At 40.7% G+C, this 133,789-nt stretch overlaps 5 protein-coding genes across 8 annotated transcripts in view; 4 read left to right on the top strand and 1 right to left on the bottom strand.

Moving 5' to 3' along the window:
• Positions 1 to 14,998: 14,998 nt before the first annotated feature.
• LOC129765410 (uncharacterized) lies at positions 14,999 to 16,822 on the top strand. The gene is made up of 3 exons (XM_055765718.1): positions 14,999 to 15,369; positions 16,045 to 16,226; positions 16,287 to 16,822. Exons 1-3 carry the CDS (start codon positions 15,075 to 15,077, stop codon positions 16,476 to 16,478), a joined length of 669 nt encoding a protein of 222 aa, XP_055621693.1. The 5' UTR covers positions 14,999 to 15,074; the 3' UTR covers positions 16,479 to 16,822.
• A 9,487-nt stretch (positions 16,823 to 26,309) lies between these two features.
• LOC129765402 (WW domain-containing adapter protein with coiled-coil homolog) lies at positions 26,310 to 58,809 on the top strand. The gene is made up of 11 exons (XM_055765702.1): positions 26,310 to 26,907; positions 27,152 to 27,176; positions 47,420 to 47,528; positions 47,599 to 47,778; positions 47,844 to 48,273; positions 48,335 to 48,546; positions 48,604 to 49,270; positions 49,354 to 49,592; positions 49,649 to 49,824; positions 49,889 to 50,016; positions 57,530 to 58,809. The coding sequence occupies exons 1-11, from the start codon at positions 26,864 to 26,866 to the stop codon at positions 57,609 to 57,611; spliced, it is 2,292 nt and encodes a 763-aa protein (XP_055621677.1). The 5' UTR covers positions 26,310 to 26,863; the 3' UTR covers positions 57,612 to 58,809.
• Positions 58,810 to 74,796: 15,987 nt separating this feature from the next.
• LOC129765413 (putative ATP synthase subunit f, mitochondrial) lies at positions 74,797 to 75,388 on the bottom strand. The gene has a single exon (XM_055765723.1). The coding sequence runs from the start codon at positions 75,316 to 75,318 to the stop codon at positions 74,995 to 74,997; it is 324 nt and encodes a 107-aa protein (XP_055621698.1). The 5' UTR covers positions 75,319 to 75,388; the 3' UTR covers positions 74,797 to 74,994.
• Positions 75,389 to 86,181: 10,793 nt separating this feature from the next.
• LOC129765399 (uncharacterized) lies at positions 86,182 to 115,946 on the top strand. Of its 4 annotated transcripts, none has more exons than XM_055765685.1 (4): positions 86,182 to 86,291; positions 87,521 to 87,700; positions 87,786 to 90,774; positions 99,878 to 115,946. In XM_055765685.1, the coding sequence occupies exons 2-4, from the start codon at positions 87,698 to 87,700 to the stop codon at positions 108,733 to 108,735; spliced, it is 11,850 nt and encodes a 3,949-aa protein (XP_055621660.1). In that variant the 5' UTR covers positions 86,182 to 86,291; positions 87,521 to 87,697; the 3' UTR covers positions 108,736 to 115,946. The 4 variants fall into 4 exon arrangements, with proteins under 4 accessions (XP_055621660.1, XP_055621659.1, XP_055621658.1 ...); XM_055765684.1 differs by having other exon boundaries at positions 86,271 to 86,291; positions 87,311 to 87,700; XM_055765683.1 differs by lacking the exon at positions 86,182 to 86,291 and adding an exon at positions 86,343 to 86,363 and having other exon boundaries at positions 87,311 to 87,700.
• Positions 115,947 to 131,788: 15,842 nt separating this feature from the next.
• Positions 131,789 to 133,789, top strand: part of LOC129765404 (actin-related protein 8) — an 8,804-nt gene continuing 6,803 nt past the window's right edge. Inside the window, exons 1-4 of the mRNA XM_055765708.1 lie at positions 131,789 to 131,879; positions 131,994 to 132,058; positions 132,119 to 132,328; positions 132,385 to 133,537. Of these exons, the coding sequence (XP_055621683.1) occupies positions 131,801 to 131,879; positions 131,994 to 132,058; positions 132,119 to 132,328; positions 132,385 to 133,537 (1,507 nt within the window). The 5' untranslated portion in view covers positions 131,789 to 131,800. The remainder of the gene's footprint in view (positions 131,880 to 131,993; positions 132,059 to 132,118; positions 132,329 to 132,384; positions 133,538 to 133,789) is intronic.

Here is a 133,789-nt window from a genome sequence, read left to right as displayed (position 1 = left end):
TTTCAGGAAATCAGCAATCACGGCACGAATGAATGACCGCACTTATCAATTCCGTTAAACTTTCAACCTATTTTCCAAAAATAGAAAGATTTGAGCTCAGGATCTATCCGGTTTTTTAGTCAATACGGCAATGTCACAATGTGTTACGTTCTGGAAGAAAACAATCAACTTGCAATTCATGGATTATATGGCAACAAATGGTTTTCACTGAACATTCGTTGTGAAAGTGACATTAGTAGAACATTTTCTTCTATGTACCTCATTTTAGACAATTGATTTTTTTTTTCTATTCGCCCCTCTTTGCCGAATAAACCGAATAAAAATTATCCGCACGGAACGCCACTTTGCATTTTGCTTTCCGATCGAGTCGATTTGCACCAGATTCGATTGGGAATTAATTCCGCCATTTGCGTTAACGGCATTGAGCCTCGTGTTCCGTTTATGTGAATCGAAAATGGTAATGGGTGCTCGGATGGAATAAACACTTTTAAAATAAAAATAATGAATTAAAATCAACTTTTCTGTATTAAATATGTATTCTATTGGATAGAAAAACACATTTTCTTCAACATGTGAAAAAACTGAAACTGAAATTTCTGTCTGATAATAGTTTAGTAGTATAATGAAAAAGTTCTAGCAAAAATACAAGAAAACTCATAGAAAATATTTGCGTAAGGGCCAAGACTATGTATTAAATTTTAAAATAACATCAAGTGATAATTTTTATTCAAATTCAAAAAAAATCGTTTGGACTAGAGAGAAAATTGCTTTGCAAATACGGTTGAATTAATTTGGCGATTGTTTTGCAAGTCAAGGCAAGATTGCCACATTTCCACTTCGATTAATGTAAACACATTAATCATTTAAGCAACTTTGTATACTTGAACTCTCAAAAAATAGATTACTTCTTGAAAAGAGCCGAATTGTTTTTCAAAAACTCAAAAATCAAAATTTTGGTCAAAAACAGGAAGTGGGTTATATCTATGGTATAAACGCAAGGGTGACGTAGGACTATCGTTGATTTAGAGATCATTTGTTTGAAGTTGAATCTAAATCCATCCTGAATGAATGAATAAATAAATATTTGGGTGACTTCAAAAACGAGAGTGTTACTTTGAAGACTCAAGGTTTTATGCATCCAATATTGGATACAAAAAACCTTGTTCTGAAGAATAATCTTCAGAAGCTTTCCTGTTAACTGCACTTGATTGACAAATCACAAAACCAAATGTATGTGGTCGCAGTATTATATGGATAGAAAACATTAAAATAAACTCGCTTGAATGTAATTTTCAATTCCAAGGGGAACTGGCAGATTATTTTTCAGCAACGATCATTTCTTACCAGGTTTCCTCTCTATAACCAGCAAACGAAAAGAGTTGCGCGCGTGTATGTGTGTGTGTGGCGGCTGCTTCTATGTCTTCCCGAGGAACCGTATTTCGATGCTGATACTCTCTTGGTCACCTTCTCTTCTCCTTCTGATCGATCGGCTTTTCTGCGCTCCCTCACAGTTAAAACAAACTGATTGCATTTCAGGTCAGGTCAAGCCAGGTAATGAATACCTCGATCCCTCGCCGTTCAGCTCGTTCAGTAACGATGTTGTCTTGTCGATGTCCTAAGGCGTCGTGCACAAATTACGTAACGCAAAAATCCGGATTTTGAACCTCCCCCCCCTTTCGTAACGCAATTTCCTATCTCTAATAAACAGAAAGTAACGCAACATCTAACCCCTCCCCCCTTATCGCGTTACGTAATTTGTGCACGACGCCTCACGAAAAATTTCACCACCAGAATATCATTTCAGTATGCTTTTCGTGCGTGATTGAATCGCGAGAAGGTGTGGTTTACGATGGCAATTTGGAAGGCAAACTAGAGGAGAATGAACTCTCTGAGTATGAAAATTTCGGCGACTGAGCAATAATCGATTGAAAATTATATAATTTTGGCGATACGAAACATTTTCCGTTTTTCATGTTATGCATCCATTATTGGATACGAAAATATCCTACTGATGGGAAAGAATAATCTTCAGAAGCTTTCCAGCTAATTACACTTGATTGAAAAATTACGAAATCAAATGTATTTGGTCGCTGTGTTCGCCATATAATTAGAAAACATTAAAATAAACTCTTTCGCATGGATGTATTCTTCAATTCCCAGGGAACTGGCAGATTATTTTTCAGCAACGATTAGATCTTTCCGGAATTTTCTCGATTCTGTATGGCATCCAAACGAAAATTCTCATTTCAGTTTGGCCTGCAAAAAACTTTTCTGAACTCTAATCCATCAAATTTGGAGCCCTGAAAAGGGCCGTTGATTATATGCTAAGCTAATATAGCACCCTCTCCTTGGATTCGACGGGCCAGCTGAATGTCCTTGGGCATGATGTGACGCGTTTTACGTGGATAGCACACAAATTTGTATCTTCGAATAAGCCTCCTGCAGCGTCATAACCGCGGAACTTTGGAAGCGCAAGTCGGTTTTGAAGTCCTGAGCAATTCCACGAACCAAAAGCTGCAAAGGTAGCTTGCGGATCAGCAATTCGGCCAACTTCCGATAGCGATGAATTTCACGCAAAGTTCCCGGTCGATAGCGATGTGGCTTCTTCACCTATCCTGCGGCTGGTACGCTTATCCGAGCTGCTTTCGTGTGCCTTACCACCGAATGATTAACGAGCTGTCTGCGAAAGACTAACGAGCTCGAGTTCTCACGGTGCGAGAGTAGAGTAAGCTCCCGTGGCCGAGTGGTTAGCGTCATAACTAACATGCCGGGTGTTCGGGTTCGATTCCCGTTCTGGTCGGGGGAATTTTTCGTCAAAGAAATTTCCTCCGACTTGCACTGTAATCACGCGTATTCTAGAGCTTGCCACTCAGAATGCATTCAAGGCGTGTTATTTGGCATAGAAATCTCAACTAAGTACTATTAAAAATGACGCAAGTAATACTACGTTGAGACGGCGAAGTTCCTCTAGGAACGTTAGTGCCATTGAAGAAGAAGAAGAAGAAGGTGCCATGGATATGGATTTCTTAATGAAGAATATGAAATACATGACATGATGTAGTGAATATATCCGAAGAAATCACTTTGGTGAAACTGCATTATAAAATTATTTGTGTACGAATGCCGCAATCGATAGTCGACTCTAATTTGCGCTGGGTAATTTCCTCGGAGGACTCGATTCCTCCTTTGAACATTAATAATCTCTTTCTGGCAAAACGATGTGGTATGAATCACATTGTTTGAATGATATAATGAAGAAGTTTTCTGCCAATTTCCTTCAACCTCCAAACGTATCTTTCTCCCGTTTGTCGTTTTCGCGTTCGCTAATCCTTTCTCACAACACCCATTTCTAGTTTGAGAAATTGTTGAGTAAACATTGTTTGCCAGTGCGCGTAGAGCGGGAATTCCTAAAGATTCATTGCACCTCTAATAAATTGCCGAAAGACATGGTCTTACGTTGATCGCACTTGATTGAAAAAATCCAAAACGAAATGTATTTGGTCGCAGCATTATATGAGTAGAAAGCAAATAATCGCTCGAAAATGACTTGATTTTCGCGATGTGAAACATTTTCCGTTTTTCATGTTATGCATCCAATATTGGATACGAAAATTTCCACTGATGGGGAAAAAAATATTCAGAAGCTTTCCTGTTAATTGCGATTGATTGAAAAATAACAAAACCAAATGTATTTGGTTGCAGTGTTATATGGATAGAAAACATTAAAATAAACTCTTTCGCATGAATGTATTTTTCAATTCCCAGGGGAACTGGTAGATTATTTTTCAGCAACGATGATAGCAACGAGAATTCCGCGCGTGTATGTGTGTGTGTGTGTGTGTGGCGGCTGCTCCGATATTTCAAGCGGAACCGTGGCATCACTCTCCTCCTGATGGATTCCCTTTTGGCCTTAGGTGCACAAACAGGCTCTTGGTGACACCGTTCATCAGCGTTTTCATGATAAACGAAATTAGCTTCACAACAACAGCGACAACATGCTCCAATCGCTGTTCAATCATAACTGAGTGGGTTTACGAGCGGCGCTCGCTTATATACCGATTGGTGATTTTAATAGCCTGTTTTGAAAGCAATTTTAAGACTATTGAAACAAGTTTTTGGATCAAAAAGTAACAAGTATATGACGCGTAGACATTTTATCTTTCAAATGAAGTGTTTATCATACCATTTCGTTCAGTTGTTTAAGAGCTATTAACGCTCAAAATCTCGGTCTCAAGCGTAACGCTTTCGTTCTCGAAACTTTGGTTTTACACCCCGGTATAGAAATGAAAGACGTAGTCCTACGTCAAAAACCAAAATGTTTAAATGTTCGTTAAAAATATGAAAAAAAAATATACTGAATTTTTTTTTTCTTGAATTACTTGAATTTCTTGAGTACTTTTACAGATAAAAAGTTTTTCTAACAGCTTTTCTTTGAAAAAAATACAGCTTACCTAATTTTTAATTACCTGATGTCAGACAACATCATCGAAACAGCTATAAAAAACACTTAATAAAATGTTATTCATGAGTCATAGCGTTTCATGTAATGAAAATCAATAGAATAAAATTGTGTTGATATCAATACAATTATTATTGTTACGTTTAATGGTTCTATAATGTAAGTTTTGGCAACTTCAACATTGGTAAAGCAAATTTTATTGCAAAGCTCGCAACACTGCCACGGCTGCCTATGCTTTCAAAAAGAGTAAACGAAAAAGTATTACATTCAATCAAAGTGCCTCGGCCAACGAAGAGAAGGGTTAAGGCTCTCCAACCTGAATGTGTGTAAGCAATACGATCAACTTAGGAAAATATTATGGAGTAATCAACATCGAGTTACTATGCGGAAGAACTTGTTAATACCAAAAGAGCCCCAATTCGCATGTGTTATAAATTTGCTCATGTTACGCTCGCGTATAATCAGAGTTTCACTTAATATGCAAATGCACCTTCTATATATATTTATATTTGCAATTGTTCATCGGAACATATCATTCATACATTTTACTTTAGTATTGAATTGTTTTTTTTTTCAAATGTACTCAAAGACTCGTGTCAATAAAGCGCCACACAGTTTGATAAGTGAATTGATTTATTTGTTCTCTCACAAAACTATTACCCCATTTTTACACATTAACACATTAGCAAACATTAAATCGCATAACAAGCGTATATATAACATCATATGCCCTAAAATTTGGTTGGCATATAATGCGGCATATACATGCAAAAGTGGAGGCCATATACATACATGGCAAATGCTTACCGAATTTGTTTGGATGAATATGCAACTTTGACCGGCTATAATAGCGATTATGTTGAAATTGAATTGCGATCTAATATGAATATATTCATGAATTATCAAAGCACCAAATACGACTTTTGTCATACTCATACACGATTTATTACAGACATAGAAAAAAAAACAAATGGCGCAAAATATTTTCGTGAAATGTTTATTATAGCCTCACGAATCGCCATTTTTATATATGAGTATTTATGTTAGTAGAAATAATAATTGTTGAATTGACTTGTGTTGGGAGTGCAATATGAATGTTCAAAATGGCACAGATTGATGTTTGGTGAAAACTGCTCCGATGTGGGTTCGAACTCCGGTCGTCTGGATTATCATTCACCACCAATCTTGTAACTGATTGTTTTTTAACAGATGATAATTGTATTGTGACTTACTTCCATCATTTAAGGAGCAAAAACGTCCAGAGAACAGTCGTATTCTTGTCCTCGGAAATAGCAGAATTTTCAATAAAAATGCTTAATTGTTAACTATTTTTCTCAAATCACATACACCGGTACTGGAGCCTTCAAAATATCTCCATATCATAACGAAAATAACAAACATTTGTTTGTTCCTATAGAGGTGAGAGAGTGAAAATGACACACAAAAATATCACTTCAATTCATCTTTTTCGACATCATTTCACAAATATCCAATATCCAGTAGCTATGGTGACGCTTGCTATCACGCACACTATGTTCGTAAATTCTCCTATCTGCTCCACCCAATAATCCTGCTCATGGCGTATATCCTGTCTATCGCTTCTTCGGCTCATCTACGTTTCTTCAAATCGAAAAACAAAATTGTAACCCTGATGGTTTACGTAAATGGATTCGTAAATGCAGTTGATATGTTATGTGAATGCTGAGCAAACGATTGTTTCTTCGGCTGATTTTCAATCAATGACTCTTTCATCATGCCTTCATCGTTTACGAAGTAGACGAATTGAAACGTCAGCTCGCCATATTTTTTGCTGAGCTCATCTTTCTTTGATTTGGAGATAACTTAAATTAATTCGCCTCTAGCCTTGAAAAAGTTTGATTGAAGAATTCGCGTTGACGGCGGAATGGTGTCGACATCTAGATACGACATTAGTTTGTAAGAGGCCAACTATTTTCTATCAGATTAGTCAGTTGTTCTGACCTTAATTTAAAATATTTTCTATGAATTTTAAGATATTCTCACCAACACTTACCATTATAATATAAAATTATCTTTAGACACAATTTTTGTATGATATTTTTTCATTACTTGCAAGCAAAAATGATTTTCATTTACATAGAGTACTAATTTGATTTGGGAAAAATTAATTTTCAATCATAATTTTTATTTTAAAAGTGTGTTCAATACCATATTGTCATTTATTATTTTTAATTGCTGTGCAACGTAAGAACTTCACGACACTTATAAGACGCGACGCGAGACAAGACATAACACTTATTGTTCTTACTTAATTAAACGAATTAAAATTTACCTTATGTCGACCGGTTTCGGGCATTGTTCCGCAGATGAGCAGCTTCGCGCCCGAAATCGGTCGACATAAAGTAAATTTGAATTATTTTAATTACCCAGCAAACATTAAATCGTATAATTTTGCACGTGCCAAGTCTTACAAGAAATCCGAATAAATCATAATCGTATATAATATCAAACAAAGTATGTGTCGTGTATATTTGAAATCGAATAAAATATAAAAAACTCGATTTTATATACCATTATCAAATTAAGTCGCAATTCGGTATAATAAACATCAATTTTATGATGTACATTGTCGTGAATTATATTTAATCCGCATCATATGCGTATATTACGCTGATGCAGTTTGTGTGTCGTATTAGCGTATAATTTGAATCGATTCAATACTATAGTAAATCGTGTTGCATGCTGAAGAAAATCATGAAACAGTAAATCATATTAGATCCTAATAAAGAAAATATTACATCATATTGAAATGTCAATGAAATGCTGATGCACTCGAAAGTTTTAACCGCTGTTGAATTAAATTTCAGATAGCCGCGAGATAGCTGGTGGATGATAATCCAGACGACCGAAGTTCGAACCCCCATCGAAGCAGTTTTCACCAAACATCAATCTGTGCCATTTCAAACATTCATATTCCACTCCCAACACATGTCAATCAAACAATTATTATTTCTACAAACATAAATACTCATATATAAAAATGGCGATTCGTGAGGCTATAATAAACATTTCACGAAAATATTTTGTGCCATTTGTTTTTTTTTCCATGTCTGTAATAAATCGTATATGAGTATGGCAAAAGGCATATGATGTTATATATATATATGCTCGTTATGCGATTTAATGTTTTTGCTGGGTAAGTAAGAACAATAAGGCTATGCTCTCATTGCAGCGGGGCGTCAACGTGGCGTGAGCGGGGCGTGTTCACTTCTCGCCACGATATTTTAATTCACTCACATTGCACCGTGCCAGCGGCGTGTCTTCGGCGTGTTTCATACAAATTGTCAATGTGTGTTTTTGAATGAAAGAATGAAAATTGGTTTATTTTTAAATACTTACATATTTACATTTACAAAACATATTTACATCGTTGGACGTATCCGGGACAAAAATCGGACGGTAAAAAACGTAAAAATAAAAAAAAAATGCAAAAAAAATTAATTATGTCACTACTACAAACAAACATATGCAAGAGAGAAACGGAGAAATACAAATATGGCCGGCGTGAAGTGTTTTCGTTTGCACGCCAGCCACACGCCAAAACCCCGCTCACGACACTTCACCTTCTTATTCTTCTTTTTTTTTTCTTTTTTTTATCCAAAATATATATTTTTATTAAGGCTCATATGGCGTCAACCTGACGGGGCCGGGAGTTCAATATTTCGACAATGTTTGCCTTATAACTATGTTAGTAATATGTAACCGATTACTCGCGGTTGGCTCGAGGTTAGTATTACAAGTGTTTTCGTAATTGTGATGTTGCTGTCTCCAATGCTCTGTACCTGTGCCCGACACGGGATACTTCCTTTTGGGATGCAGCTGACCATTAATCAGCAACGTCCCCTAGTCTGTACCCCATATCTAGCGTGGTACGTCTTCTCGACTCGAGGAATCCAGGATAGAATGGTCACTAGCCGGCGCAAACATCAGCTCGTGTAGAGTTGTCATGAGCGGTACAAGCTTTGGCTCTTGTTGAATGATCAGTGGACTGCACAACCTTTGGCCCGTGTATCTGTAAAGAGTTTGTGTATGTATTGCCGCGACTAAGTAAAATTTTATAGATCGGATAAGAGGGATATGAAACAGGAACACAACGAAGGAAACATCATTAAACGTTGACATCGGCGTTTCTGAGGAACAGGTATAGATGAAGCAGAAGATCAGGATCCCGGCTACCTAAGATATCCCGGACGGGGATATCTGATTGTCTGCCTTTTGCTCTCAGTGCTCTAGAGAGCTGAGAGCGAGCAGCATGGAACCGGATACACGACCAGACAATATGCTCGATGTCGTGGTAGCCATCGCCACAATCACAAAGATTGTTTGCTGCGAGCCCAATGCGATAGAGATGCGCGTTTAGGTTGTAGTGATTGGACATAAGCCGAGATATCACGCGAATGAAATCACGACCTACATTCAATCCCTTAAACCAAGCTTTCGTCGAAACCTTAGGGATAATCGTGTGTAACCAGCGACCGAACTCATCTTCACTCCACATGCGCTGCCAACTAACGAGTGTGTCCTGACGAGGAATGTGAAAATATTCGTTATAAGCAATTTGCCTTTCAATAAGTTTGCCTTCTTAAGCGCCCACCTTAGCTAGCGAGTCCGCTTTCTCATTCCCCGGAATCGAGCAATGAGAGGGAACTCATGCTAAGGTAATCTTGAATAATTTTTCGACCAAAACACTCAATAGATGTCTTATTCTTGTTAGGAAATAAGATGAGCGTTTATCAACTTTCATTGAACGGATTGCCTCTATTGAGCTGAGACCAGTGCTTGGAAATATCTGTATCACATCAATCTTTTCAGCTGAATTTCCGGCCACATTCGATCATTATACCATTACATTCGGGATACCGAAAATGAACCAACACCAAACCTCACAATCACAGCCAGCCACTCGCAGTTGATTCATCCAGTTTTTTTCATTCTGTTTTTCGTTCTGTTCTGCGTTCACGGAATGTGAGCAAAAGAAAATATCCCTAGTTTTATCATTCATTGACATTAACATACCAGTTCATTCACTATCAGCATCGTTCTCCGACACTGACGAAACGGAGAAATTCGTTGAGGAAGATAAGAAAGTACAGAATGCTCATAATAGTGACAAGAAATTAAATTGTTCAAGCATGCAAGGTTTCCGTCTCAGTTAAATTACTTTCATTTTACATAGTGAATATGCAGTTCCAAATCCACTTGTCAGAAATGCTTCAAAAGAAGAATTCCGGTGTAAAAATACCGTCTTGACTCAAATTTCAAACATTTTTTTTTTAATTCTGAACACATGAACATGAAATGGTGGTGTCACGACCGCAATGGGAATATTTCGAGCTTCCTTTTGCAAACGGATCAAACTATGCTATAGGATTAGCGGATGAAATTGCCAACATCCAGCTTTGGCTGACAAAGTTTGCATTCGCTGCTTGGGTCGATTCTGCAAAATGCCCCCTCGCCGTCCAAGCCTAAGCAATCCTTAGCTGTGAGTGTGCATGCAGATCTTGCTCTTTTGTTGGCATTTCCGCTTGCGCCACCGTTTGCGTTGCCCTTTCGGAGTAACTTCAAAAACAACTGAATAAGCAAGGCACTGACTGAATGAGAAAATCACACACATATCGGGATATTGAAAATGAAAAGTCACAACATTCCTGACAATTCAATGGCAATGAATAAATGTGAATGAATTCTCATGACTCGAGCTTTAAGGAAAGCTCAGGGAGCACAGAATGAATATGAATGAACACAGTTGTAAATTTGTTTGCCGTCGATTAAATGACAGCAGCATCGACAAGCAAAATAAACGCGTGACACTGATAAAATATATTTTCAATGTTGCTTAACAAGCTCAATATTTCCAAGCCCTGGCTGAGACTGTCTGAAAAAATAAAATAATGGTCGATGGGCAATGTTTCAATGATCCCTAATGCGTAGTATATCGCACCCAGTTCAGCGATATACACGGAACAAGGATCTTTGAGTTTGAAAGAGGCACTGAAATTTTCATTGAAGATGCCGAAGCCAGTGGACCCGTTTATGAATGAACCGTCAGTAAAGAACATTTTATCAGATCTAACTTTCCCATATTCTGCCGAAAATATCGGCGGAATAGAATCGGAGCGTAGATGATCTGGGATTCCATGGATTTTTTGTCGCATGGACAGATCAAAATTGACAGAGGAATTGAAAAAGTATGGGAAGCAAACTTGGTTGGAGATGCCCGGTGAAGGGTGCACTTCATGGGTAAGAAAATCATGGTACAAAGACATAAAACTTGACTGAGGAGTCAGTTGGAGTAGATTTTCGAAGTTATCAATCACCAATGGATTCATGATCTTGCAACGGATGAGAAATCTGTAGGATAATTCTGTGAACCGAAGAGTAAGCGGGTGTACTCCTGCCAAGACACCCCATGGCTATACGCAAGCAACGATATTGTATTCTCTCCAGCTTGAGAATATGAATCCTGGCAGCTGATCGGAAGCAAAAACTGCCATATTCTAACACTGATAATATCGTTGTTTTGTACAACTGAATGAGGTCTCCTGGATGGGCGCCCCACCATGTTCCGGTTATTGTTTGGAGAAAATTGATTCTTTGCTGGCATTTCTGTTTCAAATACGCAATGTGTATTCCCCAGGTACATTTAGAGTCAAAATATACTCCAAGGTATTTGAAAAACATCGAGTGCCTGATCGCTTTGCCGGATAGGTGAAGCTGGAATTGGGCGGGTTCGTGCTTCCTAGAAAAACCGACCATTTCGGTTTTCTCCGTAGAGAATTCGATACCCAGCTTGAGAGCCCACGTGAACAGGTTGTTCAGGGTATCTTGCAAGGAGTTTTGCAGAATGGCGGGATTAGTACCCGTGATGGAAATAACTCCATCGTCTGCAAGTTGTCTCAGCGTGCAGTTTCTAGTTAGACAATCATCCATATCATTGACGTAAAAACTATACAAGAGGGGGCTTAGGCAGGAGCCTTGTGGTAGGCCCATATTGAAAAACATGTGCTTTTCTGAGAGTAAATTGTACAGGAAATTATTCAGAATTGGCGAAAGTCCACGATTATGAAGTTTCTCTGAGAGAATTTCCATGGAAACTGAATCAAATGCCCCTTTGATATCGAGAAAAACGGAAGCCATTTGTTCTTTACGAGCAAATGCGATTTGGATTTCAGAAGATAGCAGCGCGAGACAATCATTCGTCCCTTTACCCCGGCGGAAGCCAAACTGCGTATTTGACAGGAAATTGTTCGTTTCGACCCACTTGTCCAAACGAAGTAGAATCATTTTCTCTAAAAATTTACGAATACAGGATAACATTGCAATCGGCCTATACGAGTTGTGATCGCAAGCCGGCTTGTTGGGTTTTCGTATGGCTATCACTCTCACTTGTCTCCAGTCATGCGGGACAATATTCAGCTCCAGAAAATTGTTTAACAAGTTCAGCAAACGCTGTTTCGCCAAGTCGGGAAGATTCTTCAACAAGTTGAATTGATTCTTGTCCGACCCCGGAGCTGAATTGTTACATGAGAGGAGGGCAATTGAGAATTCTACCATCGAAAAATTCTCATAATCGCATTGGACCGGAATGTCGCGTACGACGTTTTGTGCAGGAACGGAATCGGGACAAACCTTTCTTGCAAATTTGAAAATCCAACGGTCAGAGTATTCTTCACTTTCATTTGTATGGTTCCAGCCACGCATTCTCCTAGCCGTATTCCAAAGAGTGCTCATAGCTGTCTCCCTTGACAAACCATTGACGAACTTCCGTCAATATCCACGCTTTTTTGCATTAATCAGACCTTTTAGTTTGGCTTCTAGAGCTTGGTACTATCGAAACCATTCCACTAATCCAGTTTTCCTGAATTTTTTGAAGGCGGATGATTTTTCAAGGTAGACCTTTCAGCACTCCTTGTCCCACCAAAGTGATGGAGGACGACGTCGGAAAGTGGTAGCAGGAACACGTTTTTTTTGAGCTTGAAGTGCGCTTTCGTAAATCAAACTCGATATAAAGTTATACTCTTCGAGTGGAGGAAGTTCATGCATTGAAACAAGTGCTTCAGATATTATTTCTGCAAATTTTCTCCAGTCAATATTTTTCGTGAGGTCATATTTTTGTTTCTTAATATTATGGAAATTTTCATTTTATTGAAAATCCATTTGGAAAAGGACATTTTAAATATGAAACAAATTGCTTGCTAGCTGAACGAGAAAGAATAGAAATTGTCTCCTTCTCATCTATAATGGGTTGCACAGAAATGACATCTCGCCACTGATGAACACCGAATTGATCAAGAACAATTTATGGTGCACGACACATGAACATTAGCATCTCGTGAAACTTGATCACGTAAATCGCTAAGATGAGTGAAAAAATATGATAAGTCGCATCCCCATCTACGCTTTGTAAACAAAACGAAAACACAGTTTTCAATGTTACGGGTAATGAAAAAAGGAAGATTTAAAACAATGTTGAAAGAATTTTTTAGGGAGGGATGTGCTGTCCCACCCGATGCACTAACCAGATATTGCACCTACAGATTATCATTTGTTCAGGTTCCGAAAAAAATATCCTAAGTGCAGGAATTTTTGAATAGCAATAAAACACTTGTCTAGCTTTTCGACGAGAACTAGACGAGAATGTTCAATTTCCTGTTAAATGTTGTCTTAAGTGCTAAGTAAAGTCACAGCACCCAGTAGTTATATGGATTTAAGCAAATAAAAGAAAATTACTTGCACTACCAGTGAGTTTATTATTTCGGATACACAATATCCACACAAGTTGTTTCTTTAGATCGAAGTTGTAATTTTTATCTATCGAAAAGTTTAGTGTATTTGCATATAAGTTTTGATGAATTTCAGATACATGCTTCAAGATTTTTATCATTGAGCTGCCTATGTTTTCTACGTAGTTTCCCCCCGTCATGATTCACATCCTCAATCCTCAATAATCATAGATTTCAGTCTGCTTAGTAAGGTGATTTTTAAAAATTACTGGGATTAGGCTATCACTTTGGAGTTACAAGTACAAACTTAGCTAAAGTGTTCAACATTCAGCCACCCACCAAAGGCCATACACTGGAATCACTTTTGATGTGAAGAACATCCACACATTGCAAAATGGAATGGAATCTTACTATAATTAGCATTATTTTACAAATCATGTACAATATTCATACAAGTTTGAGTGGAAAAAGCGGAAATTTTTATGTATGTCTATAGAAGCGGATGACATATCGCTGTTTCTAAGTTGTTGTTTTCCCGATCTTGTTTTTTTTCAAAATTTAATGAAATTTTTGTATAGCCCAACAATTATCATCAACCTTTGGTCTTGGTCACATTATAATGGAATTTTAAGATATTTGGCATAAAAAAAAACCCAAAACCATACACCCAAAACCAAAACCATCGTCTCGTATTCCGGAAAAAAACTAAGTCCCATAGTGTCGATTTTTGACCAAAAAAAATCGAGATGACAGTAGATCTCGACGTTTAATGCAGTTTGAAGACATTTGGCATCAAAAAAAATTATTGAAGACTCCGTTTTCCTCTACTCCCCCTTTGGGTGATTTTTCGATTTTCAAAAACTCAAACTTTGACCGCTTTGCGCCGATTGAGCTGAAATTTTGCATAGGGTGTTTTTTCGAGGTGGTGAACATTTTGTATAGGGCAACTTTTTGAAATTTTAAGGTCGATTTTTTTCCAAACATTCATTGGCACTCTAGTATGTATACATGCTAGTTTGAGTTTTCATTTAGAAAATTTAGCGGATACAATGAATGGTTTCTCTGTGTATTATTAAATGTTGTTAAATGTAACATATTAACAACTCTGGGATTTGAATTTACACATAGCTCTGATATCCTAGTAATTTCCATGCACAACGTGAATATGTTAAGTTTTCTGTGATTTTCATTACTCCTTTTGATGGCCAAAAAGCGCTACATAAAAAAGTTTGTTCTCCTACCACACTGTAGAGAATGAATAAACGTTTAAGTGGAAACAGTCAATTATGTACCATCTCTTGCAAATCGCCCCTTTCACACTTCGATGGTTTTAAATAATGCTCAGATGTCTCTATGCCCTAAAATGCTATGGTATGCTTCTGTCGCTACATGTTCTGCTAATTAAGTATGATTATTTTGCACATATGAGTGCGATCGTTGACTCACCATACTTTTCAGACATCAAAACATATTCATATGCTGCTGATTGCTGCAAAAGTTCCTAGTCCACTGCAATGTTTCTAGCCAAGAATGGTTAGCTACTCGCCTTGGGTCGATCCCTACAGACAGTTGCGATGATCACCTACCACCACTTATTAAAGGTAGAATTGTTTCCGAGTCTAATTTTCCACTTCGTGCGGAAGGTTGTAGTAAATGTGTGTGGTAAAATTGTCACCGTTGAGAATTTTTTTCTTTCAAGTGAATGATTTCTTATACCAGGTATAAATAAGTGAAGTTATCTCTAACCGTACCCAGTTTACGGTCGCAGGTCTGTCCGAAGCGAGGTCCATTATTACAATTTGGGCCATGTTAAATAAATTATAACTAGGTTCTAGTGAAAGAGTGTCTTAACAATGAAACTATATAACAATCCGATAGCTCTTACGGTACTATGGATTTTCGTTTATGGTAACGATGTGAAGTGTATTACGAATAGTAAATCTGCCAGTTTGTCTAACAAAGATGATCAGAAGTTGAAGGATCTGAATACAGACGAAACGAGTTTCTGGAATCCCCAGCCGGAATATTATCATGATCGTTATAAACACCCGGATCGGACCGATTTCGTCACATCATTAGGGAGTTCGGAGAATAAACATAGTGGCAATCCGGCATCTTCGTACAGTTACCACGAGCGAGAAAAAATCAGTAAGGAATTAACAAGTGTAGCCGATCAAATTATATGTGTACGAAAAAGTGTGAATAGAAACTGTTGACAAGGCAAACAGTGCTTATTATCAGAAGTATTATGATGCAATTCGAAGAGAAAATTCATAAGCCCATGTGAACGATATTTTTAACAAAAAAAACTCTAATTCAAACGAATAAGTATAAGGTTTATTTTTCAAAACAAAATATTTCAGACTGATTCCGAATTCCACTTCTTGAATGAATGGATTTCGTGATAATCTTAGTTTAATAATCAAAAAGGACTTCAACTTTTGCGCTCTTTGATCCTTTTAATCACGATAGTGCTTTTCAAGACTGTTAAATTCATCGCCGTTGTATAAACTTTTCAAAATACAGATTTTCTAATCGTATTGAAAATTTTAAATTGGGACTATCTATGTTCCAGCCCGGAAACATATTAAGTGATGCTTTAGACACACATTCACTCAAATCAGCATCCATTATTCAAGGCATAGGCTTTCATTTGCATTCCAAATTAAACTTCCGCATTATGGCTTAATTGTTAATTGAATTCGGCATGCGCAAAACGCCAATCGATAATCCAATAGCTAGTAAATTTAATTAAACATACCATTCATACCATAATGTGCAACATGGTTCGAATACATATAACAGTACGTATATATTTTTAAGGTCCATTCAGTTCTGGGGGTGGCAGTGCATACTATACTTCTGGAGGTATTTTCGACCGGAAACAAGTTTACGGATCACCCCAACCCGTTGATCATACCACGTACATTCAAGAGTATGACAACCACTATGAACACTATCCACATGATCATGGGTACAGCTTAGGGCATTCTTACGGTGGAAAGGTAGATGGAATGTCTTCTATTCGAAATAATCATATACGTTAAATTTGTTTTTTTTTACAGAGCTATGGGAATTCAGTTCTCTTTCCGCTGGCAGGAGCAGCCCTCCTTGGAATTGCAGCAGTACTCGTAGCTAATCCTGTACTCCTGCACCTGGGAGCAGTTGCAGGTAAACGAAAGCGACGCGATATACCATCCAGTGCACATAACCTAGCATATATAGCACATTTTAAAAAATCGTTAGCTTCGAAATGAGTTATAAGAAGTGCAAAATAATTGAAGTGAAGACATACACTCGACAAAAAAAATAGGAACAGAATGCGAAGTCGTAAATTTTAAGTGATTTTTGACATGCTGTAATTTCGTGAAAAATTAACGCATATAGAATAGAATATTAGAATATTTTACGTAAATATTTTTATCATGGGGTGTGTAGGTGTAGTGGGCAACAATATCGGAAAGAAATAAAAAATCGATTTTTCTTTTTTTTTCAAGAAATTTACGACTTCGCATTCTGTTCCTTTTTTTTTTGTCGAGTGAGTATCGGAACATGGCTACCTCTCTGTAAAAAAAGACAAATCACATTTGATTTGTTATATCAAATTTGTACAGTACACCTTCAAATAATACTTAGTTGAAAACTAAATTGAAATAAACTAAAGATGAGAAATAAACAGAGTTTTTTTCAACTGAAATAACTGTGTCATAGTGCTATTATCAACTGCAACAATCCATTCATCCGAATATACGACGCCTCTAGCGTTTGCGTTACCTAGTTGAACTACCCCGATCATTAGCTACCATTCCTTCTCGATCTCATCGTATTCGAAACGAAAACGATGTATGTAGGACTCGATATGTTAACTTATCGCTTTCGTCCAGCCTTGTCGACAATCCGAATCATTATTTCATCATACACCCAACGTTAATTTTTAGCACATGTTCTGGCATCCCGATTTATTACATTAAATGAGCTGAAAGATAACATAAAATGTTCTACTCCCCAATACATGTATATCATTTGTATAATATATATGCTAGAGCCAATATGAGCGAGCGAAACAGGAGACACATTTAAATGAAAGCATATGAAAGCTTTTCGTATAGTTTGCCAAATACACGGCCCAGACAGAGAAAGATATATTCTCGTTCATGTTCTTCTTTATCGTCTTAGCAAACACCTTCCAACTTCATTTTATAATGAGGTGTAAAATTATCACGCTCCTTTATAATAGCGCTGGCGTGGTCGTGTAAAGTAACTTTGCATTCCAGCCGGCCTTGGTTCGATCCCCATTGACGTCGTATGGATTTTTTTTTTGCACAATCCCAAATGAAAAGAGAAAAGAAAACAGAAAGAGATGTCTGCTCGCATATATACAAACCATTTTCAAGCTTTTAAAACAGCTCATTATTTGCGCATTTGACTCTCATGCACAGGAAATGGCATCTTTTCTGCCAAAAATGAAATATTTTCTGCCAACGCTAGTTTGGGTGAAGAGTTGCGTTTCTTCATGGTTTAATCTCATTTCCTTACTCTGTCGCGTATCATTCACTCGCTGTTCGAGAAAGTCAAATTCTTCTCGAACTAAGTCTTGCTTTCTATCTGCAATTATATGTTTTTTTGTTATAAAAATGTTAGTTTTATTAGCAACTACGAAATTGACAGTCTACCCACGCTCAAGGTCAAGCTCAAAAATGTTAGTTTCATTAATAGTTCTTCGTTCAAATTTATCGAAGAAAATCAAATGATAGTGGTATAACTAAAAAAGTCACAGGAGGGTTGTGTCCGAGACACGACCGCATAGTTGACGTAGGATTCCGTTAGGCTATCTGTTGATTTTGGATATGTTTGAAGAATTACATCGTTAAAATCTCCTGGTGGCCCTGAAAAGGGCAATTTCGTTTGGTTGTTGGGTATTGTTTGTTCACTCCACCAGTGTTTACCGAGTGGTGATGACAGAAGTATGGTAGACAGTCGTTGGGTGGTGCGTGTCAGATAGAAGCAGCCGAATGAGATATGATGAAAACCGCCCTCTGTATAGATGAAATAAAGAATAAAAAACTCACCAATGTAATATAAGAAAATTACCAATACCGAACACAATTATCAATTTTTCCCATCAGTAAAAACATGTTACTTTAATATAGAGAAAACATATTTAAAATGGAAAAGCTAGTTTTGTTTTATAATTTTTACTTTCTGAGTGTTTATTCAGCCCAATGCGAATTTTAATTGGACTAAAAATACCTAATACTATATGTAGAACATATGGGAAATCACTTTTTCGAATATTTCTTCACTTTTCCAATTTTTTCTCGCCGCTTGAACTTTCCTTAGGTAAAAATGAACACAACAAAACAGACAGCTTCAATCGAACGACCCGTTCTCGAGCGGGAACACACCTTGGTTTTCATTTATGAAAATTGAAATAAATCGTTTCATATATCAAGTCATTTTTAACACAACTGCTATCATATACAATTTTACAATTACACTTGTGCTAAATTTTTCACAATACACGATCGGTCATAGATATGAAATTTCACGAAGCAACCAACATTAAAGTTTCAAATTTAAATTTTATTTGCTAGAATTAATCGTATCATTCAGGGGAATTTTTATATAGAGAGTAAGGTGCAATATAAAAATGCCCCCGACTTGCATATATTGCAATGCTGATTTCCCTCGGACACCTTGGTTTTGATGTCTCTGTTAGGGAACCACCGCATGTGTCGTCAATTTCGACCAATTAGAAGTGGATATTTCCGTTAGGATAGGGTGTGAGATTTTTCAGTTGTTCGATAGTTAGTTTCATGACATATATTATTTTATTCAATATAAAAAATGTTATGGAGTGCCGAAATCGATTGACGCAAAAACATCATCAATCCATCATGAAATGACTGAGCAATAAGCGTTTGAAATTGGACAATTTTCACGATGTGCTCGATTTTCGATTTACAATTTGTACCACAATGTGTTCCCGAAAGACGTAATCCTACGTCAAAATCGATATTGATATTACCACACTGTTCAAATTAATAGGAGTACCGGTAGGTTTCTTCGTTTTTTATTCAAAAATTAATGCATTATTCTGCAAAAATGGTTACAAATTTAATATTCAAAGTATTTCCCATCACTAGTCACTACTTTTTCCCATCTTTCTGGCAATTCACGGATCCCTTTGCAGAAATAATCGGGGACGGAGCAATGTCTTGAGAATACGGCGGGTGGGACAGGACCTCCCATTTCAGCGTTTCCAAGTATATTTTGACCGGTTTCGCGACATGCGGCCGAGCATTGTCGTGCTGCAAAATAATCGTATCTTTGCTCGTATTTCCTTCATCAATTATCGTCGGTAGAGGTCCCCCGTAATGGTTTCATTCGGTTTTAGCAGCTCATAGTACACCAAACCCAGCTGGTTCCACCAAACAGACAGCATAACCTTCTGGCCGTGAATATTACGCGCGGCCGTCGATATTGATACATGGCCAAGGTATCCATACGCTGCCCGACGATTAGGATTGTCGTAATGGGCCCACTTTTCATCGCCAGTAACGATTTGATGCAAAAAAAAACCGCTTTATTTGATGCCATTGACGCAGTTTTTCGCACGTGAGAAAACGGCATCTTCTGGCTTCAATTCATACGGCACCCTATGTCCTATCCTTCGGATCATTCCCATTGCTTTTAAACGATCTGCAAGTTCTTGTTGCGTTTGTGACAGATCTTGATCGAGTAAAGCCCCAAATTCTTCAACTTCAAACTTTATTGGCAGTCCGGAACGTTCTTCGTCTTCTAAGTCAAAATTACCGCTTTTAAACCGTGTAAACCACGTCTGACACGTTCGCTTAGCTGGAGCATGGTCACCATAAACTTCCACCAAAATGCGATGACTTTCCGCAGCTTTTTTCTTCATATTGAAGTAATGAAGATTCGAAATTCGACATATTCGAAGTGGCAAAAAACAATGTTTTTTACGCTTCAACTTTTCGACAGATACTGAAAAAGACGTGCAATAACAGTAGCTTTCCAACGAATGTCTGGAAATTTGATTCACTGGAAAAATAATCAAGTTACGCCATCTGTTGTAAAACCGAAGAAACTTACCGGTACACCTAATATAAAAGTATTATCTTGTATTTTATAGTTTTGGCTCGTTCAACATTCGAATTTCCACTCAAACTCATAGACCACAATTAGTGCTGATGCTGTTTACTGATCTTTAGTTCCTATTTCCCACATCCCATTGGTGTTCATAAATCTTGGGAGATGTTGAGTTGTCCGAAAAATTCGTGCTGTGTTATGGAAAAAACCAAAAAGCATCCTTTATATAGACATGCCTGTATTCGATTATACCTAGTATACCCGTGTTAATGTATAACTCGAGAACAAAATGAGACAAAAAAGTAACTTAAATTAACATTTTTAGCGAAATTTTTCGATATGGTTCCCCCTTTTCTTCACGCAGAGCCGCCAATGCTTGAGCCAATCGGTAATCACTGCACGGATTGTTGTGAATTTCGATTTGATCCAAAAGTCTACTTAGTCCAAAGTGAGCGATTCAGTGGATTGACATCTGGGCTACCGGATAGCCTTCCAGCAAACAATCATTCGTTGATATTCTCAGCCGAATAATTTTCGACTAATAACATTGAGTGTTTAATGGAACGATATGCTGAACTATTAGTTGTGTATAAGATCATTCAGGCCAAAGTAAAGCTTTTGTTCAACCATTGATATTTACAAGACCTACAAAATTTTGGCCATAGAATGAAAAGTCGGAAACAGTTTAGGTTTCCATTAACCTTTTCACTGCGGCACGGTCTCGGAGAAATCCATCAGCAGGCACGGCGCGTTATGCGCATGTCAGTCGTTGTGTTGCGCCAGACGCAGAAGTGAAAGACTTTCGTATGTATTGAAAGACTGGCCAGAGCGTACATGTACGCCTCTCATAGTGAGAAGGTTAAAACATATCAAACAATTTGAAATAAAAAAAATATTTTCAAATAAAAATTATTTTTTTCCAAAAGATTTTTTTTTCAAATTTACAAACAATATATATGAATAGCCCATACAATTACCAACAAGTCATTCATACATCGGAAGTAGGGCATTGCCACAGGAAAAGAGACATTTGGCTATAGCGGTTGCGAAGGTTGCCAAGAAGATTACGCCGAACGCGTTCACGAACGACTTGAATGAGATTGTACAGTCGTACCGACCTCGAACGCGTTTATATTCCACATCAGCTTTTTTTGTATCGTTGTAGTATACGAAATCATTCATTGATTAAAAGCTATTTGAGCGGCTCTTAGATATGTTTCGCCGTCTTCCTGCACGCGACAATTTCCACACGCTTCTCGTACAGACCGAGCTCCATCGTTCCTAAGAAAAGGAGCAAGTATTTTTGGGACCGCCCAACTTCGTGAGCTGGTAAACGATTTCAATAGATTATGCCTCAGGAGAACAGCGACTGATTATAATAGTGCGATGAATGAAATGGTATTAAAAAGTGATTTACTCGTGTATTACGGAATGGAATTAACTTATGTAATAGAAAATATGTAATTTGACACAGAAAACATTGTTGGGTTCCTCTTCGAAAATTTGGGCAAGGTGCTTCTTCATGCTATACAGAAAGTCGAAATTTTTACGAGAACCTGAAGAAAAAATAATCTGAAGGTGCAACATTTGGTGAGTACGGTGGATGGAGTAACATATCCCAACAACCCAACAAACATTAAATCGCCATGTGTATCCGAAATCGTATAGAATGCATAAACACGATTTTTTCGATCATTGATGGATTAAGTCCTATATCGGTATAACGACCAACCTAGTATATGCAGTATTATATACACACATTCTATTCATTTTATATCTTATATAATTTTATATTTTATATTTTTTGTTTATAACAAACAATTTATATGCGTATAAAATATGGCATATACGTATATCGCCTCTACTTTGCGTGTATATGCCAGTTATATGCATCATATATCATCCAAATGTGTCTTGGATGTATGTATATCGCCTCCAATTATGGCTATTCATAAGATTTAATATTTTCTGGGTGTACAGTCAGTACAGTCAGTCACTTAAAGCTAAGACCTTCCAAGAAACCAGGCATGAAGAAGTAACACATTAAGAAAGTAACGCGAACAAAAGACAGGCAAACACTGACAAAAGAACTTTCGCAACGACGGCCGATCAACAACAGGCACAGCACGTCCAGCAACAGAAACATTGAGGCAGTAATGTTACAACGAAGAAGAAAAGATTTGTTCTTTATTAAACGTGAAGAAAACTCTGAAATATATGCAGTCAGTTGCGATTTGAAATGCAGCTGGCTCATTATTGAGTGCCGATGTTTCAATGAATGTGAAATTGTAGAACTCTAATGTACACGTAACGTACACGTCGATCTCTTTTATACCACTAGAATCACTTTCTATCAAAAACTGTCACAACAATTCGGATGTTGTAGCATAGATAAAGGGATTGGATACTGAATTCTGGCAGGGTATAGTGGCCCATACACGCTGAATATTATTGCGCTATATATGATCTTGCGCAATAAAATTGAACGTTCAATTCTGATATTGAAAGTTGTACAATTTGTACGAAACTGAAAATGATATTTATTGTGCAATATTCAAAATATTGCATAATTTATAGACGACCTTCAATATCACATTCAGTCGATACGATTTGCGATGACAGTGGTACACTGTAGATGTCTGGTGGTGAATTTCAATTAGGGGCCAAAATTTGGGTCCCAAACTCGTTAGTGTAATATCTATCCGATTAGATGACACTAAGCCAGTTTTCGAATGTTAAAATTTGAATGAAAATTTTCACATCATGTTATTCAATTACTTGAAATACATATTTCTGACTTTTATTTAACCATTTGTCTATATATTTCCAACATTGTTACTGAATATTTTCATTGTAATATACGTTTGTCTCCAAAAACAATTTTCGTATGAGACTTTTTCAACATCTACAAAAAAATGTTTTTCGTTTAAATAGAATACTAATTTGATATGGAGAAGTAAATTTTCATTCATAATTTTAATTTTAAAACCTTGTTCATTCCGTCTGAAAATCAATAAAAAAAAATGTTACGCTCCCTAAACTAGTAAACGAAGCTCAATGCCGTCAACACGAATTCCATTGCACAAATCCGACTGTTACGCAATAATAGTGTACGTTTGTGGGTAACCTTCAATCGTATTTTGCATACTTTGACACATTAAAATTAGACATGTGTGGGCGCGTATTGCAAATCAAATTGTTTTTACCATTTTGTTTTTTTCAAATTTGTATCACTGTTCCAGAATTGCAAAAGTCTTCTAACGCAGGGATGCCAGGTGTTTTTGTTGGAATAATAACGCAACAACAGGACACACAGTGGACAGCCCAATCAGCGAAACAACGAGAACGAATCGAATCACCTTGGGACTCGCGCGGAGTAAAAGAAAAAGACTAATTTTCGGAACGTACAAAAGGTTAACTATATTTCGCGACGGTATACAATGAAATGAAAGGAAACGTATCACTCTTTTTATTTTTCTCCTAACAGTGGCAGCGTACATAAAATGTCACCCTTTTTTTACACTGCCAACAGTTTTTTTCAAATGTCTTCACAAGGTACAAACAAATGTCTTCAAATGTCTTCACAATCATCTCGGAGGAAACTAAAAATGCATAATTTACTTTTGAACAAAGTTTAATAGCTTATTCAATGTTTATCCTAATTGGTATTGTTATATAGCGCCATTCATTAAATTTGCCTTGAGGATTTGATGTTTGTTTCAAGAAATATGAACAAAGAATATATTGCGCAATTGCAAACTACATTTTATGAGTATAGAAATGATAATTGACTTGATAAATAATTGATTGGGTGAATAGAACCCCAGATCTTCCACAAAAACGGAATAACCCCACAAAACCGTTATAACCCAACTTTTTTATTTCAGCTTTGAAGTTTTGGTTGTAACTCAAACCATATCCAAAAAAATATATTGAAACGGTATGTAACCAAAAAAACCTCTATTTGTGAAGTTTGAAGGATTTGGGTTAATCCATTTCATAGTATAGGCACAAAATAATAAAAATACAATGTCACAATCATTCGAATTCTCGAGCGCAAATGAAATAATGCCTTCTAGAGACAATATGTATTCAGACCGCTTGAAGTTCTCCAGAATTTGAAGTAAAAGTCGCTTTGTTGTTAAATTTATTCTATATGCTTGTGGATTTTCTGTTCGGAAAAGTTTGAAAAAAGCAAGTGAATGACCTCGAAACTAAAGTCCCCGTTGATTACTAAGAACAAAAGTAAATTAGTGACACTGATAAAAAACGAATGAATGACAACGAGACAAAAGCCCTACTTATTTTGACGATATTTTCGGCCAATAGTTCAATTTCAAACAATACCATTAAAATGGTGAACAACTGTCAAATTAAAAATAAGGAACTTTTGCTCAACAGTATGATTTTAAATCCAAAAGCTGAACCAAAGATGTAAAGCACAGACTGTGTCACTTGAACTGTAAAATATGTATTCAAATAGCAAAACATCTGAATAAAAATGCATTTAATAGCGAATTCGTTTTTAAAACTGAGTCAGTGCCAAACTGATTCTGTAATAAAAAAACGTTTTCAGTTTCACGAATGAGGTGGTTTGTTGGTGTGCGTTATATAGTCTGATTTGTTTATATTTACGACGGCAAATGTACAGTGTCGACGTTTGGTGGTGATATTAGTGCTTGGGAGGTAAATTGTTCTCCATCAGATCAGAAGAGCCAAGTGCAGCGTAAAAATATAAAAGTTTGAATGACATTTTTTACTTAATATTGTTTGATTACCTAACACATGTAGTTCTGACACTCACTGAACCATTTGTCGATGCATTTCCTGTTTGTTCCACAAATAATTACTATTATAATATAAAACCATCATTAGACACAGTTTTCGTTCAATATTCTGCGATATCGGAAAAAAACTTTTATTTAATCACATAAAATAAATATTCGATACGTTAAAGTAAATTTTCATTCATAATTTTGATTTTGAAATTTATTCCACCTGAATATCCATCATTATTTTCACCTCCCAATGAAAGCACACGTAGCTTAATGCCGTCTACTCTACTCTTCAAAATCAGAATCCGAATTGGATTACGATTCCAATAATACAAAAGCAACAGCAGCAGGTTTTCCATTTTCATAGTCTTTATTTTTAGATTTTCCAAAACAATATTCGGAACTTGACAGTTCAGTATAGTTGTATTGGTGAACCCGTGAAACATCTCAGTGCGAAACTAACACCTTTCGGGGCGAACTAGTGCGACACTGAGTGCGAAACTGAGTTAATAAAAAAACGTTTTGACAGCAGTTAGTGCGGCACTGGGGTTGAAACTGAACAAAAACGAATTCGCTATAAGTTGTAAAAAAAAACGGCCAATAGTTAGAATTTCATGGAAATAATATCTCTCAAAAATCCACGTTCGCTATCATACAGAAATGTCTTCACATATTGCATAATGTCTTCAAAATGTCTGCACAAAATCGAATGTCTTCACAGTAACTCAAATGTCTTCAAAATTAAGCATGTCTTCAAACCTGGCATCCCTGTTCTAACGTCTTATTCAAGGCGTCTAGAAGTATATCCAAAGGTGAGGACGTTTCGTCACTAAGTTGGTTAGGGGAGCGGTATATGAAAACAGTACGGAAGAAAGCAGAAGGGGAAGTATTTGCATGAAGCGTGAAAGAGACAGACTGATCACGAGCGAGCTTGGGCAGAAGCGTATTGTGTTTTGTTCACAAACAGAACACAGTAGACTTCCAAGGTGACTGAAGAGTGGTTTTAGCATTTTGGCCCACCTTACGATATATTTCTAGGCGCCTTGGTCTTATTCAGACGCCTACACGCTGTCACTTTGGACAGCGCTGTCAAATGTAAACACACAATTTTCGCTCCGTTACCAAATAACAAGAGCGAAAAACTTCTCTTTTACTCATATATGTGTAGTCCCGAATGAACGAGATAGTAGAGTCATAACGAGCGATTTTGTTCATTCGCGTATTCACATATCGCAGTGATGGCGGCGTAGCAATACGAAGATAGTGTATTAAACTGAGAGATTCCGAGGCTTTACTGCGCGAAAAATCTAATAGTTAAGGGAAGCTCGGAGGGTCGGAGTTTTACGCTAGATATAAGTTTTTAACTTCTGTTGAATTGTTTAGTACCGTTGTACTGAAAGTGGCGCTGGTCAAAGCATTATCGGGTTGAAAAAAAACCTAAAAGAATTTTTTTCTGGGCAGTCTCCTCGCTCCACCACGCACTCACACATTGGTGAAAAGAAGACGACGACGACGACGAAAGGGAACTGCTGCAATTTTTGTTGTACCAATTTTTCTTTTCGTTTCCTCATTTGAACTCTCATTTTGATAAGAAGTCAAAAAGTATTGTGTGGAGCATTAGCTTTCCAGTCACAGAAAAATCGTTTTTCAACAATTAGGAGGAAAATTTCTCCCTCAAGGGGCCCTTTCAAAGGGCCATACGAAGAAGAACAATTTGGAGGCGACAAGAAAGAAAACGGAACACAGGTTTGCATTAAATGGTAATGCATGCCAGGAAACCGCAGCGTTTATTGAATGATGGGTAAAATAAAGTTTTCATCTAAATAATTCCTCTTTGAAAAAAAGATAAACTCTGAAAATGATTGGCTAAATGCAATAATTTTCTTCCAACTAGTCAACATGAAAACGAAACATTTGACATACATCGATGAGAGAAACGGGGCGAAACCGTAATTCCCTTCATTTTTATGTCAGTGAAATTTGTTTTCATCGATTCTGGCTTATTTAGAAAACTAATTGTTTCCATTTCTGGTCTTTCATTTCAGGTATCATCAATCCCATCAATATCAGGTAATTGCAACATGAACATTTTATTTTCACGAGAACCCGAGGTCATATCAATCGATTTTTCTGCAATTGTTTTTTTCTTTACTCAAAAGAAAACAAACTAATAACTAAACCTTGTTTCTATCGTATTTCAGTCCCCTGAGATAGAAAATACCAAACTAAAATTAGTGTTTTGAACTATTTGCAAGTTTTTCGCCGACATTTTCCTCCGCACATCGTCGCGAATCCAGTCTTGCTGTAATTGAACCCTTCCTTGTCTTCCCACAATCTAGCTTTCTAAACAGTCTGCCTATGGAATTGAATCGCTCTCGTCGCTTTACATGAATATCATCACAACGACTGTGTTTCTCTTTTTTTCGTTTTTTGTGCGTCGTCTTACCCAACTAGGAGTAGCAGTTTTCGATGAGTGTAAATAAACTAAGAAAGTAGCAGCAAAAATCTATATGGTGAAATTTAAAGTAAAATTTATTGGTTGCAAGTGTTACTTCGTACGCACTTTTGTGCTATCGATTCGGTTCAAATCGGAGTTAAAAAGTAGTGCCTAAAGTTTAAATGCTCTTGTGTAGCATTGCTGAATATGATCAATTGAGATCGAGTGCATATTATCTACAAATTATTCTAGATCTCGAATTGTTTCGGAAAAAAGGAGTTTCTACAGGGAAAAAGGAGGTTTCAAAGTTAATTCGTACATCTTCGTAGTTTGTGAAATAAATTCAAAGATAACATCATTCGCGTGTAGATATCAAGACCTTTTGAATGTCTGCTATCTGTTTTTGTTCAAGGTATGAATGCATTAAATTTTACCACTCGTTATATCTGTTCAGGAAATAATACGGAAAAAGGCCGATTATAAAGAAACTGAGATATTTTCAAGAAATGGACATAGAAATCGTTGAAAATTACAATTTTGTTATCTTGATGACTGGCAACAGGGAGAATACAACCATACGGAACATGATCATTTGATCAAGTTATCGAAGCTACACGGAACTCGCGAGTTCTCCTGAGGGAGTTTACGTTTTTCTATTGCGTAAAGCCCGGTATGGTATCACTACCGTGGGTTATCGACCATCGTCCGGTGCTTTCATCAGAAAGCCGCTCGTACAAAAGAAAAAATGATCGTGTATACTATACGGAAAATAGCATGTACTTCGTGCAGAAATGATACCGAGAAGATACAGTGAATCTAGACATATTATAATGTAAGCCAGTGAAACATCATTCAGCGCATAGTACGGTCATTAAAGTCTTCAATTATATCAATCGCCATGTCATGAATCGATAAAAAGAAACATAAAACTGCGAAAGTGTTGTAGAATACGGTGTCCAGATCTTGGTTTAGTGTCAGATTACTAGAAGTTACGAGAGCAGCACCGAGAGGACTGCCACTTCAGTGCATTATCAAGCATAACATTAGAACCAGGCGTGAACGGGAGTTACGAAATATCATATTCGTCATCGTTACGACACATGTACTGATCTGAATGATGGCTTCTATTACAAGACTGAACATCGAATGTGCACAGAGAATATCTACAATTTCAAGAGACCAATCAACGGTGAACAGTAATCTACAAAACGGTGACAACGTTAGCCTCCCCAGAGTACCAAAAGTATTATTTTCAACACATCGCAAAACATTTCAGTCTTGAATGACGTTCTCACTTGCCGATAAATGTGAGAAGTCATGATACTATAAAAACTAGACTAGATATCCGATGTACAGAGAGTGTTGTACATATAATTTATAAACCCCTTAGCCTACGATATTTAAAAGAGCGGATCAAACGCGAACACTTTGATGGGTCACAGATCGAGGATATCACTACTCTGCTAAGCGTCCTAGCGCCCTATGATATGCAAGTGTACCACGGGTGAGACTCGAAATTGTAGGTGATGGCACAACGGTTCCATTCAACCTGACTTCACTACTACTCCACCCCAACATGTATCTCGTTGCCCGCGTACGCAATCTTATTTTAATCTCCATATTAGAGATGAATGAACCGAAAAGTTTAAAACCTTTTCAAAACAAAACAGAACAGAACCTCCATATAATGTGAAACGGAAACTTGAATCCTAATGCAGAAAAGTAGTTACACCATTGGATGGCTCCATTTTTTTACCCACCCTGAACTCAGGCCAATTTTCGAATGCGAAAGAGAATCGAATTCAGTCTGAGAGAGGGGTCATTTCAATATGTCGTGAAATTCATTTGTCGGTGAAACATGAAGTAAACACGGACCATCGTAGAGCAGATAGCAACGAAAGCGCCCGAATGATTTTTAATTTATGTTGACAGAGAAACTGTTGGCACAATCAGTCCACAACGAGTAAGACTTTTACGCGAAAGGATTGACGGACCGATCTACAGTGAACAGTAATCGACAAAAGGATGATAATGTAGACCTTTACAGAGTGTTCTAAAGGTATTGCACTCTTTTGACGCATAGTATAGACATTGTAGATTTAAATACTACGGCAAAAAGGAAACACAATTTTGCGGATGTCAAATCCAAGTCCTAAGTTACCGTCAGATTTTTTGTGTGTCACAGAAGCTGTACATGATCCATCTTAACATTAAACCTCAGTAAAGCGAAAGCATGTTTATATTTTATTCATCCATCTTCGACTATGGCTTACAGACTGTTTTCTTACAAACCAAAATAGTCTAAACTCCAAATTCTAACACTAAACACGTTTTTGGAAAAAGTAAAAACAAACTCCTCACAAACGTAAACGATTGCAAACATAAATTAAAACAGTTGTTAAAGCCATAGATCGTTCAATGGAAAGGAATTAGGCATAATGGAGAATTCCGGAAACGACTAGGAAGAATATTCCACGTTGTCAATTATAAAGTCAAAGATGAATAGTCGCTGTTGTTTTTTTACGCCTGGCAGAGACGGTTTCCAAATCGGTCAACATGCAGTGATCAGGATAGCTGGGAAAAGCAGCGATCAGGATAGGAGTGAATATTGACGCATGAAACTTCTCTGGATTCGTTCGATCGCAAGGATTTGCTTAACTTGGAACGGAGACCAAACCGAAGAAGCCTATTCTAAAATACTGCGAGCCAGCGAGCAGTACAGCGTCTTGAGTTGAGACAATACACATAGGTGAAACCAAAGGCACGACGACGAATAAAACCTAGTACAGTGTATGCTTTGACGGTTATGATACTTATAAACACTTCCTTGAGGCACATCAAATAGAATGTTAACAGTCCTGAAACACACAAAATTCATCACTGCAAAGGCCTCGTGATCGAATAAGTACGAGTACAGCCATACTGTGAACCCTATGTGATTCAGTTTGTCAATGATGAGATTGTGCGGTACTGTATCAAAAGCTTTGGGAAAATTTACATAAACCGAGTCCACTTGCCGCTTCGATTCCAACACCCGTGATATTTCCGATACATAACACATAAGGTTCGAGGTTGTGGAACGACGTTTTATAAAACCATGTTGGCTGTTTGAGATCATCGGTGCAGCAGATCTGTACAAAACCATATAAATAAGTTTTTCAAAAACTTTGCTGAGGCTGCAAAGTATGGATACGCCAAGATAATTAGAGACACAGCTGTAACTTCCAGACTTATGGATCCGTACTATGGATGCCATTTTCCATGCAATGCTCTGGGAATGGGAATACTCTGTCCCGGAGTGGGTGATTGAAAACAGTAGTGACAGTCTTCGCGAGCGACGCGGCACATTTCTTCAAAAGTACAAGAGGCAGGTTTTTTCGTCCGGGTCTTTTCCTTGAATCGGGGTCTTCGAGGACTGTTTGAACTTCGTTCGGAGTAAACTGTAAGCGTGGTAGATTGAAGTTGTACGGAGTTATAGGCTCGAAGCAGTTTTGTCTTTGAACGAATAATGTTACCATTATCATATGTTATACTGTCAGTCACCGGCTTTCAAAAAAAGTAGCGAACAGATTGGTTGCCTCCAAAATTGAGTAAGAAGTGGTACCATTCAAGTTAACGGTGCAAGGGATTCTTTTGCCATCTTTGCCAAGCTCATAAGCGAGAAGGATTTTGCTTGACTGTAGTCTGTATCTTGGGCAATAATTATTGTGAGTTACAGTGAGGAGGACTTTATACCCCAATTCAATCTTGCGTAGTCTAACTGTCAGGTTCTAGTTTTGTAAGGAAATACCGGTTGCGCATCTCATGGATGCGGTTACGGTGTTTTCGTAGCTTGGGAGTCCACCAAGGCATGTTGTAAACCGGGATAGGTCCATGTCTTTTTTTGGTATGTATCGATTTATGACACCAAATAGTGATACGTAGAAAACTGACAACATCTGGTCCACTGATGTTCTGGTAGATTTGTAAATGTCAGGTCCAGAAGCGTGTCATTCGCGTTGACAAAACAGTTTATCTGTCTGAAACCACTCGCAAACATTGCTTCGGTATCAAACGGGTCTTTCCAACTATAGTTTGTTCTATGATAGGGAATTGCTAATATAATGAACTCCTATAACAACGGGGAGGATTTTGTGCCAGAATCCAGAACAGGCAAGAATCTGTACAAAATTAAACTAGACTGACTCGGCATCCGATTTGATTTTTAGTAAAGGTATGATTTTATTTGCGAAATACATGTACTCTGGTAGATGATTTTTATAGAAGAGACGCTCCGTAGAATTAGACGACCATTTCCGTAATTGAATCCAGCATAGCCCAAAATTTGAGGCAGTTGAATGACTAGTTCTTTCGGATTCTGCATTACTACATCCCGTGAGCAAAATCATCCATGTAGAAGTCTCTGTATACAACTGTATACTTTCTTTTTTGGAAAATTCTTGCAAGCATCGCGTGACCAAGTATAATGCAAAAGAGGTACCATAAGTCACCGTTGCGAGTTCAACGATCCGAAATAGCTCGCAGGAAATAGTGAAAAGAAGGATGCATCAGATTTTGACGGAACATTCCCTCCACGTCGGCAATAAATACATATTGATGAATTCGCGAGCGCGAAACTATAGAAACAAGATCCATCTTGTATTATTGGCCCCACCGTCAGCGCTAGTTCCGACACTACCAGAAACGACCCATCCAAGCAAAATGTTTTGCAGCACCGGCTGTCCTGAACCGAGGCGAATGAGTCCCACAAGAAGTAGGTCGTAATAACTGTTCACTTCAATCATATCGGTTACCCCAGTTTTATGGAAGTGAGGATCAGCGAACACGATGTTAGTAAGATAATTCCATTCAGTAACGTCAATGGAGTCAATGGAGCTTGTTGGAGATACTTTTGCTCTGGTTCACTTTTTGAAATAAAAGACTTTAATTGTGAACTTAACAATCCAGAATGTTTTATAACTTTGAACTTATTAACTGACAAAACGGATACTGAAAGCAAGAACATGCAAGTTTATTTGTTGATTGTGGACGACTAACTGCTAATCTGAGTGGACTCTATCTTCTAGGCTTTGTAGCGGAAACAGTGAGTAATTGGGAGAGTGATGAACCTAATCTGATTTCACCAGGGCTATTGCTCTTCGCCACTGGAGTCACTAAACGAGAGTTAGAGTACATTGAGTGGATTACGTTTTTATAGCAAATAATATTGCTAGCTTCAACAGAGCTCAATACATGAAATGCGACTGGATATATACTGGATGTCCGATATAACCGATGGTATGATGGTCCTTGGTCATTGGCAGCTGAAGCCGTTGTGCTGAATTCTCCGACAGAATGTTTAGTTGCGAAGCAGGATCGAGCAATGCTCCAGTCCCCACAATTCTGCCAAAAAATCCAATGACCAACGAGAACGGTTTGCAGAAGTACAGTCGATGAGATCTGATGAAAGTTTGTGGGCAAGAAGGTAGAGCAATGGTTGAGTGAACCTAAGGCTGACGGTTGATTCCGTTCGTATCTATGTTGATTAGCAGATTCCTATCAAAATCATTGATGAATCGAGACAGAGACTCGTAGTTTTCCCGTTTTATATGTTCCACGGAAAGAAGAGCATCTAAGTAAATTTTGACAACCAGCTTCTTGTCAAAACGTTTGGTTATCGTTTTACCAGATTTACCAAAAAAAATTTTTGACTTTAACATCACTCTCCTCAAACTGCTCACGTGTTTTGCGACTGATTTACCCCTGTTCTTTCGCCTCTTTCGTATTACCATTTCGCAACAGATCGATCTGCAAGCGGATGTTCATGAAATTATCTAGAAGTCCATCCAAACGGTCTTTCAACTCCGCTACCTATTCTGCTATTCGTACTAATTTCATTCAATAGATAATGCCCCATTTTTGACGTGGGACTACGTCTAACCGGAGTATATGGGGGGTAAAATGAAAACCTAAACACAGAACACGCAGGAAGAAATGAAAGATTCCGAATGTTTATAACTCGATATTTTTTTACTGGATCGGAAAGATGTTTGCATTAATTGATAGGGAATATTTCTACGCTTCTATCGCAATCAATAAAATGTTATTTTTCATTAGATAAACAATTGAACACCTGTAATATGTTAATCGTTATCTAAATGCCCTAACTACCTATTTTTGATTGGCTGCATCTACGGTTTCCCTAACACAGCCATCAGAACCAAGCAGCCTTGGGGAAATCGGCATTGTAAATACATGAAAGTATGGGGACTTTTGCTCTCACCGAAATGTGTTCCCTAACACAGTCTTCAAAACCAAGCAGCGTTGGAGAGATCGGCATTGCAAATACATGAAAGTCAGAGGTATTTTTGTTTCGACTGAAATGTGTTTCCCTAACACAGACTTCAAATACATGGAGCTTAGGGAAATTTGCATTGCAAATACATGCAAGTCGGGGTCATTTTTTTTTTTATCCAAAATATATATTTTTATTAAGGCTCATATGGCGTCAGCCTAACGGGGCCAGGAGTTCAATATTTCGACAATGTTTGCTTACAACTATGTTAGTAATATGTAACCGATTACTCGCGGTTGGCTCGAGGTTAGTATTACAAGTGTTCTCATAATTGGTATGTTGCAGTCTTCGATGCTCTGTACGTGTGCCCGACATGGGATACCTCCTATTGGGATGCAGCTGACCATTAATCAGCAACGCCCCCCTAGTCTGTACCCCATATCTAGCGTGGTGCGTCTTTCTCGACTCGAGGAATCCAGGATAGAATGGTCACTAGCAGGCGCAATCATCAGCTCGTGTAGAGTTGTCATAAGCGGTACAACCTTTGGCTCTTGTTGAATGATCAGTGGACTGCACAACCTTTGGCCCGTGTATCTGTAAAGAGTGTGTGTATGTATTGCCGCGACTAAGTAAAAGTTTATCGTTTGGATAGGAGGGATATGAAACAGGGACACAACGAAGGAAACATCATTAAACGTTGACATCGGCGTTTCTGAGGAACAGGTATAGATGAAGCAGAAGATCAGGATCACAGCTACCTAAGATATCCCGGACGGGGATATCCGATTGTCTGCCTTTGGCTCTCAGTGCTCTAGAGAGCTGAGAGCGAGCAGCATGGAACCGGATACACGACCAGACAATATGCTCGATGTCGTGGTAGCCATCGCCACAATCACAAAGATTGTTTGCTGCGAGCCCAATGCGATAGAGATGCGCGTTTAGGTTGTAGTGATTGGACATAAGCCGAGATATCACGCGAATGAAATCACGACCTACATTCAATCCCTTGAACCATGCACTCGTCGAGACCTTAGGGATAATCGTGTGTAACCAACGACCGAACTCATCACCACTCCACATGCGCTGCCAACTTACGAGCGTATACTGACGAGGAATGTGGAAAAATTCATTATAAGCAATTTGCCTTTCAAAAAGTGTGCCTTCTAAAGCGTCCACCTTAGCTAGCGAGTCCGCTTTCTTATTCCCCGGAATCGATCAATGAGAGGGAACCCATGCTAAGGTAATCTTGAATAATTTTTCGACCAAAACACTCAATAGTTGGCTTATTCTTGTTAGGAAATAAGATGAGCATTTATCAACTTTCATTGAGCGGATTGCCTCTATTGAGCTGAGACTGTCTGAAAAAATAAAATAGTGGTCGATGGGCAATGTTTCAATGATCCCTAATGCGTAATATATCGCACCCAGTTCAGCGACATACACGGAACAAGGATCTTTGAGTTTGAAAGAGGCACTGGAATTTTCATTGAAGATGCCGAAGCCAGTGGACCCGTTTATGAATGAACCGTCAGTAAAGAACATTTTATCAGATCTAACTTTCCCATATTCTGCCGAAAATATCGGCGGAATAGAATCGGAGCGTAGGTGATCTGGGATTCCATGGATTTTTTGTCGCATGGACAGATCAAAAATGACAGAGGAATTGCAAAAGTATGGGAAGCAAACTTGGTTGGAGATGCCTGGTGAAGGGTGCACGTCGTGGGTAAGGTACTCATGGTATAAAGACATAAAACTTGACTGAGGAGTCAGTTGGAGTAGATTTTCGAAGTTATCAATCACCAATGGATTCATGATCTTGCAACGGATGAGAAATCTGTAGGATAATTCTGTGAACCGAAGAGTAAGCGGGGGTACTCCTGCCAAAACTTCGAGACTCATCGTATGTGTCGAATGCAAACACCCCATGGCTATACGCAAGCAACGATATTGTATTCTCTCCAGCTTGAGAATATGAATCCTGGCAGCTGATCGGAAGCAAAAACTGCCATATTCTAACACTGATAATATCGTTGTTTTGTACAACTGAATGAGGTCTCCTGGATGGGCACCCCACCATGTTCCGGTAATTGTTTGGAGAAAATTGATTCTTTGCTGGCATTTCTGTTTCAAATACGCAATGTGTCTCCCCCAGGTACACTTAGAATCAAAATATACACCCAGGTATTTGAAAAACATAGAGTGTTGGATCGTTTTGCCGGATAGGTGAAGCTGGAATTGGGCGGGTTCGTGCTTCCTAGAAAAAACGACCATTTCAGTTTTCTCCGTAGAGAATTCGATACCCAGCGTGAACGTGAACACGTGAACAGATTGTTCAGGGTATCTTGCAACGACTTTTGCAGAACGACGGGATTAGTACCCGTGATGGAAATAACTCCATCGTCTGCAAGTTGTCTCAGCGTGCAGTCTCTAGTTAGACAATCATCCATATCATTGACGTAAAAACTGTACAAGAGGGGGCTTAGGCAGGAGCCTTGTGGTAGGCCCATAAAACTGTAACGAGAAGATTTCGAGCTGCCATGAGAGAAAATCATGTGCTTTTCTGACAGTAAATTGTACAGGAAATTGTTAAGAATTGGTGAAAGTCCACGATTATGAAGCTTCTCTGAGAGAATTTCCATGGAAACTGAATCAAATGCCCCTTTGATATCGAGAAAAACGGAAGCCATTTGTTCTTTGCGAGCAAATGCGATTTGGATTTCAGAAGATAGCAGCGCGAGACAATCATTTGTCCCTTTACCTCGGCGGAAGCCAAACTGCGTATTTGACAGCAAATTGTTCGTTTCGACCTACTTGTCCAAACGAAGTAGAATAATTTTCTCTAACAATTTACGAATACAGGATAACATTGCAATCGGCCTATATGAGTTGTGATCGCAAGCCGGCTTGTTGGGTTTCCGTATGGCTATCACTCTCACTTGTCTCCAGTCATGCGGGACAATATTCAGCTCCAGAAACTTGTTGAACAAGTTCAGCAAACGCTGTTTTGCCAAGTCGGGAAGATTCTTCAACAAGTTGAATTTAATCTTGTCCGACCCCGGAGCTGAATTGTTGAGAAATTGTTGAGAGAAGAGCAATTGAGAATTCCACCATCGAAAAATTCTCATAATCGCTTTGAAGTGGAATGTCGCGTACGACGTTTTGTGCAGGAACGGTGTCGGGGCAAACCTTCCTTGCAAAGTTAAAAATCCCTGAACGGTTTTCCAACCCGATCATTCGGAACCACGAATCGATCGACTGAGTTCGTGTCCGCTTTTTGTTGTCGGATGAACTCGGAATCGTATCCCGAAATCGAGGACAGTTCAGCAAAATATTCCCCTAGCATGTTCGCGGTGTCGACTGGATCGCTGTAGGTCGTGCTATTCGCTTGCAGGATAGGGGTTTGGAATCTTCTTTTCCCATTCAGCGCGTTAACACGTCTCCATAGGTCCGCAGAGGACTGACTTTCGTCCTCAGACCACCAGTGCAGCGCTCTCTTTCCAGGGTTGGGCTTTGTTTTAGGGATGGCGGATTCTGCTACCTCGGTGATGATTTCGTTGAGCTTCTGCATGGAGGTCGGGTTGTCTCGGGCGATCAGGTGGCTGGAGGAAGCCCTGTAGAAATCCCAGTCAGCTTTGTCGAAAATCCACTTTGATCTTCGGGTGGATTGAGGCGGCGGTGCGTTGAGGATAATTGAAATCGGATAATGGTCACTTCCGTGTAGGTCGTCTGCTTTATTCCACCCCAGTTTACCTACCAAATCAATACTGGCTGCGGAAATGTCGATGGCTGAACTGCTACGACTTTGACAGAAGGTGTCGGTACCGTCATTCAGGACCGAGAGCTCCAACGATTCGAAAAAATCAGCGATGATGTTCCCCCTTACGTCCGTTGCTTGCATCCCCCAGTTGTGGTGGTGAGCGTTGAAGTCCCCCAGAACGATTTTAGGATCCTCCAAGCTCTCAAGCACCTCTAGCAGTTTGCGTCTCAAATCCGGGATCTTGCCACATGGTAGGTAAACGGAGACAATAACTACCGGAATTGGAGATTCTATTCTGACCGCAATTATCGGTAGGTCGGTGTTGATCTGCTTGCGCTTATGGGGGATGCCCAAAGCCACGGAATGTTGTAATACGGAGCCCAGCTTTGTGTACCATTGGTATTTACCGCCGAGGATCTTCTGGATGTTCGTTGGAGACACTCTGTTTATTTCTTGAAGAGCGATGACTAAAGGACACAGTTCCCGGTCTAGGATCTCCAGCTCTCCAAGGTTGTTATATAGACCATTGACATTCCACTGCAGGGCCAGGGCCATGGACGGAACACCCGCGCTCTGAGTTGCCAAACGAGAGGGGTAAGGACGGATATCTCCCAGTGACCGACCCCCCGACCCGACGGTGGAAAAAAAATCAGCGGCTTGGCCCTTGGCGGAGGTTGTTGTGGATGGTAATGCCGAACGAGACAGAGGGAGGCAGCGGCCGGGTGGAATGGTTCCGACCGAAAGCCGCCCGCATGACCCGACGGAAGGAAAAAATAGTTCGGCTTTTTTAGGGCAATCGACTATGGTGGTTGGTTCTTCGGCGACAGCAATGCTGCAGGCCCTGTCTCAACGATGCAGTTGCACGACGTAGAAATCCCGTCCGTCGGGGAACAAGCGTTTCCGCCCTTGTGCGTCTCGAGATCATATACGACTCCCACGTGGTCCTTCAGGGAACGGGCGTTGTCGCCCTTGTGCGTCCTGAGATTTTGTGTTCCCGCGTGGTCTATCGGGGAACGAGCGTTTCCGCCCTTGTGCGTCCCGAGATATCTTTCTACTCCCGCGTGGTCCATCGGGGAACGAGCATTTCTGCCCTTGTGCGTCCCGATTTCTCGTACAACGGAAGCCACTTTTCCCCGGCGCCGGGGGTTATCCGTCAGTACCGGTGGGGTTGTAACGTCCGCACTAACGGTGCCCCGGCTGCAGAGGGCTGTCGCGGAGTTCCGATTTTCTGCATCGTTTATCTGGTTCTTCGTCCTTGAGCTGCAGAGGTGGTCCAGTAGTTCCGGTGGGGGTGTAACGTCCGCACTACTGGGGCCCTGTATACCCAAGGCGCTGCTACTCGTATCATCCTCAGGTCGCGGCATGGGATGCCGGAGGTTGTCCGACGATTCCGGTTGGGCTGTAGCGGCCGCATCGGCGGGGCCCCGACTATCCCTTCCGGAGAGCTGACTAGTAGTGTGGTGTGGAGCGACATGTGTGGATGTGTGTTGGTTCAGGTGAGGCATTGTGGGATACATTTTTAATTATTTGCTTCTGTCGGATGCCAGGGGGTAGCTGGTCGCTGGTTCGACCGACTGGTGTCTGGCGGCGACGTGGGCTGCTGGTCTGTGGCCAACTGTCTTTTGCGGATATCCTTTGGCGGTTGAGTGAGCTGGGAGTCCGGTTTTCGTTTTTTCGAAGGCGTGGCGGGTGCGACTACGTTATTTTTTGGTTGAGAAGAACGATATACTGGCGTGGGCGGCGAGGTGATGTCCTTAAATGTTGCCGTTTGATCGTCGGAATCGGTGTCTGAATCGAATCGATAATAGATGAAATCGTTGTGGGCAGCTGCATTTTCTGCTTTTTCCGAGACCGTTTCATTTGTTGAATGTGTTTTGGTCGGTGGAGAGGGGATCGGTGTGTTCATCGAAGACGGAGGAGTTGTTTGGACGGGCCGTGTTGCTCCGGATGCATTAGTGGTACTGGTGCGGGTCAACAATGATCTAGCTACGATAATCTCTTCTTGTTGAGATGCATTTGCTCCCTCTCTCAGGATCGATCGCTGTTCCATGGCCGCTAAAATGTTGGCCATCTGATCTACTCTTTCAACCAACGACTTGATGGTCGCTGCATTTTGGGCAGCCTCGGTGCGCTGCGATTCAATTGAAGCGGCCATGTTCGCGATGATGAGGTCCTTCTCCGCTATTATTTTTACTAGATCATTGTATTTTTTGTCCGGGACAATCCCCGTAGTCGATGATTGGCCTTGATCACTTACCTCTCTAGTGACACCGGCGTAGCTTTTTGATCGACCATTTTCTGCCTCGAAAATTATTCGTGCGGCCCTGTAATCGACGTCGCGGTCTACTTTTAATCTCTGAATGCTGTTTTCTTTCCGATATTCAGGACAGGAACGGGATGCTAGACTGTGTTCATTCGATCCACACTTTATACAGAACAATGACCGTTCGCATTTGGGACCCTCCGCCGGAATCACGTGTTTTTCTGAACAATTCCCACATGTTGGTGTGTCTTGCCTGCATTTGAGTTTAGTATGACCGAACGCCCAGCATTTGAAGCATTGCATGGGCGACGGATAGTAGGGTCTCGTTCTGACACGCAGATATCCAAAATCAATGAATTCGGGAGTTTGGGTACCGCTTACAGTCAGTATTATCGTCGGAGTATTCTCGAAAGTGGTCGGGCCAGTTCGTCGCTTTATTCTCCTCGCCGCTGTAACCTTTTGATCCTGGAGGTAGCTCACAATTTGCTCCTCGGACATGTTGACTGTCTGCCCGCAACTTACGACGCACTTAGAAAAATTGAGGTACTGGTGGTACGTAACCCTCACTTTTGTTCCGTCCGCTAGATTGGTCAATTCCAGAAGTCTCTCTGCCTGTTTCTTGTCACGTACCTTTAGTGCGTTTGCCGCACTGCCACCTTCGGGGAATGCACCTTCAATTTTTCCAGCCCAGTCCTCTATTGACTTGCGAATCATGAATGGTGCGGTAGGGAGCGCCTTATCTTTGCCGTCGTTGTCCACGCCAGTGATTCGTAGCACCATCAGTTCTCCGTGATTACCGCCGGGGTCCATGTATGTTGGTAAAGTCGCACCCGAAAAGCTACCGTCGATTGTGCGGTGATTTATCCCGCCATTGAGGCCCCACACACTAGGTGCGGGGCCGGGGACACCCGCCATTACGGCGGTTCAGCAGCCGCTTATCCAATAACAGTGAATTTTTACGACGCACAAAAAACACGCTACGGAGGAATACCTACCCCAATGACGTCACCGACGCGGCTTCTCACCTCACTCGCGTTTTATTTCCCGGCGGTTGAACAATTAAAAAAAAATTGATAAATTGTCCACAAAACAAAATTAACGCGAACAAAACGTTCGAACACTTGTGTACGGCGATGTAGCCGCACCAGCGCTAGTGGCTCAACAAACGTCAACAAAAGTATACAATGCTATCGGTACACACAATTTTCACGACGAACAAACGGACAGTACGGACCGTACGGACACGAAATAAAAGCGGTAAAGTTCACTTCCACGACCTGCGCGGCGCCCCGTGAAACTTACACGCACAATTATACACAAAGTGAGACGTAATCAACGATTATTCGCAGCGGGAGAAATACAATATCTGCTCGCTTGCGATATCCTGCTGCTACTGAGAGGGAACCTAGCCCGTTCGAGTGGTCTTTTGCAAGACTAAGCCAGACTAGTCTTGCAACGATTAGGGTACTTTCAATGCTTTCGCAGTTATTTACCCAAGATCGTATAGATCGTCTTAGTTCTCTGACATATTCGGTTAGGGCGCTCCTGTATTGAAACCAATCCGAATTAATTTTAGCTCTGTTGAACAATTTCCGCGCTGTTTTGCGAAGCCGCGTTGGCATCACAGCCGATGATGAAGTCTTTGTTGAATTCTCTGCAATGATTTACGAACGCCGCAACCTCTTGGGGAGGTGCGTCAGGGAAATAAGTCGACGCAATTTGTTGTGGCACAGGCTGGAAACACTGTCAGATGATACAAGCGCTCTCCAGCGGTGAGCGCGACAACCGGCGCACAAAAAAAAACGTCATCGACAACAAAATAAAAACAAAAGCAAAGTATAAGGTTGATGAGTATACAAAAATAGAAAATTGTGAAATTAATTAAAGTTTAAATAATTGTTTATCTGGGGTAAATATGAGTGAAATGCTTAACATTGAAATTGTATTGATGAAATGATAATTAAATATAGAAAACAGGAGGATATTAGGCGGAAATTAGCTGGTTTTTTTTTTTTTTTTTTTATCTTCGCTTATTTTTCGTCGGCCTATTTCCGCCACTTTAGTGCCAATCACCGACATCAGGGAGGCGACTCCACCTGTTCCTACCTATCAGACTCAACAACTCATGAGCCGGGCCAACTTCTTTTACTTCCGCTCCGAAGGAAGACGTAACCAGAGATTTTTCGCCTCAGAAAATCCCAACGACGCCAGCTGGGATTGAACCCAGGCCGATCGGATTGTGAGGCTGTTACGCTAACCATACAACCACTGGCGCCGTCGGAAATTAGCTGGTTGAAGAGAAAGGAAGTTGTAGCATAGAACTACTCATGTGAGTAACAGTTTGTTACAAAAAAAAGGTTATTAAATAAAGTTCATTGCAGTTTTGAGCTGAAAAAAAGTTGCTTCAAAAATCTAGTTCAAGACAACATCCGAACACAATTATTATGTCGGATCTTCCTTTGGCGGTTGGTGTCTCAACTCTGATCGCGACGATGTCCCGTTCAATGAACTCTGTTATAGTAAAGTATCTAATATTTGCTTCTACTAGGACAGCAGTCCTTGGGGGACATGCTTGTCGTTGTAGAATAAGTTGCATGAACCAATATGAATGTCAAATATTCTTCCTTTGTGGACTCAAGGCAAGTTCATTTGGATAAGGATTATTCGTAGAAGTCCCACGAGTCCGCGATAAAGAAGGTCCGCTGTATCAGTGACAAGCTGAACACTTCAAGGGCCGCTCACGAGTTTTCTCGTGTTTCGTGTTCCGTATGTTACGGATGGCTTACGAAAAAAAACCCGTGTTTTCTACACTTGATGGTTAAATCCTTGGTCAGCCAAAAATCTAACAAGGCTTACCAGTGGCTCGCTTTCGTCTCGTCCACACCGAAGGAAACGATCTCATTCGTGGAATCCGAACAAATGAAGCGTATAAGTTTGCCCCGAAACGTGCGATCCTTAATGTGTTAATGCAATAAGGGCAGACGAAACTGTGGAGGGTGCCCTGGTGCTTCACAGGCTTCGTTAACGGCAGGTTTTAAACCACCCCTACCATTCATCCCTCGGCACGGGTCGCGTCACACATTGGCTTAGGGGTTTATCCATTACTTTCCTTCCATAATAACCATGGATAACAGCTATTAGGGTAAATGATCTTGGTTTGTTCGATTTAGAGTGTATTCACGCAACTAGTAAATGCAAATCGATTTTTCTTCATCAAAATCACATATAATCGAGACGAGTTTAAGTTTGTCGAAAAACCCCAAGTCTCTAGTGGCAAATAACCATAACCATAAGGCGTTGAAATTATTCAAATTTTTATGTTTTTTAACGATTTTCCTCAAAGAGTAATTATGATCATGGTTTGTCCAAAAAATGATCATGGTTTGTCCGGTTGCAAAAATCGTCATTTTTGAATGAATTTTCAAGTAGATGTTGTTTCTCGTTGTCATCATATTGATCCATTCATAGCTTATGGTGGGTTTAGACTAGTGATATATTCATGTGAAGAAATATGATGAGATTTATAGAAATCGCATCAACCGTTTACACTAGCGTGAACTTCTATAATGAATATATTCATATTTTCGGTGAATTTATTCACCTGAAGTAGAAATGCATCCAACCTTAGTGATTTCTCACCAGTGAGAAATTCACAAGCGTTTACATATGCTGAATTAATTCAAGTTATATATACCTCGAATAAGTGTATCATATTTATTCTCACCCGTTTACACCTATTTTCAGGTGAATAAATTAAATCATCTATAGCTATAGATCTCCCTAGTATAAACCCGCCATTAGGCTTTCTTCAGAATATTGCCTTTTCTTAGGCATTTTAAAAGTGTTCACCTCAACACACTCAACACAGAGAAGAAACTTTATTTCTGCTATGCGCGAAGGACACCTTAAACAAACTGCAGCGCGCCAAGCGGTTGCCATAGAAATCATGTGGACAAAACAACATTAGTGAATCGGAAAACTCATGATCAGAATTGAGGTCATCGTAATGCGTTGATTACATGGTTTAGCTATATAAATCTGATACAAAAGGTGTGCAAGCATGATGTTTACTATATTTGTAAGTGTTATAATCCAGAAAAGGTCTGAATATGTGCCAAATAATCATCTGGTGATTGATTAGAAGTTAGACCAAATAAGGGGCGCATTGGCATCAATAGAAGGTGGATTTTATAATCCTTTAAAACGTGTGAATCCGTAAGAATATACTATAAAACTACTGTAAATTATTAGAAAGACAATTTTATGTGTATGTTTTGAAACATTCGAATATCTGATTTGACACAGGTGCGCTGAATTAGAACATTCAAAAAATTGGACAAACCGTGATCATATATTCGATTGGCCAAACGAAAATCATTTACCTTACAATCCTCCTCTCTTTTGGGGTTTTGTAATAGATGATAGCCTGATGGGTTAGTCGCATGCTCCTACTCACTTACCTTTTAACCAATTATCAAATGACAGATCGACACAGTTCCTAGTATGTTCATGACTTTTAATTTCAACCGACCAGAAACTACTTGTACCGTCGAATTCGCTAACGAACAACTTCACGATCATTTTTTGTCGGAATCAGATAACTATACAATTATACCGATGTCAATCGAATCCGGCCCGAAGGACTACTTTTACTATGAAGCAATTCCACGTGAAAAAAACCAAAAAAACAACAAATTTTGACGCGACTCTTTTCGATTTTATTAATACTTGGTACAAATGATGGAAGCTGTCCAAAATCACAACCTTCATTATCATATTACCAATTTAAATTATGACTGATTTATAAAAGGGCCATTTAAAATCATTGATCTTTCGTTAAAAAAAGTAACTCAAAATATACATGTCTGATTAAAATATGATGTTTAACAAATAGTTGACTAGTGGTTAGTGAACTATTTGGGAAAATAACATTTTAAAAATCTCACTCAAAAAATGAATTTAATATTTGAAACTTTCATATCTCAAAACATCGCCCCTCATATATCGGGGTTGATCGCAGGCCTTGCAAATCGCACCACAAATACACCAAGTAACGAACGATACGCAAGAAGATTTGAAACGGAATAATCGGCATAAACCCAGGCAACAAAAACAAACTAACGATTGGAAACTCGGGGAGTGGAATTGTCGACCTCTCAAATTCTTCTGAAATCCTCATGTGTTTTCCGAATTATTGAAGAACCACAAGTTTAACATCGTAGCGCCGCAGGAAATGTGTTGGAGAGGATCTACAGTAGCTACGTATCGCGATGATATAACCATCTGCTAGAGCTGCGGCAACAAAAACAGGCTAACTAGATACAGCTTTCATTGGGATGGGCAATATGCAGAAGCGTGTGATTGGGTGGTAGCCAATCAACCCACGAATGTGCAGCCTGAGGATTAAGGGCCGATTCTTCAACATTAGCATCATTCACTTGCACAGCCCTCGCCTTACAAGTCCCGATGATGACAAAGACGAGTTCTACGCACAACTGGAACCCGAATACGAAAGCTGTTCGAAACATGACATCAAAATCATCTTCGGAGCTTTCGAAGCTCAAATCGGATACGCCCAAAATTCCGTTGTGAACAATATTCGGTACCGATGCCCGCAACGCTACAATCTTAGACGAGCTGCACGGGAGCTAACTGCGTCAAGCTACCCGTCAGAACGTGGAACGAAATAGACGGAAACGACGACAGCAAATCCAATTCTTTTGGGAAAAGAAGCGTCGTCAAGAAAAGGAGGAGTGTAAAGAACTGGAACAGCTGCACCGCTCACATGAGACGCGAAAGTTCTATCGGAAACTCAACGATAGGTGAAGTTAAGAATGCCTTCAAACAGCTTAAGAACAACAAATCAGCTGAGAAAGATGGTATTGAAGCGGAACTTATCAAGTTGGGCCCGGAATAGCTGGTTAATTGTCTGAATCGACTGATTGTCAGAATTTGGCAAACAGAACAACTACCGGAGGAGTGGAAAGATAGGATTATTCGCCCAATATTCAAGAAATGTGACAAACTAGACAGAAAACAATCGCAATCGCCGTCTGGAATGCCGCCTACAAGGTGCTTTCTCGCCCCGCCCCGGTCTCGAACCCGGTTTCCAGAAAGTGATCAAAGCTCTGGAAGGATACGTTGGACAGAACATATTGCAAAAATGCCAGAAACTATCCTGCAAAAACGGTGTTCATCAGGGATCCGACTGGTACGAGTTCACCAGGAGCGAAGAAAGCAATCGAGTTAATTGGGGAAACGTTGTGAATCATGCCATATTGTGAAGCGAGTGTCCAGGGTTTGCCTTAATTGTTCTGAATGGTTACAACCTCAGCTTCCGATCGTAGGTGCCACTACGACGCGTCCTCTTATCCATCCGAACAACAGTTGTACGTTCACGGAAATGTTTGAGCACATCAAACACTGTCGATTTGACCACCATTTGACACCAGATTTTTAATCTGGGTGTCCAAAATAAAATCTCTTCTATCGTTTTCCACCCTGCAAAGCTTTTTCAGAACAAAACGGATCAACGTGAAATTTTAACCATCGAAAGATACAGGTTTTCCAAACAATTCTATATCAAAAAGTTTCAGATACGCCTGCTGATACCGCTGCTAGAAAATAAACAGGATTCTAACTGAATCAACGCGTGACCGGAATAAAGCACCGCAGTAAACAACTGCAACTTGTGTTTTTTAATGTTATAATTACCTAAATTTCTGCATTTGAATCTTTAAGTAGATAATGAAACAATCAAATCAGTAATAAAATTAGAATAATATTGGTTCTTAGCATTATAACTCCTCGAATTCGACATCTAATTATTCCACATACTCAGCATTTACTCATACCGTTGGTATAAGTCATTCCACCATCTTTATGCGATTGATTGTGATATCGGTAAATCATGCTGCCTAATTTACTAACTTTGCAGATTGTCTCTACAAATTCAATTAATTGAGAAACACGAACCTGCTGTTCTTATCATATTCAGGGAAAACTATCATAGACTCACAACAAATCCAGACCATCTTTTCCAGATATTTCACTAAATTTCTTCCAAACCTATTTGATTTTATCCGATTATAACTGAAACTACCGACGGAGAAGTTTTGACTATTATCGGAAATGTAAATACTAACGCTACAGACAGAACAACCTGCGAAGCTATGCGAACAAATGTTCATTGAAACGATTGATTGTCCGTATAAGCGTTTTCCAAATGGAAAAAAAATATGTTTTAATCCGCAAAATCTCCTAGCCCCTCTTTTTGCCGATAATATCATTCAACTGGACAGATTATGTTATTGAAATTTTGCATGGAAAGGCTTGTAGGCAAAAACACAACAAAATTGCGTTTTTCCAACACTAATCGTGTTGGTGATTACGTCTCCTATGCAAACATCGTTGCCTTTCGTTGCATATCAAAATCGAATATAAGAATACTCTCGTTATGCAAAACTTGTATATATCAATCAAAAAAATGATCACTAAACCAAACTTATCTATAGGTATCCCTTTTCGGGAAATCTTGTCGATGCATCTGGTTTACTTAATATAATTATTTTTTTATTCACAGAACTCCAAATACAGCTCATCCAAGAGGGATTATGAAAGGGAGAACAGTCGTACGACCAGCTACGGACGCGATAGGGATAATTCTCCGGCCGGGAGCTCTCTAAATAATGGTAACACTTCCATACTGCCACTGGGTAGAAATGTTTTGGAATTTCATCCACACTTTTTAACTAATCCTAGGCAATTACAAATCGATTTCACCGGACCTGGATTCTCCCAGAGATCGCGATCGGGAACGGGATCGAGATCGCGACCGCGATAGAGACCGAGACCGGGGCGGTGGAGATCGCTATCAGTATGGTATGAGCAAAATGAGGGATAAGGACCGGGATCGGGATTACAAGAAGGATAAATATTCAGGTAATGTTCAAGATATGACTTATAGCTGTAGTCTGTCCTGTAAGCTGAAGAATAAATTATCACAGATTCACTTCGTTCACCAAAGGAGAAACGTAGTCGTACCGATCGAGAATCGGACCACCGATCGAATCATGACCGGCGACTGAAGCTATCTGTATCGGAGAAACGCGGAGGTTCTAGCTCAAATTCAGATGACCGCGAACGGGACCGAGAGCGTGAACGGAATGAACGAGAGCGCGAAAGGGAACGCGATCGAGATCGTTTGCGAGATCGTGACCGTGATCGAGGTGGCGGAGGAAGTGGCAGTGGCGGTGGCAGTAGTGGTAGCGGTGGCGGAGGTGGAGGCGGAGGAAGTGGAGGGGTGGGTAGTGATCGCGTCAATCGAGTTGGGGATTGGAGTGAACATGTTAGTTCGTCTGGGAAAAAGTATTACTATAACTGCAAAACCGAAGTTTCCCAATGGGAAAAGCCGAGGGAATGGGTCGACAAAGAAAGGTAAGCGTAAGGAACCGCTCAAAGGATTGTTAACGAAAACGCCAATATTATTCTCTGTTAGTTGTAGGATTATATCAAAGGATCAACATCGTGAATACCGATCGAGTAAAGATCGAGATCGTGACCGGGATCGTAGCGATCGCGATCGAGACGATCGATATTCGTCGTCTGCTAATAGTCGATCAATGTCTTATGGTAAGCATTCCAGCAGTAAAAGCAGTAACTCGAGAATACGATGGCCGGCACATGAATCGCACCGAAGGAGGCATGATGGTGAGAGCGTTTTGACAAATACCGATCGACTGTTTTCTTACTTACTTTCATTTATAGAAAATCAAGAATTGGAAAACAGCCCAGGTGATTCAACGCCGACATCGGAGGCCAATTATTCGCACTCCAGTACACCGACCAATCAACAGAGTCACGGCATTAACAATAGTATTGGTACTAACAATGATGGCGTTGGAGGCGGCACGGGACTGATGGCGAATCAGTTACCTCGGCTGCTCTCAAACCCGGCGGCAACGCAGAGCGGTATAGCCATGCCGCCCCATTCGCAACATCAATCGCAAATACAATCCTCATCTAACTATCAGACGATATCCGCGTCATCTCCATCCATTCTTCAACAACAACATATGACTGGCGCCAGCGGTGACATGATGCTTAGCTCGAACACTCCTGGTCCACCAGGCTCCCAACATCATCATCATCATCAGCAACAACAGCAAAATCAACAGCAACAACAGTTGGGTCAATCTCCACATTCGTCAAACACGTCTGGTTCAGGCTCCAACGTATCTTCGTCTCTAGCTGGACTGCCAAAAATACTATCGCAGATCACAGGCAATAAAACGATAGAACATAATGAGCTAAATCCACAGAAAGCCCTACAGACGATCAACAACGCACTGATGATGCAATCGCGTCAGCAAAACCCAAACGGGACTGCGTGCGGATCGTCGGTTGACGGCAGCGGGAACGCCAATACTTTGAGGTAGGTAATTGTATTTTCGGCTTGTTTGAACAATCCTTTGAATTGAACTTTTTCATCATATCACTCTAAATTCCACCATTCAGGGAACACGCGCAGAATTCGCCTCTGTACAATGTTTCAAATCTGTCGCACCCCTCAACGCCGATGTCCTCCGGAGGCAGCGGACTGCATAATCACAGCAATCATCAGTCCAATAATTTGAACTCATCGAGTTCCGCAGCAAATCTTAGTGGTGGCAGCAATAGTAGCCAGCTACTCAGTGGTGACGGTCCGCCAACTCCTACACAAGAGATGGATCTCGTGTTACCCGATCATCGGAAGAGTGAGTGTTATTTCATGCGCTCGTTTGTTAATGCGTTAATTTGTATTATTTTCCAGCGGATGGTACGAACACGACTACAACAAGTGCCGTGAGCAGTCTGCAGGGAGTGATGACCTCATCGCAGAGTGGTCGATCACAGGGACCGAATCTGACGCCTAGTTTAGCAAAATACTTCCGAGCCGATTTAATATCCCACGTGACGGGATGGCCATCGGAAATACTAGAGAAAACGGTAAGAAGTCGTACATGTGGGCCAGTTCGACTGTTAGCTGTAATAACTGCTTTTTCATTTCCAGATTCAGAAACTTTCTGAAGAAGCACACATTCTAGGCGATCTACAGTGCAGCAAAGTATCGGCAGATTTAAAATGTGCTAGGAGTTTAGTTAGAATTACAGAAATCACTGCGACACTGCAAGAACAGAAGTAAGTATAAGTTGAGGTACATTTCATAACACATTCAAGTGAGCTTCGGTTTTGTTTTTCAACAGCAGTATTTTATACGTTTTTTTCGTTCCATTCAAAAAACGCAACGAGATTTCCAGTTGAAAAGTATACGATTGATCTACTTTAACCTTCATGACTAAATTGTGGAAAGCGCACGTGACCGATATTATTGAATCACACATCAAAACCCTTATTTTGCATAAAATACATGTGACAGACATATAATACCTTCACTCCTCAGCAAACTATCTGATCCTAGAGATCCTATTCTCTATTTCTCTTGTCATGTGGTCCCCTTCAGCTCTAAATTATTGATTCTTAACTCTAACACGTATTCTTCCATGCTTTTCGTGTACAATTTGTCCCAAGTAGTCGTCGTTTTTATGAAAAACGTTTGTGAAAAACCAACGCATGAAGATGGGATATACATCATTTTAAAGCTTCATAGAAGCATTTGAGTATAACATCTCAAAACTTGAAGCTTGATATCTTTTTGTGTTTAGGTGTAGTGGATAACAATACTGGAATGGAAAAAAATCGTTTTCCGTTTTTTATCCGTTTTTTAAGATTTTGCAGATTAACACTTTGACGTCCACACGGTTCGTAAAAAAAAATGCGCTTAGCGCCGGCAGCGCTAACTCGGATTACTTGGCTTGTCGCCGCCCGTTCATGACTTTATCGGGAAATTAGAAATAATAAATCTAATAAATCGTTAGTTTTCATAAGGTCTAAGTTGCGAAGATATACATACGTAAATATTACAAACCTGTCCATATTCCCTTCACTATATGTCCATGCGTGTAATCATCGAAAAAATTTGTTTAGTAAAAACATTGAAAAATATTCGGCCGATTAATTCGAAAAACAGTATATTGAAATGCAAGAAACGGATTTTAAGTCTGGAAAAATATGAGTTTCGAAAGATATAATTCAAGTTCTTCTTAATATGTCCGTTTTTCCCCACCTCTCCTACTTATAAAAAACATAAAACTTGATAGCGTGTGTAAGTTTTTGTTACCTAAACAAAACGCCAACAGAATGCAAACGATAACAAAGTGGTGTCGCCGGCCACTGAGATACTATGCGCACGTAACCACTGTGGTGTCGCCGGTAGTCAGGCGCTAGTTTTCGTGCGTAACCACTGTGGTGTCGCCGGACGTCAAAGTGTTAATACAGTGTTATTAACCAAGTTAATAGTGAATCCAATTAACCTTATCAATCAGCATTCATTTGATTCTAATAACGCTCCTGTAGGCCATTTACTACAGAGAAAAGTTTTGCATCCCTTTTTCTAATGAATACTTTTTCAGTCATGCGATTATTCCCAAATCAGAAGGCAATTTTGAAAATTCCAATAAATTCTGTACAAGATTCATTATTTATAATTCATTATTCGACAATTTTTGCCTAATTTTCGATTTTTCTATAGTCGATTCTCTTAATTGACTTTCTCTTACGATAACCATGGCCTTCCAGACAGATTTTGTGCCACATAATTTCAATATGCAGAGCACATCAACCCATTATTTGTATTCAAGATTGAAAAACTAAAAAGTTCAGGGATGATAATCTGAGAGAGGGTACACTTAATTAACTACAAATCAAAAAAGAATTAGCAAGCATTACATGTTCCGGTAATGATTTACCTTCTGTTAATGATAAATTATTGTATCCAGCCGGATACCGGATATTGACCGGATAGGCAGGTTACCGAATATCCGGTTCATCTCTAGATTAGACTGTTGTTATGTGCTTCCCGGTTGTAATTTAACTGCCTGCTCCTTGTTGCTAGGCCTCTCTGCTAGGTGACAGGTGAATCAGGCTTGAGGCGTGAGGGTTGTGATGCAGTTTTCGGTTCTCTTCAGGAACTGAACAAAAGATATTAACCCATTCACCTAAGTATCAACAGAGTTGTCCAAACAAATATGATTCGGTCGGACACGCATAATGCTATTTCACAACACTACTGAGCGTTGAAAAGCGCCCTATGATATGCAATTGCACAGCGTGAAAACATGAGGTACAACCATAATAGCATAACAACCATAACATAACAACGTACAACCATAATAGGAACATAGCGGCTCAGCCTTCCAGCTTTGCAGCGATTTCGTACAACCATAATAGGAACAAGGCAGCTTTCAATAATGCGATAATTGGCACGTAGATGTAAAATTGTACCAATTATGGTAATACAAAAATACATGTTTATTTCAATAAAATCGTATGATTTGGTCGAATCAAAACATCAAGAAGGTTGTAATGTATGCGTCTACACTTTATTTGCATCAAAACAGCCACTTCACAGTATAAAAATCTCATTATTTTCACCGCATATTCCTTAGCAAAATGCTAAGAAGCAAGTATTAATGGGACACACTATTTACAAACTAAATTTTTCAACAAAAGAACAATGTTTCGCACGGAATCAAGTACCAAAATCGACAAAGAAGCGATTTCTGATGTTTAAAAATCATATTAGAGCCTTTAAAAATAAGATGTTTTCTAAACTAATAAAAAACTTATTCGTATTACCATAATAGTTACTATTGCGATGATAGGTACTTCTACCCTATTTGAATGTATTCGACATTCACGTATGACTTTGGATGCTGTCTGTCGTTCTATTGATGAGCAGGGTTACCATATCTACAGAATAATCCATATTTATACAGATTGTTCAGACTTTCTGAAACCATGAATTTGTAGATACAGATTACAGATTTTTTTGGTTTTCATACAGATTTACAGATTTTTCATAATATTGGATTGATTAGTTGTGGCTGATCTCAATTAATATGCGAGTCATTTCATTATTTATATGTAGCGTGTTCTATCTTTCGCATGTATCATAAAATAATTAGTTTGGCGTCTTTTACGTTTTCTCTTTCTGTTTGTTCTGTATGTGAACAATGCTCTTACATCTAGATAGCGCCGCAATACATTGAGTTTTCCATTAATCCTTTCCTCAGGCATGGATGAAAGCTTTTGTTTATACTGAGTACCGTTATCTGTTATTCATAGTAGCACCGTTTTGGTGCTACAATGTTTAATGTTTCTTGAGGCAAGATCGACAAAGGTGTGCTTCAGACCCACAGAGCTCGTCCCCGCTCGGAAGTTGATCCTGATGGTATTATCCACTCGGACCACCGGTAACCTCCAGTTGTTGGTCCCAAACCAAAGCTGTTTAGCTATCGGTGGAAGGTTGGAGTGTGTCACCAGCTGCAAGATTTCGTTCGTTTAAAACAGTCAAGTGCGTCTCCTTACCTCCGCTGATTTTAGCGAGGAAGCTCGCTGTTCTGGAGACTATCACCGCGTCCACGAAAATGTCAAACAGAGGTTCCCCTATTTTAGGGCATACCGAGGCTGCTGGCGTTGATGATAGCAGGCCAGAGATAATCCGTAGTGCATGGTTGTAAATCGGTGATAGAGTTTTTAGGAGTTTATCTCTGGCTAGGCATGTCAATTCGAGACCGTAGGTGAGGCGGCTGTTGATGATGACTTTGGCTTTGCCACCCGTAAACGAATCGTTCGGTTATCACTCCGGTGCGATTTGGAGATGGTATTCAAGAGGCTTAAGCGGGGGGCACAGCACTTCTTCACCTCGTCGAAATGGTGCTGGAAGTTCAGGTTGCAGTCGACCCCCACTCCAAGGATTATCAACGTTCTACAGTGTGGAATGCGGTCGTTGTAGATGTGGACTCCCGAATTGCAACCTTAGTATTTGCGACTGCATACCACCATGTGACCACTCTTTTGCGCCGAAAGTCGAAAACCTCGTTCGACAACCCATTTACCGATAGCATTGGTAGCTGACTGGATCTCGATGCGTGATTCCCTGTGCGTGTTCCACACCACTACCAAAAGGATGTCGTCCGCATACGTGGGATACGTGAGGCTGACGACTAAGACGGAACCTTGAAGTACATCAGTTTCTTCACGAAGGCGCCTGGAGCTGGTGTTCCTAACTTTTACCTCAAAGGTCCGGTTTGTCTCCAGATGCTGTCGATTCTTCCTGGCTTCAGCTACCACCTCTTCAAGGGAAGCAAAATATGTAGTTGTGCCCATCCCCGGTCGAAAGGTAAATTTTCGGCAGTCCAACTTCCTGTTTTCGGTCAAGTAGGTGACGAGCCGTCGGTTAGCCATCCTCGCTAGGGTCTTGGACGTACAGGAGGTCAAGGGTATTGGCCGGTATCCTTTTACGGAGGGGGGATCACAATACTATGCCTCCATTCCGCTGGGAAGTCGTGCTTCACCCAGAGGTCATTAAAGATGTCGAGGAGAGTGGTTTGACCTAACGGGGACAGCTGCTTGATCATCTTATAATCGATGTGATCGGGACTAGTGGACTCCCCTATGGTGGAGCGATCGTTCGGAACCACGAATCGAACGACTGAGTTCGTGTCCGCTTTTTGCCGTCGGATGAACTCGGAATCGTATCCCGAAATCGAGGACAGTTCAGCGAAATATTCCCCTAGCATGTTCGCGATGTCGACTGGATTGATGTAAGTCGTGCCATTCGCTTGCAGAATAGAGTTTTGGAATATTCTTTTCCAATTCAGCGCGTTCACACGGCTCCATAGGTCCGCAGAGGACCCCTGTTTGGAAGGTCGAAAAAATAATTAATGTTCGTGATTTTTTTTCGAGTGTTAGGAATAAAGTGAAGTGTTCGGGTAATGTGGTTATTGTTTAAGGTATATTTGAAGATGTATTTTCCATTTTTTGAGTGCGCGAATAATGATTATTACACTGTTGACTGCGTAGATGTTGTCTGAAGATAGGTACTTACTGGTGGTATCGTTTTCGAAGCAACGGAATGTCGCAGAACGAATTCCAATGAATATTTTGAAGCTTTAGGCAATACCTAAAGCGTTACATAGGAGTTTTTGAAAATTCGAAAAATTGCCAAAATGGCCACTTTTGTTAAAAATGAATTATTTTTCATGAAAAATAGCTGTTTAGAAGCTTATAAAACATCGAAAAAATTAGATATCAAAAAACGACTATGTAACGCTTTAGATATTTTTTCAGTCAAATCGGTCGAGTAGATCCTGAGATATCGATACCACCAGCTGAAAAACATGGTTTCGAGAAAAACGCGTTTAAAAATTCGTACAGCAATACTATATCCCTTGAGGTGACTTCATACTGTTGGCTGTAACTTTACAACGAAATTACATATCGAAAAATCCTGTTCAGACAACATTTCTGAGGGCATAAATTTCTCAAAAATGCAATGAAAATAAATTCGATTTTTTCGATTTTCCAGACCGGATCCCCCCTTAACCTAACAATGTATTTGAATATGATGTTTTTATATTGAAATATTTTGTCGCTTGAGTCACTTATGTGATTATTCAAATAATATGAGACATTTATGCAATCAGTAGTTCTGATACTTATGAACAATCTGTTCCATCACACCAAAATGTTACAATAGCTAAATTCTGTTGTTATGATTTTTGTCCACATTCCTATACATTCAACGCACTGTGCGTTATATATGCAGCTTCCTATCCTTAGTGCCGACACAGTCGATTTAGCCAATTTCAACTACTTCGCGATTTGTGAACCTGGCGGAATTCAGGATTGGATGTCCAAGATTAATTTTCGGCTCGCGGTTTCCATCAAGTATAACTCTTTTGAAATAAATTGAATCGTGACGAATGCTAGCCATTGTCACTAGGAACACTGCATTAAAATTAAAGGTGCGTCCAGGTATTGAACGTTTCGAGCTTTAGTGGTCCAAACAGATGGACCCTCCGTTCGAGATGGTGTGTGTGCAAAGGATGGTTCGTGCATTGTTTAGGTGCCCAACAAACCGATAGCAAACAAAAAAGCAAATAATCGCTTGATACCAGGACCTAGTAACATTATCAAACCATAACTGGTGATAAACTGCCATGTCCATTGCACTTGAATCGTTCCTCTTAGTACAACTTGGATGATAAAAAGGCACGCGAAGGCTGGGTATAAACCCCAGAAAGTGTAAACGGTAGTAAATGAGTCCCACGTACTAACTTTGGTAGCAAACGGATTGTCTATACTGATGAGTCTGTCACCGATGACTCCTCAGCCATTAGGATACAGGATGAGTAAAACTAGCATTCGAGTTCCTGATCATTTTAGCATGTTCTCTTGTGAAGCCCTCGCCATTAAGATGGCATTAGATGTTAATAGCACTGTGATTTTTTCAGACTCGACAAGTGTCCTCTCTGTTGGAACTTGGGTCATACCGGGACTCCAGGGAACGAGGAAGCCGAACGGCTCATTAAGGGCGAACAGGTACTCCTTGTAGAGACCCCATTAGAAGAGCGAATCATTCTTCGTTGCCTCGCCTAGGAGGTTGACAGGAATATGAACAAATGAACAAATAATTCTCTCAATTCTTCGTATTGGACATAAGTGGCTGACTCATAACTTACTTGCAAAAGAGAAGAGCCCTCTAGCTGTTGCGACACCCTCCTACAATAGGCATATTATCACGATATGTTTGCGAAGTGTTGTCCTTAATGTAGTCTCACAAAACGGCACACGGAAAGAAAGAGACACTCGATTCATTCAAAGAGATTGTTCTAATTCAGTATATTTAGCACTGTAATCAACCGGTTTGATATGATGGCGGATAGCCTAGATGGTGGGGTTTTGGATCGGTGAAATACTGTCAACCTGGAGGAAGATTTCATTCTTCCACTTGAGGAAAATTCCATCTAGACTGAAGACGACGATATTGAGTGAGAATCGGGGTCGCATGTCAACATGGACAGCCGTTGGTTCCACGTGACAAATTTTCTACGGCTTTCCAAAGAGTTATGGGCCGGCAAGGAAACGAGCGAAGAAACCGAGGAAGAGTTGATTATCAATAGCGATAGCGTCGATCAAGCACAGAAACGTGGTCTACGATCACTGTGTTCTCTATAGCTGCCATCACCTTAAGCGTTACGAAACGGTGGAAGTGTACTTTAAACAAAAGCGGAGCTTAAGACGGCGAAAGTAATGCTGTGGCTGTAGGCTCAAGAAGAGTATTATCTTCTGGAGATCACATTGGTTGCAAAAACGAAAGGACAACCGGAGATATAACCTGGAGTGATATCGAAGACAAGTTCAACTAACAAGCAGTGACCATTTATGAACGAAGATGACAGCCGGCGCTAACGAAGCCGTTTAGGTAACGTCGAATGGATATCGTATGGAAAAATATCCAGTGGTTTTGCCGCGTCTACGCCGCCTAACTTTAATTCTTCTCGATCTGTTATCGTTATGTTCGTCACTCAAATCGGTAGACAGTGGTAAACAGACTGCGAAAAAAACTTCACACTTCACTTCACGATCGGACGGCAAAGTGTAAATTAAACTGGTAAATGTTAAAGACCCATTTGTGTGCAATTTCTCCTGATTAGTTGGAGTTTGAATGAAGACTCAAAAAAATTATATAACTAAAATGATCGTAAACAGCACAATACTTTCAAACCTTTCCTTGGTCTATTTTCAGGATTATGTATTTACGGCAACAAATTCGTAGACTGGAGGAGCTAAAATCGCAAAACTCTTTTATGTCGTCTGATGATCTATAGCGCTATTGAATAGAAAGATAAATTTATATAAAAATAATAAAAAGCCCAACAAAAAAAAAACTAAACAAAATTTAACTTTCTTTTACGAGGAAGATAAACAGGTAGTAGTAAAGTCCTGCCTGGTTTTTGGATGCATGTTATACACTGCAATACAAAATACAACTAAACTACAAAAACATGAAAAGAGAACAGGACAGGCATCAATGTATGGATAAAAAAGGGAAAAAGAAGACTAAGTGGAGTTCAACATTAAGGGAATGAAAAGAATGAAACTAAATCAATACATATACTAATACATAAACACACATGATTGGAACTTTCGGGAATAGACAATGGCAGGAAATAAAACAAATACGGATCCTGGAGAACGAATTATTTTTAAACTATTGGTACTGTTTTGTTTTTACCAGAAATTACACAAAAGTTTCCTTTGTGGAACGTGAGAAAACAGAATGTTTTTTTTCGTACTGTTAAAAAGAAAAAACGTCAAAAATTATAGACGGCGTTTCCTCAGTTCTGTAATATATTGATGCTAGGTGTGAACGGCTTCAAAAAAAACTGAGTCTCATGGATAAAGAGAGTTCTTCCGCAAATGATTTAGGAAAAAAAGGACATGCAACAAAACAAGTTGGAAACTGATACGTTAGAAGCACTTTATAGAGAGAACAATGGAGAGAAGAAAAATGCTAAAAAGTAGTCTAATATTCATGTATATTTCATTAAAATATAAGTTACTACTAAGAGTGAAGCGTAAAATCAATTAAAATAAAGTATAATGAAGACAAGGAAACGAACAACATTTTCAGAGCAGCAAAGAGCACTGACGACCGTCAACCCGTCATTCGTGTTTAAGCAAATAAAACACACCCACTACTTTCCGGAATCAAGACGAAATTATGCACAACCTAAAATTTACATACATACAGATACAATGATATCGGGAAATTGACATAATAAGACATAACAACATAACAAAAAATACTAAAAAATAGTCTCACTAATAAAAAAAGCCACCACTTCTAACGCGATGAAGGGAACTTTATAGCGGAAGACAGAAATGCAGTAAAATATGGATCATCTCTTTGGTATAACATAACAACAACAACAAAAGTGAAAATATGTCAGTCATAGGGAAAATAGTGAAGTTTAGTAATATCAAATAATACTACAAAAATATATTTAAATCAAAAGTACAAAATGGTAGTAGGCTTTTGAGTAAAAGCAAATGTATAGAGAAAGCAATTCGGGTAATATAAGCCGTTACATGAGTATATTTAAATAAGAGGACGATCTTTCACAACTGATGCACAACACATTTTGGTGGATTATGCAAGCTTAGTTATAATACACTAGCGGATTCATGGCGCACTTGGTTGATTGTCTAGTATTTTTGGTAAACAAGTAATGAAAGGAAGAACGTGTGTTCCTTGTGTTTCTTTTTCTTGCTCAACCAGTCTGGCTATGATTGTGCTGGGCTTGGGAAGAAAAATAGAATCCTTGTGGGTAGCAAGAGCGTAATAGTATTATATGTTACGCATTAGTATTGATTTTTAACAACATTTGATGTTGGTTTATCCAGTCGAAAATCTGATCATGGTTTTCCATTTTTTTGAATGCTCTTGTTCAGCGCACCTTCGTCAAACCAGGTATTCAAATGTTTCCAAACATATGAATAAAATAGTCTTTTTTATGATTTACAGCAGTTTTATAGGTTTTTTACGGATTCACATGTTTTAAAGGATTGTGAAGTCAACCTTCTATTGGAGTCAATGGCCCGTCGTTTGAGCTAACTTTTAATCAACCACAGATGATTATTTGTTACACATTCACACCTTTCCGGGATCATAACACTTACAAATATTGTAAACATCATGCTTGCACACCATTTGTATCACTTTTATATATCTAAATCTTGAGTGGCTTAGAATGAAAGGGGTGTAAGTGATTTGATCGATTTTTCTCCATCGACTCTCTCTTTGGGTCATAACTTAGCTGCAAATACATTCCCAGCTGTATTTACCAATGTGGAAAATAGGTCGGAACCTCATCTATCGGATTCTATAGCAAACATAAATTGGAAAGTTTTTGCAGTTGAGTTATTTGGCCTGATTCTGCGTGGCGTGTGAGGTGAGATGACAATTGTCACTTAAAGGGTGTGTCACATCAAATTGCATCACGGAAAAAACGCTGTAGAAATTCGCCCAGTAGACCGATCCTTTTGAAAATTTTAGACAGTAAAATAAAAACTATTAAACAACTTTTGGCATTTTTTTTTATTCATACTTCGAGCCCAAGCCCGTATACTCGCACCTTCCTCTTTACCCCGTCCATAAGGTTCTGTACAACGTCAGGTTGTAATTTTTTTTGAACAGAAATCCATTTTTCCTTGAAGTCCACCTCCGATTTGACAACTTTTGGGTTCTTCCGGAGGGCCTGCTTCATAATCGCCCAATATTTCTCTATTGGGCGAAGCTCCGGCGCGTTGGGCGGGTTCATTTCCTTTGGCACGAAGGTGACCCCGTTGGCTTCGTACCACTCCAACACGTCCTTTGAATAGTGGCACGAAGCGAGATCCGGCCAGAAGATGGTCGGGCCCTCGTGCTGCTTCAATAGTGGTAGTAAGCGCTTCTGTAGGCACTCCTTAAGGTAAACCTGCCCGTTTACCGTGCCGGTCATCACGAAGGGGGCGCTCCGCTTTCCGCAAGAGCAGATCGCTTGCCACACCATGTACTTTTTGGCAAACTTGGATAGTTTCTGCTTGCGTATCTCCTCCGGAACGCTGAATTTGTCCTCTGCGGAGAAGAACAACAGGCCCGGCAGCTGACGAAAGTCCGCTTTGACGTAGGTTTCGTCGTCCATTACCAGGCAATGCGGCTTCGTCAGCATTTCGGTGTACAGCTTCCGGGCTCACGTCTTCCCCACCATGTTTTGCCTTTCGTCGCGGTTAGGAGCCTTCTGAACCTTGTATGTACGCAGGCCCTCCCGCTGCTTGGTCCGACGAATGAACTTGACAAATTCAGCTTATTGGCGACATCCCGGACCGAACTTCTCGGATCACGTCTAAACTGCTTAACTACGCGCTTGTGATCTTTTTCACTGTCGGAGCATCCATTTTTGCCGTTCTTCACCTTCCGGTCGATGGTTAGGTTCTCGAAGTATCGGTTTAGTACTCTGCTGACCGTGGATTGGACGATTCCCAGCATCTTATCGATGTCCCGATGTGACAACTCCGGATTCTCGAAATGAGTGCACAGGATTAATTCACGACGCTCTTTTTCGTTCGACGACATTTTTCCAAATTTACGAAAAATTGACAGTGAAGCATGACCAACGTGATCTATACACTCTTATCTGATTATAAGCGAAAGCTGAAGATATAATTCCTAAAAATTAAATTTCTACAGCGTTTACTCAGTGATGCAATTTGATGTGACACACCCTTTATGTCACGCGATTCCACCAGGCGTTTGCATTGAGAAATCTCGCTTGAATGAACTCTCACCGTATTCCCGCTCTCAAATATACGTGACGATTGTCACATGAACTGGGATTTCTAGGTGACAATCGTCGATATGTCTTGAGGTGTCGAAAGCGCATAAAAACAAATGAAAAATGGAAGAGGAATAATAAGTGTAATTTTGGGTCGTATAGAATCGATAGTAATAGTATTGGATATTCAAAAAATTCAATTTACCATCAATTTTCACAGTGCGAGTGACGAATTGCAAGTAGTTTGAATTTTTGTGAAAGCGGTAGGGAATCTGTTATCCCTCAATCGGACGAATAAGCACACCGTTAAACGTTAATGTTAAACTTTACACGATACAATCAACCGTTTCACTAAATCTAAATCAAATACTTGCAAATTCGGTAGAATGTCCTGATACACAACGAAATTTTTATGCTAACAGGCCAAGTTAAATCAGATCTATAGATACGTTACGTTACGTTAATTTACGATACGTTAAATTTGAAATATTTGTAAATATGTGCTAATGTCTGACCTACTATCCAGGTTCGTTTATCACTTGGAATCAATAATGTTTTGTCACTATTTGAAACAGCCTGCAGCAGGAATAAAAGGTTGTAACAAAAGTTAAATGTCTGCAAATTCGTGAACATATGTGCGAATGTGGCATCTCTGATCAGATTTGGCAACAAGCAGAATGAACGCCTTGTCACTTGCTGTTCATCCTCTCACATACATAAAATGAACCTCTCACGGCATCCGATACGACTGTAGGAATAGAGTGAAGAAAGTTGCGTGATGGTGATGTGACAATTGTCATCTCACCTCACACGCCGCGTAGAATCAGGCCGATTAACTAAATAAAAAGTTGATGAAGAGAAATCGATCAAGTCACTTACACCCCTTGCATTCTGAGCCCCTCTCTTGTAATTAATGCATCTCGATGACCTCAATTCTGGGGTGGCATTGCGCATTTCGAAACGAGTAACTCGTTTCGAGAAAATTCGAACTCAAATCGAAATGGTTTTAGTATTATGTATATTTTTCAAGTTCATATTTTCGGTGTACTAAATTTAGAGCAAAATTTGTCTCGTAGAGAAATGTAAAATTGTTGGGTTCGTAAAGAAAGCTGGTCAAAGGCATGTCAAAATGGTCGAAACGAACAAAAATCACTCGTTTCGAAATGCGCAATGGCACCCCTGATCATGGTTTGTCCGATGCACTGATCAGACGTGAGGTCCTTCCGGGGACCAAACGTCGACTCGGATCACTATCTCGTGGTATGCAAGATCCGCGCCAGGCTGTCCAACGTATTTAAATCAAGAGCAACGAGGAATATACGATTGAACATCCAGCGGTTATCACCCGAGGGAGTAGCAGCAGAATACTCACAGAAAGTTGACGAGCGGATCGATGAGCAATTTAGAGGAGACCTGAATGAACAGTGGAAGCATATCCACGGTACGATCAGCAGTACAACGCAAGAAGTGTTGGGCACAAGGGATTGCTAAGATGGTCGCCTTTCAGTAGCCAGCATAGAAAATCATGAGCATAGAAATCATAACCTAAAATTCAAAATGAAGTGCTCCGCGCGATTCTTCGGCTGTGATTTGAATTGCAAATCGTCAAGAAAGCTTCCGGATGGATATCCAAACATCGCTTGCCAAAAAAAAACTATCCAACGTAATCAAATATTAACATATATGACTCCAAACATTAAACAATACGTGAGCCCCCTAAGCGCGAGCCCTGTTTTATGCTGCCTACGCTCAATTTGCATTGGATGGAATAGGGTTGCCAGAGCCCCGGTTGGGCACAACAGTGGCAACCACGTCCAATGAGATGTTTGACGCGGAGTGCCAGCGAGTGACAGATGAGAAGAACTGAGCCAGAGCACACCTGCTAGCTACAACTGTGACACGTCAGAACAGAGGAAGATATCGTGATGCCAGAGCTGCTGAAAAGAGATTCCATCGCCGGAAGAAACGTCAGCATTGGGAACCAGAATTGCAAAATCTCACATTCACTTTACTGACAGCGCAAGATATTGAGACAACATCAAAATCAACCACCAATGCCCCTGCAGTTCATGACAAATGAACCAAACTTATAGCGAATTCGTTTTTGTTCAGTTTCAACCCCAGTGCCGCACTAACTGCTGTCAAAACGTTTTTTTATTCACTCAGTTTCGCACTCAGTGTCGCACTAGTTCGCCCCGAAAGCTGTTAGTTTCGCACTGAGATGTTTCACGGGTTGGCACTCGGGTTCACCAATACAACTATACTGAACTGTCAAGTTCCGAGTATTGTTTTGGAAAATCTAAAAATAGAGACTATGAAAATGGAAAACCTGCTGCTCTTGCTTTTGTATTATTTGAATCGTAATCCAATTCGGATTCTGATTTTGAAGAGTATATTCGTGTAGACGGCATTAAGCTCCGTGTGCTTTCATTGGGAGGCGAAAATTATTATGGATATTCAGGAGGAATAAACATGCTCTCAAAATCAAAATTAGGAATGAAAATTTACTTTAACGTATCGAATATTTATTTTATGTGATGAAATAAGAGGGTTTTTTTTTCCGATATCGCAGAAACATTGAACGAAAACTGTGTCTAATGATGATTTTATATTATAATAGTAATTATTTGTGGAACAAACAGGAAATGCATCGACAAATGGTTAAGTGAGTGTCAGGACTACATGTGTTAGGTAATCAAACAATATGAAGTAAAAATTTTCATTCAAACTTTTATATTTTTACACTGCACTTGGCCCTTCTGATCTTATAGAGAATACTTTACCTCCCAAGCACTAATATCTCCACCAGACGTCGACACTGTACATTTGTCGTCGCAAATATAAACAAATCAGACTATACAACGCACACCAACAAACCACCGCATTCGTGAAACTGAAAACGTTTTTTTATTACAGAGTCAGTGTGGCACTGACTCAGTTTTAAAAACGAATTCGCTATTAATTACATGCAACCGACACTCCGTCACGTGGAACATTTGGTTTTTGCATTATTCCCCACACTCATTCGTTCCACTGTCTCACTGAGAATTTACGCCCGAAATTTTCATACGCATCTTCGATCAGCTGACAGTGGAAGGGAACAAAATTCCATACAAGGAAATATCATCTCACTGACACCGCGTCAGACGTTTAAACGCGCGTTCGTGTGTATGTTTTCCTGGTATGTTTCTAGCCCCGGTCCCATTTTTGTGCCGCTTATTGCACACACATCGATGGGCAACGGCACATTTGAGTGCTGAGTTTATGGGTGTATGACCAACGAAAATTTCACCAGGACGCAATGAAAGGTGATATTTTCGGCTTGAGCATTCACTGACATCGAGAATGAACTGATATTTCTGTTGATGGAACGAAAACTATATCAAAACAAACGAGATGGTGAGCCAGCGGTTATAGGCACAGCGGCACCGCGATAGAAAAATGTGAAGAGCGTCGGTGGAGATATTTTGCACTGATAAAAATTGCTTTTCGATTTCAACATGTTCTTTCGAAATTTTGCATCCTTGTTGGGAACGAATTCTTGTGGGGCGGAGGGTTGCCTCTCCAGGCACGACGCGAGGTGCTTTTATACAACGATAAACGGTAACAGGAACCGGACCGTGCCACTCCCTATAATGATCAACGGTAGGAAAGGAAACCTGATTACCGATAAATCGAAGGTGGCCAGGCATTTCGATGGGTTGTTGGATTGTGACGATGGAGTCGTCGAAAAGAAGAGGATTGAGATTGAGGATGATGGACAAGCTGTGGGTCCACCAACCATAGATGAAGTGCTGAAGTAGCTGAAGAACGACAAAGCAGCTGGGAGAGACGGCATTTCTACCGAGCTACTAAAATTCGGGGCGAACAGCTACTTTGTTTTATGCATCGGATTATCGAGCGGATATGGACCGATGAAGAACTACTCACGGACTGGTTGGGAAGACTCATTTGCCGGATATATAGGAAGAGTAACCGCCGACTTTCTTCCGACTTGCACTGTTTCTTCATGCGTATTCTAGAGCTTGACACTCCAGAATACATTCAAGGCGTGTTATACGGCATAGAAATCTCAACTAGGTGTTACTAATTTTTTACTATTCAACATCGCGTTGGACGGTGCTGTACGAAGGGCTGGTGTGCAAAGGAGTGGCATCATCATCACGAATTCTCACATGCTCCTGGGACTTGCGAACGACATAGATATTATTGGTGTTACCCATAGAGTCGTGGAAAAGGCTTATGAACCTCTTAAGAGGGAAGCTGCAAGGATTGAACTTATCATAAGCTCTGCCAAAACGAAGTACATGGTGGTTGGTAGAGAACGAAGAAGCCCTTCTGGTGTTGGTGCTGCGTTTGTGATAGATGGAGATACTTTTGAAGTAGTCGACGAATTTATTTACCTGGGTACATTAGTGACATGTGACAACGAAGTGAGCCGTGAGATTAAGAGACGGATAGCGGCTGCAAGCAGGGCGTTCTACGGATTGCGTAACAAGCTGAGGTACCATTGATTCTCCTAGTGGCCCTCTATGGCCATGAAGCATGGACACTGAAAGAGGTTGACAGGCGAGCTTTTGGTGTCTTTGAGCGTAGAATCTTATGGTCCATCCTCGGCGGCAAACTTGAAGACGGTGTATGGCGCAGGCGCATGAATCATGAGGTATATCAGGCATACAAATCGGCGGATATAGTCCAGAGAATAAAACACGACAGGCTACAGTGGGCTGAACATTTAGCTAGAATGCCGGATGAGCAGTCAGAAAAGGCTATATTTGGCAAGAATCTCGATAGAGTTCGTCGACTCCGTGACAGGCACTCGCTGGATGTGTGCTATTGACGAGGATGCCAGCGCAGTGCGTAGTCTGGAGGACAGCAGCCCAAGACCGAACAACATGACGACGTATGTTATGGCGGGTTTACACTAGGGAGATCTATAGCTAAAGATGGATTTATTCACCTGAAAATAGTGTAAACGGATGAGAATAAATATGATACACTTATTCGAGGTATATATAACTTGAATTAATTCAGCATATGTAAACGCTTGTGAATTTCTCACTGGTGAGAAATCACTAAGGTTGGATGCAGTTCTACTTCAGGTATATAAATTCACCAAAAATATGAATATATTCATTATAGAAGCTCACGCTAGTGTAAACGGTTGATGCGATTTCTATAAATCTCATCATATTTCTTCACATGAATATATCACTAGTCTAAACCCACCCTTAGATTCGGTCTTGAATCGATAATTGGTCCGTCGCCGAAAAAGTAAAGTATGTAAGTAAATTTAGGACCCATTACAGATGCAAAAATGATGGCATACAAAAATACAGAAGCACTGTCCGCAAGAAGGCATCGGCCATCGATACGGTGTCTCCACCGAACAAAGAAGCACCACTGTGTACGATATCTATCTTTCATTTCTTCGTCGTATCGAGCAGAGTCGCTGTGCGTGACTACAGCATTTGGATTGACTGAAATCTGCTAGCTGGACTTGAACGATGACGATGTTTTGATTCACAGAGATTTGGAAATTTTCCAGATCAATCGAAATTTTCCAGGCCTCAAGGCCAATCGAAAACTAAACTCAACTTCTGGCCACTAAACTCCAGAATGCCCATTGGGAAAGCCTTGCTCCCGTCCGATTGCTAGCTGGATGACGGATGAATCGTGAATGCTGTGATCGGAAATCGCGAATTGATTGTTTTTATTTAATTTAATGATTATTTAACGGCTTGTTGGGTTTTCATATGGCTATCACTCTCACTTGCCTCCGTCCGTTTCCCGGAGGTTAAATTGCAATATTTTCTCTATCCACATCGTCCGTAGAAAGAACACTGCCGAGTTTGCAGTAAATCGTGTACATGCAGATTATCAAAATATGGTCGCAGTAAAAATAGTTATTAACGTTAAAACTATTTCGTAAAAACGTGCCCTGTTCCCTGATTTGACGCCATTACTGAAAGACGTAATTCTACGTCAAAAAACATGTAATGTTTTTTTTAGGTTTTCGCGATTATCTATATCTATAAAAATAAATTTCTGTCTGTCTGTCTGATTCTTATGGACTCGGAAATTACTGTACCGATCGACATTAAAACTGGCATGTAGGAGTTTTTGGAGCCGGGAAGGTTCTTATGATAGTTCGAGCCCCCTCCCCTCTCTCTATGGGGGGGGGTCTGCTGCCATACAAATGAAACACAATTTTTTACATTACTCGAGAATTAATCAAGCAAATGAAACGAAATGCTGAATAACTCGAGAACTAAACAGGCAAATGGAATCAAATTTGGCATATAGAGGTTTTAGGGATCGATAAACGGCATATAGAGGTAAACGGGCTCGAGGTTGCGTTACTTTCTGTGTATTAGAGATAGGAAATTGCGTTACGTAGGGGGGGGAGGAGCTGCGTATGACCTCGCGAAAATATTGACTGGAGAAAATTTGCAGAAATAATATCTGAAGCATTTGTTTCAACGCATGAACTTCCTCCACTCGAAGAGTATAACTTTATATCGAGTTTGATTTACGAAGGCGCACTTCAAGCTCAAAAGAAACGTGTTCCTGCTACCACTTTCCAACGTCGTCCTCCATCATTTTGGTGGGACAAGGAGTGTTCAAAGGTCTACCTTGAAAAATCATTCGCTTTCAAAAAATTCAGGAAAACTGGATTAGTGGAATGGTTTCGAAAGTACCAAGCTCTAGAAGCCAAACTAAAAGGTTTGATTAAAGCAAAAAAGCGTGGATATTGGCGAAAATTCGTCAATGGTTTGTCAAGGGAGACAGCTATGAGCACTCTTTGGAATACGGCTAGGAGAATGCGTGGCTGGAACCATACAAACGAAAGTAAGGAATACTCTGACCGTTGGATTTTAGAATTTGCAAGAAAGGTTTGTCCCGATTCTGTCGCTGCACAACATATCGTACGCGATATACCGCTTCAAAGCGATTATGAGAATTTTTCGATGGTGGAATTCTCAATTGCACTTCTCTCATGTAACAATTCAGCTCCGGGGTCGGACAAGATTAAATTCAACTTGTTGAAGAATCTTCCCGACTTGGCAAAACAGCGTTTGCTGAACTTGTTCAACAAGTTTTTGGAGCTGAATATTGTCCCGCATGACTGGAGACAAGTGAGAGTGATAGCCATACGAAAACCCAACAAGCCGTTAAATAATCATTAAATTAAATAAAAACAATCAATTCGCGATTTCCGGCTTGCGATCACAACTCGTATAGGCCGATTGCAATGTTATCCTGTATTCGTAAATTGTTAGAGAAAATTATTCTACTTCGTTTGGACAAGTGGGTTGGAACGAACGTAAAGAACAAATGGCTTCTATTTACCTTGATATCAAAGGGGCATTTGATTCAGTTTCCATGGAAATTCTCTCAGAGAAGCTTCATAATCGTGGACTTTCACCAACTCTGAATAATTTCTTGTACAATTTACTGTCAGAAAAGCACATGATTTTCTCTCATGGCAGCTCGAAATCTTCTCGTTACAGTTTCATGGGCCTACCGCAAGGCTCCTGCCTAAGCCCCCTCTTGTACAGTTTTTACGTCAATGATATGGATGATTGTCGAACTAGAGACTGCACGCTGAGACAACTTGTAGACGATGGAGTTATTTCCATCACGGGTACTAATCCCGTTCCCCATTCTTTTGCAATTCTTCTGTCATTTTTTATCCGTCCATGAGAAAAAAAATCCATGGAATCCAAGATCATCTACGATCCAATGTTATTCCGTCGATATTTTCGGAAAAATATGGGAAAGTTAGATCTGATAAAATGTTCTTTACTGACGGTTCATTCATAAACGGGTCCATTGGCTTCGGCATCTTCAATGAAAATTCCAGTGCCTCTTTCAAACTCAAAGATCCTTGTTCCGTGTATGTCGCTGAACTGGGTGCGATATACTATGCACTAGGGATCATTGAAACATTGCCCATCGACCATTATTTTATTTTTTCAGACAGTCTCAGCTCAAGAGGCAATCCGCTCAATGAAAGTTGATGAACGCTCATCTTATTTCCTAACAAGCATAAGACATCTATTGAGTGTTTTGGTCGAAAAATTATTCAAGATTACCTTAGCATGGGTTCCCTCTCATTGCTCGATTCCGGGGAATGAGAAAGCGGACTCGCTAGCTAAGGTGGGCGCTTCAGAAGGCACACTTTTTGAAAGGCAAATTGCCTATAATGAATTTTTTCACATTCCTCGTCTGCACACACTCATAAGTTGGCAGCGCATGTGGAGTGAAGATGAGTTCGGTCGTTGGTTACACACGATTATCCCTAAGGTCTCGACCAAGGCGCCTAGAAGTATATCCTAAGGTGGGCCAACCTTAGGATATACTTCTAAGGTAGCTCACGCCGTGACTGCTCAATATTTATTGGATCGTTCATCACCGAACGACGTTATCGTGCTTATTGGTGATTATAATCTTCCTCATCTACAATGGTGTTTCGAGGAGGACATCAACGGATACTTACCATCAAACGCGTCCAGTGAACAAGAGACAAATCTAGCTGATCCCATCTCGTCGTGTGGCTTGGTTCAAGTGAATTCGCATGTCAATTCGAACAACAGGCTTCTGGATTTAGCCTTCACGAGTTCTCCGGATATCACTGAGGTATTTCAGCCACCACTACCACTGCTGCCCATTGACGCACATCACCCTCCATTCATCCTGCTCGTGGACTTACAAAGCTCGGTCACTTGCCACCAAATCTTCCCAGCTTCGAATGAGAACGACATGGACTTCAGGCGATGCAATTTTGATTCGCTGAACGTCGCGTTTTCGTCCATCGACTGGCAGCATTTTCTTAACAAACGGTCTGTTGACGCAAATGTTTTTCTGTTCTACGACAAACTTAACGAAATTATTCGCTCAAATGTCCCGCGCCGTCGTCGTAACTTAAGCAGCGTTAGCAGGAAACCTTGGTGGACAGCTGAGCTGCGCAACTTGCGTAACCGACTAAGGAAAGCACGTAAACGATTCTTTGCTCTCAGATCAGATGTGAATAGAGACTGGTTGCGTCAAATTGAATCATCATACAACGAATTACACACTTCCAGTTATCAACAATATATATGCAGACTGGAATCTAACTTGAAACAAAACCCATCGATGTTCTGGAGGTACGTTAAAGGACAAAGGGCTACCAACCTCGTGCCAATCAATGTGGTCTACAATGACTCCACAGCCAGTACAGCTGACGAAGCCGCCAATCTTTTTTCTGACTTCTTCCAAAGTGTGTTTTGTTCTACTTCACCTGTACCTCGGCCGGGATGTTTCAACAACGTACCAACTCATAATATCCACCTTCCGATCTTCAGCTTTTCCAACGAAGAAGTACTCGGTGCACTGGTTAAACTGGATGCTTCAAAAGGAGCCGGGGTGGATGCTCTGCCGCCGTTGTTAGTTAAAAAATGTGCGACATCGTTGGCGGTTCCTTTGACGATGCTATTCAACAGCTCAATTGAACAGAGATGCTTCCCGAGTTTATGGAAAACCGCTTCTATGATTCCAGTTCACAAATCTGGCAGTTTGTACAATGTCGTCAACTATCGTGGAATTTCGATTCTCAGTTGCTTGGGAAAGGTTTTTGAATCTCTGATGCATAACGTCATACTAAACGCAACACTGCCGTTTATCTCAGATCATCAACACGGATTCATACCACATCGTTCCACTGTGTCCAACTTAATGTGCTACTCCAAGTTTCTGTTTCGTGAGATCGAACGGCGAAATCAAGTAGACTCTGTTTATATCGACTTTTCGAAAGCCTTCGACACGGTACCACACGCTTACGCAGTGCATAAATTGCAACACATAGGTTTTCCGACTTGGATTGCGGACTGGCTATTGTCGTATCTAACGGATCGAAAGGCATTTGTACAGCTCAACTCATCACGATCCAGCACATTCAACATACCGTCTGGAGTACCACAAGGGAGTGTGCTGGGCCCTTTGATATTTGTCCACTTCATCAACGATGTCTGTCTTCGTATATCCTCCGAAAAGCTGCTTTTTGCCGATGACCTCAAGATTTTTCGTGTCATCGCATCTCCAATTGACTCTTTTTTATTGCAAACCGACATCAACATCGTCCTGAACTGGTGCAACGAGAATGGTATGAGTGTGAACATAAATAAATGCAAAGCGATCACTTTTAACCGCAGTCGATCTTCATCCTCACACCAATATCGGATCGACAGTGCTTCTGTGGAACGCTTACAGTCTATTCGCGACTTGGGAGTGATAATGGATTGTAAACTTCGATCTCACGAGCACGTTTCCATTACTACGGCAAAAGCCTTCTCCGTGCTTGGTTTTATTCGCCGTAATGCTGCTCAGCTAACTGATGTGTATGCACTCAAATCGCTGTTTTGCGCATTAGTACGTAGCATCTTAGAATACGCTGTTCCGGTTTGGGCACCTTACCACGCGTACCAGATAATACGAATCGAGCGTATCCAAAAGCTGTTTTTACGATTCGCACTTCGGAACCTGCCATGGAATGATCCCTTAAACCTTCCTGATTACCAAGATCGTTGCCGTCTGATCAATCTTGAGCTCCTGTCGGTAAGAAGGTTGAGACTACAGCGGCTCTTCATATTTGACGTCCTGACGAATAACATTGACTGTCCTGATCTTCTACAAGAAATATCATTTACCGTACCCCCGCGACAGCTGCGACACTCTGCTTTGATCGCCATTCCTAGACACAGGACTAATTATGGATTCAACAGCTCTTTCTGTTCCTGTCTTAAGGCCTTTAGTGTTGTTTGTGATCAATTCGATTTTCATATCACCCGACAATGTTTTATATGTAGACTTAAATTATTAGCTTAAGTTATGATTAGTCTGTACGAGTCCATCGAAGACTGAACACAAAATAAATAAATAAATAAATAAATAAACTTGCTAAAACCACTCTTCAGCCATCTTGGAAGTCTACTGTGTTTTGTTTTTAAACAAAACACAATACGCTAGTGCCGAAGCTCGCTCGTGATCAGTCTGTCTCTTTCACGCTACAAGCAAATAATTCCCCTTCTGCTTTCTTCCGTACTGTTTTCATATACCGCTCCCCTAACCAACATAGTGACGAAATGGCCTCACCTAGTACCATAGACCCGTCTTGGTCTCGACGAGTGCATGGTTCAAGGGATTGAATGTAGGTCGTGATTTCATTCGCGTGATATCTCGGCTTATGTTCAATCTCTACAACCTAAACGCGCATCTTTATCGCATTGGGCAGCAAACAATCTTTTAACGAATTCGTTTTTGTTCAGTTTCAACCCCAGTGCCGCACTAACTGCTGTCAAAACGTTTTTTTATTCACTCAGTTGCGCACTCTGTGTCGCACTAGTTCGCCCCGAAAGCTGCTAGTTTCGCACTGAGATGCTTCACGGGTTGGCACTCGGGTTCACCAATACAACTATACTGAACTGTCAAGTTCCGAGTATTGTTTTGGAAAATCTAGAAATGAAGACTATGAAAATGGAAAAGCTACTGCTCTTGCTGTTGTATTATTGGAATCGTAATCCAATTCGGATTCTGATTTTGAAGAGTATAGTCGTGTAGACGGCATTAAGCTCCGTATGCTTTCATTGGGAGGCGAAAATTATTATGGATATTCAGGAGGAATAAACATGCTCTCAAAATAAAAATTATGAATGAAAATTTACTTTAACGTATCGAATATTTATTTTATGTGATGAAATAAGAGGGTTTTTTTCCGATATCGCAGAAACATTGAACGAAAACTGTGTCTAACGATGATTTTATATTATAATAGTAATTATTTGTGGAACAAACAGGAAATGCTACGACAAATGGTTAAGTGAGTGTCAGGACTACATGTGTTAGGTAATCAAACAATATGAAGTAAAAAATGTCATTCAAACTTTTATATTTTTACACTGCACTTGGCCCTTCTTATCTGATAGAGAATAATTTACCTCAGAATCACTAATATCGCCACCAGACGTCGACACTGTACATTTGTCGTCGCAAATATAAACAAATCAGACTATATAATGCACACCAACAAACCACCGCATTCGTGAAACTGAAAACGTTTTTTTATTACAGAGTCAGTGTGGCACTGACTCAGTTTTAAAAACGAATTCGCTATTTGTGATTGTGGCGATGGCTACCACGACATCGAGCATGTTGTCTGGTCGTGTATCCGGTTCCATGCTGCCCGCTCTCAGCTCACCAGAGCATTGAGGGCACTAAGTAGACAATCGGTTATCCCCGTCCGGGATATCTTAGGTAGCCGCGATCCTGATCTTCTGCTTCATCTATACCTGTTGCTCAGAAACGCCGATGTCAACGTTCAATGATGTTTCCTCCGTTGTATCCCTGTATCATATCCCTCCTATCCGATCGATATACTTTTACTTAGTCGCGCCAATACATACACATACTCTTTACAGATACACAGGTCGAAGGTTGTGCAGGCCACTGAACATTCAACAAGAGCCAAAGGTTGTACCGCTCATGACAACTCTACACGAGCTGAAGATTGTACCGCCCAGTGACTATTCTACCCTGGATTCTTCGAGTCAAGAGATATGCACCACGATTGATATGAGGTACAGACCAGGGGGGCGTCACTGATTAATGATCAGTTGCACCCTAATAGGAAGTATCCCATGTCGGCCACACATACATAGTACTGGAGACTGCAACATCCCAATTATGAGAATCTTTGTAATACTAACCTCGAGCCAACCGCGAGTAATCGGTTACATATTACGAACATAGTCGTAAGACAAAAATTGTCAAAATATTGAACTCCCGGCCCCGTCAGGCTAACGCCATATGTGCCTTAATAAAATATATATTTCGGAAAAAAGGGTAGATTAGAAGATCAATCAATGAATATTTCTGCGATTGAACCCATGAACGTGCGCTTAGTAAGAAAACGTGGATGTGATAACGAAAAATAAATTTTGGACGGGACGAAGTCTGCCGGGTCAGTTAGTAACATAGAAAAAATGGTTTAAAATTAAAAACACCAGGTGGGCCAACCAGAAGGGCCAAGAGGCCCGCAGGTTGGGTATAGCTGATTAAGCGGATTCGATGACATCCTAATGGACTAAATAAAAAATCTTTAAAGACTAACAGTGCTGTGGGAGGTACTGACGCTCTCAATTCGGTAGACTCATCAGTGAAGTACAAATGGTCACAATTGATACTCTTCCGTTAATGTTTTTGTGACCTCACACCGGGTGAAAAACCGTAGAGATAACTCAGGGAAGCGATCTTTCATACGAAGCACGCCTTAAGACTCAATATGCGCGTTGTGGGCATACATCCCAACGCCATGTGCAGTCAAAGGTACTAAAATTGATCGAGTTTAATTAGGTGTGTTTGGTTGCTGATTGAAAACAGAAACTCTCATACTCATACCATGGATTTTCTGCCCCCGTAATATATTCTAGTCGAATTCACTAACCCTCTTGATCCCTGGAACATAGAGACAATCGGTTTTATGCCAAGGTTCTCTGCTACTCGTGTCCTGTAACAAATTATGTAACAAAACCATAATTTCTCGAGCAACCCATGGACTTCAGATGAAAACCGTGTTCTGTGTATTAATACGCACCGTTGAAGACGAAACCTGCAAAAATAGTGTTAATTTATAATCAAATTGACACTAAAACCGAGATTTTTATAGTTTCACATATTTATTTTCCACAAATTGCATAATTCACAGTACAACAGAACCAGCGGAGGTATTTTTCTTCTAATTTATCCGCTCATTTCTTGTCTACATTTTGAAGCAGAATCCATCTTTGCTCATGACAACTTTCCGCATTACATAATGGATTTTCTGCTCCCGTACGCACTAGCCAGACCACCCAGATTAGTGATACTTGTAATTTCTGTGATGCTTCAATTTGCCATAATTGATGGTGTAGAAGAAGACCATGCCACCGAAGATAACTTGGAAGAATGGAGCGATCCCCATACGCTTCGGCTGCCAGTATTTATGTTGCCATCTCCAGAAGGCACGACTTACGGCACCTGCAACCGCTGGTGGAGTCTTGTTACGACGGCCGAGCCAGGCACCAATCTCTCCGACCTTCACCTGACTAAACGGAGTGTCCGGTGTGCCGTAGAAACGTGCCGGATCGTACGGTCCGTGGACCTTCGGGTTGTATTCCGCTGGATAATCTCCGAAAGCCATCGCGATTCACGTCCTTGTTCGATCGACTACGAGTACTCGCACTATTCTTGGTTAGACTGCGAGTAGTGACAGAACGATAAATCCCCAAGTGGAATGGGAAGAAGGGAAAACGATCAGTTAGTAATGACGTCTACAGTCATCTGAAATATTTCAACAAGTTGTGTTTATTTTATTTTGAGAGTCCAGGGCCCTGTTGCATAATCAAAATTTCACTAATAATATTAGTCTTGTAACTTGTAGATTCCTGTTGCATAATAATCCTAAAAGTACAAATTTTAGACTTATAGACAAGTTGTTTGCACTGATATTATTTGTTTCGGCTTGTACTTTCTTCTACAACTTTGAGTGGACCCGTAATTTCATTTAAAAGTTGGTTTTTTAAATGCTCTATTTTTTGTTTGAACTTTTCGAGTACGGAAATGTACCTATCGCAACCACTCGTTGCTTCTCACCAACTATCCAACGAATCAACTGTAATAAGAGACCCCCTTTTTGGTAAGCCACTGCTAGGTGTGTGAATGTCTGATGTTAAGAAAAGACGAAAACAAACCCAAAATTGAAAAGGCCCTAGACGATTCAAAAAAGAGTATAAAATTTAAATTTTTAAGAGTTTTGAAGTGACCGTAAGCGAATTTGACAGGATTTTTTTTTAATTTTGTTGTGATAAAATAAACATTTTAAAAAATTGGAACACATCTCTTCTTTGTTACGACCGTAACATTTTAAAAAATTCGTTTAATTCGTAATCTGAAAAAAAAAGTCAAGTATGCCAAGAGGTACGCAACCAGGACGAAGCTGTGGTGCTTGTAATGGACTAGATAATGATCGAATGGTATCCTGTGACGACTGTGGTCGGTGGTTCCACTTTACGTGCGTGGGCGTTGATGAAGGCATCGAAGAGGTAGACTGGAGTTACTCCGCATGCGACGCGAAAAGATCAACTCAGGGCACGTCTGGCATTATAACAGTACCTGTACAAATAGAGACGAAGGACAATCAACAACAACAGAACGAACAATTAAAACAGCTCCAGAACATGGTAGTTCAGCTGCAAAGTAGATTTGAAAAACAACAACAGTCGTATGAAAAATTGTTGGAACAGAAAGATCGCGAGATGCAGAATGTAGTGAATGAATTAGAGCGTCAATTCGAGGTACGAATGGAGCAAAGGGAGCAGCCAAATGCAAATTCAACTGCTGTAGGGTTGGAAAACCATGTTGCAGACGATTCGTGTAAAGCGATCGAGCGATTGGAAAGACAACTTCAGGAAATGATGAGCAAACAGAAATTGGAAACAAAGCATCTTTAGCAAAGGCTAAGAGCGGTAGAAATTGGTAACAACGATTCTGTTCAAAGAAGAAACGATGGTTAAAATCCCGAAGCAGATCCATTCCACCCGAAAACATATTCAAACCTTCCGTCAGTAAATTTTTCACACGAGCTTAGCAAAACTCAACTCGCAGCGCGGCAAGCCGTAACAAAAGAGCTGCCCATATTTGCAGGCAACCCAGAGGAATGGCCGTTATTTATCGCCACATTTGAGAGCACTAGTAGAATGTGCGGATTCAGCAACGAGGAAAACATACTTCGTTTACAGCGTAGCTTGAAGGGGAAAGCCCTTGAAGTAGTGCGGAGTCGCGTGTTATATCCCACGGGACTCGAACGCGTGATAAATACGTTGCGTATGTTGTTTGGTCGTCCGGAGGTGATAGTTCACTCGTTAGTCTGTAGGATTCGAGAAATGCCGTCACCAAAGGAGAAGCTCGGAACACTAATCGATTTCGGCGTTGCAGTTCAAAATATGTGTGCAACTATTGTAGACTGTGGATTAAACGAGCACCTATGTAATGTGGCGTTGCTCCAAGATCTTGTCGAGAGACTACCACCCACTATAAAGCTTGACTGGGCAAAACATTGCCAAACATTGAATACTGTGACGCTATCAGATTTCAGTAATTGGTTGGGAACACTCGTTGAAGCAGCATGCGTGGTAACAGATCCGTCAGCAATCAGCACTTATATTGGAAGACCTGAAAAACGTAGTCGCAAAGAAGAGATGCACTTCCATTTCGTTCCAGGTTCTACTTCAGCTTCCAGTTCAGTAATACCCATGAGAGTCACGTCCAAAACAAATAAAGTTTCGGAAGCTATGTCGGAAGTGTTTGGGTAAACATTTTGGAGCATGCACGATTAAACAAACTTGTGGAAGAAACGGTTTTTCCTATTTACATCACGCGTTTTGACGTAGGACTACGTCTTTCATTTCTATACCGGGGTGTAAAATCAAAGTTTCGAAAACGAAAGCGTTACGCCGGAGACCGAGATTTTGAGCGTTAATAGCTCCTAAACAACTGAACGAAATGGTATGATAAACACTTCATTCGAAAGATAAAATGTCTACGCGTTATATACTTGTTACTTTTTGATCCAAAAACTTGTTTCAATAGTCTTAAAATTGCTTTCTAAACAGGCTATTGAAATCACCAATCGGTATATAAGCGAGCGCCGCTCAGAAATCCACTCAGTTCTAATTGAACAGCGATTGGAGCATGTTGTCGCTGTTGCGGTGAAGCTCTTTATTTATCATGAAAGCGCGGATGAACGGTGTCACCAAGAGCCTGTTTGTGCACCCTAGGCCAGAAGGGAATCTATCAGGAGGAGAGTGATGCCACAAACGGTTCCCTGGGAAGATATCGCTACACACACATACACGCGCGGCTATTAACAGGTGGTTATCGAGTTGGCATTAACCACTGGTGGGCTTCCAGTATCGAGGAAAATGTGGAAATATCTAATCGTTACTGAAAATAATCTGCCAGTTCCTCTGGGAATTTTCAAAATATATTCATGTGAAAGAGTTTAATTGAATGTTTTCTATCCATGTAACACTGTGACCAAATATATTTCAATCAAGTGCTATTAACAGGTGGTTATCAAGTTGGCATTAACCACTGGTGGGCTTCCAGTATCTAGGAAAATGTGGAAATATCTAATCGTTACTGAAAATAATCTGCCAGTTCCTCTGGGAATTTTCAAAATATATTCATGTGAAAGAGTTTAATTGAATGTTTTCTATCCATGTAACACTGTTACCAAATATATTTCAATCAAGTGCTATTAACAGGTGGTTATCAAGTTGGCATTAACCACTGGTGGGCTTCCAGTATCGAGGAAAATGTGGAAATATCTAATCGTTATTGAAAATAATCTGCCAGTTCCTCTGGGAATTTTCAAAATATATTCATGTGAAAGAGTTTAATTGAATGTTTTCTATCCATGTAACACTGTGACCAAATATATTTCAATCAAGTGCTATTAACAGGTGGTTATCAAGTTGGCATTAACCACTGGTGGGCTTCCAGTATCGAGGAAAATGTGGAAATATCTAATCGTTACTGAAAATAATCTGCCAGTTCCTCTGGGAATTTTCAAAATATATTCATGTGAAAGAGTTTAATTGAATGTTTTCTATCCATGTAACACTGTGACCAAATATATTTCAATCAAGTGCTATTAACAGGTGGTTATCAAGTTGGCATTAACCACTGGTGGGCTTCCAGTATCGAGGAAAATGTGGAAATATCTAATCGTTATTGAAAATAATCTGCCAGTTCCTCTGGGAATTTTCAAAATATATTCATGTGAAAGAGTTTAATTGAATGTTTTCTATCCATGTAACACTGTGACCAAATATATTTCAATCAAGTGCTATTAAGAGGTGGTTATCAAGTTGGCATTAACCACTGGTGGGCTTCCAGTATCTAGGAAAATGTGGAAATATCTAATCGTTACTGAAAATAATCTACCAGTTCCTCTGGGAATTTTCAAAATATATTCATGTGAAAGAGTTTAATTGAATGTTTTCTATCCATGTAACACTGTGACCAAATATATTTCAATCAAGTGCTATTAACAGGTGGTTATCAAGTTGGCATTAACCACTGGTGGGCTTCCAGTATCGAGGAAAATGTGGAAATATCTAATCGTTATTGAAAATAATCTGCCAGTTCCTCTGGGAATTTTCAAAATATATTCATGTGAAAGAGTTTAATTGAATGTTTTCTATCCATGTAACACTGTGACCAAATATATTTCAATCAAGTGCTATTAACAGGTGGTTATCAAGTTGGCATTAACCACTGGTGGGCTTCCAGTATCGAGGAAAATGTGGAAATATCTAATCGTTACTGAAAATAATCTGCCAGTTCCTCTGGGAATTTTCAAAATATATTCATGTGAAAGAGTTTAATTGAATGTTTTCTATCCATGTAACACTGTGACCAAATATATTTCAATCAAGTGCTATTAACAGGTGGTTATCAAGTTGGCATTAACCACTGGTGGGCTTCCAGTATCGAGGAAAATGTGGAAATATCTAATCGTTATTGAAAATAATCTGCCAGTTCCTCTGGGAATTTTCAAAATATATTCATGTGAAAGAGTTTAATTGAATGTTTTCTATCCATGTAACACTGTGACCAAATATATTTCAATCAAGTGCTATTAAGAGGTGGTTATCAAGTTGGCATTAACCACTGGTGGGCTTCCAGTATCTAGGAAAATGTGGAAATATCTAATCGTTACTGAAAATAATCTGCCAGTTCCTTTGGGAATTTTCAAAATATATTCATGTTAAAGAGTTTATTTGAATGTTTTCTTTCCATGTAACACTGTGATCAAATACATTTGGTTTTGTGGTTTTTCAATCAATCGCAATTAACAGGATAGCTTCAGAAGATTATTCTTCCCCATCAGTAGGATATTTCCGTATCCAATATTGTATGCGCCCGCAATCGATTATTGCTCAGTCGCCGAAAGTTCCGAGCTCAGAGAGTTCATTCCCCTCTAGTTTGCCTTCCAAATTGCCATCGTAAACCACACCTTCTCTCGATTCAATCACACACAAAAAGCATACTTAAGCGATATTCTGGTGGTGAGACACATTCATTTTTCGTGAGGACATCGACAAGACAACATCGTTGCCTAACGTGCTGGAGGAGGTGGATGGCGAAGGATCGACACATACACGCGCAGAATTCTTTCCGTTTGGATGCCATTCAGCATCGAGAAAGTTCCGGAAAGATCTAATCATTGCTGGAAAATAATCTGCCAGTTCCTTTGGGAATTTTCAAAATATATTCATGTGAAAGAGTTTAATTGAATGTTTTCTATCCATGTTACACTGTGACCAAATATGTTTCAATCAAGTGCTATTAACAGGTGGTTATCGAGTTGGCATTAACCACTGGTGGGCTTCCAGTATCGAGGAAAATGTGGAAATATCTAATCGTTACTGAAAATAATCTGCCAGTTCCTATGGGAATTTTCAAAATATATTCATGTGAAAGAGTTTAATTGAATGTTTTCTATCCATGTAACACTGTGACCAAATACATTTGGTTTTGTGGTTTTTCAATCAATCGCAATTAACAGGATAGCTTCAGAAGATTATTCTTCCCCATCAGTAGGATATTTCCGTATCCAATATTGTATGCGCCCGCAATCGATTATTGCTCAGTCGCCGAAAGTTCCGAGCTCAGAGAGTTCATTCCCCTCTAGTTTGCCTTCCAAATTGCCATCGTAAACCACACCTTTTCTCGATTCAATCACACACAAAAAGCATACTTAAGCGATATTCTGGTGGTGAGACACATTAATTTTTCGTGAGGACATCGACAAGACAACATCGTTGCCTAACGTGCTGGAGGAGGTGGACGGCGAAGGATCGACACATACACGCGCAGAATTCTTTCCGTTTGGATGCCATTCAGCATCGAGAAAGTTCCGGAAAGATTTAATCATTGCTGGAAAATAATCTGCCAGTTCCTTTGGGAATTTTCAAAATATATTCATGTGAAAGAGTTTCATTGAATGTTTTCTATCCATGTTACACTGTGACCAAATATGTTTCAATCAAGTGCTATTAACAGGTGGTTATCGAGTTGGCATTAACCACTGGTGAGCTTCCAGTATCGAGGAAAATGTGGAAATATCTAATCGTTACTGAAAATAATCTGCCAGTTCCTTTGGGAATTTTCAAAATATATTCATGTGAAAGAATTTAATTGAATGTTTTCTATCCATGTAACACTGTGACCAAATATGTTTCAATCAAGTGCTATTAACAGGTGGTTATCGAGTTGGCATTAACCACTGGTGGGCTTCGAGTATCGAGGAAAATCTGAAAAGAATTAATCGTTGCTGAAAAATACTCTGCCAGTTCCCCTGGGAATTGAAAAATACATTGATGCGAAATAGTTTATTCAAATGTTTTCTATCCATATAACACTGCAATCAAATACATTTGGTTTTGTGATTTTTCAATCAATCGCAATTAACAGGAAAGCTTCTGAAAATTATTCTTCCCCATCAGTAGAAAATTTTCGTGTCCAATATTGGATGCATAACATGAAAAACGGAAAATGTTTTACATCGCGAAAATCCTATTATTTTCCAGCAATTATTTGCTTGCTGCTCATATAATGCTGTGACCAAATACATTTCGTTTTGTATTTTTCAATCAAGTGCGACCAACGAAAGATCATGTCTTCGGTAATTTATTAGAGGTGCAATGAATCTTAAGGAATTCCCGCTCTACGCGCACTGGCAAACGATGTTTACTCAACAATTTCTCAAACGAGAAATGTGTGTTGTGAGAAAAGATTAGCGAACGCAAAAATTATGTAGACTGATTTGATGCAACAGATATTTTGTCTATTGGAAATGGAAAACAAATCATATCACAATACAAGCAATGTATCATGTATTATACAACTTTTGCGTTATTGCTTCTTTTGCTGAATATTGTGCCTCCAAAGTAACGCTCTCGTTTTCGAAACGCCCTCTCCAAAATTCATCCATTCATTGAGAACTGATTCAGATACAACTAAAAACAAATGATTACTAAATCAAAGATAGTCCTACGTCACCCTTGCGGTTATACCACAGATATAACCCACTTCCTGTTTTTACACGATGATTCCAGATATCAGAGAAGAGATAATTTCCTGTACCAGAAATGTCCGCCCTTCCATCCATGCGACTGAAGGCCTTCCGTCGGCCATTTTCTTATATTGGAATTGATTATTTCGGCCCGATGTACGTCGTTGTTGGCCGGCGGACAGAAAAACGTTGGGGTGTTTTAATCACCTGTCTCAATGTTCGAGCAATACATTTAGAAGTTGCCCACAGCCTCACAACGGATTCTTGTATCCTTGCCATCAGGAATTTCATCGCCAGGAGGGGCACTCCGCTGGAAATAATCAGTGACCGGGGCACGAACTTCATTGAAGCTAACCGTGAACTGAAAGAAGCGTTGCAGCAGGTGAATCAGAATAAGTTGATGGAACCGGGGCTCTGGCAACCCTATCCCATCCAATGCAAATTGAGCGTAGGCAGCATAAAACAGGGCTCGCGCTTAGGGGGCTCACGTATTGTTTAATGTTTGGAGTCATATATGTTAATATTTGATTACGTTAATATTTGATTTTTTTTGGCAAGCGATGTTTGGATACCCATCCGGAAGCTTTCTTGACGATTTGCAATTCAAATCACAGCCGAAGAATCGCGCGGAGCACTTCATTTTGAATTTTAGGTTATGATTTCTATGCTCATGATTTTCTATGCTGGCTACTGAAAGGCGGCCATCTTAGCAATCCCTTGGATGGAACACTTCATCACCACCGACACTGAATGGTCCTTCAACCCACCTGGTTCTCCACATTTTGGTGGTGCTTGGGAACGTCTCGTTCAATCGGTAAAAAAGCACTAGCTCACATTCAAATTACACGCATTCCTACTGATTAACAGCTGAGAAAGATAGAATTAAGTGCGATTCACATACAACATACACGTCACGTTCACGTCCCGTCACGTCACGATACGTCAATGATTCTACCATGCAATTCTCATGAAAACATTCACATACACCAGCAACGTAACGACCCGTCAGCATACGTTCAACGAAAACGACCGGCAGGGTTTGTAGAAAAGAATAATTGACGGAGACGGACGGCTCGTTTGGTTTTTGTCTGGGCTTTGTGTCTCGGCTTTTGTTTTGATTTGGTTGCACAGTAATTTACATCTACATCGACATTAAGCTAATTGAATAGATCTGTGATGCAACACGTTTCATTAGACATTTTTACCTCTAGTTGGACATTTTTGTAAACATTGAGTTCGGGGCCCAAATTATGGCCCCACATTGAAAGTCGCTACCAGTCGCAAATGTCCAATTACTGGTCGAAACTGACTCCAATGCGACACTGAGTGGTGCCTCAGAATATCGCTTTATAAGTAACTTACTGTACTTTTTATGCCAACATATCTCTTTGGAGCTTAGTCATTCGGAGTGAAAATCATTCGCGACTAGTTGAAAGAATTATTCTTTTTATTATTATTGTTGCATAAGGGTCAGACTACGGGGTTTAAGCATTTAAATAATTGAATTCAATGATTCTCATTGAATTTTTCTAAATTTAGAACTGATTCTAGGCATGCTGATTTGAAAGAGGGCATTGCAATTTAAAATTGTTGTAGGTGGCGACACCATGAATAAAATTAAATAAATCATTCGTTTGGCATTTGACGTGACGGTGCTGGTGGAAGCATTGACTGCATGTGTGAATTGGTGGAGACGTTGATGGAACGTAGACGTTCTTCTCCGTAACGTGCTATGTGAATCGCACATTACGAAAACACTTGTAATACTAACCTCGAGCCAACCGCGAGTAATCGGTTACATATTACTAGTTGTAATACATATTACATAGGTTACATATTACATAGTTGTAAGACAAAAATTGTCAAAATATTGGACTCCCGGCCCCGTCAGGCGAACGCCACATGTGCCTTAATAAAATATATATTTTGGGAAAAAAAATACACGTCACGTTCACGTCCCGTCACGTCACGATACGTCAATGATTCTACCATGCAATTCTCATGAAAACATTCACATACACCAGCAACGTAACGACCTGTTAGCATACGTTCAACGAAAACGACCGGCAGGGTTTGTAGAAAAGAATAATTGACGGAGACGGACGGCTCGTTTGGTTTTTGTCTGGGCTTTGTGTCTCGGCTTTTGTTTTGATTTGGTTGCACAGTAATTTACATCTACATCGACATTAAGCTAATTGAACAGATCTGTGATGCAACACGTTTAATTAGACATTTTAACCTCTAGTTGGACATTTTTGTAAACATTGAGTTCGGGGCCCAAATTATGGCATCTTCAGATTATTAACTGTTAAGATTCTTGTAAGAACTTCAACCTACTGCACAGCATAAGTTCTGAGAGGATGGAATTCTCAAGTTGCATGAAGGATGCTGAAATATTCAGGAAAAAACGGTGCATCTATGATCGAAAAATGTATGTCTACAAAAATATGCTTTTGGTTTTTTCCTTAGAATCGGCACGAATTTTTCAGGACAATATTTAGCATGATTTAACAATTAAAGGTCGATCACGATGATACTGCAGGTGTTTTGTTTTTACTAGGTTCATTATAGCCATCAGGCACTACCGAACCTGTAAAAGCGAAAGTCATTGATGTTCAGACGAGAAAATTCTGTTTTCAAACAATGTGCTTGATTTCATTGTCTGATTTTTTGAAAACTCAAACAGCCAGCCAGCTTTAATAAAAATACTCGAGAATAAGTTCACAATCGATACTTTAAAATGGATATGGAGATAACGTAAATGGAATTCGGAAGAAAATAATGAGCTCCCGGACAATGTTGAGAAAAATTGAAGTTTTCAAGACAAATCGTTATCATTGGTAAGGCTTTAATTTTTATCAATAAAAATATGGAATAGAAAATAGAAACAAACTTGAAATGAAATTTAATTTCGAAAGCGAAAAAAATAAAATTGCTTCATTATTTTTCTCAAAACCGAAGAAATGTCCACGTGGACAATAGGGGGAGGGGTATAAGGAATGTCCACGGTTGTCCACGGAGGGGGAGGGGGGTGTCTAAAATCATGTTTTTTCTGTCCACGTGGTATGTGGACAGCCTCTAATCAATAAGTAGCAAACGAGTTCTGATTAATTCGAGTATAAATCAAGGAAAGTGAAGTGGAAGGTAAAACGTAATGTCAGAATTGCCGTTCGGACGTATCCCGTAAGTTTGAACTTATTTACATAGATGGTATCCAAACAACACTAAACATTGACTACAGTTTCGCCGGCACGGTTGATTGTCGTTATGAACCAGCACAAAAAACAAAGCTGCAAATTATGCGCCAGTGGCGGTACCACGATCAAAGCACTCCCTGAATCTCATTAGCCGAGCCAGCTGGCGGAAGCATATGCATAAAGGTTACTAGGTTACTATTTTCAACGACAACTGTTTATTTATTATACTGCTTCAAATACCTTCGACGAAATCAAATGTAACCATACCAACGTAAGTAATAATATAAACAAATCCAAACTTTTCGTCTTGCCATTCCTCAAACGTCTTTTCTAAATAGTGTAAATTACGAGCCACCTGTTAACTCCACCATCTTGGTATAAACTAGTATAGATTGGAGAAAAGAAGGAATGTACTGATTAACAAAAATGTTACGAAATTGGATCAAGTGCGTTACCGTCTTTGGGAAGCATTGCAAAATCAATTTTGGTAAACACACAAATATTTCAAGATTTTTTTTTATCGATAATGTGTACCATTTTTATTTGTAGACAAGCTATCAAGAAATGTTTTGAATGTTTATTTGAAGCACTTGATTATCATCACCACGAAGCATGAAATATTTCAATATCAGGCCAACTAAAAAGTGACATTCCAACCGAATGTTTTTTTTTGTTTCGAGTGAGAGAATATTTCTTCGATATACAGAAGTGAAGTCAGATTTTTCCGTCAGCAGTAACAGTCAAAGTGAAATATGGTCCATATTTTGCCATCCCGGGACGTTTTTATCAGTGAATATTGACTGAACAGCTCACGATTAAGGCTGATCATATCAAGTACGAGAAGTTATTACGAATAGGCTCACAACAAAAGTGTAATTAGCGTGAATTCGTTTTATGAATTCTTATGTCGGTAGTGTCATTTTTTTCGTATGTCGTCCATCCCCCCAATAAGTGAGAGAGGAGAGACGGACTACTGGTTGTCAACAAAGCCATATTGGAGAATGTGAGAGCGACAACATTTGTTGTGTTCCGATACACGAAAAATTGAAATAGTGCATTAATGTTAAGTAATATTTTAACAAATGCTACTCATTCTTGGTGATCAATTTAAGATTTTTCATCAAACATTTCAATTGTTTTAGTTTATTTCAAGCTCATTAATTTGATTTTTTATTAATTCATCAATTTTACATTATCATTGCTTTGCTCTTTTTCTGCATTCAAGTCAAAACCATGAACTTATTTTTTTGGTATCTATTCCAACATGCAAATCGATAATCGATTTTTTTTTCTTTAAACTGATAGTCGGACATGTTGATTTTCCTCCGTTATCTTGAAATAACATGAATATGTTTATACTTATTTCATATATTTTGTCCTAGGTTTTTGGACGGCATCATTTTGGATTTGAACCTAAATACGTCAGTATTTTTTTCACTTACCCAGAGAAAATAAGTACTATTTCATCGAAGAAAAAGATATTTTTTTAAAACCGTAGTTCATTGTATTTTTTTTTTTTTTTTTGAATATTTGGTCATTAAATTAGCATTCAGCTACCGGCACAGTTCCAGAAGCCCACCGTGTACGAATTTGGAATGTTGACAAGTGAATCGTATCGAGCAGCGTAGCGATGTGTGCAGTTGCATGCATGTCAAAAGACACTAGCCCAAAGAGTGAGAGTTTGTTTTGCATAAAAGTGAGAGAGGTTTTATTTTTTTTTTGTTGGGTGTTGAAAACGCACACGCACACATTTCCACAAAAAGCAAGATGGCTACCGTCGTTCGCTCTTCCTCGTCGTCGACGATCGTAACAAAATCTTGAATTTAGTGTGAAAAAACTTGTTTTTTCGGTAGTTCTCAGCACAATTGCAAGCTGCAAGTGCGGTGAATTGTTCGACATAGGAATAGTGTGCTGCAGAAGTGAATAATCGGACGAAATTTGTTGTGCAAAAGTGAAAAATTTTCTCCTGTGCGAAGTTGCAAGTAGCAACGAAAGAAAAGTGTAACGCAGCGCAGTGTCTTCCTGCTGGTATCGATTTGTATTTGTTTAATTTTTTCCTTCAGAGAAATGGTTTACTGGGAGGAATAAGCGTTCCTGGAATTGCTACCATTCGAAAATTGTTGTTGTGAAAAGTGGTCACAAACCACCCAGGAACGATGAGTTGAACTTTTGTTCGGTGCCCCATTTCGCCTTCATTTGTGCGAGAGTAGAGGAGCCACTCGACAGAACACACACGGAAAATGGTGAGGTTTTTTGTCTGTTTTTGTTACGATTGACTTAGCCTATGTCTACTAATTTGGTGTTTGTTTTTACGATTTCGCTCGACAGACTAAAATGGTTCAACAACCAAGCGCTGTTGATCAGCCGCTTCCCGAAGTTACCGAGGAATATGATGGTCAACAACAATCATCGCAAGCTAGTTCCACAACAGCAAAAGTGGCGACGATGACGACGACGGCAAACGCAAAGCGTCAGTCTCAGCTTAACAGGAGGACCTCTACACGTCTGACCTCGGTCCGGAATGATAGTTTATCGTCAGTTTCTTCCTCTTCGTCCTCATCCTCATCATCAGCTGGAGATTTAGAAACGTTGGAATCAACTAAATCTACACCAACTGAGGAAGTGTTTAAGGTTCCACCAACGGCAGCAGGAAGTGGATTGCATGGTGAAGAACAGCAGGAATCAGGCGTTATTTGCCGGTTACCGCTCGACCGGTTGCAAGCCATCCTCGGAGCGCTGAACATTCTGAAAAATCCAGTAGAAAGCGAGACAAGTATCAGTTCCAGTCCAAGCCCTACTTATAAGTTGTTATGTTTATATTGCGATCGCACATTTACCACGCAAACCCTGATGGCTAAGCATATTGATCGAGTACACCGAATAACGAAAGAGCGTAGGAGCAGCAGCCGAGTGATTCCCACTGTTAGTGATGGTGCGTTTCCCAATTGCAGCTACTGCAACAAAATCAAGGTTCTCAATCCAGTTTCTGAGGACTTATCGCAGTTGTTTAAACATCTTGTCGATCAACACTCTGATCGATACTTTGCCTGTGAACTGTGCGCTCTCAGATTTTCTAGCGATGATTCGCGCGATGCACATATGGATGCCATTCATCAACCGGCAAGCAATCCGGAAAGTCGCATACGGCCCAAATCAAAGGCCGCTCTCAAAAGTTTCAATCTCAAATCAAAAAAGTGTGAGATCGTCACCACGCCTCTCACAATCAAGGTTGATTTTGATACGGAAGCAATGAAGAATCTCACTATTGAGAATATCGAAGCTGTAGATTCACTTTCTGCCGCTCTCGGTCTAGCTAACGCTGCTGCCACCTCTTCCAGCGGTAATCCCACCCGACTGAGAAGCTCCGGACGAACATCCGCTCGTTCTTTAACGAATTCTGCTGGAACCGCCAAAGCCAAGGTGTTCAAAAAATCGGAAAAGCTGTTAATACGTTCCACGGAACCGATGCTATCTCGGCTTGGAATCGCTCAGCATAGAACTCCTCGTCAGTGCCGCAAGGCGGCTTGTGCTAAAAGTCGACGGAAACCAGCGGCTGATCAAGCGAGCAGCTCTTCTTCGTTGTCGGCAGCTTCAACCTCCCAACCGGACAATCACTACAACAAAATCACCAAATTAAAAACCATTCGTTCTACGCTGAATAACCCGAGCGGGAACTCCGAGAGTGACTTTGTCGTGTCACGCGGGAAAAATGACATTATCAGCACATTCGATGATGACTTCTATGAGAACGTGAACTTGAATGTTCGACAAAACTTGAGCTGTCATTTGGATGGTAAATTGGAGGCACCATCTCCTAATGCACCATCACCGATGAGTCCTGTGGCGCCTGTTCCTGCTATTCGATCCACCGTTGCCAGAAGTCCTCTACTGCTGGAGAGTAAAATCCACGAAGCAACCAATCTACCAGCGCTAACCGTTTTCCCGACGCTGCTAACGGTCGAACAGTACGGAACGGATCTGATGCCAATGGCCAAAATGAAGAAGCCGATCACCAAGAATTCCTGGAAGTGGAAGTGGGATTTCGTGAAAAAATACAAGTATGTCAGCGAGAATGGCAAAATCGTTAAGAAAGTTAAACAACCAACACTGGGATTGAGAGATTTATCCAAACTCGACATGTGGACACAGCTGACAATGCGCACCAAACATGAAAAAATTAGAAACTGTCGAAACATGGGTCAGCCAAGCGAGCATATCTCGGATGTGGGTGATTCCTTCCGTCGTGAACAACGCAAACAGGTTGATCAACTAAATCAGATCCTTGACAACCGTTTGCTGCCACAAATCAATCTTGAACAAGAGGATCAAAGCATTGTGAAGCTGGAACAGGAATCATTTGATGAAGGCGAATCTGATCAATTTACCGACTGGACAACGGTCAATCCAATGAACGACAGCTTCATCAGCTGTTTACAACTTTTAAAACTTTCAAACTCCAGCCGGCAGAAGCAGGTTGTACTAAGTGGTGAGTGGGCACGTCCCAGATGCTACGTTTGCTACTGCTGTGGCGATAAGTTCAACTCCCTCAAACAAATGGAAGAGCACAAAACTTTCCGTCATCCATATGTTTATTCTACCTACTATGAGATTGTAGGTAGGGAACTCATCGAGAAGCAACTTTTCAAACACTTCTACATCCCACTGTCAGCTCTTACAATGCATCGCATACACTACGCTCGACTTTCCAACTACCCCAGTATCGAACATCGGGTTGCACCATCCCGACAGCCGTCGTCCGAATCTACTGCTACTATCACGGAAATAAAAAGCGAGGATTCATCATCGAACGAGGCTACTTCGTTTTCGACGACAACGTCGTCTTCATCACTGCTTTCAATTTCTGGCAACACGATCATCAGCAGTACCTCAACGTCCTCGTCCCGATCTGCGCTTGACATGTTACTTACGGCAGGGAATGATTACACCACATCGTTTACTCATTTTCCCCCTGATCTGGGACCTGTTCAGTGTTCCAAGTGCCAGAAGGAATGCGTCAATACGCTGGTTCTGTACGCGCACATTCTCAACTGTACCAACGACTACATCTGGCTACAGGCGAAGAAACGGATGAAGTATCGCAGGGCGAATCGACGTCGCAAGGGATGTACGAAGGCGGCACTAGCTGCTCGTAAAGCCCACCAGCTGTCTGCTGTTCAATCGTCCGTGGAGAAATCTGAAACTGCAAGTAACCATTCCGGAGGCGACGCCGACAGCAGCATCAGTAGCGGTGGCAGCCACAGTGGCGATTCAGAAACCAAGAAGAAGCCATCTCCGCCGAGGCCGAAGGATAGCGATAGTAAGTTTACTTTGTACCAGCTGAGCTATGTTATTTTTTCGTTTAGATGTTGTACCTTTGAATTTGGTTCATTTATATAATTATTACATGATTGATCGATTCAAGTTGCCTTAAAAATGCTCTTACTTTTGTGACTTTGTGACACTGGTTTTGAATTATCTCGGCATAACTTGATCTACGCAAATAGATGTCTTGTAATTGGCGTGGTAACTCCACAACGATTTGTATATTTCAAGAGTAAAATTTTTTAAAGATAGTTAAAGCCATGTATCTAGTTACATTTACCAAAACTGTAAAAAAACCGTATCACATATTCTGTTCGTTTCAGCTTTTGTTAGCATCCTTTTCACATAATCGCAGCCGAAGAGTACTTCAAATGCGTTTCATTTTACTTACCTTTTCAAATGATTACGGAGAAACATAAGTTGGCTGCAACATCGAAAGACTAGTGTAATGTTAAGCCATTTTCTAAGTAATATTTTTAGTAACTAAAATCGCAGAATGTTAAATCGATGTTCACTATCTCCTTTAATTTATCTCATACATCGTTGTGCTAATCACGCAAATTAGGCCTCTTGTTGAAATTAGAGAATTTAGTGTCACGATGCCATTACAGTTAGCTGTAGTGGCAGCTTGCTAAATCTGGTCCCCTCTGACATGAATTTACTTTAAAACATTGGCCTTTTCAGGCATTGTTTGCTATATCTTTGGATTTTTAGACCCGTTTGTAACTATAACTGGCAAATTCTTTACCAGATCAGGTGTTTCATAACAAATATAGCAACCAAATTAAACTTAATCTTGATTGAGACATCTCATTGATCTGCAAACTGCCCATGTTTCTTTTCTATGCACGTCTATGCACCTTGCCTTGCCATTTTCGACGCATATTGTGCCCACTGGATTCTGCTTGAGTGTCCAATTTGTTGCAAACTCGATAAACTCTGGGTTGGTTCTGGTTGTTCTCAATTTCTTCATACGAAGCTGGTGATCGTAAGCTATGCTACTTTGGTCCATTCTAAAATTCTATCCACAGTTTTTCTATCACGAAAATATTTGTGGACAATAATAGCTTTGGGCAACTAGGTATAACGATTTTGCTATTTTGCAGTCCAGTAGTGCCTTATTGTAAATTGGTGCGTGTTTTTGTGAACTTGTCTATGGCCATGACGTCAGTTCAGCAACATAGATGAGTGGGCTATTCTACGCAAATATGCATGGGGCACGTAACCACCAACCCCACTCAATAATGGCGAACGCCTTTTTCTTTTTTTTTTTTGCTGAATAATCATGACTGTGAGAAATTTTAATCGAATAATCAGTGTCTATTTAATAAATATTACGGTCGAAAGTGGAATTCAACATCAACTATTGGGAGTAAAATCGATAACACAAAATTATTGTTTTTTGGTGACGTCGGCCATGGAATGTATAGTATAACTCTTGCTATGTTTTATGAATCTACTCTCGATTGGCCAGAAATGTCATACACCCCCCATTAGATGGGCAATGGGTGACAATAACAGCCGAGCGGAAAACGAACATAATCTTGTTTTGATTCCCGGTTGATTGATACTGGCTCTAAATGACCAGCAATGATATTAAACCCCTACGATATGGGTATTGGATGAAAGGACTGCAACAGCAGAAGTCGAATATCGTATTCCGATGCCATTTTGGAAAAGAAGATGATGGCTTCCGGTTCATTGGAAACATTAAGCGAAATGGCGGTAGTACAAGAGCATAGAAAGCGGAAACGGAAACGGACCGTACTTCTAACGCTAAAGGTAACGAGTTCAATTCTCACTTTCAACATTCTTCCAAAAATGGAAGTAAAGTGACGAACCAGCCAAAAAGTGTTGAAAGTCACTATAATACAGTATAAAAAAGGAACGGAAGGCTCAACGTCGTTCAACGCTAAACCTCACTCAGCCGCTCAACACCGCACAACGGTCAACGCTCAACGAAAACTAATGTTGTAAATTCACTGCAAACGATGAAGATCAACTTCATGTTCGTGATAATCACCTGAAATTATTGACAGTAATGAAAGTGCCTGAATACAGGCTTTGCGAAATTCGTTCATGCTGTTTTCATTTAATATGCCAGACAAATTTCACGCGTCTCGACTCTTATGTTATACTCATTATAACAGATATGTTGTTGAGTATCAACAGAAGAGAATTCACTGTTTTCACGGCACTGCCCCTGTTTTCTCGTGGAAGCTTCTGGAGCTGATGTTTCCTATCTTGAACTTTGAAAACAGAAACTGCCCATCACGAAGAGAATAGAAACTGCGACCATCACGAAGAGAATAGTTGTTCTATACAACATTATGAGATCTTCTGGATGAGCTCCCCACCAGGTGCCGGTTAATGGAAAAAGTTTATTATTTAACGAAATTTTATACTCAGATACTTCATACAGGTTTTCGTGCGGGACACCGACGCTTCTACGGCAAGTCTACACTTCTCTACTACTACATTTTTTCCTACTACTACACTTTTTCCTACTACTACACTTTTTTATATTACACTACACTTTTTCTAAGCGGTTGTTTCTGTTGCAGTTGTTTACTGTGGCGATTTCTTCCGGTCACGACTTAATATGGGCCCCCAAAAGCATTTGAAGTCGAACCAAATTTTTGGTTTAGTTGAAAAATTGTTCAAAGCAGGTCGAATTCTTTCGATTCAATGACAGACACCACTTTATCATCTGCAAGTTGTCTTATGATGAAATTTCCTGTAAGACAACTGTTAATGTTGACGTAGAAGTTATACAAAAGGGAACTTAGACAATAACTCTGATGGAGGCCCATATAGGAGATCCGACATACTGTCGGAACTTCTTGCAAAAAAATCAAATGTTTCTAACAAAGTAAGTAATGTAATATATAATTGCAGACCCCGAGAGTGTAGTTGTCCAAGAAGACCGAACCCATTTGCTTTTTTTTGTTGCGTAAACCATTTGAATTTTTGTAGAAAGCAACGCAAGACAACCATTCGTCCTCTTGCCCCTGCGGAATTCACATTATATATCGAAGAGAAGGCCATTTGTTTGAACCCATCTGTCAAGGCGAAACCAGATAATTTTCTCCAAAAAAAATCGTATTCAAGTAAGCATTACTATTGGGCGGTACGAAATCATCAATAACTTTGAGTAGAATTAGGATTTTGAGCAAACATAAAGAAGGTTTATTGACGACATGCATAGAAAGAACCTTGTTTCACAAAGTTGCTTGAAAAACTGGGGCTACAACATTGTCGAACTATGTTTACTTCTATCTATAAAGATAAGGAAGTTAGATTTGTGATTTATCAAAAATTCTGGTCATTTTTGACAACATGAAAATAAGCGCTCCATCATATATAACAACTTTGTTGAACACAGTTTTTGTCTAGAGAATAACTGTCGAGAATAATGTTCCCCTAAATTTGTTCCCCGGATCATTATGCATTGGGGATAGACACCTTGACTGGCAAATGATCACTACCGTTAAGATCCTGGATAACATTTCACTATCTTACTATCTAACGATAGTGAATTCAAGCAAAGCGAAAGGTGAAGAGCACTTGGTTTAGCAGGAGGTTTACATTGAAGCAGTTTCAAAGGCATATATCAAAGATGGCTCGTCGCATTGTTTCGGATTTTCTACGGTATCAGCGGGAACATCCGCGATGTCCTTAGAGACGACCCGTCGAGAAACACCACTCTACTCACTTTCTTGAAGAATACCGACCTTTACATTGAAATAATAAATAAATTGTAATATAAATCGAAGATCCTTGTCCCCCCTCGATTAAGGAGAAAAGGAACAGCACCGGCATCTGCATCTTGGTCAAACAGGAAGGAAAGCTGTACCACTTGCCGAAAGCAACATGTTAGCGAACCCGGATGAAAATAAATGTGTTCATATTGCGGAGAAATCCGAGCTCTCGTGAAACATATAAAAGTTGCTGGAATAAACAGAAACGCTCTTTGAAGGAACGCTCAAAAGGCTATTTCGCTTCTCCACGGGCTCAAAAACAACAATCATTGGCAACAAACAATATCTTCGCTCGGTTGCCAGTTGACGGAATGGTCGCGGACCCAGTTAGTGAGGGTACGCCATTTGTTTTCAAGAGGAATCATTGGCGTATAATATAACCACTCGCAAATTTAATGACAAGTCACTACGGTGATACCCCCTGTCAGGCAAGCTGACTGAATATCAGGTTCACTTTCGAAAGACCCAGCACTCGAGGGGGATATTAAAAACCTCAAGTGTCCCTGTTTTACCGTCATATACAACTTCCCAATCGGGAATTCTAAAGATGTCTGCCGTCACGCATAAAATCTTCACGTTATTCAATGTTTTCGACTACATGAAATCCATGGTCACCGCAATGCTTCCAATAGTAAAGAACTAAAGAACCCAAAAGGTGCTGAAAATATTGTTAACCCTGCCCAAAGTGTTGGTCGAACGGCCTAAATTTTATTATTTTCTCTCCACGGGGGGCTTTTCCGAGTTAGCGACTCTTCAGAATGTCGATTCCCTCGAAGGCAGCTTTTTGAATTTGCCAACTCCTTTACTTTTTATTGTTGCGCATGTCAAGAGATGTAGACGCAGTTTTCCAATGTAAAGTGCCTATCTACAACAATTTCATGTGAGTGCTTCCAGTTGAACACTAAAATTCACAGTTTGTTCGGTCTAACCCTGCAAAGGTATCGGGATTTTCAATAAGAGCGCTACGAACGTTTTTTTAAATGAAACAAAAACGCTTTTGAATATCAATGAAATTCTTTATTCATGTGAAAGTACATTTGATGCCAGTATTTATGGAACTCGATTTCTTTTGCATAGCCAGCACGGCCATGTTTGCAGAACTCCAGACGCTGAACCCAATTTTCTACGGTTTTCAAGCATAAATCTGCCGATACTGCTAGAATTTCACGTTCGACATTCGTACGAAGTTCATCAATCGTCGCTGACTTGTTGGCATAGACCATAGACTTGACGTAGCCTCACAGGAGATAGTCTAACGGCGTCAAATCGCACGATGGAGGCGGCCAATGTACTGGGCCATTTCGTGAGATAACACACTCACCAAACTTGGTTTTAAATAAATCGATCGTTAAATTCGCTGTGTGGCTTGTGGCTCCGTCCTGTTGAAACCACATATTGTCCAAGTCCATATCATCCAATTTGGGCCAAAAATATTCGGTATTGAGCGGTAGCGTTTCCCTTCACAGTAAAGTGCCGGTCTTGATCATCATGGAAGAAGTACGGCCCAATGACGCCGCCGGACCATAAACCGCACCAAACCGTTTTTTTTCGGGATTCAATGGTGACTCATGCAGTAAGTGTGAATTGCTGCCAGACCAATAACGCATATTTTGCTTATTGACGAAGCCTTTCAACCAGAAATGAGCCTCAACGTTGAAGATAATTTAGGCTCTTAAAGTTGAGACCATTGACTCTGAATTTCGATAGTAAATTTTAATAATCTCGACTCGTTGTTGGATCGTATATCTTTCCATTATGAAATAGCAAATCTTAGAAGAGAAATGTCAAGAGAGCGGAAAAAAATATGGCATCTTTTGCTGTCTCTGTCGGTCTACTTTTGAAGCGTCCCTGTTATAAGGAAAAGTTCGGCCTGCGGAAAAGAGCCTTCAAATTTTGTTTTGCCGTGCAAATCAACATTTTGCCGCAAGTTCAAAAACAGTCCCAATGTGTCGATTTTTGACAAAAGAAATTGAGATGGCAGTGGATCTCGACAGCGCATTTTAAGACATTTGGCAACAAAATTGTTTTTAAGAAACCCTGAAACCTTGGGTGATTTTTCGATGCTCAAAAAACTCAAACTTTGACCGCTTTGCGCTACCTTGCCTTAAGTTCCAATGAGCTGATATCTTGTATAGGGTGTTTTTCGAGGTTGTGAACATTTCTTAAGGGGTTAGTTTTTGAAATTTGAGATGACCATTTTAATTTTCACTGGCACCCTAGTGTACAGTCTACCCAAGCTTAAACCCAAAAGCTAACCTCACAAAGGTATAGGGAGGTATGTCTGCTCAGATCTATCATAATCTGATAGCGAATTCGTTTTTGTTCAGTTTCAACCCCAGTGCCAAACTAACTGCTGTCAAAACGTTTTTTTATTCACTCAATTTCAACCTAGTTTCGCACTAGCACTAGGCACTAGTTCACCCGAAAGCTATTAGTTTCGCACTGAGATGTTTCACGGGTTCGCACTCGGGTTCACCAATACAACTATACTGAACTGTCAAGCTCCGAGTATTGTTTTGGAAAATCTGAAAACAAAGACTATGAAAATGAAAAACCTGCTGCTTTTGCTTTGGAATCGTAATCCAATTCGGACTCCGATTTTGAAGAGTATATTCGCGTAGACGGCATTTAGCTTCGTGTGCTTTTATTGGGAGGCGAAAATAATCTGTATATATAAAAATGGATTCCTGTCTGTCTGTCTGTCTGTCTGATTCTTATGGACTCGGAAACTACTGAACCGATCAACAAGAAAATTAGTATGTAGGGGTTTTTGGGGCCGGGGAAGGTTTTCGTGATAGTTTGAGACCCCTCCCCCTCTCTAAGGGAGGGCTGTCATACAAATTAAACACAAATTTCTACATTACTCGGGAATTAATCAAGCAAATGAAACGAAATTTGGCATAAAGAGGTTTTAGGATGCAATAAATATTTCTATGGTGGTAAGACACTCCACCCCTCTCTCTAAAGGGGGGCGGCCATACAAATGAAACACAAATTTCTACATTACTCGAGAATTAATCAAGCAAATGCAACCAAATTAGGCCTCTGGAGGCTTTAGGGTGCAATAAATGTTTCAATGGTGGTTCGACACTCCTCCTCCATCTCTCAGGGTGAACTGTCATACATATGAAAAACTAATTTCTGCATAACTCGAAAACTAATCAAGCAAATGGAGCCAAATTTGGCATGTGAAGATTTTAGGGGACACGAAGCGTTTTTATGGTGAATAGACACTCCTCCCTCCTCTCTAAGGGGAGTAGAGGGGAGGGGTCTGTCTTTATTCTATCATATTTTCTGTATCAAACATTTATTCCATGTAACGGAGAAACATGTTATTTGCAAGTTACTGATAAATCTTGAACGAGAATTGTGTCTGAAAATAATCTGATATTATAATGATGAGTTTTGGTAGAAGTACTAGGATTTTTTAGTAAAAGGTAAATTCAACGGGGTCGATTAGAAGATCAATCAATGAACAATTCTGCGATTGGCCTCATGAACTTGCGCTCAGTAACGTGAATGTTTGAAAGTATTGATAAATCAAATTTTAGGCGGGACGGAGTTTGCCGGGTCAGCTAGTGGTGGATATTCAGATGGAATAAACATGCTTTCAAAATTATGAATGAAAATTTAATTTAACGTATCGCTTTTTCCATTATATGTGATGGAATGAGAGGTTTTTTTTTTCCGAAATTGCAAAAACATATTGAACGAAAACTTTATATATTTTATATTTTTATATATATTTAATATATTTTAATTTTTTTTTTATATTATAATAGTAATTATTTGTGGAACAAACAGGAAATGCATCGACAAATGGTTAAGTGAGTGTCAGGAATACATGTGTTAGGTAATCAAACACTATGAAGTAAAAATTTTTATTCAAACGTTTATATTTTTACACTGCACTTGGCCCTTCTGATCTGATAGAGAACAATTTACCTCCCAAGCATCGACACTGTACATTTGTCATCGCAAATATAAACAAATCAGACTATATAACGCACACCAAAAACCACCGCATTCTGTTAGAGACGAATGAACTCTCAGAGTTTAAAGTCTCTCTAATTCAATACCTTCCTTCCACCGCATTCGTGAAACTGAAAAAGTTTTTTTTATTACAGAGTCAGTTTGACACTAACTCAGTTTTAAAAACGAATTCGCTGTGAATGATCATACTAACAATGTCAGTATAAACTCTGACACCGGAAACGGTTACAACAGAGCGGGAAGGCGAGAACGAGGGTAGAATTGGAACGAGAACATCAAACGTAGGTGAAAGTTGTGACGAAATAGGATGGTGACATCAGGTCCAGCTGGAGTGTTCTTTTCTAGACCTGGGATTACTACCAAGATTTCGATTAAATGCCAGACGTATGGCACGGTTAGATTTTATGGGATTATTATTAACGGAATTCTGGATGAATATTAGTTGTTGAATTTCTAATAAAAATGTTCAATTATTTTTTTCAATTAAATAATTCCACGACGGTACAAGATGAATGCCCTGGAAAACACAATTTTTCTGGGCTTTCGAGTTTTTTTATTGTGGCCTTCATTTTGAGGGTCAAAAATGAAATGCATTTGATGTTTGAATAGAAAGGCATTCGATTCATCAAATATCAATTCGTTTAAATCGGTTTGGTACCGATTTAAACAGTGAATCAAAAGAAACACTTTACTAACCACAAAGTCAATAGCGTTAACCGAGACGCGAACAACTATACGTCCAGCGGCTTCGAGCTATAGACGAAGAAGGGCATTGTGCGTTCTCATTATGAAAATTTCTTGAATTATTTATCCCCAAACCATTTTTTGGCAAAATATTTGGTACTTTACGTATTAACGTCACCGGAACCGAAATTCAATAGATAGCAATTTTATTGTTCGCACGGGCACTAAGTTATCTTTTGTATTGTTGTTTGCAGTGTTTTCTTATTTTTTGGTGCTACGAATAAGCTTATTTGGGATTTGCGAAAGATAAAATTGCTATCTATTGAATTTCGGTTCCGGTGACGCTAATGCGTAAATACCACATATTTCACTAAAAATGTTTCAGAATACAATATAATGGTTCATGGTATCAATTCACGAACCAGGACCGAGGTGTGTCCTGGCGCATTGTATTGATGCAACCACAACCAGAGAGGCTCCAGATTGCTGTCAGGAAACTCCTGAGGAATTTCTATATGAAGTTGTTTATCAAAATTTAGTAATAGTAAAAAAAACTTTGCTTGCCATACTCTTTATACCTAACGCAGATCTCCAAATTTCAAAAAAAAATGTTTTGATATAACCTGCACCTATCATTAAGCATTTTCTTTCCACTTGTAGGTGACATCGTCAAACGCCTCACAGCTAACTTACCAGCGAAACGTGTTTCTCGTCAAATTTTCCAAACAACCAAGCAGGTTCGAAAACGTGCACCAATGAATATGGTGAAAGGCAAAAAGCAAGTAATAGTATCAACACTGGCGCCTTCCAAAGCGGGGGTACCTCGTGGAGCTGCAGTTCCGACAAAGCTTCGCAGCGGCAAGATTGCGTCTATCGTCACCGGTGGAAACAAAAATGTTGCGAAGAAACTGAAGCCCATGATGACGACGACGACCGTGGAGGCAAAGTTGACGAAGCCGGGTCAGGAGACAAGCGTTTCGCTTGAAACGAAAGTGGATAGGGAAATCATGCCGGAGAACAATAGTAACAAAGAAAGCGACGCAGTTGCTAAGGATAAAAATGTAGAAGATAAAGGTGTCGTCAAAGCGATTGTCAAAAAGAAAGTTGTCCCCTGCAGGAGATCATTGCCATTGCGTGGGAAAACATTCGTTACACGTGGGATACAATGGAAAGGGAAGAGGAAAATGCTGCCTTTTAGGAAAGGTCTATCTACCAACAGTCGAACGTTACGAAGTGGTCTAAGTAGTAAGCTGATACCAACTGTAAAGAACAAGACAAAAAAACGGGTGCCCCCAGTGAAAAAAGATCAAGAAGATAAAACGAATTCACCAGAAAAGATAGATAGCCCCAAGCGGAAGACAACACAGAGTCCTGTTGAAAAAGATGTACCACTTGATACAAAACCAAAAGAAGTGGAGGAAGCCATACCAGATGGAAATTGCAACGCGGAAACAGAGAACGTTAAAATAGGGGACGAGACGGTCACGCCGCAAATCGCTATAGACGAGCGTTGCAAACCTAGTGAAGAAGAAATCGTTATCGCCAATATCGACGTTAAAATGAAAGAAGTGCCTGATATACGTTTAGAAAATTCAAAAATTGAAAAAGATGTGACAGCACCTCCTGTGCTTAGAACAGAACCAGATGTCATTTCGACCCCTGTGCAGGATACCGGCTTATTTGAAGATAGAACAAAGAGTTCTATGGTATTGAAAAATGTGCCACAGGAAACACCAGATCAACCAATTTTACTAGACGCAAGTGTGCCCTTGACGCCAGTGAAGTCTCCATCGCAAGGTTCACAGCCGCCTTCCGTGCCATCGACGCCAGCCTGCTCTTCTGCACTGCAAATCAACAAGAGAAAGCCTAAGAAATTGAACGACTGCATCGCTATGCTGACAGGGAAACTATCTGAAAAGCTTGGTGTAGATTTTTTCAACCAAGCCGCTCCGAAAAATGCTAGTGCCAAAGATACTGCACCGACTGTTGAAACGCGAAGCACAAAGGAAATAAAACAATCGTCCTGCAGTCTTCTTCCGATACCAACTCAAGTATCCGCAGCAGTCGCTAAACCATTGCATGTGTCTCCGCCGCAGTTAGCACCACTTCCGTTGGTAATGAACACACGTCATTCATCTGAAACAACGCAAAAACCTCAAATGCTTTCGCCTGTAGCACCGATTATAACGCCAATTGAAGATATTTCCGACGAACCTCTAAATCTGTCGAAGAATAGTCCAATAGGAAGGAATATTCCAAACCGCACGCGAGAAAACTACGGACACCAAAATATGTCTCAACATCGATCACCTCCACCACAATCCCCTACATCGGCAAATACTCTACATATGCCGCCACCTCAGCAACATCATACCCATTATCAGCATCAACACCAATATCAATCATCCCACCCGTCAGGACCATCTGCATCGTCACGAAGTCTCCCGTCAATAAAACTTCCGCCGGGTCTTATCATCGAGAGAGTCGAATATAAATCTCGTCCTATAATTTCGAAAGAGGCACCTTCAGTCACAATTGTAGCGCGCCGACAACCTCCTCCGTCAGTGGAGAACAGATCCGCAATGATGACCCACTCGCCCGTTGAACCTCCTGCAACTCGAAAGCAGCAACAGCATTTTGGGGACCCACGAAAAAGTATGCCTTCGGCAAAACAGTTGCCTTCTCCTAAGCAATCGTCAACGCTACAGCATACTTTTCAACCGGCACCTTCAATCGCATCAACATTACGACAGGAGCGTCCTCTTGAGAACCGCATTTCAGTTACAATAACCGAGGCAAAGGGGGAACGGGAGCGACAACAATGTTCCCCTATCAAACAACCTGCAATCACGCTAAATATTCCAGAACGTCCGCCAGTAATTGACAGAACATCGTCGGCTATTAATCCGACCCCACTAATAATTCCGGTTCCTGTTCAATCGACCAACAGCAACAAACGCAATCGACGCAAGAGTATATATATGGCGTCAGTTCCAGTCAGTGAAACATTATCGTCTGCTCCGTCGGTTCCCTCTGTTTCACCTGCAGTGACACCTAGCGCGGTTGTTCCACCAACGTTCCTAACCGGACTGCAACATCTTCCATTCCTTCCGCATTCCTTACTCACAGCCCCGCCGCTTGGACTTGATTTACAACGCTTAGCAAACGTTGGGCTTCCTCCACACTTGAAACCACCCATTATTCCGCCATTGACTATTCCAACGCCCCCAACACCTGCCACAGCCGCTGCAGCTGCATTGCTGGAGAAAATTCTCCTCCCCAATAGGGAGGCTATGGTGAAGCAACTTGAATCCTCAGCGGCTCAATCTTCTCCAATACAACCTGTTGTTCCGAAGAAAACGTCGGAAGAAGTGACAGCGTTCGAAATACAGGGGGTTCAATCACCAAGAACCACAACCACGGCCCCAATTTTATCGCCTCCTATGCCGGAAAAGAAAGGCCGCTCACGATCTAAAGCTTCGAAGCTGAAAACACAATCTATTGCGGCAGCAGAAAAAATTCCCGCGCCACCAGCATCGAACAACGAAAAACCCGTTGAAGAGTCTCCGACAGTGAAGGTCCCAGGTTCGCAAGAAGCTATGTTAAGTGAATTTTCCGCGTCACATGTGCCCGTGGATGTCCAAAATACGGTTCAACAATCTAATCCTGTTGAGGACACAATGAACCTGGCTAAAGCTCATCCGGTAGCTCCTGAAATCAAATCGCCATCAGCGTCAGAAAAGCTTCCACTTCCGCCAACAGTAGAGGATCCGAAATCTTCCGAAGCCGCGGATTTGCGTCACCCGACTAACTCATCCACGCCAACCCCAGGAAGTAGTGCTGGAAAAACCACCCGAAAGCGGCGAAAGAACGAGCTTGCTTCCATTCTGTCCGATCAGCTGTTGGAAAGTTTCAAGGAGGTGGACAGGTCAGCTCTGCAAGATCTGAAAATGATGCACGACATGTCCTGTGAGAAGCCAGACGTCAAATTCTCCCTCGAACAAATTCCCCAGCTTGCAAAGCGGAAGGTTAACCCTCGGAAGCCGGATTCGCTGACGCCCGTAGCTCGCCAGCATTCGCCGGTGGTGGTGGGTGCGGGAAAAAGAACATCGAATAGGAAGGGAACGAAAGAGCCGTCTGCGGCGGATCATATGGTAAGCGAGGAAGCTACGCCAGAGGAAAGTGGTACACAATGCCTAGTGGATGAAATGAATGTTGGTTCTAAACAACCGAAAGTGAAAGAAGGGCATACGCCAAGTGAGAGTATTCGTACAGAAGAACTCACGAATGATATGAGTGGGAAAATTACTACCACAGAGGCAGTTTCAGAGAAGCAAACGATAGTAGGGCATTCGGATTCCGCTACAGAGAAGAAATCATCAGAAGAGATAAACGTAACTAAGCAAACTGATATCGTTGCTCCAGTCGCACAAATAAAACCACTGAAACGAAGAACGCGTAAATTGTCTATCGACATAGAGCGAATGGCGAGTCTCGAACGCAAAGGCCGACAAAAAACTCAATATTCCAAGGCAATAGAAAGTCTAGATATAGCAGAGAAAGCACAGGGAACTACTGGCGTGAAAGCACATCCTGAAGTAGACGCCAACGCTATTGGAAAAAATGAGAAGGAAAAAGGGAGTGTAAAAGAGGATAATCAAGTATCGAGAAGCGTCAAGGCATCACTTTTTGAAGCATCTTCTTTTAAGCATCCCACTGGCGGCAATTTAGAACTATATTATGGGGATAAATCGCGATCAAAGACTCCTTTTCCGTTTCCTCCCCAGAGGAAAGCGGAGAAGACTGATCTGGATCGTTTGAAAGATTCATTGAACATCGAAACAACGACAATGGTGCCGATGTCTAAATTAACGCCATCCTTTGAGCAATCGAATCTACCGGAGAACTTATCTGAGATGGGTGCAAAATCTTCTAAACGTAAAAGTGATAAGAGGGAAAAACTGAATGAGAGTCTCGTCGATTGTGACAGTTTACCATCAAAGAAACAAACGAAAGAGCTGAGCTGCAGTCAAGCAACGGAGGAAACCCCTCCAATTACAGAAGAGAAAATGAAAGAACTAGCAGAAGAAAGCCAAAGGACTTCTCCATCGCATATTGTCGCAAAAAAAGCAAAACCACTAGCGGCGGCGCCGCCTCCCAAAAGAATAATGGCGCGAAGATCATCGGTGTTTGTTGATAAGAACCTGGCACGATACATGGAAGAGAAGGACGATGAACAAGAGAAGCTAGCGAGCAGTACCTTCAAGGATGATCTTATTCTAACATCTCGGAGAACAACTCGAAGTCAAGGTGGTGTAGATTTGAGTTTGGTTGCAAGTTTCGCCGAGACTGCTATGAAACCTAGGGACCCTAGGCGGAAATCTGCCGCAGCAGTGGCAGCAGCAGCTGCTTCAGCAAAGCGTGCAGAAGAAGAACGGAAGGCAACCGCGGAGAGGGAACGCAAGCGACGGGAGGAGGAAGAGAAGTTAAACCAAGAGGAAATCAAGCGTAAAGAAGAAGAATCTATGCGGCAAACCCCCAAACCAACCGCACCAGCGCGAAGAATCAGTGCACGACGGGCATCTCTTTTCATCGCTAACCCACCGGAGGTGGAAAGACCTAAAGAGCCTGAGGAAAATTTAGCGGAGATCAGTAAGGCTACTAAGCGACAATATCGGCGGCGTGCGTCAGTCTATCAACCGGTTTCTTTTCTGGACGAGGAAGAACAACTGGAAAAGGCAAATGAGGATCTGAAAAAGACGCGAACTACTGGTCGTTCCAAAACGCCAGGTCCGTTTGGTGGTAGCGATCAGAACGTGCGATCGGTGGGGAGAAGACGCAATCAAACAGCTGTTTTCAATGGTACGCCAGAGCCAACCATCGAGTCTCTTTTGGAGCCTTTAGACGTTCCAGGGGCAGGGACAAAACGACGAACCAAGAACAGTCAAATAGCGGAAAATCTTTCAAAGTTGTTCAACCTCGAGGAGGAGATTCAGTTGATCGACAGAAGTAGGAGGAAGCCGAGAAGAACGAACACTCCCGTTAAAATAAACGAAGAAATAGTCCCTCTGGCATCGAATCGTCCAGCTGAAACGAACAAAATTGATCAGTTGGTGAAGGTAGTTGAAAACGAAGTGGCCAAGGTGGCAAACATTTCCTCGAAACCCAGAGAATCGCTCTCGTTTTCGAACGATGACGAGGACGACACTCCGAAAATAAACAAACTAGTCGAAGATGTGATCAATAAGGCCGATTCCGGGACGGACTCTGACGACGATAATATGTCACTGGCCTGCTTCGTTCGGCGCGAGGAACCTTTCCTGAAACCAAACTTGCAGCAGTTACAAGACACCCTGGAGGATGGATTAGGTGAAGACGAAAGCAATAGCGCAATGGATGACGACATAAGTGTAACAACGGATATGACCGGCTTCGGGGGAAGTATCAAAAAGCGCAAACGACGAAAATCGATATGTGTAACGAAATGTCGAAGACCAAAAGCTCCACCAGCAGTAGACGACAGCAGACCGGTCGTGACGTATAACTGTGATTTGTGCAAGAAAGTTTTCAAAAAACAAGATGCCTTCAACAAGCACCGTATGACGCTGTCCCATATAGCGAAGCTCTCCGAACAGGAGTATCTAGAAGCACAGCAGAAGGAACGGGAAGCAGCAGCTGCTGCTGCACTGATTTCAAACAAAACTGCGCCGATTCCAGCAGCGCTGGTCGAAGCGGAATCTGCTCCATCTGTCGAATCTCCTTCGAAGGAGCTCGAAAAGGATAGTCCAATGAAGACACTCAGTCAAGAGGAAAAGCTGTTCTATGAGTGCTGTTCGATGCTGAAAGAATCCAATGCTGACAACGAGAATCTCAATCTAACGGTTTCTCTCAAATCTGATGAAATCTGTGCTAATGTGATAGGGGGAGACAATATTCCGCCTCCGGAAGTGAGCGTCACCTACCCTAACCCATTTGCTCCGTTACCCCAACAGGACAAGACAACGGACAATTGCTTCAATATGGGTGACAGTTTCCCTTCGTTCCAGGACGTGAGTGAAAGTGAAAATTATATCCAAACGATCAACCAGCGGTACGCCGATAAGAATTTTACGGATCCGTTTGCCAAACTGACAGCAGCTGGTCTTGCCCAGCAAGCGGAGAACGATGGAAACCTCTCGCCCCAGAATTCAACTAAATCCACCAGCTCCCAAGCGTCTGTATTTTCCCAGAAAACAATCAAAACCAAGGGAGCACTGAAAGGGTACGATAATTTTAAAGTATCGATACCGATGAGTGGCATACACATAGGCAAGGAATCGAAATTAGATACTCTGGCAGACGTGGCTCTGTGTGGTGATATTCCAAAAGATTTCAACCTGAAAGATAGCGAAGAGGAACGAGAAGTTGTCAGCGTTCCAGAAGAAATCGCTCCTCATTCGGCAGCTCAACAGCAAAAACAGACTGTCCCCAAAGGAGAAGAATTTCCGAGAAACGGCTTCCAAACGACGGCAGGGCGAAGTACGCTAATGAGAAATGAACAGCAGCAGCAGGGCAACAAACTGGGCTTCAGGGCTAAGAAAAAAGGGAAATCCGCGCCCGCCAAAGCTACTGGTATAACTAAGCGAACACCACAGAAGCGAGGTAGTGTTCATATCATGTCGGCCAAAAGTAAACCGGATCCCGATGACATCTACGCTTTTCAAGATTCACCACCAGCAGAAGCAACTATACTACCTGGCTATACATCGAGTAAGAAGTCTACAGCCAACTCCACGCCAACTGCTGACTGCAAGGGTGTCGCATCAGCGGATCACGGCGAAGAAAGTCAACTGTCAAGCCTCAGCTTTTCCGATCGAGATGATTTTGTCTACGGCACGAACACCCTAAGCGAAGAAGACGAGGACGACAAAAGTAGCAGCTATAGCAGCACACAGACGGTGCCGAAGAAACCAATCAAAGCGGACGTGCAGAAAAAGAGTCTGATCATGGGGCGAATTTTCAAAAAAGTTAAGGACAACAAGGCAAAAGATGAAGCTTGTTCCAAGAAAGCGGCGGTGCTGGCAGCAGAAGATCAGACCAAACCGGTAGTGAAGGACTTCGACAAACTGTTTGACACGCTAAAGAAATCCGATGCAGAAGAGAAGCAGGAAAATAAAATTAAACCGATAGATGCTGAATCTGGTGGGGCAGAGAATCCTACGTTAGAAGAGTTTGATGATGAAAAAGAAGATAGAAATCTGCGGAAGCGCAGCGCACAGAAAAAATTGGCTGAAACATGGGATTCCGATGAGTTCGAAGATTTTAATTTGGGCGATGTCGAGCACTTGATAGATTCAAAAGACGGTGAAGGAGAAACTAAACGAGTGTCGGAAGAAAACGTTAACCAGGACGTGTCAAAAGTGCCAGAAACATCAGATGGTCTCAATCAGGGCAAGCAATCAACACCGGCAAAAGGTAAAGTACCAATTCCAGAGAAAAAAGCCACTGTTACGGATGAATCAATTCGACAAGTAATGGAGAGCGTCATTATGGAAGTGTCAATGAACAAGAATAATCGAGTGAGAGATATCAAACGCCGTGGTAAAGGTCGACCAGCCAAAGCAACGACGATAGAATCGGCAAAAGTTGAAGAAAACAAACAAGAAAAGGATGAGAGCCGAGACAGCAGCGTTGAAGCAATCAATCATCTCGAGGAGCATGTGTTAGAATCCAGTGTAGTTATTTCTTCAAAAACCATAACAACTAAATTCAAGCAAAAACTCAATTCAGCTCAATCAAGTAAGCAAAAACAACAAGCTCCTCAGCTGGACATCAACACCGATGACGATGGGACGAAATCGAAACCTGCTAAAACTGTGAACAACAATAACAATTCCAATCAAAAAAATAAAACCACGCCGAAAGCCGTTAACCAACGCAAGGATCCCAATGACAACAAAACTGTGTCTAGCGTCCCTAAAGCAAAACCACGCAAGGGCGCTGCCAGAAAGATGAAGAACGTTGCGTACGATCCGGATAGTGACTTTGAAGATAACATAAAGTGCAAAAAAGTGAAGAAGAAGCTACTGGAGAGCGACATTGAGGCCAATCTGAAAATTGAACAACTCAATGCCACGCTCAGTGATAACATTTTAATGCCAGCTCCGAGACGGAAGCGAAACGCAGCGGAAACTTTGTACTTCTGGTCATCATCTAGCGAGGAGGATTACATCGAGGATGACTATGTGGAGGTTTCCAACAACAAATCGAAAAAAAAGAAGGGTGCGGGAGCAAAGCAGAAGCAAACCGTTGGAAGACCACCGAAATCGCAGCAAAAGCAACAGCATCAAAAGAAGGCAGCGGCAGACATTGTGGCGAACGAGGCGGGCGACGATACCAGCAGCAGCAGCGAGCATATGCAGCAGCACGGGTGGATTGTTGGTGATTCACACAAGAAGCTGGTAACGTTGCTAGCTCATGCCAAAGGCAAGCAAGACAACCGAACGGTAAAGGCAACAGGTAATAAACGGAAAACGTAAGTAACACTCGACAGATTGAACCGAACTGCGCTGTACTTTGACGCTGCAAATGGCGTGTTACTGGTAAAAACTGTCACGTTTGAGGCTTACTAATTGTGGCATTCATTGCGGTTTATGTCGAACTCGTCCCTATCAAGTTCAGAGTTAGTCTTTTGCATTTTGCATAAGAATAGTGACGACTTATGTCTATTGATGTGTCCAATATTGTTCCGTGTAATTGTAGCGCATTATTCTCGCTAAACAACAAACTAATGAAATTTAAGCGAACTACAGCTTCAGCATTCAAATCTTTTTTCAAAAATTTTCCTTATTTTTGATTTTTGTTTACATTCTAACATAATACTACATTTCAAATGATTAACCTAGAGTTCCCCATCTTCAAGTTGCAATGTCAAGTTCTGTATATGATTTTTATCATACACGTCATTCGATTGTTTCATGTTCCTATTGTAAAACTTTGCAAAAACATTTCTAGTTTTGGACGATTTTTTTGCCTAATCCTAACTTATAAAATACCCTGCCTAAATTATGTACATTGTCCCTTCATAAAATACTTATTTTCCTGAAAATCAGCATATCTACCCAAATTCAAAGCCGCTACAAGGTAATAACTTAAATGCTAGGTAGCATCATCATACAAATTTAGTATTGGTATCATATTCATATAAATCCGTGTATTAAGAGAGCGCAACTCTGTTCAAATTTCATACAATTATGATTGGTTTTAATCACGGCCAGCTGATTTATCTCCGTATTTCGTGTTTTGAGAGGCGAGTTTGGAATCATACGAAAGATTTTGTTTAGTATGCGTTGAAGTTTTAATTGGTGTGTCGGAGCACAGCACTCCCAAACAGGCATCGCATATGTAATAACTGGGAAAATTATTTGTTTGTATACTGCAAGCTTATTCGTTACACTAGCTGACCCGGCAAATTTCGTCCCGCCCAAAATTTATTTTTCGTCATCACATCCACGAAAATATGAAAGAATAAAGACAGCCCTAAATTGGTCAATTCCTCTCTCGAGTTTTGCTCTTATCAACACATTCGGCGATCCATTTTTATTTATATAGATAAAAGACGACATAGGAGTGCGTTTTATCACATTAAAATCCATTTCCATTTTCGAACGAATATCAATTTCGTTACCGCAAACATCAAATGGACTAAAAGATCAGTTTTCGAGTTATGCAGAAGTTTGTGTTTCATTTGTATGGCAGTCCCCTTGCCCTTAGAGAGAGGGTTGGTGTATCGAATCACTTTAGAAACATTTATTGGATCCTAAAATCTCCACATGCCAAATTTGGTTTCGTTTGCTTGGTTAATTCTCGAGTAATGAAGAAATTTGTGTTTCATTTGTATGGCAGCCCCCTCTTAGAGAGAGAGGGGTGTCTACTCACCATAGAAATCGTGCTCCCTAAAACTTCCACATGCCAGATTTGGCTCCATTTGCTTGATTACTTTTCGAGTTATGCAGAAATTTGTGTTTCATTTTTATGACATTGATCCAGAAAACCGGTCCAACTGTCCGGTGACAATTAAGAAGTCGGTTAGTATTTTGTAGGCTGCCCAGTCAGCTTTATCGTAGATCTATTTAGGTCTGCAAGGCGTCTGCAGCGGTGGGGCGCTGGGTGCGATGGAGAACGGGTAATGATGATTACCATGTAAATCGTCGGCCTTGTTCCACCTCAGACCACCCACCATGATGAGAGTGGCTGCCGAAACATCGATGGCTGTCTTTCTGGTACCTCGACAGAAAGTGTATGTGCCATCGTTAAGGACCGAGAGCTCCAGCACCTTCAAGAGATCGGCGATGATGTTCCGTCTGGTGTTGAAGTCTCCCAGAAAGATTTTGAGGTCCTCCAAGCCTTCTAACGCTCAAAGTAGCTTCTATCTTAAACCCAAGATACTACCACACGGCAGGTTGATACGGACGATGATCATCGCAATAGGGTCCTCGATAGCAGTTTTGATAGTGGGCGGAACTCGCTGGCGGTAGACGGGATGACGGGTGGCGGTGTTATTAGGCTTCCGGGTACGCTGATTCCCGGTGGAATTCCGCCGGCGACTGAGTGGGCTTGCCATTTGGAGGCAGCCGAGCAGACGTGGTGGAATTGGTATTCCGGACGGACTAGAATGAGTGTTGCCCCGGATGTTTCAGCACTTCTTGTTTGGGGGCATAATGACCTGGCTTTGGATATCTTCTTCTGCTGTAGTGTAATGATTTTTTTTTCGTTCCATGAGCGCTAGGGTGTTGCCGATTAACTGGTCGACTTTATTCACCAGAGGAGCACCTCTCTCCAAATTTCTTAATATATTTGTGGAATTTCACTTCCAGATATCCAGGCAGGTTTCGCGAACCTCCGTAGTTCTCCTCGTCCAGGGAGACAGATTCAGAATTATCTTGAGAAATTTATTATGAAGGCGTTTAGGGTTTTAAATAGGATTGAACTCCTAACCGAATCAATATTCAATGAATACAAAATCACCGTCATAACAGGATTGTTTTATTACGAGTAGAACTTCTTATTACGATAGAATCCAAAAATGTGGGTATCGCAGAGAACTGTCATGAATCAATTATCTTAAAGATAACTCCATAATTTTCCTTGCCGTTATACACGGCGCAAGACTGTAGCAATTGTTTGGCGATTTTAGTTTCGACATTGTAAGTAGAATATGCACAGAAGTAATTGTGTATGTTTGTATACGAGAGGTCCACATCAAATAGCATCACGGAAAAACACTGTAGAAAATTACCTAATTCGCCGATCCTTTTCGAACTTTCAGACAAAAAACTATAAATCATTAATAATCATTAATCATGTCCTTGGGTGAGAAAGTGACCCCGTTAGCTCCGTATCGCTCCAGGACATCTTTTGAATATTGGCATGAAGCTAGATCCGGCCGGAAGATCGTAGGGCCCTCGTGTTGCACAGACGCGTCTGTACCCCCCTCTAGAGGTATATCTGCCCGTTTACAGTTCCTATAGTCACGAACTGCGCACTCCGTTTGCCACATGAGCAGATCGCTTGCCAAATCATGTATATCTTGGTAAACTTTGAAAGTTTCTGCTTCCATACTTCCTCCGGAACATCAAACTTGTGCTGGGCGGTGAAGAACAGTAGCCACGGAAGCTGCCGGAAGGCCCCCTTACGTAAGTCTCATAATCCATGATTACACAATGAGGCTTCGCCAGCATCTGGGTGTACAGTTTCCTGGCCCGTGACTTTCCCACCGTATTTTGCCGTTCGTCACGATTTGGAGCCTTCTGCACTTTGTACCCGGTTCTTGGCTCTCTTGGCTCATCACTAATAGACCATCCATTCTGATCGCACTTCTACTTCCGTTCGATGCTCTGAGTTTCGTAGTAACGTTTAATCATATGACTCACGATTGACTACACGATTCCGAGTTGTTTTCCGATGTACCGATAAGAGAGTTGAGGATTTTCCAGGTGATTCCACAAAGTCAATACGCGACGTTGTTTTTTTGGTAATGCAATTTCCTCCAATTCTTGAAAAACTTACTGCGATAAAAATGCAGTGTAAACAATACACTCTAAATTACTTCTACCCAAGTTTTCAAGAGAAAATACTCAATGGGAAATTTTTACAGCGTTTTTATCGTGATGTAATTTGATGCTGACCATTAAACTGGTCTTTATTTGCGAATCTATCTATATATATAAAAATGGAGTGATGTCTGTCTGTCTGTCTGATTCTTATAGACTCGGAAACTACTGAACCGATCGACATGAAAATTGGTATGTAGGGGTTTTTGGGGCCGGGGAAGGTTTTCGTGATATTTTGAGACCCCTCCCCCCTCTCTAAGGGGGGGCTGCCATACAAATGAAACACAAATTTCTGCATTACTCGAGAATTAATCAAGCAAATGAAACCAAATTTGGCATATGGAGGTTTTAGGATGCAATAAATGTTTCTATGGTGATAAGATACTCCTTCCCCCTCTCTTAGAGGGGGCTGCCATACAAATGAAACACAAATTTCTGCATTACTCGAGAATTAATCAAGCAAATGAAACCAAGTTTGGCATGTGGAGGTTTTAGGATGCAATAAATGTTTCTATGGTGTTAAGATACTCCTTCCCCCTCTCTTAGAGGGGGCTGCCGTACAAATGAAACACAAATTTTTGCATTACCCGAGAATTGATCAAGCAAATTAAACCAAATTAGGCATATAGAAACTTTAGGGTGCAATGAATGTTTCTATGGTGGTTAGATACCCCTCCCCCCTCTCTTAGGGGTGGCTGCCATACAAATAAAACACAAATTTCTGCATTACTCGAGAATTAATCAAGTAAATGGGCGGGACGAAGTTTGCCGGGTTAGCTAGTCCTATATAAAAATAAGTCAGATGCACCATAAGGGTGTTATATACGATTATGAATCATACAATTCATGAATATCAAAATTTTAAGGGTTTAACTATTCAACTTTTTTCACTATCCTATAATATACTCTACGGAGCGTTATTGATTTATTAATCATGTTTTATTCGCAAGGGTTGTGAGTTACTAATTACCGCTCTGGACAAGCTATTGATCACTAATCAAAACAAATCTTTCAATCTGAGCAGCGGATGGAAATTATCACTGCACAAAAAAAAAAAAGCTTTCACATGGAACAATTTTTACCAGTAGCAGCGCAAGATACCGACGAGACATTGAGACCGAAACTGATAAAAATAGTGTTGCTTCGTTATGACTGGAATACATGTTACTGTTTAATAATAATCCGATTGTTATTGTAGTCAACAATGAGAAACTACGCAGACTGTGCATTTGAATTGAATGCACAGAAGTCTCAAATGAATTTTTAAACGATTGATTGATTGACCGTGTAAATGATGTTGTGATATAATGTAAAAAGATTCTGTTAGGCATAAACAGGATAATCATTTGAAGGTATGTCACTCAGAATAAATCTTTTATTTTATATAAGACTAATCCAAATCGAGGGAAGACAAAACATTGCGATTAAACTATCTATTATATGAATTAATCAGAATATTGTGAATATATATTTTTGATAGCCACAATCTGATATATTCTCGGTTAGTTAATGTTATTTTAGGGCAAAGCTGGGAAAAAAGCTTGTCGATATGTAAAACACCCAGCGAAACAACTGCAACTAATTTGAATTTGTTCCCTAGTTGCTATCATTGTCGAGGAAAGTAAAGTTTAAACTGGAAATTTGTATTTGTCAAAGTTGATGTCAATGGGGGATGAATCGTACTGAAAGTAATTATTTGATATAGATTTATTTAGCAACAATAATGAAAATTTAAAAAAAGAACACATGTTCAACCCTACACTTCAAGAAAAATCGAGAGAATCAGTGCTGATTTCTTACTGAAATAGTAAAACTAATAAATCTAGTTCATGTCTAGTATAAGGCGTAGCTAAAGCTATATCAATAGCCTCTAAATAGTGAATATAAAAACGATTTTATTTTACTTTCTTCTTAACTACGTTCAAATTATGTTTACAATCGAATATCTGTGCAAAATTAGTTTTAAGAGAGTTCTTTTATTTTCCTTATTTTTTTGAGAGGAAGAAAACAGTCAAATTTAGTTATTAAGATTACTTCTTCGCTTTACGGTTGCTGGGAACTGAAACGTAGTATAAGAAGTGAATCCCGTCCCGACATATTTCATGATGATTACGTTTTCCGCGTTTGATTAGTTACCTACCAGTCATGGTGTACCAATACAGATAAACCCCTTTGTGAAGAAGGAAAAACATAATCAAATTTGCATCGTTACATGCATCATGTTTTTCATATTGCATCGACAAAATAATACTGCTTTGCATTATCGTATCAGAATATACATCTAGGGCGAAAAGAACATTCTTTGCGTTTCAGTGTAATATCTCCACACATTAGAGTATTCAGTGTATCATTTTCATTAGCAATAAAAACGTATTCTGGTGCTTTTGTTCCTTTTGTATGAGAGATGCAAGACAAATACACATCAGCATTTAGTACTGCGTTAAACAGCTACACAGTTTCTCGATAATTGTACTCCTTTCATGTAAAAAAAGCTTCCAAAAATAAACAAACCAATATGTACAATAAAAGCCGATCATAATTTATCAAAGTGGTAAATATCAATAACAGTACTTTCTAAAACGCACGTGTTTCTAAAGAAAATTAATGAACATACCTGTACATAAATATTTAACAAGGATACTCGACGAGAGTGAAGCGAGGAATAAAAAAAGGAAGCTAGATTGAACGTAATGGACTACAAAATATATCGAAATTTTTAGATCTCATTTTATAATGCCACAAGAGAACAAATAAAAAAACTGTAAACCAACAACAAATTTTATTGTTTAGTGAAGCAAAAATCTAGCAGGATAGCAGGAATAAACTCGTTGTTTTTTCATGTTAACATTTCGGACGACTCCAAAAAATAATATTTTTGGAAAACAACATGAAAGAGAATTACTTGAAATTCCCATAACTATTCACAAACGAAGCGTAATCGAATTAGCCTCGCAAATCCTCTTTGTTTTATCCGGGGAGAGGCGAATGTGTACAGATATTATTGAAAATCTCTGTATCACTGAATCACATTGTAAACTCTGTGGGAATACATTTAGCAATTATTAGGCTGGAACAATGAAGAAACAAAACATTGATAATTATTATGACTTTAACTGCCATATTCGAAGTAAAGAATTATTTGTCATTCGATCGAGTGCTGAGTAGCGAAAGGAATGTGTGTGTCATATAACAAAAAAAAATGATTCACCATAAATAGGACAGAAGAGTGGAAACAGTGCGAAGAATATGTCGAGAAAAAAAACAATCTTAAATGTAATTTATATTGGTTTTATTTAATTTTTATTTCTTAGAACTAAAGTGTCACCATAACACAACAGACAAAATATACAATACATACACCCTCACACATACATGCGATCATATATATGTTAGTAGCTTTCACCGCGGAAAATGACACAAATTGTGTATTTGTAAAATGCCACTCAGCGTACGCGAGTAAATAATAAAAAAACTTGGTAAAAAAAAGGAAAAACATTGAACAAAATTATGTTTAAAAAGAGAAGACAAAACAAAATAGAGTTATACCGAGTATATAAAAAGTATATAATATTAATTGAATTTATTTTTTTTTTAATGATATGAAATAGGTGAAATAAAAAGCAAAAATAGTGAACTAAGTATGGAATATTTTATCCGAATTGTCCGTGTCCATGGTGCCCGCCGGATAGAGACGACCCGGCATTTACAATATCCTCTCCTTTCTGGAGAAAGGCGATTGCGTCGAACAAAGCCTTGTTCCGGCCGCCCGACGGTGCTGCGCAACGGTAAGGACCAGTCGGCCGGGAGGGAGGTACGGGAACAACCGAATCATCGGGGAATAAATGCCTGGCTGAAATTACCATTTTTATGCGGAAGCATAAGTCGAAGCCGACCGTATCTGAACAGCAGACAATCACCCATAAGTAGCGACTGAAGCTGCTGGTGAAAAACATTTTTCCGACGAAGCGCGACGTGGTCATAATAGATAACGAGACCTACTTGACGCTGGACGGCATCGACTGGTAGAGACCGGGTGTTTCCCGTCCCCTACCAAGCGATGACGTCAAATATCAGGGCGTTGCAAAAGTTTTTACCCATCTGTGCATTGGCGGTTTCGTACGAACGAGAGAATGATGAGTGCATTTAATGTGGTCACGGATGCTGGAAGCAAGGCGGAGCACAGCCTTGCAGCCTGTGTAAGAGGCGCATACGACAACGCGCATGAAGCAGTACCGGGTGACCTGCGTAAGAGAGGTACGATAGCACACATAAAGACTGCATGCGATGTACTCGCCGGATGGTGGAACGCAAGGTGGTGCACAGTCTCGTAAGCCTGCATGACGGTCTCCTACATATGATAGGTCATAGGTTCATCACCAAGCAGAGCTTGAAGGCACAAAAAACGGCGGAAAGTGAAAAATAGTTCAAAGCAAACCAGCACCCTGCGGTGAACACATTGAGCAGTTCATTCTGCCTGAAAATCCATTATTATCTTTGACGTTTCACTCTAACACTCTAACTAAAACGTAGTTCAAAGACGTGCCGTTCATTTCGTTTTCACCGTGCAGGAGTCTTCAGAAAACAAATGCAGCGCTGCGCTTGAGTTTATTTTTCATTAGCGCGCGCTCAAAGAAAACTCGTATTTTATCTTGGTGCGAAAGGCTTGTGTGTGTGAACTTGTGTGATGCGCGTTTCATTCTATACACACACACATACACATCAAATTCTAGCGCCTGCTTTGTCTTCATTCGTTCTGAGGAAAGCATAAAAACAACAGCGCGCCACCATTTGAACCGTATACGCTTGTGTGAAGAAAAATATCTCAACAGAGAGAGCAATCCAGTTTAGAGATGTGCAAAACGGTTCATCTCAGTGAGCGGCTCAGAGCCGTGCGTTCAATGAAAAGAGCCGGCTCATTTGAGCGGCTCAACGGTTATTTTCAAGAAATGGTTTATTCGGATATGTAAAGAATGGAAGACATAAAAAATAAAGTTTAAAACAGTAATTAGTAATAGTATAGTGTAGTAAAAATATTACTTTACTGAAGGTTTTCTCTGATATATTTCCATCACAATAATCTTTTTTATTTTTTTTTGACGTGGGACTACGTCTAACCGGAGTATATGGGGGGTAAAATGAAAACCTAAACACAGAACATGCAGGAAAAAATGAAAGATTCCGAATGCTTATAACTCGAACATTTCTTACTGGATCGGAAAGATGTTTGCATCAACTGATAGGGAATATTTCTACGCTTCTCTCGCAATTGATAAAATGTTATTTTTCATTAGCTAAACAAATGAATAACTGTAAAATGTTAAGCGTTATCTAAACGCTCTAACTGCCTCATTTTGATTGGCCCGATCTACGGTTTCCCTTACACAGCCATCAAAACCAAGCAGCCTTGGGGAAATCGGCATTGCAAATACATGAAAGTATGGGGACTTTTGTTCTCACCGAAATGTGTTCCCTAACACATACTTCAAAACCAAGTAGCGTTGGAGAGATCGGCATTGCAAATACATGAAAGTCGGGGGTATTTTTTTCCGACTGAAATGTGTTTCCGTAACACAGACTTCAAATATATGGAGCTTAGGGAAATTAGCATTGCAAATACATGCAAGTCGGGGGTGTTTTTGTTCCGACTGAAATGTGTTTCCCTAACACAGACTTCTAATCCAAGGAGCGTGGGGTAATTGGCATTCCAAATACATGTAAGTCGGGGGCATTTTTGTTCCGACTGAAATGTGTTTCCCTAACACAGACTTCAAACCAAGATGTCTGGGAAATGGGCTCAGCAAATAAATGCAAACTGCGAGTACTTTTGTACTCGCTTGCCTTTGTGCAAACTAGAATATGTTTCCTTGAAACGGTCTTCCGCGGGTACTTCTGCACTCGCATGTTTTTTTTCACTCCGAAAAGTGTTTTCCTAACACGGATTACAAAAGCGGGTACGAACACAACGCTTTGGCTCGGTTATTCAAGATTACATTGAAGGATATGCCTTCATATATTCTGCTCACTTAATTTCTACGCATACCATTTGATGATTAGGCAAAATGTTGATAACTGTTTACTACGATAACGCCTATTGATTAAACAAAATGCGTTCAATGTACATGTCTAAATCAAGTTCATCAAATCAAGCAAAATCGCGGTTCGGGGAATACACTTGAGAGATGCAAACTTCAGAAGGAAACGTAAAATAAAATAATCGTTTGATAATTCTTCCGTTCACATAATTTGTCCTAGGCATCATACCAAAAGTAAAAGGACTGTCATTAAATTTACTTGTAACAAAGAACATAACCTATCACAATGCACGAATTGACCTTATATGGAATTATACAATATTTTTACTCACTAAGCAAATATATTGAATTCAATTGAATTCGGGCATTGTTTCATTCAATCAAAAATTTAATCAATACAAACGAATGATTGCTACGCTAAGGTAGTCCCACGTAAACCTTGCGGTTATATCATAGATATGACCCACCCTTTTTTTTTATTTATAAACATTATCTTTTCAATGTTATCTGATGAAAGTCTATTACATCTTTCACTGCAAACCTGTCCTGCTTTCGGAAAAACTCGCCCACATGGTACTAAAGTCACCGGAATACATAATATTTTCAAAACAAAAGTAGAGCCGCGGAGAGATAAATTTCCTTTCATTCCACCAAAGCTAAGGCTCGCTTATTCTCAGCAAATGTGGTTCCACTAAATATTTATCTACAATAGCTATTGCAACAGTTTTTGGATCATGTGGGGGTCGAAGATTGCCAACCAATGTATCAAACTCCTCCCATACAGATGACCGCGCTTCACCACCAACGATTTGTAGTAGTTTCGTAGGCGTGTATTCTATGGATGTCATTTTTAGCGTCCTTATCAACGACTAATGTGCACAGTTGTACTTTCTGTTATCCCCAAAACCTTGCTGCTTGAAGCGAGGATCTAGCAGTATTGGTTAGGCTACTAATTCGCCTGACTCAATATTTGTAAAAAACATTACCAGCTCCGAAATCATTTCATTACAGAGCTTTTTTAAAATCACTAGAACTGATTGATATTGATCCATATAATGTTGGTCATGTCGAATTATCAGTCGGGAGAGTATATCAGTTTTCGATAACGACACAGTTTTCTCCCCGCTTTACATCAAAAAAATTTTTAAAATGTTTGGAATGTAACTTGCACTTTACATAAATAACTGTGTTCTACTAGTCAAGCCCTTTCATTTGATACCCATATTGATGGGGTTTGGACGAAATTTGTTTGTGTGCCATTTTGTAACCGCCCTCATTTTGGATTTCTATTTTACATAAATAACAGTGTCCTACTAGTCAAGCCCTTTCAATTGATACCCGTATTTATGGGGTTTCGACAAAAATACGTAATCCGCCAAAATTTACAACTATACAAACAGCTAAAAAAACCGCTTAAAAACCAGCATGGGAAACATATTTCTTCCGCACTGCCGCAGGCCACGGTGCGTCAGAACGAGCGTACGATCCACGGTTCCAATAAGCCGGCTCTTAAAAGAAACATGGTTCTTTTTTGAACCGTGGTTCTCAAATGAACGGCTCTTGTATGAACCGCGGTTCAAAAAAGAGCCACGGCTCATAAAAGAACCGTGGGTCTTTTCTGAACCGTGGTTCATTTAAGAGCCGTTCACTCGAGAGCCGCGGCTCATTTTGAAAGAACCGTGGATCGTACGCTCTTTCTGACGTACCGGCTCAAATGAGCGGCTCGTGAGCGCTCGCCCATCTCTAATCCAGTTTCATGTGCGCAGCATAGAAATGCGGCGCAAGCACGGCGCAAATTTCAGTGTAAAACTCAGCTTTACACTGGGCGCAAATCTCTGTGTAAGAACGGCGCTGACAACTATTTCATCTGTGTTTCGGAGCGTGCTCATTCGCCAGAGCGCATGTGTGCACAAGGAGTGGGAGCTCAACTGGGTACAAAAATCTTGTTGCGCATCAGCATCAGTTGCATTCTGAAGACTGCCGTGAAGTGTATACGAGAATAAAGCCCAATATTACAAGGTGAGTCGTGGTGATATCGGACCACTAAGCTAAGATGCGCCAAAAACTATCAGTTGTAAAAAAAACATTTGGTACCGATTGCCACGACGGTACGAACTTATGCAGTTGACGCAAGCAGATGTCGCTAATGCTGCGTCAAACAACTCGTCAGAACGTGAAGCGATACAAACAAAAATGCAGATAGCAAATCCAAGAAGCGTGCCTAGGAAGAGGAGAAGTGTGAAGAACTAGAAATGCTGTAAGATGGAGGCAGATTAAGTTGACGGTGGACGCGATTACGTTAGTCATACACATCGCCTAATGAAGATGGGCCACCCCCAACCGTAGTTGAAATTGAGAATGTCCTGAACGGCTGAAGAACAGCATATCAACTGGCAAAATCGTATCGGAGCGAAACTTATCAAGATGGGTCCAGAGAAGATGGTTAATTGTCTGTATCGATTGATAGTCAGAATTTGGGAAAGAGAACAGCTACACTGCGTTCACAACTATAGAACCACTCATTTTTTCTGAGTTTCCAGAAATATGTAAGAAGTCGGTTAAATTGAAGTACATAGTGTAGAATACAATAACTATCTTCATCTATAAGACTGTCCATTTCAACTTTATTGTTGTGTTTAGGTGCAAAACAATCAAGAAACTAAAATTCTAGTGTTTTATAACGATAGAACCAGATGGAAAAACTCTCACTCCTTTACAAAATTAACGACAATTCAACATGAATTACGATAAGTTTCTAATTCGTAGGTCATCTTTAGCTTCAATCAGTTCAAATAACCCACTTGGGGTGGTTATGACCAAGCTGCGCCATGTTTTAGTGTGTATCTCGTTCTACGCAGAGGATACTGCTCGTTTAAGCTCTTCAAATCACTCATACTTCTTGTAAACTGCATCTACTATTCGTTCGATCACTCTTCATAAGTTTCTGACAGGGTTTTGATTTGGTAAACAAGCTGACCAATCCAGAATCTGAAGCCCCTATTCATTAAACCATGCCATGACCTTCCGGATTTCATGAATTGATTTGAAATAACCTAATTATTACATTTTATATATATATATACAGCAGTAAATGATTCTGAAATACTTCGTTGCACTTCTAACTGTTCATTCGTGTTTATGGTAAGCTATTTCAAGCAGGCCTTTTTGCGAAAATTCTCCCCAAACCGTAAAAATCCCATTTGGAAAGCTGCGAGTCCAAAAACTAATCCCATGGGTTTCATTATTTCAGGAGAATTTCTCTGATAAAAATAAATTCAACTTGAATAGAATTTCTTCATACTGGAAGGATTTTTATTCGGAGTGCAGTAATTTTGTGCTCATCATTTCCCATAATGTGCGTGATGTGATCGCAACAGAATGTTTAAAGATATGAAAGACTTCATCTTCACTTCCACATCATTTCGATAACAACTTGAGATTCATACTCAAATCATGTAATATGTATGGCTAACACAATAAAAACGTGTTTGCTATTGAGGGCCCGAAAGACAGATTTGAAGTAACAATGTACTTTCATACACATCTCTTTTGTTTATCGGATCCGTCAAATGTTGTGATCGAAACGAACGAATGTGGAATCTTTCAACAAATTGAAGCGATACTATCTATATACGAAAACAGACTAAGACATATTGACTTCGCTGCCCCAAGAACATGGCCATACGTAGCACCTTCTTCCAGCGGAGTCTCTCCCACAGGAGATCACCACAGCAAACAGAAACACAAATTGACCACGTTTTGATCGACGGTCGGCACTTCTCGGATATCATCGTCGTCAGAACCTATCGTGGCGCTAACATCGATTCAGACCACTACCTGGTGATGGTCAAACTGTCAGTCGTCATTAACAAAAGACACCAGAGCTTATCGCGGTACCACCTACGATGACTACAGAACGTTGCTGCAACATACTCGCAGCGTTTTGAAGCTGCGTTATCGGGGGTAGACGAACTGGATGCTACTCCCCTCGATGAATGCTGGAACACCTTGAAAGCAGCAACTAGCAGCACAGCAGGGATCATAATCGGATATGAACAACAAGAACAACGAAACGAATGGTTTGAAGACGAGTGCCGAGCGCTCCTGAACGAGAAGGATGCAATATGTGCAGCCATGCTGCAACGAGCGACTCGACAAAACGTGGAACGATATAGACTGAAGCGAAGGCAGCAAGCACATCTCTTTCGTGAAAAAAAGTCTCACCTGGAAGAGAAAGAGTGTGAGGAGATGGAGCTGCTTTATCGTTCTCGAGAATCGCGAAAGTTCTTCAAGAAACAAAACGCCTCTCACAAAGCCTTTGTGCCGCGGGCCGAAATGTGCAGGAACAAGGAAGGAGGCATCTTGATGAACGAATGCGAGGTGATCGAAAGGTGGAGGTAGCACTACGATGAACTCCTGAACAGCGCGTAGACAGGAGACCAAGACGACGTTGAGGAGGACTACACCAGTACAGTGAACAACGACGACGTAACACTTACGATGATGGGTGAAGTGTGACGCTTCCTTGTTAATTAGCTAAAGAACCACAAAGCAGTTGGTAAGGATGGCCTCGTAGCGGAGCTCTGCAAGGGCGGTCCGGAAAACTTGTAGAGTGTATTCACCGGTTGATAGTCAGGATTTGGGACACAGAATAGCTACCAGAGGAGTGGTAGGACGTGTTAATCTGTCCCATCTATAAAAAAGGTGAAAAGCTGGATTGTGGGAACTATCGTGCCATCACAATACTGAATGGGCCCTACAAAATTTTGTCTCAGATCCTCTTTTATTGTCTATCGCCAATAGTAAGTAGATTTGTGGGAAGTTATCAGACCGGATGCATGCCCGGTTGCTCGGACTAGATTTTTACACTGCGGCAGATCCTTCAAAAGTGTCAGGAGTATAGGTCCCTACGCACCACATCTTTTTTGACTTCAAGGCCGCATATGATACAATCGACCGACGATAACTATGGAGGATCATGGACGAACGCGGCTTCCCCGAGAGCTGACAAGACTGATTCAGGCAACGATGAACGGTGTGCGGATCTCAGGTGAGCTGTCGGAATCATTTGAGACTCACAGGGGACTTCAACAAGGCGCTGGAAGGTGTTATGTGCACCCGTGGCCGTGCACACGCTGGAAGGTGTTATGTACAGTGCACCCGTGGCCGAGTGGTTAGCGTCATAACTAACATGCCGGGTGTTCGGGTTCGATTCCCGTTCTGGTCGGGGGAATTTTTCGTCAAAGAAATTTCCTCCGACTTGCACTGTGATCACGCGTATTCTAGAGCTTGCCACTCAGAATGCATTCAAGGCGTGTTATTTGGCATAGAAATCTTTACTAAGTACTAATAAAAATGACGCAAGTAATACTACGTTGAGACGGCGAAGTTCCTCTAGGAACGTTAGTGCCATTGAAGAAGAAGAAGAAGGTGTTATGTGGAGAGCGGGCTTCAACATGTGGGGCACAATTTTCAACAAGTCCAGTCAGTTTATCTGCTTCGTCGACGACGTGGTCATAATCGGAAGAACACATGCGACGATAGCCGACTTGCATACCCGACTGAAACACGAAGCAGGGGTGATTGGGCTTGGAATCATAGGTCTAAAGGGTCCTTTACACGATAAATAATAATGACATTACTTCATCACAATGACAATATCAATGATCGTGTAAGTTTGACAAAATTGATATGAAGGGCAATAATGATGCAAACCCGGATTTTCTGATCTCGCTCCATCCAAGGCGCCTAGAAGTATATCCTAAGGTGGGCCAACTTGCTAAAACCACTCTTCAGCTATCTTGGAAGTCTACTGTGTTTTGTTTGTAAACAAAACACAATTCGCTAGTGCCGAAGCTCGCTCGTGATCAGTCTGTCTCTTTCACGCTACAAGCAAATAATTCCCCTTCTGCTTTCTTCCGTACTGTTTTCATATACCGCTCCCCTAACCAACTTAGAGACGAAACGGCCTCACCTAGTACCATAGACCCGTCTTGGCTCCATCATTACTGTAATAGAGCAGGGACACTATCATTCGAGGTGTCTAGGATACTGTGCGACATCTTGTGTCAAAATCTATATTTGTGAGTCAATTTACTCTCTATCAGATTAGTAGGCCCAAAGCAATTTAAAATTCTTAAAATTTGAATGAAAGTTATTATTTGCTGTTACTTGAATGCATAAAACACGTAGCACTGAACCTAACTTGATCAATTTTCTATAATTTTTCTGAAATCCCTACTAAAACTTATTAGTATAAAATAAAATAACCACCAGAATTAGTTTTAGCTTAAGATTTTTTGAGCTTAGGTAGACTGTACAATTCGTAGTTGCTCTCCGTGATTAACCTGAACCAACCAAATTACACAAAGAACACACAGAATGACGCTTGGGACTAGCAAATCATTCTCGTTGTGCAATTTTCGGTGATTCGAGCTTTAAATGGTCAATAGCGATGCCGGCCACGTTCTTACAGTCACCAGGGGAAGGGAAGGAATGTTAGTATGATATTCGCCGCCCGAAGGCCAGAAGGGTCGCCTCTATAACGTGGTTCCCTAGCGTTTATCATGGAAGGGATAGTTGTTAGTGGGAATGGTTAAGAAATTGGTCAAACCACAGACAAGAGAACATAACACATCACAATGGCTTGTGCACAGTGCCAGAAAGTTGTTTCTAACTCTGACCGGATTTTTTGTCAAGGATACTGCGGTAAACCATTCCACATGATTTGTGCCAAAGTCGACATCCCGCTTTTGGATCAGCTGGGGCTTTATGCAAACAATGTGTTTTGGATGTGCAATTGTTGCGCCGAACTATTCAAAAACAGCAGCTTCAGAAACATGATCGACAATGGAACAAGCGGTTGTTCTGAACCGAAGGAAATTGTCTCGCTGAAGGACGATATTGCCAAGCTTAGCCAAGTTGTAGAGGGTTTGGCCGCAAAAGTCGATGCGAAAACACTGGCTCCTAACAAGTCGACAGCGTGGGTAAACGCGAAACGGTCTGCTATGGAATCTAACACCCCTAAACGCAGGCGCGGTGACACCGGCAGTCCTATTTCCAGCCCTACGATGCCAACCAGGACCTGTGGAACCAAGCCAATGAGCGGTAAAATCAAAACAGTGCCGCTTGAAGACGATATTCTCTGGATCTATCTCTCAGCTTTCGACCCCCAAACGACTGAAGCTGAAATAGCATCTCTGGTTCGTGAATGTTTGGATTTGGGCTCTTGCACTGAGCCTAAAGTTATAAAACTGGTTCCTAAGGGCAAGGAGCTCAGCGCAATGAACTTCGTGTCTTTCAAGATTGGGATCAGTTCAAAATTAAGATGCTCTGCGTTGTCACGAGACTCATGGCCGGAAAATGTCATATTTCGAGAATTCGAGGATCGTTCAAAAAACCAGCTCAGAATTACCAGGATCAATCGAATTCTACCAGTGGAACCACAACCATCAGAAGGAGATCCAGTTGTACAGATGGACGCTTAATACCCGGCATATCACCGCTACCTCCATCGCTTCATTCTTCAGGAATACTGTGCACCGCATCTTCAGGTCAGATACCGGGATGCAAACTTGCCGCACGCACAGTGGAAGCCCCTAATCTGCCCATCACAGTCGAGCCTCTCCATCCAGTGACCTGCAGCCGTCCCGGTCCTGTGTTTGGGATCGGAGAAGGGGTCTTCCAAAAAGAAATGGCAGGCAAGTATCCAGTTTCCTCAAGATCTCCGTACCGTGATACTTCTCCTAGTTGCAGCAGTCAATGTCCACAACAACCCAAACTTACCCCTACGTACCGAACACTGGGATGCAGCCAGATACTGGGACGCAATTCTGCCACAAGCACCATGGGAGCTCCTAATCCGCCCATCACAGTCGAGTCCATTCAACCAGTAACCAGCAGTCGTCCCGGTCCTGTGTATGGGATCGGAGAAGGGGTCTTCCACCGTGCCTCTCCAGGCAAGTACCATCGTATTAGCAACTATTCGCTCCCTGAAATATCCCATAATCCCAGTTACGACACGCTGCCACCGGAGAATAATCACGACCGCGCAGTAAGACTTCACGTCATCGAAGGGCATCAGCAACGCAACGTCCCCCGACATGTAACACGTGACTCTAACCGGCTACTGATTTACTATCAGAACGTTCGGGGGCTGCGCACCAAAATCGACGACTTCTTCGCAGCTGTATCAGAATCATATTATGACATTATCATTCTTACGGAGACCTGGCTAGACGACCGTATTTTCTCTCCGCAACTGTTTGGAAACACGTTCACCGTTTATCGTAACGATCGTAATTCACGTAACAGCTCCAAATCACGCGGCGGTGGTGTTTTGATAGCCGTCTCATCCATGTTAGGCGGTTTCATTGATCCTACTCCAGTGTGTGATACTCTCGAACAGCTTTGGGTCAAAATCCGGATAGAAGGTTTGGTCGTTAGTATCGGTGTTATTTATTTACCACCCGATAAGAGAGGTGATCTCAGATGTATTGAGAAGCATATTGATTCCATCGGAGCCATCATTTCTCAGCTTGAAGCACAGGATGTTGCATTTGCGTTCGGCGACTACAATCAGTCTGGTTTAGTGTGGAATATCCCGTCGAATGCTCCACCTTCTGTTGACTGCTCACGATCACGTTTTTCGACTGCTTCCTCGGCCTTACTCGATGGATTCTGTTTCCATGGTCTAACGCAGATCAATCCAGTGCCGAACAGGAATGGCCGCTTGCTCGATCTAGTGCTGGCGAATGATGCTGCTTTATCGAGGTGCTCGATCACCGAGGCTGCCGATCCAGTTACTCCGCTCGACACCGATCATCCAGCACTAGAAGTTGACGTCAATCTACCGACGCCAACTGGATTTGAAGATGTACCAGATCTGACTTCCTTCAATTTCCAGAAAGCTGATTTCGCAGCATTACATCAAGCTATAGCTCAAGTCGACTGGGAATTTCTGGAGACCATCGAGGATGTGGATGCTGCCGTTGCCAGGTTTTCTGATGTCATGACCCGTATCATCGTTGATTGCGTTCCTGTGCGGAGGACTGCACGGAGACCAATCTGGGGCAATAGACGACTGGGAGAACTCAAAAGATTGCGATCCTCTGCTCTCCGGCGTTTCTGTAGGTTGCGCTGTCCGTTTGCTAAGCAAGAGCTGAACCGAACGAGCAACGAATACCGTTTGTACAATCGCTTCCTGTATAAACAGTATACGAGGCGTATGCAGAAAAATCTCCGTAGAAACCCGAAACTTTTCTGGTCCTTTGTCAACTCCAATAGAATGGAAAAAGGCTTGCCCGTGAACATGTTTCTGGTGAACCACTCGGTTAACACTGCACTCGAGAAATGCAATCTTTTCGCTACTCACTTCAAGCGAGCATTCAATTACCGTTCGTCCTCCGAAATGCAAGTTGCTGCCGCCGTTAGAGACACTCAAACCAACGTATTGAATCTTGACATCTTCCGAGTCACCAGCGATGTTGTGGAGGCTGCGATCCGCAAATTGAAGTATTCTTTGACTCCCGGTCCGGACGGTATCCCTTCTTGTGTACTCAAAAAATGTGCGCCAAGTCTTGCCTACCCTTTATCGGTTCTATTCGACACCTCTCTACAGCAGAGTATGTTTCCTTCGCTATGGAAGCAGTCAGTGATGTTTCCAGTACACAAGAAAGGAGACAAACGTAACATAGAAAACTACCGAGGAATCACATCACTTTGCGCCTGTTCAAAAGTTTTCGAAATCATTGTCAATGATGCTGTGTTTTCCTGTTGCAAGAACTATCTGTCAATGGATCAGCACGGTTTTTTCCCAAAAAGGTCTGTCGCAACCAATTTGGTCGACTTTGTTTCCATTTGTCTGCGCAATATGGAGCAAGGTATACAGGTGGACGCAGTGTATACGGACCTCAAGGCTGCTTTCGATCGCGTCGATCACAAAATCCTTCTAGCAAGGCTGAACAAACTCGGGATTTCATCGAGACTAACGACATGGTTGAACTCGTATCTGAAAGATAGACAGATGTGTGTCAAAATCGGACCTGCACAATCTGCGACATTCTCTAATCCTTCGGGAGTGCCTCAAGGAAGCAACCTAGGTCCATTGTTGTTCTCACTATACATCAACGAAGTATCCTTGATACTTCCAACTGGGTGCCGCTTATTCTATGCTGATGATGTGAAAATTTATATGGCAATCAGGAACGCACTAGATTGCCATAGGCTTCAGGATCTGGTCAACCGCTTTGAAGAATGGTGCTTGAGGAATATGATGTCGCTCAGTATCTCGAAATGCAGCACTATTTCGTTTCACCGGAAGCTCAAGCCAATAGTGTTTAACTTCTCCATTTCTGGTCAAGTTCTGTCGCGAGTGAGCCACATCCGTGACCTTGGAGTGACCCTTGATAATGCGCTCAGTTTCCGACTGCACTTCAACGAAATTATTGCTAAAGCCAACCGGCAGTTGGGATTCGTTCATAAACTTACAAGTGAATTTCGTGATCCACACTGTCTTCGATCTCTATACTGCTCGCTAGTTCGATCTACACTGGAGTTTAGTGCAGTTGTCTGGTGCCCGTTTCAAACTAACTGGATTTGTAGGATTGAGTCTATTCAGCGGAAATTTGTGCGACATGCTCTCCGGAATCTTCCGTGGCGGGATCCACTAAACTTGCCACCGTACGAGGCTCGTTGCCAACTCTTGGGACTGGAGACGCTGGAAAGGAGACGTTTCAACGCTCAGGCTATGTTTGTCGCCAAACTTTTGACCGGAGAAATCGACTGCCCTGCACTGTTGGAGCAAATTAATATGTATGCGCCTGAACGTATTCTTCGTACCAGAAACTTTTTGTATCTTGAGGGACGCAGTGTGAACTATGCGTTGCACAATCCTGTTCGTTTTATGTCAGTCCGTTTCAATGATGTGTTCGACTTATTTGACTTTAATATCTCTTCGGACACCTTTTACAGACGACTCACTCGTAGATGAAATCTTTGTATTGTTTTATTTTGTTGGACCATTGTATTTTGATTTAGTAGTGTCGTTTAGTTTTAAGAAAATCATTAAGACCAAGTGTGAGTCAGATGGTTTAAAGAAAAGAAATAAAATAAAGAAAAATCAGGATTCACTGTGCTAAGTGATGTGATTATGTAAATTCGAACAATTAAACTCTGGACAAAACAAAAATACGAACAAAAATATCATGTGTTACAACACGCGGCAGAGATTATCTTTAGGTATACTAAGAAGGAAAACCTGTAAAATTGATACATTTTATACAATATATTACATTAATATATTGTAGTATTCATCGCATGTACTTTTCATCGAAATTCAATCACGTTGGCGGAGATTCAATAGTGGGAAACCTGAGAAGGTAACCGAGAACACTCCTCCAAGGCCAACCGATCCAGCGATATGTTCCGTTATTCATCACACCTACTCTAAGCCTGATCACAAACATCACCTCACGGTGAAAACCAGATAAAGTGTATATAACCTTGCATACAAATCATTTCGCCCTCACCGCGAAGCGACGCTCGTAATGCGCCCTCTGTATCACACTCCAATCGCGACGACGGAGAGTTATTTTTGGGAAACCTGAGAAGGTCACCGAAAAAACCTCTCTAGTAACAATCGTCCCGGCGATATATTTTATTATTCACCGCGTGTACGCTTTTTCGCCGATCCTATTGGTTCCAGAGTTATTGATGTGGATGTTTATTTGATACAATAAAATTGATATTCACGGATAGTTTTCATTTCGAAAATGTGTATATTTCTCTTACGACTATGAAGGCTAGAGTTGCTGCATTCCCCGAAGCAATAAAAATGATCGTGTAGGGTTGAAGAATAATGATGATGCCGAATGGAGTGTGTCTTGCTAGTATTGCCATTACTGATAATGTCGATGCTACTGATCGTGTAAGGGCCGCTTAAGACTAAATACATGCTAGCAGGAGGGACTGACCGCAACAGAGTTCTTCTTGGTAGTAGTAGCTCGAGGTGGTAGAGGAATTTGTCTACCTTGGCTTGTTGATAACAGCTGACAACAACAACAGCCGTGAAATTCGAAACGCATAGTCAATGGAATACTGTGGGCCCCGCAAACTCTTGAGGTCCAACAAACTCCGACCCCGTATGAAGTGTACCATGTACAAATCCCTAATTCGCCCGGTTGTTCTCTATGGGCACGATGCTTGAAGAAAACTCACAGGTGCTTGGTGTTTTTGAACACCGAGTGCTCAGAACAATATACGGTGGTGCAAAGGAAAGCGGAGTATGGAGAAGGAGAATGAACCACGAACTGGCGCAACTGACGCTGGACGAGTGCGATGGGCAGGGCATGTTGCAAGATTGCCGGACAGCAGCCCTGCAAAGATGGTGTTCGCATCGAATTCTGTAGAAACAAGAAGGAGAGGAGCCCAGCGAGCGAGGTGGTTGGACCAGGTGGAGTAGGACTTTTAAAGAATCGGTGCAGCCGGTGTCGCGACTGCCTGGATGATCGTCCATTGTTATCGCTCGGATCAGCTTCGGTATCGCCCGCTGCTGCTGTCGCTGCTATAAGCAGACTACCGTTGAAGGAGACCGATGCGACGCTCAGCTCAATTGCTGGCTGCACGGAATCACTTCACTGCTTCTATAAGCAGAACGATACGACGCCCAATCCGATTCGCTACCGCTGCAGGAGACCGATGCGACGCCCAGCCCAATTTCTGGTCGCACGGGTTTACTTCACTGCTGCTGCCGCTGCTATAAGCAGACCGATGCGACGCCCAGTCCAATTAACTAACGCTGAGGGGACCGATGCGACGCCCAGCTCAATTGCTGGACGGATTGATTTCACTGCTACCGTCGCTGCTATAAGCAGACTGATTCGACGCCCAATTCGATTCACTACCGCTTAAGGAGACCGATGCGACGCTCAGCTCAATTGCTGGCTGCACGGAATCACTTCGGTGCTGCTATAAGCAGACCGATACGACGCCCAATCCGATTCACTATCGCTGATGGAGACCGATGCGACGCACAGCTCAATTGCTGGCCGCACGGAATTACTCCGCTGCTGCTGCCGCTGCTAAAAGCAGACCGATGTGATGCCCAGCTCAGCTGCTTGTTGCTCGGGTCGGTGCCAATCCTCGTTGTTGTTGCTGCTGCTAGCACTGCTAGGTGTTGCTCGTTCCACGTCCGTTGTAAGAATAATCGCAGCGCCGAAATGCGCGCGCTTTTATAGCATGGCTTACCCGCGTTCCTTCTTCTGATTGGTCTGTTGTTCTCATGGCATGTTACTCATATATCTTCTTCTTATTATTATTCTTTTATTTTATTTATTCAACCGCCAAATGACCTCTGAGGAATAAAGTGATACATTTTAAATCATCATTCTCTATACTCTCCAGCCGGGAGTTGGAGAACTGCAGTCATGGATCGGGTATATTGACGAAAATTTGTGAATCAGATGAATCAGCAAAAGCGTATTGTGTTTTGTTTACAAACAATACACAGTAGACTTCCAAGATGGCTGAAGAGTGGTTTTAGTAAGTTGGCCCACCTTAGTATATACTTCTAGGCGCCTTGGTGCAAACATAAATAAATGATGTATGGTTAGCTTTTCACCAGGGCTAATTTCACATTCATATGTTTACATACAGACTGTCTTCAAAAACCGAGAACTATTATTATTTCCACGATGGCTAATAGCAAAGATACTCCAGAGGTGAGCATTTATTTTTCTATATTTTTTGAATTACTAATAAATTTTTGTTTTCCATTTAAGCACTTACAAGCCCAAAACATCATTGTAATTCATCCAGGTTCATTATATCTACGAATGGGCCGTGCCTCGGATGTAAATCCATGCACAATTGTACACGCTATAGCTCGTCGACGAAAACCGGGAGGTCATGTTTATCGAGACATTATACTGCCGAAGTTAGTAGCCAAAGCAAAAGAACCACTGCCAGAGTTTGAAGAATGCCGGTTGCAGGTATGGTATAATATTCTGTAGACTGATTTTTTTTGATAAACTTGTTAAATTCATAGGTGTCGCATACGTTACAATCCTGTGTTCAATCTGATGGCCGTAGAAGATATGCTACACCACCTCAACAAATTTCCGCATTTAATCGACGATCAATGCCGGAACCTTTGGAACAAACAAAAGCTGAATGGAAAGATAACATCTCAGGAAATACAGTCATTGGCGAGGAGGTTCTATGGTTGAATCCGAGCGGAGAGTTTAATTTGCACTTTCCTATCAAACGTGGCGAATTGAATCTACACAAATCCGTGGGTGGATCAATGTCTGGTGTAATGACAGACCTGCAGGATATTTGGGAACATGTTTTGAAGCATTGTTTGCGGATTGATTTGAAACAGTTGAGGCAATATAAGGCTGTCCTGGTTATACCCGACATTTACGATAGAGCACATTTGAAGGAATTTACCACGCTTCTGTTGAACAAGATTGGCTTTGGTTGTTGTTTTCTGGTGCAAGATCACGCGGCGGCCACTTTCGGAGCGGGTCTCGGTTACGCATGCGTTGTTGATGTTGGCGATCAAAAGACCTCGGTATCATGCGTTGAAGATGGAATCTCTCATCCAAACACGAGAGTGAGACTAGATTATGGGGGATCGGATGTTACGCAAACCTTTCTCTGGATGCTGCAGAAATGTTCATTTCCATACAAGGAGTGCGATCAAGATAATCCTCAGGACGCTTTACTGTTGAAGCAGTTGAAAGAACAGTACTGCCACGTGAATCTTGATGTGTGTGGTGCTGTTGAAAAATCTTTTACCGTACAACATACCCAACGAGAAATGTGTAAATATACGCTGCAAGTGGGTGATGAGGCAATTATTGCGCCATTGGCGTTTTTCCACACGGAGTTGTTCTCCGTAACGGGGGCCAATAAGTCGCTTCCAAAAACACAAAAACCTAGTGCCGCTCAACCTCATCCAGAAGACTGCTTCGACGCGGAATATTTGCGAGAAACTGGTCGCAGAGGTAAAGAAAATCTCGAACAAACCGCCAATGAGAGTGGTATTACGAATACGGATAACCAAGAGGAGGATATGGTTGTGGACGGCTTGGAACAGGATAAGGAAGGGAAGGCGAACGAGAAAGATTTTCTTTTGCCAGGTGGGCAGCTCATTGGAATCGATCAGGCAGTTTTGCAAAGTATTGAAAGATGTCGTAAGTAATGATATTTTCTTCCTGGCGTTTCTAATCTCTATAAGTTATGCCTTCAAATACGGAAAGAAATAGAACATGAATTTATGAACAAATTCCAGAGTTTTAAACATACACTAGCTGAACCAGCGAACGCCGTCTTCCCCAAAATTGATTTTTTTATATGAATACAGTAATCATTCGATAACTGAACCTGGTTTAACTGGACTGCTCTTTAACAGGGCGAACTGGACTTTGGTCCAGTTAATTTTTTTT

This window comes from Toxorhynchites rutilus, chromosome 2, assembly GCF_029784135.1.
Source record: "Toxorhynchites rutilus septentrionalis strain SRP chromosome 2, ASM2978413v1, whole genome shotgun sequence".
NCBI lineage: Eukaryota > Metazoa > Arthropoda > Insecta > Diptera > Culicidae > Toxorhynchites > Toxorhynchites rutilus.
This window is presented reverse-complemented; position numbering and strand designations above follow the sequence as displayed.

Excerpts from the sequence above, each read along its gene's own strand:
- LOC129765402 (XM_055765702.1), top strand. The coding sequence starts at position 26,864 with ATGGTAATGCATGCCAGGAAACCGCAGCGTTTATTGAATGATGG. Across the intron at positions 48,547-48,603 it reads GCACCGAAGGAGGCATGATG|AAAATCAAGAATTGGAAAAC; the intron begins GTGAGAGCGTTT and ends TTTCATTTATAG. Across the intron at positions 49,825-49,888 it reads CGGAAATACTAGAGAAAACG|ATTCAGAAACTTTCTGAAGA; the intron begins GTAAGAAGTCGT and ends TTTCATTTCCAG.
- LOC129765399 (XM_055765685.1), top strand. Across the intron at positions 90,775-99,877 it reads GAGGCCGAAGGATAGCGATA|GTGACATCGTCAAACGCCTC; the intron begins GTAAGTTTACTT and ends TTCCACTTGTAG.
- LOC129765410 (XM_055765718.1), top strand. The coding sequence starts at position 15,075 with ATGAAACTATATAACAATCCGATAGCTCTTACGGTACTATGGATTTTC. Across the intron at positions 15,370-16,044 it reads CCACGAGCGAGAAAAAATCA|GTCCATTCAGTTCTGGGGGT; the intron begins GTAAGGAATTAA and ends TATATTTTTAAG. Across the intron at positions 16,227-16,286 it reads GGCATTCTTACGGTGGAAAG|AGCTATGGGAATTCAGTTCT; the intron begins GTAGATGGAATG and ends TTTTTTTTACAG.
- LOC129765413 (XM_055765723.1), bottom strand. The coding sequence starts at position 75,318 with ATGGCTTTCGGAGATTATCCAGCGGAATACAACCCGAAGGTCCACGGA.